The 144,179-nt window shown below is 40.8% G+C and overlaps 6 protein-coding genes across 10 annotated transcripts in view; 2 read left to right on the top strand and 4 right to left on the bottom strand.

Moving 5' to 3' along the window:
* LOC109430356 (CLIP domain-containing serine protease B8) overlaps window positions 1-18,550 on the bottom strand; it is a 20,775-nt gene extending 2,225 nt beyond the window's left edge. Inside the window, exons 1-4 of the mRNA XM_062858112.1 lie at window positions 18,429-18,550; window positions 7,783-8,039; window positions 7,393-7,716; window positions 7,220-7,334 (exon numbers count right to left, since the gene is read on the bottom strand). Of these exons, the coding sequence (XP_062714096.1) occupies window positions 7,220-7,334; window positions 7,393-7,716; window positions 7,783-8,039; window positions 18,429-18,550 (818 nt within the window). The remainder of the gene's footprint in view (window positions 1-7,219; window positions 7,335-7,392; window positions 7,717-7,782; window positions 8,040-18,428) is intronic.
* A 5,666-nt stretch (window positions 18,551-24,216) lies between these two features.
* Window positions 24,217-24,645, top strand: LOC134290874 (uncharacterized). Its single transcript, XM_062858092.1, has one exon. The coding sequence runs from the start codon at window positions 24,217-24,219 to the stop codon at window positions 24,643-24,645; it is 429 nt and encodes a 142-aa protein (XP_062714076.1).
* Window positions 24,646-31,629: 6,984 nt separating this feature from the next.
* Window positions 31,630-50,704, bottom strand: LOC109430345 (CLIP domain-containing serine protease B8). Its single transcript, XM_019706403.3, has 6 exons — window positions 50,497-50,704; window positions 50,169-50,391; window positions 49,862-50,043; window positions 49,631-49,742; window positions 32,178-32,476; window positions 31,630-31,999 (listed from the first exon to the last, which is right to left on the bottom strand). Exons 1-6 carry the CDS (start codon window positions 50,567-50,569, stop codon window positions 31,668-31,670), a joined length of 1,221 nt encoding a protein of 406 aa, XP_019561948.3. The 5' UTR covers window positions 50,570-50,704; the 3' UTR covers window positions 31,630-31,667.
* Window positions 50,705-73,063: 22,359 nt separating this feature from the next.
* LOC115267651 (CLIP domain-containing serine protease B10) lies at window positions 73,064-90,611 on the bottom strand. The gene is made up of 4 exons (XM_029874793.2): window positions 90,308-90,611; window positions 73,913-74,396; window positions 73,526-73,827; window positions 73,064-73,459 (listed from the first exon to the last, which is right to left on the bottom strand). The coding sequence occupies exons 1-4, from the start codon at window positions 90,372-90,374 to the stop codon at window positions 73,170-73,172; spliced, it is 1,143 nt and encodes a 380-aa protein (XP_029730653.1). The 5' UTR covers window positions 90,375-90,611; the 3' UTR covers window positions 73,064-73,169.
* Window positions 79,356-87,011, top strand: LOC134285453 (uncharacterized). Of its 3 annotated transcripts, none has more exons than XR_009996388.1 (3): window positions 79,356-81,697; window positions 82,675-84,765; window positions 84,841-87,011. XR_009996388.1 is itself a non-coding variant. In XM_062846188.1 (3 exons), the coding sequence occupies exons 1-3, from the start codon at window positions 81,540-81,542 to the stop codon at window positions 83,761-83,763; spliced, it is 1,185 nt and encodes a 394-aa protein (XP_062702172.1). In that variant the 5' UTR covers window positions 79,356-81,539; the 3' UTR covers window positions 83,764-87,011. The 3 variants fall into 3 exon arrangements, 2 of the variants coding, with proteins under 2 accessions (XP_062702172.1, XP_062702171.1); XM_062846188.1 differs by having other exon boundaries at window positions 79,356-81,558; window positions 81,621-81,697; window positions 82,675-87,011; XM_062846187.1 differs by having other exon boundaries at window positions 82,675-87,011.
* A 141-nt stretch (window positions 90,612-90,752) lies between the features above and the next one.
* On the bottom strand, window positions 90,753-138,548 carry LOC109430321 (CLIP domain-containing serine protease B9). Of its 3 annotated transcripts, none has more exons than XM_029867059.2 (4): window positions 138,110-138,548; window positions 103,463-103,973; window positions 103,111-103,400; window positions 90,753-91,194 (listed from the first exon to the last, which is right to left on the bottom strand). In XM_029867059.2, the coding sequence occupies exons 1-4, from the start codon at window positions 138,321-138,323 to the stop codon at window positions 90,896-90,898; spliced, it is 1,314 nt and encodes a 437-aa protein (XP_029722919.1). In that variant the 5' UTR covers window positions 138,324-138,548; the 3' UTR covers window positions 90,753-90,895. The 3 variants fall into 3 exon arrangements, with proteins under 3 accessions (XP_029722919.1, XP_029722920.1, XP_029722921.1); XM_029867060.2 differs by lacking the exon at window positions 138,110-138,548 and adding an exon at window positions 104,402-104,591; XM_029867061.2 differs by lacking the exon at window positions 138,110-138,548 and adding an exon at window positions 104,423-104,588.
* Window positions 138,549-144,179: the final 5,631 nt, after the last annotated feature.

Below are 144,179 nucleotides of genomic sequence, written 5' to 3'. Positions count from 1 at the left end.
TCGACAGCCGGTCGACAACGAATCAGATCTTCACCGTACGGCAGATCCTCCAAAAATACCGCGAATACAAAATGTTCAGGAGAACGCTGTGTGACATCGAAGCTCGCCTCTAGCTCGCTGCACTCTACTGCGAACCCAGCATCCCAATTGTGGCCATAGCCGGATGGAAACGGTGAGCAAGATATGCTGTAAGAATACCGGACTGCAACCTTGTAAATTTGGTGTTCGCGACAGATCCGGTTAGCACAAGAAGGCGTGAAGCGCAGAGAGGACGATGGGCTGATCAGGTGGAGCGTAATCTAGCGAGCATCGAACGTGATCGTTTTCATTCCAAATTTCCATTTCGGGATGAAGTGTTGATGTATTTTGTTTTCGATCAGTTTGAGTTAGGCCGGGCCTGTGATATTCGTGTGAAAATTCAAATGTGGAGCAAGTAACTGTTTTCTAGTACTTTCCTCATCCCTGCAAGTGTGTGAATTTTTTATACATCGACTGCAATTGTGTCGTGTATTTCTTTTTTTTTTTTTTCAAAAAAGTTTACTCACTTTAAGGGCACTTCCCATTGTCCAGATTATAGCTCGAATCGAACCATAATTTTATCACATTGTTTGCTAATAAAAATGATGCGAATCGGCCAAGGCGTTCCGGAGTTATGGCCATTTTAGTGATCCAGACCAGCACCGGTGAACTGGTCATGTATAAAACCGAACCATATTCTATCATTCGATACAGTTTTGTACCTTCGGAAGGGAAATAAAACGTGGGCCCCGAGTTGAACTAGCCTAGGGCTAAAAATCTCGCTAATACAGATAAAAATAATAATGGAAAAATAATAATGGTATGGACACAGATAACAGATGTTTATCCCAGAACAAAATTTAACTCAAAACGTGGGTAAAACTGAAAAAAAAACATATACCTTGGTCTCTGCTTCCATCTATACAACGAAAAATTTAACTCAAAACGTGGGTAAAACTGAAAAAAAAAACATATACCTTGGTCTCTGCTTCCATTTATACAACGAATTGCTGCAGCGATTTCTGTCTGACAAGGACTACTTGCGTTTGTCATTTGCACGCCATCTCTAAACGGTTGCCAGATAGGTTTCCTCATTGAAATTATACCACAGATAAAATTTACCATTGAAAGCGTTTACATACATCTATCTACAGGGGGTGGCCAAAATGTTTGGGATAGGCAACTTTTTTTCTCTTACAAAAAAGTTCAAAACGCTGTAACTTTTCACAGAGGGCATCAAAAATTCTCAAATTTTGACTATTTTTTTACCTACTATATGTGCATTATTGGTACAATTTATAGCTCGATTGGTTAATCTTTCGCGAAGCTATTATCGTTCTCGTAAAACACCATTTTTTAGACAACTTATTTTTGAACTGTTTTATCTCGGAAACGAGTGAACCGAATTTAATGAACTTTTGAACGTTTATCAACAATACATTGATGCTTCTCATGTCATTAAAACATAGGTACTTTTTGAACGTTGAAAAAAGTTATCATGGATTGAAACTTTTTGGATCTTTCTTTAAAAAAATGTAAATTTTTTACATCAATGTCAATAAATTTTAGTGTTGATATCCAAAGATTTTCTGCTTCTGTTCTCAAGATATCTCTGATAAGATGTATTAGAGCCTATTTGGATTGAAAGAGTAACACATTTAGTAATTTTTGTATGATAATGTAAATTTGACTTATTTTCCTCTATATGGATGAAATTGTCAAACCGGTATAACTTTATTCATCGTGAGAAAATATTACATTTCATAGCGTCGTATCAAGTATCAATATATTGTTGATAAACGTTAAAAATTTCATTCAATTCGGTTTACTGGTTTCCGAGATATGACAGTTTAAAAATTGATTGTCTAAAGAATAGTGTTTTACCGGAACGATTGTAACTTCGCGAAATATTAACCAATCGAGCTCAAATTTGTACCAATCATGCACATATAATAAGTGAACAAACAGTCACAATTTGAGAATTGTTGATGCACTCTATGAAATGTGACAGCATGTTGAACATTTTTGTGAGAGAAAAAAAGTTGCCTATCCCAAACATTTTGGCCATCCCCTGTATCTATATCTATAAAAATGTCGTGACATACGTGGGACCGCGCATAACTTACGAACGGATAGTCCGATTTGAGTCGTCTGAGTTTTGTTCTGTTAGTTTTCACCCAAGGAAGGTTTATGAGGCAAAAAAACATGAAAATTTAAAGTTTTTGAAAATTGGATTTTTATACAACTTGAACTTGGCCTTGGCTAGAAACTTGAAACATCAAGAAAACTCAGTAGTCAAGACAAAGCTTGCCGGGGACAGCTAGTTTCATATGAAAGCATAAACATCTGTTATCTGTAGTATAGGGAAGATGTCAAGAGTTCAGAAATGGTAACCAGAATATCCAAGATGGCAACACAAAATCCAAGATGGCGGCCCAAAATCCAAGATGGCGGCCCAAAATTCAAAATTTAGGCTGCTTTAAGCAGTTTTAGGTTATAAAACTATACAATATTGGTATAGGGTAAACAGGTATAATAGGCCCCCTTAACCCTTTGGAGCCGGATTTTTTTGCCTTCGCTGCTGCAACCTCGCTGGTCTCGAACACGTTTCTTATGCTAGGTTTCATCGCCGGGGTCATATTGACCCCTCCGGCTCCAAAGGGTTAAGGCGAAACTGGAAGCATTTCCTCATTATTTTGGTTTTTGATTTTTCATAAAATAACGAAGTGATATGTTCAAAATCGGTTTGCGTGCACATGTAGAGTATGGATAAAAGTATATCCAGTTATTTTTGCAAGAAATAAAAACATTTTCCATCTGAAAAAAAATCAGGAGATACCTTGATCCATACTCTACATGTGCACGAAAACCGATTTTGAAAATATTGCTTCGTTATTTTATAAAAAATCAAAAACCAAAAAGTGAGGAAATGGATCCAGTTTCGCCTTTAGCAGAAATGGCAATATATTTAAAACTGGCGCCTTATTCCATCTATAGTCCACTGCAAATCGTTGTTGTTGAAGTCAGTGAAGTGTTGCATGTGAACTTTTCCTTTGGAGAGGTGGCTATGGAAGCTTTGAAACGTTTTTCGAAAACGTTTCAAAATTTGCGTTTTCAAAACAAACGGGGCAATAGCTCCATCAAAAGAAAAACGTCCGGCCCCGTGATAAAATTGCCCCAGGGAATAATTCCACCACATGATTATCCTAGGAAGGACTTTCAACAAATGTTTAACTGCATATGTAAAAGTTGCAAAATATCACAAGCGAAAAGAACTAGCTTGGTGTACAGTGAAGTCAGCTTACAAGAGGTAAAATATTACGCCACAAGCCTCGATTTAAGGCTTTTTTATATTTTATTGCTTTTCTGTACCAATCAACTAACGGACCAGCTTTATGGCAATTATTCTTCAATATTTGAGATTTCTAATCGATCACACATGCGAAAAGCGCTTGAATCGCTAGAAAATTAAGGGGGCGTTTGGCCCCGGTGAGGTTCATCATACCCTCTTTCACCCTATTTGGCATAGGAGGAGACGTCCGGAGACCAAATAGTGCGACCAGAATATACAAAATGACGGCCCAAAAGTCAATATGGTGGTTGTTTAAGAAGTTTAAGGCTCTTAAGCCATATGATATGGATATATTTGATATGGTCCAGAGTGGCGGTTGAAAATCAAAGATGGCGGCCGATAATTCGAGGTGGTAGCTATTTTATGGAGTTTTGGGCTCAAAAACCATGCAATGTGGGTATATTTGATAGGGAGAAAATGTTCCGAGTCCAAAAATGGCGATCAAAATATCCAAGATGACGACTCAAAATCCAACATTGCGGCCCAAAATTCAAGATGGAGGTTGAAATAAAGAGTTTTAGTCTCTAAAACAACGCAATTTTGATATATTTGGTAAGAGGAAAATACTCAAAGTTCAAAAATCCTGACCATAAGATGGCGGTTCAAAATGCAAGATGATGGACTACAACTCGAGATGGAAACTGTCTTAAGGAATTTTAGGCTCTAAAATCATGCAGTTTAAGGATAATTTGGTATGGGGAAAACGTATAGAGTCTAAAAATGGCGACCAGAGTATCCAAGATGTGACTTTTTGAGGTATTTTAGGCTCTAGTACCATGTAATATGCGTACATAGTAATGTTCTGATTTTATCATTGTCTTTACGCGACAAACCCTAATTTCTAAATAATTGTCTTACGTTTGAAGATAATTCTCCCTGCTTTTATTTAACCCTTTGGAGCCGGAGGACTCATATATGACCCCGGCGATGAAACCGAGCATAACAAACGTGTTCGACACCAGCGAGGTTGCGTCGACAGCGGCGAAACAAATCGGCTCCAAAAGGTTAAGATGAGTATCCAAAGCGCGATTTGCAGCACTAACAGTATTGAAAACGCGCGTAGATGTTGTATAATGTTTAAACACTTTTTTTTAAAATTTCAAAAGTTAAGAGTGATAAGAAAGTCCAAGAGTTAGCTCAAAATTGAAGATTGCCGGTGAACAGTAATACCGTATTACCTCGTTAATACGACACTGACTGTTGTCGAATAACCGGGGTAAACTTTTAATTCGACAAACTGGTCACCCTACACCACCATGCTCATTGAAATTTGGCAACTCTATTTTTGTTTTTGTTTTGATTTCCGGGTTTGTTGTGAAACATAATTTCAACAGATATTGCGGTGGTGCGAATGAAAAGCTCATTCTTTTTACGATTGTTGCCATCCTCAGTTCATTCCGGTTGGTCTCCAGGCGGTTTGGGTGTCGAATAGCACCAACTCAGAACTTTCGGAATTAGCGCCCGTTAGAGGAGCTGCTGCGGGTGCGAGTATAAGCGCAATATCAAACTGTTTTGCATTTATAGTGTACATCGCAGTGACATTTGAACACTTTTTAATTCGACATTTGTCGAATAAGCGGGGTACGAATTAAAAAGTGTCGTATTAAAACGTGTCGAACCAACGGGGTAAGACGGTATTACGAATCAAATATTGAAGTCACCATGAGGGTTATCCAAACAAGCAATGTCCAATGCTTCCTTCAGCTTTATGGCGTACAAACTTAGAAAAATTCATGTAAATTTGCGTCACTTGGATGCACATATGAAAGCCGCACATATGACGTAAAATTAAACGCCCAAGTGACGTTATATTCTGTCATACTTAGTTGAATTTTTCGTCATATGAAACGTAATGATGCTCGATTCACAAATTGTTAACGTCAAATTGAACTCAATTTTACAAGAATGACGTATTAATAAGTCAAAAGACCCATTAAATTGTTTATGTGCTGTGCAATAAATTTACGTCACGAGTAATTCTCATTTTTTCGTAGTGTGTAACGTATTCTGTTTAGTTCATGGAGACAGTAATTAAATTGGATCTTGCAAACAAACAGAAGCAGCATTTGTACCAATCGATGAAATCGAAGAAAATTTTATCATTCCGCTCGTCGTTTCGTTGTTAAACAATATCACCAAAAACGGAAGACAGTAAACCGACGTTATTGCTTGTATCAGGAACACGATTTTTGTTAAATGGATAAAAGTGCGATATTCATTAACATGTCACTTAAGTTTGGTAAAGATGGTATCTCGGAGGCACGAGAAAGGCACCATCACCCCTAGGTGATATATGTACAATTCGTTATGAAAACTGATATTAATTCATAATTATTTGATTGAAAATCAAAGTATGGATCGTTTTTAATTTTAACTTATTTTAAGTCAACAATTATAAACGCCCTTTTGATAAATTAATATAGAAATTAACAATATAAACCACAGAAACGAAAACAAATGTTAAGAATATTTATGTCTGCCTGCTTGTATGGAAATCACCCATAGTACAGTGCTCCGTTTAACGATGCGGTTGCGTTGCGAACAATTGGGTTTTTAAATTAAGAAAAATGTATTGATTTTTAGATTTTATACGAAAGGGCACCTTTTTCTGAACCACTATGATTTTTTTTTTTCAGATTTTTAGAATCGCCTTTTGACAGCTGGCCAACCACTTGATAGCTCCGCCCAGTACAAAACGCGACGAGGGGTGATTCGACAAATCGCTCCCATACAAACTTCAAATTGATTTTTAAATAGATTCCTGGGCACGAAAATTCATGAAAATTTGGATTTCGGCTCAGTTTTGCATGCAGATTCAGAATATGGAATTATCTCAACACCGCCAAAGAAGCCAGATGCCTGAAGTTGATGGGGAAACATTCGTATAGCCGTACAGCTGGTTTATAAACGACAAGTATGATAAATGCCAATACCGCATCGTCACAAAGTGTATCTCCACTACATAATTTGTTTTTGCATTCGTAAGGTAAAAACAAATGTTAAAACAAACATTCATGTCAACATACATAAGCGCTAGAAATGAACCGTTTAGATTTAAACGATATTTAAGTTTACACGACTTTCACACGAGAGATCAATCGTGTAAAATTAAAGTCGTGTAGTGGACTTAAACCATCATAATTTTACGTTTATTTTGTTGCTCAAAATATGTGCATAGAAATAAATGAAAATTTACACAAAATTTTCAAATAAGCAATTACGATTTATACAAGAAAGTTGATCGATCTTCAGTACAAAAAAATCGAGATGTGGCTTCGTTAAATCTTTACTTTAATGCTAGGCACAAGTAAATTTATAGATTGCCCTGTTTGGATATACTTTATGGCATCTTCTGCACAACCAATTTTTATGATATTACATCATTTTAGCTGCGCATCAGTCATGCCATGCAAGTGTAAACATATAGATCGAATGGTTGAAAATCGACAAGATAGAAGGTACAAAAAAAAATTCAACAACTCGAAAATCAGAACAGCTTTGAAGTTCAATTGTCGATCCAGCAGCTGTTTGTATATTGAAATCCCACAGCAAATGATAGGTAATCGAAGAAATGTAAATCCCCTCTCCCAGTAAACGTGTAACAAATAAATGATGGATGGTTGTTCCGATGTCTAAATGATGTAATCAATGTTTATATAGATACTATGTGATTTTGAATTACACGGTTGCGTGATTGAATCATTGTCTCCTTTTTATATTCAAGATACATAATATTAGTTATGCGGTTATTTTGGGTCAGGTCAGTTGAACTGAGACCATAGTACATATCTCCAGGGTAAAGAGATTTAACTGTTTGTCAACTACAGTAAAAACTTGAAACATACTCACAATGGATCCTGCTTTGAATCGCCAACCTTCGGCACGATGCAGTGCGCTGCCGTTAGAACGAAACGTTTCCCTATCAGAACACCACCACAGTGATAATACAGAGATTGCGATTTTCCTGCAAAACATCACATGATTACAAATCTGCGCACAACTTTCGTCACTCACTAGCTTACGGTGCATCCTTAGAAGCATGGCTGTCCAGGGGAATTCGTCGATATCAGCAATCATCCCACCTCGAATGCGGTAACTATAGGCAGCTTGACCACACATGACAGCATCTTCATAAACACCGATTTGGTAGTTATCACTATCAGGGCAACAGACGCGATCTCCATCGAACTTGCCACACTGCAATTGCTGGATAAAGTCTTCTCTTTCGATAGAATTGTCCCCACTATCATTCAAAAGCTTCTGATAAGCCGCACAGTTGCCTGCTTCCGTGCAGAAACCTTTCTTCGTTTGTCCAGGTATATCACATCCATTTGACTCCCACAAATCTGTAATTCGATATTCGTTCACAATCAGACGGCATGGCACGTGTCAGTCTGGACCAAATCACAAACCTTCCTTCAGCACTCTTGCATCAACGCCGATCAGCATCAATATCAGTATCAGCATCGACTCCACCAGGAATATCCGCAAGGTCACTGGTACTAGCACAACCGACGCGCTCATGTCAACGACTTCCGATTGACTGGTCCACGTTCGTTTGACCCCTGCGTTTTCGCGGTCTTCGCCGTCGTCGTCCGTCGTCTTCGGCCGTGGTCTCTTTAGCAGTTGAATTTTGAATGAACAAGCTCGTCGTACGTCTGGCGCACGTCACTGTTGTTTTACGTCGTGTTTCCTCTAATGGCGCTGATACCGTTTGCGATGTTTTATAACAAACGTAAAAATCTGCACAACATCCTCTCGAAACTCACTTCCTGAATGGGAAGTACCCCGATTCCAGACAACGAACGGTTCTGTAGTAGGCATCAGCTACGAATCGCACGTGCTGGTAAACGGCGTCACATATGGTGGGAAAAAATATTTCTTGGCCAGATGTTTCCAATCAATTCTGCGCGAGTCATCAGGTGCGGAATAGGAAATATTAGTTTGATTCTTTGTCTACTTTTAAGGTGAAATCGGACGTGTCCTGGTGCGTTTTTCGACTCCAATTGTTTTCGAAGAGCACGGATATCTTCATCCACAGAACGCTTGATGCCAAAAATGCTACCCAATGTTTATAATAAGTTAGCAAGCAATGTAAATAGGGTGACTTTATAGGCAGGTTTGTTCTCTTCGTCATGAAGGGTTTTTGTCGTCTAAATTGCCTGAAACTTGGGTATAATTCAGCTCGGTTGGGAAAGATCTGAGGCCAACTTTGAGTTCAACAATTTTCAAAAAACCCATATAAAGAAGAGAACAAAACAGCTGAAAGTACGTAAGTTCCCCATACCGTCGTTAATTAATTTCATTTAATAGGTTCCGGGTCATTTGGCCGAACGCCATTTCGTCGAATGCCGTTTGGCCGAACGCCATTTGGCCGAAAGGGTCGTTTGGCCGAATGCCGTTTGGCCGAAAAATGAATGATTAACTTAAGTGACCATACCACTGTTCCCCGTCTCAGTATTACTCGAAAGAACAGCATATGATTCAAAGAAGGAAACATATTTGACAAAGTATTGGCAATGTCAACGCCAACTAATCCCTACATATCAAAACTAGAAAGAATAGCCTATGATTAAAAGAAGGAAATACTTCTGATGACCATAGTGGCTCTGAACTTCCTTTGAATTCTTTTGATCATGATTCGGCCAAACGGCATTCGGCCAAACGACCTTTTCGGCCAGATGGCATTCGGCCAAATAACGTTCGGCCAAACGACATTCGGCCAAACGGCATTCGGCCAAATGGCCGGACACCCATTTAATGAATAATACATTATAATTATAATAAACTGAATTTCTCGTTATAATAGTTTGGTCAAGACTGTAATGTGTTAAGGATGTCCTCCACATATGCTAGATCGTTCTGCACTTCTTCTTCTTCTTTTTTATGGATCGACGTCCCCAAAGGGACTTGGCCTGCCTCACTTCAACTTAGTGTTCTTTGAGCACTTCCACAGTTATCAATTGAAGGGTTTCCTTTGCCTGCCATTGCATGAACTTGTTTACTGTGAGGCAAGTAGAATGAAACACTATGCCCAGGGAGTCGAGAAAATTTTCCCGCCCGGAACGGGAATCGAACCCGCCGTCTCCGGATTGGCGATCCATAGCCTAAACCACTAGGCTAACTGGAGACCCGTTCTGCACTTGGTCCACCCATATTGCACGTTTCCCTCTAGCTCTTCTTGTACCATTAGGATCTCTTGCGAAATCTTGCCACACATCATTTTTTCTTGAACACCACCAAAGATGGTTCTAAGCACTCGCTGCTCGAACACTTCGAGTGCTTGCATGTCTTCCTCAATCTTAGTCCAGGTCTAGTGCCCGTAGAGAACCATCGGTCTTAACAGCATTTTGTACATTGTACATTAGGTACAAGGGTGAATCTTTTTCGACCGTAGATTTTGTGGTGCTCAAAGTAGGCCTGACTTCATCTGATGATGCGCCTTCGTATTTCACGGCTAACGTTGTTGTCTGCCGTTAATAAGGACCCGAGGTAGACGAAGTCCTCAAACACTTCGAAAGTGTCCCGTCTATCGTAGCATAGCTGCCTAGGCTCGCCCTGTCGTTCGCGGTTCCACCTACCAGTATGTGCTTCGTATTTGACGCGTTCACCATCAATCCAACCTTTACTGCTTCACATTTCTGTCGAGTTTACTATCACCTTCCAAATGTTCTAGAAATAATATACATGTCATCCACAAAACAATCAAATTGGGTTTTTAAATTAAGAAAAATTCAATGATTTTTTATTTTTAAACAAAAGAGCACTTTTTTCTGAGCCTGAAGGGTTAAAGACGACAGAAAATGATCTGTGATAGAACTTTATAGGCTTGAAAGTTCTCATACTCCAACTCGTCACCTTTCTTGTAGATGGGGCAAATGACCTATTTCTTTCACTCCACCGGAGGCTGTTCGGTCTCTCGGATCTGATCTATTACCCAGGTAGAGCTTAATGGCAAAAGAATGGAAAATTTTACCATTAAAACAGAATGTTTGAATGGCAAAATGTGTTATTTGTTTGTTTGAAATAAGAGTTAAAATTACAAAAATAATAACAAAATTTTGGTAGCAGAAAAACTTAAAAATAACTTATTTTGCCATTATAATAACAAAGTAATGGTAAAGCATGCGAATTAAATTGAAGAACAAAATAAGTTATTATTGAGATATTGATAACAAAATAAGACCCAAATTAACTGTTATCGGTAAATAACAAAATATGACATTCTTGAGTTATTGATAACAGAATAAGAACAAATTTAGCTGTTTATGTGGCGATCAAAATAATGGTAGGTTTAGTTGTTCAAATTCAATTTTAAAATAATGGTAGATTCAGTTATTATTTCAAAGTAGCAGAAGGAAGGTAAAATGAGCTTTTTTTTCTTCAATAAAATTTAAGTTCATCAATCAATGTAAAAACAGTATTATTTTGTGTATACTCTTTAATTGTTTGAGTTTTAAATTAACATAAATTGATGTGCATCAAATAGAATCCATTGCGAATCAAACACACAGCGGATTTGTTTACTTTTGCGAGATACGTCGAATTGAAAAGTTATGCTTGAAATATACAATATAATAGTTAATGGTATATTAAGAGTAAAATATGTTATGGTGCCTAATGTTTATAAATAATTTCTCACAATATCAAAATAATGGCAAAATTAGCTAGGAATGTAACTTATGTTATTGTTTTGATATTTTATACAATTCATTATAAAAGGTGCTAAATTGCAAGTTTTACCATGATAGTAATTTTTGTTATTGATGTGTTATTTAGCATTATTCATGAATAACATATCAATGGCAAGATTTGCTATGATTGTATATTTTGCTATTGATTTACCATTTTAAGTTTTTCATAATAACAGAAGAATGGCAAGACGAGATATGATGGCAAAACCAGTTATTATTTTGTCCTTTGTTTGCCATTAGCCTCTACCCGGGTAGCCGGTGCAGGCAGGTGGCCATTTTTTCTGGGCTCATTTTGGTGAGTTCAGCTGCAGTACCATTCTTGCCAGTGGATTTATTGTTTTTGTGCATCTGGGTAGTATTCTTAACTTCCTCAACTTGGGAGTTGGCTCGTTGTTAGCCTCTGCCATACTGATATAGTCATCTTCCAGCTGCCTTAGTCCTGAATGTCTGCATTCCTCGCAGCACTCAAGTATTCGTAGTGCTGCTTCCACCATTCGATCACCTCACGTCCGTCCATCATCAGGCTCCCATTCTTGTCCCTGCATATTTTGGCTCGCGACTCGAAGCCTTAGCGGGATGTGTTGAGCTTGGGGTAGAACTTCATCACACACTACTTTTTTATAAGTTCAACCAAATCAGTCTGTACAACCACTATGTGTTGAAGGCGTAGTAAATAAATAAAATAAATAAAATAATCAGAACGCCGTCGAGTTGCCATTCCGTCTGCTGTCGTGATCTCCAAATCTAACGATAAAGGAGGCTGTGTTTTTGGAGGCGGCGAAATCAATGAGCCGTAGACTGTTTTCGTTCGTCAGCTGGAGGGCGCTGAACTTTTCAATTCGTCGGTAGGTCGGTCTGAATTCCTGCTCCTGGCATAACTAAGCATTTTTGGGTCTCCTATGATGATTTTAACATCGTGGCTTGGCCAGCGGTCGTACTCGCGCTCAAACTTCGCGAAGAATACATTATTCTCGGCATCATCAGTTCTTCCGTAGTGTGGCTGGTGCACGTAGATTATAAATACTGAAGTTCGATCATTGACCCTCAACCTTCACATTCTCTCGTCGATCGATCACGCACCTCGGCATATCGCCAATCATGATGAAAGCTGTTCCCAGCTCGCGTGTGATGCCGCAGCTCTGGATGATGGTATGATTATTCTCCTTTTATACACAGATCGAAAAAAGAGTGTAAAATTCTGTGACATATGATGCACATGATTGGAGCGTGGGATATCATAGATGTTTACATAACATATCATGTAAAACTCATAAAATATCATGTAAACTTCCATTATATGTCATGTAATTCAGCATGACTCTGTGTGTTTACATGACATATAACACAAATTTATATGATATATCATATAAACTATCATATAAGTAAGTTTACATGACTAAACTGAAGTTTACATGTCGTGTAAATCTCATTATTTTTATTTGTATATTAACAGTAGTCGTAACCGTTGGTCTTGGTTCATATTTATATTCATCAACGTCCAGTGCCCACACGAAGGGAAACCTGATGACGAGAAAGAAGCGTTTTACGCGCAGTTAGAGCAAACATACGATGGTTGCTCGCCGCGTGACGTGAAAATCGTTGTCGGTGACATGAACGCGCAGGTAGGAAGGGAGGAAATGTACAGACCGGTAATCGGGCGAAACAGCCTGCACGCCGTATCGAATGATAACGGCCAGCGATGCGTAAACTTTACAGTCTCCCGTGGTATGGTAGTCCGAAGCACCTTCTTCCCCCGCAAAGATATCCACAAAGCCACCTGGAGATCATCCGACCATCAAACAAAAAACCAAATCGACCACGTTCTAATCGACGGTAAATTCTTCTCAGATATAACCAATGTCCGCACATACCGCAGTGCGTATAGATTCGGATCACTACTTAGTCGCTGTATGCATGCGCTCAAAACTTCCGGCAGTCATTACCACGCGCCGAAGTCGAACACCGCGGCTCAACATCGAGCAGCTGCGTAACGTAGAAGTGGCTCAAGACTACGCGCAGCAGCTAGTAGTGGCCCTTCCAACGGAAGAGCAGCTTGGCGCAGCTACACTTGAAGATGGCTGGAGGGACATTCGATCCAGCATAGGTAGTAGGGTGGGGCGGGGCAAGATGGGTCACGGGGCAAGATGGGTCAGTGCCATTTTTGGGCGCATTACTCATGTTTTGTTTAGATTAATAATTTTGTTAGATGACCAGCATGAATATACAAAAGTTTGGGGCATTGATTGAAAAATTATTCACTCTCATTGGAAATAAAAAATAAAATGGTTTTTAGCCATTTTTCTTATGCGATACATTCCATATAATCTCCATATAAACGGCCGCGGTGCAAGATGGGTCACCTTCAATTTTGAACGTATTTTTGGAGCATTCAAAAGTTATTTATTTTTTATTACAAGACTATCTCATAAATGACTTCAATCAAGCGGAATGAACACTCAAAATTATAACATAAAATTATGATAATTTTTTAGTGAAAACATCGATTTTCAAAACGCCTTAGGACCACTCAAATCGTAAAGTTTTTTATATTCCAAAAAAATCTATAAAATGTTTACTAGTAGCTCTTGTTTATTCAGTATGGATATGGAGCATATATGAATGCGGAACAAATCTTATATTTTGACGTTTTTCGTTGAGAAAATGTGAATTGCTTAAAAGGTGACCCATCTTGCCCCGCACTTTTTTCACGGTGCAAAATCGATCACTTTTTAAAACTGCTCGTTTAACATCATATTTTGTATTTAATGAACTTTTTATCGACTTTTAGCATAGCTAACTAGTGTATTAAAGAGTAGCGGACGAATACAAACCAATACGATTTGTATTTACAAAGTTATGGTGATCCATCCTTATGCGACCCATCTTGCCCCGCCCCACCCTATCTAGGCTGCAGCACTAGGCTTCGCGACTCAGAATCACAGAAACGTCTCGTACGACGGCGAATGTATACAGTTTTTTTTTATTTATCACATAGTTTTACAAACTTAACCTAAAAAAGCATAGCATACAGAACATTGTATTTTACATACAATATTGATGACGTAGTTAAGTTAATGAACAAATTTCTTGTTTTACTTTCATTAACAAATGTTAAGAAATTTACCGAACTGTCTTTCGAATGTATTGCGATTATTCCGACGTGCTTCTCTGATGTGCTTTTTAAAACTAAACAAGTTACTGCTCCTGTAATTTTTCATGTTATAAACAATCATTTCTGAAACTAACCACAAGGCACTTTTTCCTCTATTATCTTTGTTATTTACTCGCCTATGTATTATCTCATCTACTGATTGCAATTTTAATCTAATCTTGTTTTTAATGACATCTGATACCCAATCCCAAACATCCTTTGATTTATTACAATGTTTAATCCTATGTATATTAGTATCCGGTTCTCCACAAACATCACATAAACAGTTATCAATATTTGCAAAATTATGATTAAACATTTTAACTTTGTCAGGGTAGACTTCATTAAAAATTTCATATAAACAAGAACTTGCCTGAGATGAAATACAATTTTTTGTAATATTCTCCCAAATCACTTCCCAGGGAAGATTTGGGTGTTTTTGTACAATTTTTACTTCGATTGTTTTTTTCGCGAGGAGATGATTATAAATGTGTTTGTTTGTTATAATGTAATCCAAGTTATGAACTAACTGAGTAGAACTAAATAATTTCTTTGTGTTGGCCGTCAGGTTTTTAAACTTAGTCATACGGGTGATCGATCTTAACATCGTTTTTGAATAGAAGATTCCTTATGAAGAGTGATTGACTTTGTGTTTCCGGATCAATTAGAGCTAATCCTCCTAATGTTTTGTCGAGATACAACTGATCTCGTTGAACCCTAAACATTTTATGGTGACTCCAAAGAAACTGACCAACTATCATTTTAATCTCTGCCATCTGTCTATTATCAGGTGGTAGTATTTGAGAAATGTACCATAGCTTTGATAATACATAAGTATTTATAACAACTACTTTCTCCGTTAAATGCATCCTTCGCGTTGAGAACATACGCATCGTATGCTTCAAATTACTGATTAGTTTATCGAAATTATTTTTTACCATTTCTTTCCAGCTATGCATCACAATCAATCCTAAGATTATCAAATCATTTTTTTCTGAAATCTTTTGAGGTCCTAATTTACAGTTATTGAACCGTATGTATCCTGACTTTTTAAAATTTATGTTTATACTAGCCCATAGCGAATTATCATTTATTATTTTTAAAACTAGATCAAATTCCTGGTCATTTCTTATAACGATCGTAATGTCGTCCGCAAATGCTTCAATTTTGACAAATTTGTTAAAAATGAGAATACCTCTGATATTTTCATATATTTGTCTAACTAACGGTTCAATTTTCATTACAAAAAGAATCATCGATAACGGGCATCCTTGCCTAACTGACCTTTCAATTTTGATGCTATTCGTCAAACTTCCTTTTACAATTATTCGAGATGTTGCTTCTGCATATAATCTCTGTATCGCTGTTATGACTGATCGTGGTAAACCAAACTTTCCAATAATGTCCCATTAACGACTATGGTCCACAACATCGAACGCTTTTTCGAGATCCACACTTAGTAATGCAAACTTCATTCTTTTTGATTGTTGAGCTTTAATAACAAGTGTTCGTAAGCTGTCCAGGTTATCCACACACGATTTACCTGGAACCGCTGCTGACTGACCTTGATCTACAATTTCACCGATACTTCCCGCAATTCGATTGGCTAACATTTTTTGTAAAAATTTTATAGTCAGTGTTCAATAAACTTATCGGCCTGAAATTTGCGAAATCCCTAGCTTTTCCGTTTTTTGGTATCAGAGCTACGACACCATCAGAAAAGTTTTCCATGGGTGCAATTGTGTTATCCAAAAACCCATTGAATAGTTTCAACAGTTCTTGTTTTACTAGTTCTAAATTCACTAGATAGAACTCGTACGTGATTCCGTCCGGGCCAGGGGACTTTTTCTGTTTCGCGTTACTGATCGTTGTCCACAACTCATTTTCATCAAAAGGTCGCACTACATTCTCCTTTGTTATTTCACTAAACGATTTACTTATACAGTCTAGTGCTGCGCAGCGAGTCTCACTTGCAGTAGACTTTTTGAAAACTCCTTTGTAATGGTTGCTTACCATAGTCTTTAGCTCTCTTGTATCAGTAACCAAACTATTCTCCCCTTTGAGGCTCCATGTAGTCGGGTTTTCTTTCCTCTTGATCATTTTTGCAACATGAAAAAGACCCATCTTCTCATTTTCCAGCAGCGACGCTGACAGTTGAAAAACGAGAATAACGCAGCATGCGCGAGAATAGTGCAACACTGTACGAGGGCGAATGAGGCACGCCATAGACAAGCGCCGAACAGGCAGAACTCAGTCTTCCGAAGGAATAAACGCCAGCAGGAAGAACGAGATCGTGAAGCGATGGAAGAACTGTACCGCGCTAAGGACACACGGAAGTTCTACGAGAAGCTGAACCGCTCGCGCAGAGGCTTCGTGCCACCAGCCAACATGTACTGAGACAATCACGGGAATTTTCTCACGAACGAGCACTTTAAAGGCGATGTTGCAAGCACCGATTTCCAGCTGCTAGCCTCCAAGAGATTAAGAAGGAGATTACCCGGTAGAAAAACAACAAAGCTGCTGGAGCTTATCAACTGGCATTCGAGTTACATAAATACGGTGGAGAAGCACTGGTGAGAGCACCAAACTGGGTCATTACAAATATTTGGAAGGAGAAAGTATTACCGGAGGAATGGATTAAAGGTATCGTGTGTCCTATCTACAAAAAGAGTGACAAGTTGGATTGCGGGAACTATTGCGCGATCACACTACTGAGCGCTGCCTACAAGATACTCAAATTTTATGCCACCGTCTATCACCCATTGCAGGAGAGCTCTTGGGGCAACATCATGCTGGATTCATGGGTGATGGTCTTTCGTGCTTGCTGTTTATTAGCCATTACATAATTTCCAACATTGTTTTAGATGGTGTAATTAGGAGAGCGGGGATAAACACGAGTGGAAGATTTTCACGAAGTCCGTTCAGCTGCTTGGTTTCGCTGATGATATTAATATTATAGCTTAGAAATTTGACACGAAGGCGGAAACGTACACCGACTGAAGAATGAAGCAAGGCAAATCGGATAAGTAATTAATGTGTCGGAGACAACGACATGATGGCAAAAGGCTCCAGGAATCACCGCGCCCGTCACTTCGAATTTCTGTCGACGGTGATGGAATCGAGGCGATTGAAGAATTCGAGTACATGGGTTCACTGGTAACCGCGTCGACAACGACACCAGTGGAGAAATTCAGAGATGCATTGTGGCAGGAAATCGAGCAAAACTCTACAATCGAAGAAGTTCACCGTCACACGAAGTTAACTATCTATAAAACGCTGATTAGACCAGTAGACCTCTATGGGCACGAAGCATGGACCCTACGTGCAGAGGACCAAGGATCCCTTGGAGTTTTCTAACGGAAGATGTTGCGTACCATCTATGGCGGAGATATTAGATGGAAGACGGGTCTTGGAGAAGGCGAATGAACCACGAGCTGCATCAGCTGCTGAGAGAACCAAGCATCGTCCACACCGCGAAAATCGAGAGGGTACGGTGGACGAGTTACGTCATCAGGATGTCGGATAGCAACCCGACTAAAATGGTTCTCGAGAGTCATCCGACCTGTGCAAGAAGACGTGGTGCGCAGCGTCGCAGAGTGTGGAACTGGAGACATACAGCCATGGACCGAGTAGACTGGAGACGACTCCTTCGTACAGCAAAGGGCACTCAGGCCTTAGTCTGACCGGTAAGGTAAGTATAGTGTCAAATTTACTTCTTCAGGTACGCGGGGTGCTAACTTTTCGGGCTACAAAATAAAAGATGAGTATTCTCCGTTTACTTGAAATCCGTAATTCTCGACTACCGAAGTTGGATTTTCTCCAAATCCATGCGTCGGACCTAACTTCGGAAGTGATGCGCTGTATAGCGAACCAGGTTTACTATACAGCGCACCACTTCCAAAGTTAGGTTCGACGGATTTGGAGAAAAATCCAACTTCGCTAGTCGAAAACTCCGATTTTCAACTAAATTGACAATTAAATCAATTGCATGAATCATACTATCAAACTTTTGAATTGCAAATAACAAGTGAGAAACACTGTTCCAATGCTATATCGAACGGTGACTTACAAACCGTCCTATTCACTGCTAATCGTTGACCCACCACGATAGACAACGCGATACCACCGTCCAGTTGTGATGACGCGCTGAACTTGCCCGTTTAGAAGGGTGTACGAGAGGGGTTTGTTTTTGTTGGTGTTCCTACCTACATACCTTCCCACAACTGTCCCGGACCCGAAGCATCCAGTTTTGTGACCGAAGCCACAAGCGGTGATTACGCAGCGCTGCTGTTCCAGCTTATTCAGTCTGCTAGCCCCACTTCGCCGCGTCGCCATTCTTCGAAATTCGTCATTTGCGCTTTGCCGCTTTATGTTTACGATGATCGAACGAGCATCAGCCACAGTGCAGCGGTGATTCGTTACAGCGGATTTCCCAGCTTGACTGAGGAAGGCATTTCCGATCAGGATTTTTTCGCTAGTTTATGTACTCACAGTTGTTATTGCACATAAAAGAGAGTAATGTGTTCAAACTGTGTGCGATAACAGAGGCTGTTTGTACGAAGAACAGCCACAACGTTGACCAGTACACCGCTGCAGTGCGATGCGGTGTGGATGACATAAATGTAGGGCATGGACAGAAAGCGGGATTTCCAGTGGACCGGGTTTGAAATAGTTCAATGCATGTGACCTCAACTCGTGGTGGAATGGTGCATCTCTCTATGCTGGAGGTGTGTCGAGTCGGCACTTATTTTGGCTTAGCTGTGTTTTCGTCTGAAGCAAGAAAGTTGCGCGCGAACATGTTCTTATCTCTGGGAAATCCCACGGTCAACTCAGACATGATTTGAATTAAAAATCATGCTTTGGTCAGATCGTGTGCAATAATGTTGCAGTCACGGTTGCAGTTTAATTTATTTTGAGAAATATTAAAAAAAAAACGAGTTGCTTTTAATGTCTTAAACTAAAAATGTAATATGTAAAGTGTTCCTGCTGGACTTGTACCCTGATTTATGATTATTAAGCAGGAGATTATAAATTCTCAATATGTAGATATATCATTTGCCATAAAACTGACTCATAGACAACCAGGAGTCACAGAAGGATGCACGCAAAACATTGTATAAATTACTATTTTTAGTTACGTTTGCACATATGTACGGAGAAGGGACAATTAGTATCACTTATGATGTCATTTTTTGAACTTCTTATGATGTATATGGTAAAGTCATTAAATAATATATATCAGTTTGTATAAGGCATGACCACATAAAAACTGATTACATTTTAATGTTTGTTTTAGAAGCCTCTACAACATCACAGAACATCAAACACATTAAAAAAAATAAATGGAAAAAGTTACACCGAAAAAAAATGTTTAAAGAGTTATTTATTTGAAAGCTAGTTTTCAAACGTATTTTGCAACGCAGTAGCCCGGCTGCTATTGCTGAAATTTCCCCGTTTAAGGTGACTTGGTGCATCACAGAATTTTCATAGGAATCATTGACTTTTTAATTTTCAATGATTGTTTGCCTCGCGTTTTTGAAGTGATAAAAAACGGGATATTTTGCAGTCACGCAACAGAAAAAGTATCATCACACTCACCACGAGTGAGCATATGGGATGATACATTTTCATCCGGATTTGCGCTTTGGTAACTGAGTTTTATCACTTTGAAATTTCGAGCGAGATTTCAATGATGCTGATGACGCACTACGCGTCGTTAAGTGACTTTTCGGGTTTTCACAATCCACCGGACTTAGGGATGGATTTTCTGAAGTTTTTCACCGTACGAAACGAACACGTTGGACCCCTGGGCGAGTGCAGCAGTGAAGAATCAGGTAAATCCGTTGGCCGCTTTCCAAGCCTATTCGTGACATACATAAACCATTCCTTTTTTATTTACACATACTAGCTGTCCCGGCAAACGTCGTTCTGCCTGCCTACTGTGTTTTTTGACATGAAGCTCTGTAGAAAAAGGCCCCGCAAAACGGAATTTCAATCTTTCTCGTTTTCTGTTCGTTTTCGGTCGATTTTCCCCCTTTTTTGTACGAACACGTAGGAGCCCTTCACGAATGAAACACTGAAAGAATGGTGTAGATCCGTTGGCCCGTTCCCGAGCCTATTCGTAACATACAAACACCATTCCATTTTTATTTATATATAGATTTTCAAGAATCCCGCTATGTTTATTATGTGCTTTGAAATTTGAACTTAAAAGTGAAAAAATGTCGTACCGTAATCCTGGGTCAAATTGATCACTTTAAAACAACTTTTGCGGATAACATGAGTGACAATTCAAATATTGCCAAAAGAATTTCTGTAAAATCAGTACTCAGTGGATCTCTATGAAACCATGTGACATAATTTTGTTCAACAAGTTTAAACTTTTAGTTAAATTAATTCAAAAATCAAAAAATTGAGGATGCCACTTTGGGGCGAAATTGATCAGTATACAATTAAGCTTCGGTTAAAAAGATAAAAATCCTTATCCACTTAATTTGGCTCTTCTTAATCCGGATAACGCGTCAAAACTCCAACTAGTTAATTTGACACCTAAAATGCTAAATTAAATTTTGATTTTTTTTTAAATTTTGATCAATTTCGCCCCGCTGATCAATTTGACCCAGGTTTACGGTACTACCTTTGAATGATGAGATAGAATTTTACAGTCTTCAGAAAAGATATGTATTTTTACAATATCTACAACTTTGCTTAACATTGTTAACCTGAGAAAATTGAAACAAAAAATTTATGGCGAAAAATCAATTTTTGAGCTGGTGTTACACTATATGCTTCTATTGGTGCGCATAACTTTGTTCAAAACTGTGTCCAGGAAGCATCGAGAAGAAAACTGAAAACAATGCTGTAATGGTTCATTACGCACCGCAAATCAGTGCTGTAATGAACCAGCACTGCTAATTTAGTGTGGAAAAGTAAGCCTTTTCCTGTCAGATTTGCATGAGGTAAAAGAATCAATTACCATCGTGCGGGGCTACTTTGGACACTTTTGAATATGGATTTTTTTTTTAATTCAAAACATGTTTCAAATCTTTTTGATGTCTTTGGGACTATTATCACGTAATATTTTCCCCTTCATTTTATTGATATTGTTTTTCAAACAAACCCTTTATTGTTTGTCAGTCAGGACGCGAAAAAACATCGAATAAACCAAAAAATATACATAACGAATCAGAACAATTGCTCTGTAATCATTGTTTCTACAGTTCATAAATTTCAAAGGGTTGATCAATTCGTTCAAGATGTATCAACGTAGCATATACAATCGAATATTTGTATCGTTATACATTACAAATGACCTTCTTCTTATACTTTATGGCTCTACGTCCCCACTGGGACTTGGCCTGCCACGCTTCAACTTAGTGTTCTTTGAGCACTTCCACAGTTATTAATTGTAGGGCTTTCTTTGCCTACCATTGCATGAATTTGTATATTGTGGGGTAAGTACAATGATACACTATGCCCAGGGAGTCGAGAAAATTTTCTCAACCTGAACGGGAATCGAACCCGTCGTCTCCGGATTGGCGATCCATAGCCTTAACCACTAGGCTAACTGGAGACTCCTACAAATTACAAATGACCGTTTCACCTAATAAAAGGATTGATGATCCCGTTTTTTAGGCTATCTAATATCACGCTGCTCATAAAACCAAAGGTAGCACAGAACCATTTAAAAACGCATATGTTTATTGACACCATGTATGATATAGTTTACTACAGTAATAATTCAAAGTAGTTTTCTAAATAACCTTGGAATTTGAAATGCACTTTTGTTATAGTTAAAAAAGTCCAAAGTAGCCCCTTCCGGTTCTATATGAGATGTGCCCGATTGGTGCATGAACAACTTTTTTGTTTATTGGTGGACTTAGCTCAAATTTTGCACACATCCTGCATACATACTCACGTTTACTATGTGTATAAATTGTGGAAATCCATTCACTACTCTGGGAGTTATAATTGTTGAAGCATGTGCATCGTAGTAACCTTGCAATCCAGAATACTGAAGTTGTTAATCATAGTAGTCATTATACATGCATGTCATAAATAAATTCATTCCTTCCATTACCGTTAACCTAGCTACACGCATTTTCCTTAATTCTAAGAGGTTGTGGACCCAGTAAGAGCTAGGTGAAGAAACCGAGAGCAGCAAAACGAAATGGATTCGAAGCTCGGTATAGAAAAGCTGACAAACGAGAACTACCCCCAGTGGTCGTTTGAGGCGGAGATGTTATTGGAGCGTGAAGATCTCTGGAAGTACGTCGTCGATGCGGCTCCCAACCCGGTCACTGCAGCGTGGACAACAGGGGACAGGAAGGCTCGAGCGACAATTGCTTTATTGGTCGAGAAGCGACAACATCCACTCATCCGAGACGTCAAGACTGCGAAGGAAACCTGGAGTCGATTGAAGGAGCAGCACCAGAAGACTACAATGTGTTCAAGAGTATCGCTCATCTGTCAAGTCTGCGATAAGAAACTATCAGAAGGAGGAGATCTTGAAGCACATATGTACGAACTGGAAGAACTGTTTTCAAGACTTCAAGGTGCAGGAAAAGACCTGGGAGAAGATGTTCAAGTTGCAATTCTTTTGCGAAGCCTTCCGGCATCCTACGAAAGCATCCGGACAGCATTGCTGGTTCTGAAGGACGATGAACTGAAGATGTCTTTCGTCAAGGGAAAAGTTTTGGACTACGCCCGGAAGCTACAGGAGAATGATGCTGTCGTTGATGAATCCGCGTTCAAGGTAGAAGCACAAGAAGAAAGATTGCCAAGCCTTCAAAAGATCAAGCCATCCCGACAAACCTGCGAACAAGAACTCGAAGCCGAAGCAAAATCTTGGCACTAGTAAGGGTAAGCCTCATGACAAGCTGTACGCGTTCGTTCTGGATTCTGCTGATCGGAAGAGGGCTGACTGGATCGTTGATTCCGGCGCGACGTCCCATGTGTGCTGCGACAGAAGTTTTTTCGAAGCCCTGAAGCCAAGTTCGGAGAAGAGTGTCTATCTTGCAAATGGGAAAGAGGCCAAAGTCCAAGGAACTGGTACGGTGAAGATTTTCTGCGTGGATTCCAACGGCGATCGGACGATCATGGCCTTGTCCGATGTTCTCTACGTCCCTGGATTGGAAATGAACCTCATCTCGGTGGGTAAGCTGATCGGAAAAGGCGCAAACGTGCAGTTTGGAACAAACGGTTGCCAAATTTTGTCCAAGACGGAAGTAGTTGCTGTAGCAGTCAAGCATGGAGGCCTGTACCGGTTGAAGATCCACGATGAACGCGCGATGGTTGCCGGACAGAATCACACGGAGAGCTGCCAGCACACTTGGCATAGGCGTTTGGGACACCGGGATGAAGCCGTCATTCAACAGATCATCAGCAAGAATTTGGCGAGCGGAATACAGGTACGTGACTGTGGAACCGACGAAGTTTGTGAACCGTGTCTCGAGGGAAAGCAAGCTCGGAAACCGTTCCCGAAGTCCACCGAGAAGAAGTCAACGGCTACGTTGGACCTGGTACACACCGACGTTTGCGGCCCCATGGATACGTACTCACTGAGTGGATTCAAGTACTTCGTGACCCTGATCGATGACCATAGCCGTTTTTGTGTGCTCTATTTTCTGAAGAAAAAATCGGAAGTTCCGGAGAAAATTCAAGATTTCGTACGAATGGTCAAGACGCAACAAGGTCGAGTTCCGAAAGCCATACGATCGGACAATGGTGGAGAATATGTCAGTGCAGAGCTGCGGAAGTTTTACAAGAAAAACGGTATCCAAGCACAATACACTACAAGTTACTCGCCGCAGTCCAATGGAGTTGCTGAACGAAGAAACCGATACCTGTCCGAAATGACGAGATGTATGCTGGCTGATGTCAAATTGGACAACCGATTCTGGGCGGAAGCAATGAATACGGCGGTTTATCTTTAGAACGTACTTCCATCGAGAGCCGTTGATGCCACTCCACATGAAATTTGGTACGGGCGGAAACCGGATATGAAGCATTTGCGAGTCTTTGGATCTGAAGCCTATGTGCATGTCCCGAAGCCACTCCGGAAGAAGCTAAGTCCTGTTTCGCAGAAAATGACGTTCGTTGGATATTCGATGGACCATAAGGCGTGGAGGTTCTTGGACATGACATCGCTGAAGCTGGTTGTAAGCCGAGATGCGGACTTCATGGAGCTCCATTCGGGAGGACATCAGGCAAACCAAGACATCGCGAGCAGGCCGGAAGTTTGGGAATATGATCTGGATGAACAGAAACAAGAACGGGTTCCTGTTGAGGAAGATCCTGTGGCAGATGTCGTAGATCAGGATGAAAGAGACACTGATGACAATCTTCAGGAGGAGTTTGAATCTGCTGCCGAATCGTCGTTTGAAGACCAGGAGGCGGACGTCACCGTCACACCGAGGCGTTCGGAATGAGTTACCAAGGGAATTCCACCACTTCGATATCAAGAAATCACCGGCGCGGTTGTTGATAATTTGCAAGGTGAGCCTCGTTCGTACACGGAAGCTGTCAGCGGTACGGAGCGCAATCAGTGGGTTGCTGCGATGCAGGAAGAATTGGACTCTCTGGCGGAGAATCGGACGTGGGAAATGACTGAGCTACCACCCGGAAGAAAAGCCATCGGTTGCCGCTGGATATACAAACGCAAGACGAATGAACACGGTGAAATCGTGCGCTACAAGGCTACATTGGTGGCCCAAGGTTTTTCCCAGCGCTATGGCTTGGACTATGAAGAAGTTTTCTCTCCGGTTGTGAAGCAAGCCACCTTCCGGATCCTGTTGACTGTTGCTTCTCGCGAGAACCTGATTGTCAAGCACGTGGACATTAAGACGGCCTATTTGTACGGTGAGTTGCAAGAAACCATATTCATGAAGGTACCTCCAGGAATCGAACAACCCAGTTCCAACACAGTTTGCCGATTGAGAAGAAGCTTGTACGGCCTCAAGCAAGCTGGTCGTGTTTGGAATAAAACGCTGGATGAAGTACTTCGGAGAATGGGATTCGTTGCATCTACGGCTGATCCATGTTTGTACAAGAGGATTACGAAGAAGAGGCACACGTTCATCGCAGTTTATGTAGATGACATGGTAATCGCGTGTAGCAGCGACACCGAATTTCAAGAAATCATGGCTACCTTGGAGAAGAATTTCAAAATGTCGCTGCTCGGAAATTTGAAATTGTTCTTGGGAATGCATGTGGAATTCAACAATGGCTGCTACATGGTGAGTCAGAAGGCGTACATTTCCAAGCTTGCGGAGAAATTCGGCCTTCAAAATGCCAAGCCGTCAGCAATCCCCATGGACCCAGGATATATCCAACGAAAGGAGGAGGATTCTGAAGCACTACCCAGGAATGACGAATATCAAAGCCTTATTGGAGCACTATTGTACGTATCTGTGATGACCAGACCAGACATTGCTATCGCTACATCAATCCTTGGGAGAAAAGTGAGCAGACCTTCTTATGCTGATTGGACAGAAGCCAAAAGAGTGTTACGCTATTTGATGACCACCCGGGACCTGCGGTTACATCTGGGCGCTAGCAAGGATTACCTGAAGTGTTTCGTGGATGCAGACTGGGCAGGCGATGTCAGCGACAGGAAATCCAACTCAGGATATCTCGTATATTTCGGTGGAGGATTGATTTCATGGGCCGCTCGCAAACAGAACTGTGTGGCGTTATCATCAACCGAAGCTGAATTCGTCGCTCTAGCTGAAGCCTGCCAGGAGTTACTGTGGTTGAAGAAATTACTGGACGATTTTGGTGAGAACATTAAGCCGATCAAGATCATGGAGGATAACCAAAGCTGTATACACCAACTGGAGAACGAAAGAGTGGAGAAACGCTCAAAACATATCGATACAAAATACGCCTTCACGAAAGATTTGAAGAAAAATGAAGTTATCGATGTACAATATTGCCCTACGGCTGAACAAATAGCCGATATGATGACGAAGCCTTTATCAAAAATCAAATTACAAACCTTCAGAGACGCATCTGGATTGAAATTGATCAAGAAAACTACGCTTGAGGAGGAGTGTTGAAGCATGTGCATCGTAGTAACCTTGCAATCCAGAATACTGAAGTTGTTAATCATAGTAGTCATTATACATGTATGTCATAAATAAATTCATTCCTTCCATTACCGTTAACCTAGCTACACGCATTTTCCTTAATTCTAAGAATAATGTCATAAAATTGAAAAACTATGAAAAAGTGTATAAAGAAACCCCGCACGACGGTACGAAGGGAAATTCTTTGGAGATTTCTTCACAAATTACTACATGAATTCTTGCAGAAAGTACTCCAAGAATTCCTCCAGGGTTTACTCCAGATATTTATTCAAGAAATTCTTCCTGAAATTCCTGGAAGTATTCTTGTCGGAATTCTTGGTGGAATTCCTGAAAAAAATATTCAAGAAATTCCTGGAAAAATTCCTAGCGAGATTATTGAAGGAATTCTTGAAAGATTTCTTGAAGGTATTCCTGAAGGAATACATGGAAGGGAATTATGGACGGGAATTCTGGAAGGGATTGTAGGAGGAGTTCTTGGCGGAGGTCTTGGAGGAATTCCTGGACGGATTTCCTGAAGGAATTCTTGGAGGAATTCCTAGAGAAATCCATAAAGGAATCCCTGGCCAAATTCCTGAATGGATTCTTGGAAGAATTTTTGACAGAAATATTGGAGCAGGTCTAGGAAAAATTATTATTAGAGTTCCTGTCGGAATTCTGGTCGAATTTTTAAAGATATATTTTAAGATCCTTAAAGGATCTTGGAGGAATCCTGGAAGTTGTCTCAAGAGTATTTTCCTGAGGAATTTCTGGAAGTTTCCTGAAGAATCTAGGAGGATTTTCCGGAGGAATTCCTCAAGGGATTCTTCCAGAAATTCCTCCACAGTTTCCTCCAGAAAATTTCTTGAAAAAATCCCTTGAGGTATTCCAGGCGAAATTCATGAAGGGATTCTTGGCAGAAATCTTAAAGGGTTCTCTGGTAAAATTCTTGGGGAACGTCCAGTAGGAATTTTTGGAATTCCTGGAGGGTTTCTTGGAAGAATTCTAGGCAGATGTCTTGGAGAAATTCCTTGAAGAATTCCAAGGGGAATTCCTGGAGATACTATATAGGAATTCCTGGAGGACTTTCTGAAGGAATTTCCGGAGAAATTACTGGGGGAATTTCTGAAGGAAACTCTGGAGGAATTTCTGGAAGAATCCCTTGAGGAATTCCTCAAGAAATTTCTGCATTAGTTATTGGAGGAAATCTTAGATTCCTGGAGGGACTGTGGAGGAATTCCTGGAGGAATACCTGGATGAATTCCTGGATGAATCCATGGAGGAATTCGCGGGGTATTCCTGAAGGAATCCCTTAAGGAACCCCTGGAAGACTTTCTAGAGAAATCGCTGAAAGAAGCCCTGGAGAAATTTCTGGAGGAACTCTTGGGAAAACTTCCTTGAGGAGTTTTCAGGGAACTCTTGAAAAAAAAACCCCTGGATTTCCTGAGGAACTTCCGGAGGAATTTCCGAGGAACCCGTGCAGGATTTTTCGAACGGTTCTTAAAGTAATTTCTGAGGTACTCCTGAAGGAACTCCAGCATAGCTCCTAAAAACCTCGAGAACCTGCTGGAAAACTCCTGAAGAATTTCAAGAAGTCCTGAAGCATTCCCTAGGAACTCGCAGAGGTATTCTCAGAGAACATCACGATGAATTTCTGAGGGACTCCGGGAGGAATTTCCAAGGAACACCTGGAGGAATTCTTGGGTAATTTCGGACACAAAAAAATACCATAAAGTTCATTTGTGTGTCAGTGGATGCACAAGTAACACAAAGAAATACCCAAAATATTATGAGATACAACAGAGGTAATTTTGAAACAATTACATCGATAAAGTAAAGAGATACATGAGTAAAGCTTGTAGAGCTTGAAGGTCTTAATTCCAGAATAGTTTGGATGACCTATATCACCAAGTGAATCATGCTAAGTTATCAGAATAACATTCTGAGGCTCTGAGAGTAGCGTTGATTTAACTCCGCGAGCATTCGCTACAATAAAAATATTCTAGGATTTACAGATATTGTAAAGTATGGGTTCAAAATACATTGGGTCCATTTGTAAGTCAGTGGACACCCAAATAGCAACAAATAGGGATACTCGTAATATGATGAGGTGCAACATACACAATCGTGAAAGAATTATGCCGATACAGTGAAGAAAAACAAGAGTTTACAACAAGGGTATACCCAACTAACAATCACCAGCCGCAAGCAAGCATGCATGCTGAATTGTTGCTTTATAACAGTAATTATAGCTGAACTAAAAATATCCTGTTCACATAACTGTACAAATGCCATTTAAATTGGAAAAGTAGCCAATGTTCAACATTTCGTGTTGGTATTAACAATGATAACTTGAAACACTTTTCAAGTGTTCAATGAGATTTCTATTCGACTCGCAGTAATTTCTTTACAACATAGTTCAACAAGACTTTTTTTCTGCTTCTTGTTAAGTTCATGTAAAAATTAGCATGCGGCTGGCAATCGACGGATCTCGAGTTCGAATCTGGATTTAGGTAAATTTATGTGTAGTTATTATTTCACAATATTTGTTCACAGCATTAAGTTCCATACATAAATTCTCGTATTTTTTTTATTTTTCATCATTTTTGCTAAAGCTGAATAACAGCTTTACTATAAAGTTGTAAAACAATTTAACAACAAACAGTTCAGTTGGTACACAACACTATGCTTTATAGTTTCTCCAAATATGTGTGAACAAAACTCGAACAAAGGTTGTGCCTAAAAATTATTCAAATGTTATGCAGCATCATGCTGAATCAATTCGTCGTAAAGGTGCTAGTAAAATGAGTGATTGTTAGTTGGATAGAGCCTGCAGACCTTCAAGGTCCTAATTCTAGAATAGTTTGGAAAGCCTGGAATTTCCCATGATTGTGCCATAAGCATTATAGCTGTGCACCGTGGTTACATCAGCAGTATAGACTACATTCAACGATTTTTTTACAACTAAAGCATGATACAATATGTAGATATCGTAACCCAAAATTCAAAGTGTGCTGGAGGCCATCTGTATTTCATGGAATGTTCAATTACCACAATATCAAGTTGCTCATAGCATTGCGAGGTCTAAACGACATCAACGTGACCAAATTTCTTGAACAGTGTGAACACAAACGGTGGTAGATATTGTAGACCTTAAGAAAATGAATCCCAAAGTAGTTTGGATGGCCTAGACCACCCAATTCATGTGCCATGAATTTTCTAGGGGTGCTTTTAGGCTTTTTGAGTACCGTAGACTATGTTCTGTGATCATTCCCGTGTACAAAATTTGGTTGAGAATGTTGGATTTGTGTCACAAACTTCGGAATACTTTGGAGGCCTTAGAATAGTCCTGGGATCAAAACTTCAACAAACTATGATGGGTAGCAATACCTTGCATGTCAAGGATCAGTGAAAACTATTGATGATTAGCAAAACGATGAAATTTGAGCAAAAACATGTGGAATTAAAAAAAACCATTTTTTCCCCTAGAAATTCCAAGAGTTGGTCTAATAATTTCATCATAGAACCCAGGATTTTTTTTCTAGGATTTGTTCCGAAGTTTCTCTTACTCTGCTGGAATTCAATGAGAAACTCATTCAGAAAATTTTTCCGGCACTGCTTAAACAATTCGAACATTGGTTTTTCTACGAGTTACAGGAATTGCTCTTGACATTTCTCCAACAGTTCTATCAGAGACTCATCCAGAAATATTTTTTTGGATTAGTCTAAAAATTCTTCCAGAGAATCTTTGTGGATTTATTCAAGAGGTTCATCCTTGATCCCTGCATTAGTTTCTCTAGAAGCGGAGACTTTCTCCAGGATTTCCTTCAGAGTTTCTTCTTGTGATTAATCCTACAGGATATTCTTTGAAGCTTTTCATGAGAATTTCTTCAGGGATTGCTACAGAAATTTCATAAGAGTTTTTTTTTTAAGGAATTACTCCAGAGGTTCCTTCTGGAAACCTTCAGAGTTTCCTTCGCGAAATCTTATCCAAAAACTTATCCAGGATTTCATCCTGAGACTGCTACAGGAACCACTCCAAGACTTTGTGCAGTCAGTGTTTTTCTTGGAATTCATCCTGAGATTCCAGGAACACAAAACTGTTCTACAGATTCTTCCCGGAATCACTCCAGAGATTTCTGTAGGAATTCTTCTTTTTGGAAAGGAAGTCTTGGAACAACCCTGGTACTTGTAGACAAACCTTTGGTAGAAATCACTGAAAAAAAATCTGAAATCTGAAGTCTCCAGGTAAAATCTACAGAAAAAAAGGGGCAATCTTCGGAGGAAACCCTAGAAGAATTCAAGGAGAAATTTCTGGACAAAATGTCGTGGAATTCTTGAAGGAGTCTCTACATGAGTTCCTAGAGGTATTTTTGGTAGAATTACTGAAAGCAACTCGGAAAAACTCCTGGCGAAATCGTTAGACGAAGTCCTGGAAGACTTCGTGGAGGAATCTCTAGAAGAGGATTCCCTGGAATAACTCCTGGATGAAATTCTTGCGATAACTCAGAACGAGTTCCTGAAGAAAAACCTGTAGCCATTCAGGAGTAACCTCGAGTAGGATTACCTGAGGGATGTCTAAAGAAAAATATTGGTGCATTATCTGGAACATCTGGAAGTCGGTTTAAGTACGGGACACTGAAGACAACATTTGAGTTGAGGTCGAAAAACGTATTTGTCAAAAGATGCAAACACATAGTTGGGATCAAAAGGAACAATATTTAACTCTCAAGGTATCACGCTGTTTTTTTTTGTAAAACACGTTGAAAATGTCTCGCTTTTGTATTCAGCAGGTGCTGCCGGTAGTGGCCAACTGTGCGACCGCCAGAAGGTTGATTCGATTTGCTTTATAATTCTATCATTCGGGTTTGAAAAACGATCAACGAGTATCTATAGGCCCATGGAATTGTCTGTTTTTATATTGTTCTGAGTTGAATATGGACGAGAAAACTGCATTTTTAATTTTTGGATATGCAGCAATATGATTTGCTTCTTAACCCTCAACATACCAAAATTCTCCAAGCGGACAACCCTAAGCTAACGAAGATTTTCTCTCTGAGAAACATTTGCAGTGTCTCTCGCTATAAACGTTTAACTTCTCTAAATCTTACTCTTTCGATCAAAACACCACTTGTTCAATCTGACGACACAAACCGGATTTGGGCGCAAATATAAACCCACGTTAGCGGCTCAGCTGATTCGTGCGATGTTTTTGCTTCCCACTACCCCCTTAAGAAACCCGCTCTGTGTTGTTAGCATTTCTTTCCTCTTCTCTGATCGATTCCCAACGCGAGTCACGTTTTTTTGCGGTTTTCGTTTATTTGTCTAACTCTCTACCATATTTAAGAGGTTGTTGTTTGTCCATCAAGCCGAAGCAGGGGCGTTGTTCACATTTGAGCCGTCGCTTTGATCCAATCCAGATACTGGCGCACGTTTGTGTAAACGCCGGGAATTCCCTCGGTGCCGCAGTCACGAACCCCGAGCGAAACGATCCCCGTCAGCACCCAGGCACCGGCTTTGACATCGTAGAACATGAGTGGCGAGCCGCTGTCCCCGCCGCAGGTGTCCTTCGCTTTCTCACCTCCGGCGCACAGCTGACCCGGTCCGATCTCCAGCTGTTGGGCGCGGAAAACCCTTCGGCACTGTTCGGGCTCGACGTAAGGTAAAACCACTTTCAGTTTGATCGGGCTGAGTGCATTATTGCCGAGCTGCTGGCGGACTGGCCGGGAGAGAGGGGTGAGAGAAAAGAAAACGGTTATTAGCGGTTGATTGAACATCAGCAGCATCCTTAATATAGCGGGAATGGGTATTCCCAATCAGAAATAAAGACGTTAGGTATAAGCACGTTCAGTATATAGAGCGTTAAACATAAAACATGTTACTTATAACGTACTTACAGATATCGGTTCTTCCCCAGCCGGAAACGCTGAACTTTTTCCCGGAAGCAACGCCATTGTCCAGCTTCGCCTCCGGTAGGCAAATGTGCCGCAAAAAGTCCGTGTACGATGGAACCTGGTTGATCTCAATCAGGGCAATGTCGTGATACTTGTGCCGGAAGTTGGGATCGTACTCGGGATGGGTGATGATCCGGACCGGTTCCGAGTCGATTTTTTCTTCCGAACAGTCCTGGAAATTGTGCTCGATCACACAGTCGGGATCATCGTACACGTTGTACTCCCGCAAACGAACGTACTTCCTGGAAAAGGGGTGGTGAAAGATAGACTGTTAGTCAATCAGCTCTTAGGGACCATTAACCCTTCAGGACGCGCGCCGTTGTAAAAAGTACAATACTACAAAAAAAAACAGCGTCGTGAACAGCGCGAGCGCGGCACAGTTTCAGTATCAAATGGGCGCGCGTCCTGAATGGTTGATAAATCACGTAAACCTGAAGGGAGAAGAGGAAGAAGGAGTGATTCTGTAATGACCAAAATTTGGTCTACGTGTTTTATGAATGGCCCCTTATTACTATTGTGTCGATGACCATTTCGAAACTTCGTGTCTCATGAAATTTCTCCTCCAGTTTATTCAGGGATTTCACTTAAAAGTTTTTCTCAAACTGTACCCAATGTTTCTTCTCGAAATTTCTCCAACATTTCTATCTTTTGGAATATCCTAGAAATATTCTCGGACTTCCTCGAAAACTTTTCCCGGGATTTCTCCCAAATGTTTTTTCCAGATTCCCTCTTAAAATTTATCTCAAACTGTACCCAATGTTTCTTCTCGAAATTTCTCCAACATTTCTATCTTTTGGAATATCCTAGAAATATTCTCGGACTTCCTCGAAAACTTTTCCCGGGATTTCTCCCAAATGTTTTTTCCAGATTCCCTCTTAAAATTTATCCTAAGATTTCTGCTGAAGCTCCGTTCAAGATTTCTGCAGTATTTCCTCCAGCATTCTTCCCGAGATTTTCTACATAGATTTCCCACGAATTGTTTCCAGAACTTCCACGTGGGGTTTCTCCTTGACTGCTTTCCGGGGTTTCTCCTGGATGGTAGGATTTCCGCACCACGTTGGCATAGTATACGTTCAGCGTGCCTTTGTGGGTCATATCAACATCCTACTAGGGTCAAAGGATTTCTCGGGATGATATTCCTCCCGAAGTTTCATCAATGTTTCCACTCGAAATTTCTCTCAATAATTTTTGCGAATATCTCTCCGGATTCCTTCAAAAGTGTCCCAACATTTTTGCCAGATGTTTTCCAAGGATTTTCATCAGAGGTTATCTCAAGAATTCTTCAGGTATTCGGCTCTGGAATTCTGCAGAGTTAACCCATGGATTCAGGATTCTTTTCAAGAGGTTTTACCGAATTGACAACTGACCCTCCTCTGAGTAAATGCTCTGACGAAACCCGGAATATGGATGACCGACCTATGTCTATATCATATTCTGATTTATTGACCGAATTCTATTAATAACTTAATCATTTTATGGCTATATCGGCTTTTTCTACTCATAGTGTAAGGGAGTAGAGATCAAAGTGGATAATGAAATGATAGATATGATAGTATTCGCTAGGTAGCGAACAAGTTTGAAAATTTATAGAAGGTGAAATTAGGCAAGTAGGCCATGTATTGAACGAATACATCGAATGCGTGAAACTTCTGCCGTACGACCTGTGCTTTTAAACACCTAGGTATGTCTATACCTAATGGACTCCAATGGACTGATATGGAACAACAGTAACGACATCACGTGCTCTTCGTTCTACCGTTGACGAAGTAGAAGAGAAGCAGCAGCGTAGCGATCAGTACCAATAGTAAAATAAGAAAAAGATTTCTCAAACTCTATTAACTACAGTAGTTATAATGACCCCCGCTCACGTAGTGCCCTAGAGGACAAAAGAGCTGTAAATAGAATTAATAAATAAAGAAAAAAAAATCCCTCTAGGTGAAAGTTAACAAGGGATTTCTCAAAAAAAAAATCCGAACGAAATATTCATGATGTGACCCGACAAGAAATAATGAAGACATCTGATGAAGAATGAATTCGGAACTAATCAAAAATGAATTTTACCGTATCAGTAACCCTAATTTACTGACGAGATCTGATTGTGTGTAAAAATAGCGCACGTAGCGCAACTAGTGTGATGTCCGAGAGTAGTGGTCATCGGACAGTGTAGGGGAACTGGGGGTAAGACGCCCACGTTAAGGAAGAGTTCAATTTTAACCACGAAACACTTCATAATATACACTTTTTTGGCACTAACATCAAGCACCAACATGATTCCTTCCAAATGGAAGAAACCATGAATCAGTATTATGTTTTACCACTAAAAAAATCAAATTTGAAAAAAAGTTTGATTTTCAGAATTTTTGTTTTTATGCGGGATAAAACGCGCCACTAGCCACAGCTAACGCTAGGATGCCAAATTGTGTACATATACTTGCGCGCCTGGTTTATTGTCAACTGTTATTGTTCGTGAATGGTATACAGTCATTGCATAATTATGGATCACCCGTAATTATGGGTCAATTCCATTTAAACGTCATAGTGAGCTGTTTTATCAATAATTACTACAAAATGACGCATGGTTGTGTGATTAGTGAACTTATTGATAGTAGAAATGTGTTGTTCCTTGGTTCCAACTTGTGTTCTACATAATTTATGCCAGAATTTGTATCTAAATGGCTATTTTAATGTAAATAACTGGGGGTGGGCATTTTACCCCACACATGCCTCAGAAGTTTGGACCCTTGTAAAAAAGTTATAAGGGTCAAATTCGATACTTTTTCCGCTTGGTACACAAATAATGGGAGTGTGCAAAACAGTTTGTGGGGATAGCGAGAAAAAAAATTCTTCTAAATGATGTAAAAAAGTGCAAAAATTTAACAGGCTAAAATTACATCAAAAGTAGTTAAAATATTTTTTTGAAGCTATTGTACATTTTTTTTTAGTAAAAATATGTAAACTCAAATGTTAAGAAGCATTGTTATTCTCATTTTAACGATTGCAGTTGAAAAAAATACTGAAAATAACGTGGTTTGCCTAAAACAAGGGTGGCGCAACTTGCCCCCTATGGGCGTTATGGCCGCAGTTCCCCTATATAGTTATGAGATAGGTAGACGAACGATATATTGTGAGCAGTTTTTTAGTCTCAAATATGCCTCGGAACGATCAAGATATCGTCATATTGTCGGTCGTGTGCGGGAAAAGTCCGTAGTTTTCGTCCGTAGTTTTCGCCCATGTTCAGTGAAGTAAAACGCGAATTCCAATATATTCCGAACAAAATTCAAGTCCGTAGTGCGGAGCCCAAATGCGCGTATGCATCAAGTACATCTTTACGAAGAAAGGTGACCGAGCAGTGAAAGGTAGTGATTCCACCAACATCCGTCACACTGATGTTCACCAGTGCACCCCACGGTCCAGCATCCATTAAACGAACAACATCATCCGTGGGTGAGCTCCAGCGTACAAGATCTTCTGGGCCGTCTGCTACCAGACGGTGGAAAATCCCTTCGACGAGGAAATGGTAAGCTCCATCCCAGGAGGAAACTCTAGCAAAATTCCGGAAGATTTTACGGTTAAAAAAATGTATGACGATTAACAACAATGAAAACGGAAACAAATTCCTGAAAATCTTCTATCCAGAAAAATAAATCGAACATTACGTGTGGAGGCGATAAGCGTACATTAATTGGTCGATAAATGGAAGCATTTACGGATATGGTCCTCACTTTGTTATCATATTCAGCATCATGTGCAACTTTATGTTTGCTGAGTAGAAGATATCTCGTGAAGGACTCCGTAGAAATCCCGAGAAACATCTGTGCAAAATATAAAAAAACGACAATTACATCGTCTTCGACCTTGCGGCCTCTACAGACTGAACATAACTAACATTCGACAACGGATATAACACACCAATTGTCCCAAGTAGCGAATTTTTCGTTTGCCGAAAAGTTTTACTCGACCGGAGCGGGAATCGAATCCACACTCCGAGGCTTAACGAGACACCTAAACGACTGACACCAAGGGCGAAGCCAGCTTATCGGTCAGGGGGGGGCAAGCACCCTTAGTAAAAATGTACCTACTAGCTTTTATAACTAAACGCAACACGATGAAATTGAATATAATAACATCATATTCTAAAAGTTTTATAAGGGTTAACCCTGTTGTATTTTGTACAATACGTTAACAAAAACTCGCCTGATCTACACAAATCAACGTGGTGCTGGTAGCGATGGCCAATTTCTGGAAGATTAAGGATTTTTATTTACTCGTACAATATTTTGCTCTGATTTTTTGTCAATGTCTACAAAACATTCACCAGAAATTATAGCTGAACTCTTTTGGAAATTACGAGCTCTTTTGAGGATAAACCTAGAATTTCCTGGTTCCTGTATGCTTCCATTTATCTTCCAATACTATTTGCTGTAGAAATTCCTCCAGAATTTTTTGAATTTTTGAATTCCAGAAGGAACTTCTAAAAAAATTTCAAAAAATAAACATAATAAAAATAAATTATGGGAGGGATGCCTAGTGAAATTTCTGAAGAGATCTCCTGAGGAAATCCTAGATAAATTTCTGGAGGATTCCCTGGAGGAAATTCTGGAGAAATTCCTGGAGGAATTCTGGACGGAATCCCTAGTAAAATTTCATTAGAAATGTCTTTAAAAATTCATATATGAAATCTTAGAGAAATTTGTGAAGGAATCCTTGGAGGAATGCCTGTAGAAACTTCTGATCAAATTCCCGGCGTAATTCCTGGAGAATTTCCTTGAGCAATTTTTTGGGTGAATTCTTGGAATCCCTAGGAGAATTCTGGAAGAAATTCCTGATGAAATCTCCAGAGGAACTCTGGGAGGAATTGCTGGAGAAATTTCTGAAAAAAATCCCTTGAGAAATTCAAGGAGGATTTCCTGAAAGAACCCTTGGAGGAATTTCTGGAGGATTCCCTGGTGGAATCTCTGGAAACACCCCTCGAAAAATTCGTGGAGAAATCCCTGAAGTAATTGCTGGAGGAATCTCTGGAGAAATATCTGGATGAATCCCTGAAAATTTCCTCAAAGTATTCCTGGAGAATTTCCTGAAAGAATCCCAAGAGGATTTCCAGGAGAAATTCCTGGACGAATTGCTGGCATAATTCCTGAAGGATGCCAGGAATATTCCAAAAGAAATTCCTGAGGTATTTCCTGGAGGTATTCCGGAAGAAATTTCCTGGGGAAATTCCTAGGTAACATCCCGGAGGAATAAATGGCGGAGTTCCTAGTGGTATTCCTGTGGAAATTTCTGGAGGAATCTCTAGAGGAATTCTTGAAAGAATTACTGGATGAATATCTGGAGGAATCTCCAGAAGAATTCTGAGAGATTTCTGTTTCTATTTCTGTTATTTTGCTATTTTTGAAAGAACCCCTTGAGAGATTCCTGGAGGAATTTCTAGTGGAATTGCAAGTGGAGTTCCTGGAGAAATTCTCGAAGGAATTCCTGAAGGAATCCCAGGTGGTTTCCTTGAAAAAAATTGTGAAGAAATCCCTGGAAGAATATCTGGAGGAATCCCTGGTGGAATACCTGGAGGAATCCCTGAAAAATCCCTGCAGGAATTCCTGGAGAATATTCTTGAAGAATTTCTTAAGAAATCTCTAGAGGATTTCCTGGAAGAATCTTTGGAGAAACTTCTGGAGGATTTCCTGAAGGAATCTTCTAAGAATTTCCTGAAGAGATTTTCATGGAGAAATCTCTGGAGGAATCCCTTCAGAAGGGAAATCCCCTGGAGGAATATCTGGAGGAATCAGGAAGCAATTCCTGATAAAATCTGGGGAGAAATTCCTGGAGAAATACCTAAAGGAATTGCTGACATAATTTCTGAGAGATGTCCAGGAGCAATTCCTGGGGTAGTTCCTGATGAAATCACTGGGGTTATTCCTGGAGAAATTCCTGGATAAAATCCTGGAGGAATTACTAGAGGTATTTCTTTGGGAATTTCTGGAGGAATCTCTAAGAGAAATTCTCGGAAGAATGACTGGATGAATTTCTAGAGAAATTCTGGGAGAGTTCTATTTCTACTCTATTATTTTTCTGTTTCTGAAATCCTGGAGGAATTTCTAGCGGAATTTCTGGAGGAATTCTTGGATAAATCCTTGAAAGAATGCGTGAAGGAATCTCTGGGGAATCCTAGAAGCAGTTTGTGAAGAAGTCCGTGGGGGAATCTCCGAAAAATTACTGATGGTATTCCTCCAGGAATTTCTTGGAAGAATTTATGAGGAAATCCCTAGAGGATTTCCAGGCAGAATCCTCTGGAATATTTCCTGGAGGAATCCCTGAAATATTCCTGAGGGTATTCCTGGAGAATTTTCTGGAAGAATTTCTGAGAAAATCTCCAGAAGAATTTCTGGAAAAATTCCTGGAGAAATTGTTGACATAATTTCTGAAGGATGTCCAGGAGCAATTCCTGGATCAATTCCTAGAGAAATTTCTGGAGGAATTCCTGATGAAATTCTTGGGGTAATTCCTGAAGAATTTCCTGGAATAGTTCTTGGAGATATTCCTGGATAAAATCTTGGAGGAATTGCTGGATGTTCTCCTTTGGGAATTGCTGGCGGAATCCGTGAGGGAATCTCTGGAGGAATTCCTTCAACAACTTCTGGATGAATTTCTGGGGGAATCTATGGAGAAGCTCTGGGAGAAATTTCTGAAAAAAATCCCCAGAGAAATTCACGGGGGGATTTCAAGAGACATCTCTGAATGAATTCCTGGAGAAATCTCTGGAAAAATCCCTGAAGAAGTTCCTGGACGAGTTTTAGCGGAATTTTTAGAGAAATATCTGTAGCGATTCCTGGAGGGAAAACTGGAAGATTTCTTGGTGGAATTTCTGGACAAATTCCAGACGGTATTCCTAGAAAAAAACCCTGGAAGAATTTCTGAAGCAATCCCTAATTTATGGTGGTGTTCCTTGATGAATTCCTGGTGTAATTCCTGGAGGAACCCCTGAAAAATTCTTGAAGAATTTCTGAAGAATCCCTAGTGGATTTCTTGGAAGAATCCTTGGAGAAACTTCTGCAGGATTTCCTGGAGGAATCTTCAAAGAATTTCCTGAAGAGATTCCATGGAGAAATCTCTGGAGGAATCCCTTAAGCAATTGCTGATGGAATCTCATGAGAAATTCCCGGAGAAATACCTAGAGGAATTGTTGACATAATTTCTGCAAGATGTCCAGGAGCAATTCCTAGAGAAATTCCTGGAGAAATTCCTGGGGGAATTCATGTAGAAATTCCTGGGGTATTTCCTGGATAAGTTCCTGGAAAAATTCCTGGATAAAATTCTGGAGAAATTCCAAGAGGTATTCCCTTGGGAATTTCAGGAGGAATCTCTATAAAAATTTTTGGAAGAATTACTGGATGAATTTCTAGAGGAATTCTGGGAAATTTCTATTTTTATTCTATTATTTTTCTATTTCTGAAAAAATCCCTTAAGAAAACTCCGGAGGAATTTCTAGCGAAATTTCTGGAGGAATTCTTGGATAAATACTCGAAGGAATTCCTGAAGGAATTCTTGGAGGAATCCTAGAAGCAGTTGGTAAAGAAATTCCTGGGGGAATCCCTGAAAAAATGCTGATGGTATTCCTCCAGGAATTTCCTGGAAGAATTTATGAAGAAATCCCTAGAGGATTTCCAAAAATAATGTTCAGAGGAACTTCTGGGGGATTTCCTGGAGGAATCTTCGCAGGGTTTTCTGGAGGAATCCTTGAAAAATTTCTGAGGGTATTCCTGGAGAATTTTCTGGAAGAATGTCTGAAAAAAAAATCAGAAGAATTTCTGGAAAAAATCTTGGAGAAATTTTTGACATAACTTCTGAAGGATGTCCAGAAGCAATTATTGGATCAATTCCTAGAGAAGTTGCTGGAGGTATTCCTGAAGAAATTCTTGGGGTAATTCCTGGAGAATTGCTGGCGGAATCCTTGAAGGAATTCTAGGAGGAATCTCTGTAATAATTCCTTCAACAATTTGTGGGTAAATTTCTGAGGGAGAAATTTCTGAAAAAATCGCCTGAGAAATTCCCGGAGGAATTTCTGAAGAAATTCCTGGAAAAATCACTAGAAAAGTTCCTGGAGGAGATTTTACGTGCAAATCCTGGAGGAATGCCTGTAGCAATTCCTGGAGGGAATACTGGAAGATTTCTTAGCGGAATTTCTGGAAAAAATCCAGAAGGTATTCCTAGAAAAAATCCTGGAAGAATTTCTGAAGGAATCCCTGAAGGATTTCCTGGAGTAATTCCTAGAGGAATTCCTGAAGAAATTTTTGGATAAATCTCTTAGGGAATTCATATAGGAATACCAGAAATAATTCCTCAAGAAATCGCAGATGGAGTTCTTGAACAAATTCGGGAGGAATCCTTAGAAGAGTTTCTGAAGAAACTCCAGAAGGAAACCCGGAAGAAATTTCAAGAGGAATTACTAAGGGAATCCCTAAGCAGTTCCTGGAGGAAGTACTGAATCAATTCCTAGAAAAGATCCTTAAAAAATACAATGAGGAATTGCTGGAGGAACCCTAAAAAGAGTTCGTGGGAGAATCTTTGGAAGATGTTCAAAATAAGTTGTTTCAGAAAGAATTACAGAAGGAAGTCCCGAGTTAAGTCCTGCAGAAATTCTTGGACGAATCCCTGGGGGATATCCTAGAAGAATACCCGTAGAGTTTAACGGAGGAATCTCTACAAATACTCCTGGAGGAATCTCTATAAGAATTCCTGGAGGAATTTCTGGAGAAATATCTATACGCATTTCAATTCCCAGAGGATCCCTGGAATAATTCTTAGAGGAATCTCTGAAGAAATTCATGGAGAATTCGCAGTAAAAATTTCTGAAGAAATTGTAGATGGAATCCTTGGAGAAATCCTGAAGGAATACTAATAAGAGTTCGTGGAAGAACTCCTTGGGGAATCCCTGTAGCAGTTCCTGAAGAAACCCCAGGAAAAATCCTGGGGAATTCCTAAATAGTTCCTGGAGGAAGTATTGTATTATTTTTTGCAATCTTCTGAAGGAATTCTAAAAAGTGTTCTTGGGGGTACCCTTGGAGGATTTTTTGAAATAATTCCTAGAGTTGTTTCTGAAATAAACACAGAAGATATTCCCGGTCGAATACTTGGAGGAATGCTTGAAAGAAAATCTGGAGGAATCCCGGAAGCAATCCCATGATGAATTCCTTAGGAAATCCCAGGAAAGCTTTCTTAACAAATTCCTGGAAGAATTTCTGTAGGAAAATAAAAATGAAGGCATCCATGTCTGTAATATTTTTTGGACGAATTATTGTTGGAATTTTTGGATGGAGAATGTTTTGTACAATGATTTAACGAACTCCTGGAAATTTCTGGAGGAATTATCGAAATAAGCACTGGAACAATCACTGAAGGAACTTCTAAAGATATCCCAGGAGAAATTCCCGGAGGAATGCCTGGTGAAACCCATACAGGAATTCTTGGAAAACTCTCTGGAGCAATCCATGCTAGAATCACTGAAGGAAACTATGGAAAATTCCTGAAGGAATTCATCGATATATCCTTGCAGAAGTATTTGTGAAAAACTGAAGGAATCGTGGGGGGAATTCTTAAAGCATTTCTTGGAACAAACCCTAAAAAAACTATCTGAACCCTGCAAGATGTCCATGGAAAAATTCACGAAAGAGAAACTCCTGGATATGTTCCTTGAGGAATTTCTGAAAGAATCCTTGGAAAAGTTCCTGAATTACTGCCTAAAGGAATTTCTGGAGATGTCCTTGAAAGAATTTGTAAAGAAATCCCAGGTATTATTATCTTAGCATGACGTTTGTTTGAATTGAATACAAGTGAAAATTCGTGTAGCAATAGCATATAACTGCACTCTAGCTCTACAAAGTCCTTGCTTTTCCCTACCGGAAACTGGCCATGCTGTTTTTGTGTTCCATGAATAAACATCACAAAATTCAACCATTCATCCAAGCTTGTTATTTGGTTAAATTCCATGATAAGATTGAAGTAGATCTCTTGGAGAAATACTTGGCGAAATTTCCTGTGATTCTCAAGAAAAAAAGGTTGGATAATTGTGGATAAAAACCTCAATTATTAGTATAGTCTAGAGAATAGTTTTTTTTAATATTTTTTCTGGAACACTTGAATTATTGACAATCTTTGAGTCGGCTTGAATTAACAAAAATTTGTCGGTCAGGGGGGGGGGGGGCCACGCCCTTGACTGACACCGCTAACCGCTCGGCCACGAAGCCCATAAGCTGTTTGCCGTTAGGAGCTCTTGCAGAAATTTCCGAAAAAAGCTTCATAAGAAGTCTCAAAAGAATATCTTAATAATTCTCACAAAGAGATCTGGGGAATATCAAGGAAGGTATTAATAGAGTCTGAAGCCTCCGGATGCAGTCTGATAAAAACCTGAAGCAGTACTGGAAGGAAATACTGCTCCAATTCTACAAGGAGACCTAGTAAAAAATGCGATAACCCTTGGTTCCCGCGGGGATTATGGGAAAATATAGAAGAATTCTTATGTATAAGCAATCTTAAGTGATTCCGACAGGAATCCCTGCAAGACATGTAGAAACATCACTGACAAATTTCATTACGAAATGCATGTGGAGAAGTTCATAGATGAACTTGGACCTCCCAAATTCAACTTCTTCCACCTGGATGGTAGTGTATATTTTGCGGAATCATCATTCGTTCGGGTATAAAATGGTGGAAAATCATGCAGAAAACTCATGTCCGAAAGTAGTAAAGACTACACTTCTTTATTCTACAGTAAAGAACCCATACCTTTAAAACACGGAGACGTTTAATGCTTTCAGAGAGCTACTCGCTCTTTGAAGGAAGCACGACACGAGATAACGGACTAGCAGGCAACGCCCAGTGACGCAGTCGAAAACTTTTCCTGACAGCTGCGGCGGGAATCGAACCCGCGCTCATCAGCACGATGTGACTAAGCGCTTTGTGACACTAGTCGCACGACCACGAAGCCACACGAAGACTACACAGAAAAAAATATTCATGTAAAATTCAGCGAAAAATCATGCACATAAAGGGAATGCTAGAGCTAGTGCATATTTACATAAGATATCATGTAAAATTACGTTTCGTTCGTGTAAATTTCCGCTAATAGTCGCGTAACCGGTTAGATTTAATGATGATTTACGCGATGGTTGGCGGAAATTTACACGATGGTAAAGTAATTTTACATTATATCTCATGTAAAAGTGCACTTACTCTAGCATTCCCTTTATGTGCATGATTTCTCGCTGAATTTTAATTACATATTTTTTTCTGTGTAGGTGAGTATTCAAGTTGTATCGACTGTATGTATGTTTAAGGTTGTTCGTCGAGGTGGGTAGAACCCTGCATACATCATCTGCTGACAAAAATGCTTGTATCGTGGAATATCGCTCCAACAACAAGTCATCATAGCATCAAACATTAACCAAATTCAAACCAGCAAACATTGCAATGTAATCCAGAGAGTTGTTTGTAAACCCAAACCCGTGCAACATTGTTATTTTTCATTTTTAATTTGAACTTCTAATAACCCTACCGGCATCGAACAACACTGCTGGTAACCTTATTTGCTGTTTTATTTGGATTCTCCGTTCCGTTTCACCCCGTTCCATGAACAGAATGACGTTTGAACGTTTGAAAGCATTCAACATTCCAGGCGCATAATTACCCCGAAGGTCGGTAACAATGCCGGAAGGTCGGACCCCAGCCAGGGTTCCCGGAAAGCTGGGAAGGGTGGGCCTGAAAAGGCTGGGCCTGAAAAGGCTGGCCCGTCCCGGAGCGATGGGAACGAGGGGTTGCGACCGTTGGTGGGCCCTCAGCAGCCACAGAGTAGGGTGAACCAAGGGAAGAACCCTCCTTGGACGATGGTAGAGCGGAAGAAGAAGAATCCGCCGGTTGAAATACAGCACGCTAAGCCAAGGCGTAGGGCAGTACGTGCCAAGCGTGAGAAAGGCGACGCGCTCGTCGTCAAGACGGAACAGTCCAAGTACTCGGACGTTTTGAATGCGATGCGAAGCGACGCCAAGCATTAGGGTCTTGGAGCCGACGTACGCAGTATTAGACGTACTCGTACGGGCGAAATGATTTTGGAGTTGAAGCGCGAGAGCGCCGCCTACAAGATACTGGCAGAAGAGGTCCTTGGTGAGGGTGTTGAGGTGAGGGCTCTTACACATGAGGCTACAGTGCGATGTGCAGGTAGCCGTCGCAGCCGTTAGGCTACGGAAGGGGCCAGCAGGAACACAGATAGCTTTGGTTCAGCTACCTGTGGCGGACGTTAAAAAGTCCGTTAAAGTAGGCAATATTAAGGTGGGTTGGTGTGTATGTCATCCGACATTCCACGAGCCACCAGAGGTTTGCTTCAGGTGTCTGGAACCAGGACATAAGTCGTGGGACTGCAAAGGCCCTGACCGGCGCAAACTGTGCAGGCGATGCGGCGCTGAAGTCCATAAGTCCCAAAGCTGCACGAATCCACCCATTTGCATGGTCTGTACCGGGAAATCCGCGTACAACAGACACCCATTGGGTGGTCCAAGGTGCCCGGCCTTCAAAAGCCGCAGGGAACAAATCACAGTACAGGTAACGAAGCTGAACCTGAACCACTGTGATGCGGCTCAGCAACTGCTTTGTCAGGCAGTTTCTAAGTGGAAGTCGGATATCGCCATCATAGCAGACCCTTACCGTGTACCCGCCGGCAACGGCAATTGGGTCGCGGATAGGTCCTGTGAAATGGCGGGGATATGGACGACGGGTAAATACCACGTCCAGGAGTTGGTGTCTACTACCTAGAAGGCTTCGTGGTCGCCAAAGTAAACGGGGTCTTCTTCTGTAGCTGTTATGCGCATCCGCGTTGGTCGATCGAGCAGTTCACGCAGATGCTTGACTGTATGACGACCGTACTGACAGGGCGAAGGCCGGTGGTAATAGCGGGTGATTTCAATGCCTGGGCCGTGGAATGGGGAGGCAGTTTCACGAACCAGCGGGCTCAGATCCTGCTAGAGACGCTGGCCATGCTAGACTTCGATCTGGCTAACGTCGGTACCAAGAGTACCTACAGTCGAAACGGAGCGGAGTCAATTATTGACGTGACCTTTTGTAGTCCTGGCCTAACAAATAGTTCGAACTGGAGAGTAGATGATGACTACACTCACAGCGACCACCTGGCGGTTCGCTACAGTATCGACTGCAACAACAGCAGACAGCGGATAGAAGAAGAGGCGGCTAGGCCAAGGCCAAGCCCTCGCAGGTGGAAAACATCATACTTCGATGAAGAGGTATTTAGGGAGGCGCTCCGCCGTGAGCGAAACTTAATCGGTTTAGACGGCGACGAGTTAGTAGCGGTACTCTCACGTGCGTGTGATGCGACCATGCCTAGGCGAGTCCACCCTAGAAATGGGAGGCCACCGGCTTACTGGTGGACCGACGCGATTGCTGACCTGCACCGCGCTTGCCTGCGGGCTCGGCGACGGATGGAGCGAGCACGATCTCAGGAAGAGCGAAACGAACGGCGGGTGGTGTTCGCCGCTGCAAAAACCGCGCTTAAGACCGAGATAAGAGCAAGCAAAAAGGCCTGCTTTGAGTGTCTCTTCCAGAGTGCCAATGCGAACCCGTGGGGTGATGCCTACAGGATCGTTATGGCCAAGAAGAGAGGTGTAATGGCTCCTACAGAGCAATCTCCAGAGATGTTGGAGGGGATCATCGAAGGGCTTTTTCCGCGTCATGATCCTAGTCCTTGACCTCCTTTCGTAGGACAGCCGAGGACTAGGGCTGGCGATGAGGAGAGGGTCACCGATGTGGAACTTGCGGGATAGCAAAGTCCCTTTGCGTAGGTAAGGCCTCAGGTCCGGACGGAGTTCTGAACCTGGACTCAAAAGTAGCGATTGCAGAGGCTCCCGAGATGTTCAGGTCTGCTATGCAGAAATGCCTGGACGAGGGAGTTTCCCCAGAAGCTTGGAAGAGCCAGAGTCTGGTACTATTGTTAAAGGCGGGGAAACCACCCGGAGACCCGTCGGCATATAGACCAATATGCTTGATTGACACGGCGGGGAAGGTGCTCGAAAAGATCATCCTCAATAGAATGTTGAGGTTCACCGAGGGCGAAAATGGTCTTTCGAGAACCCAGTACGGCTTCCGGAAGGGGAGGTCCACCGTAGACGCTAACTTGTCGGTTACAAAAACCGTCGAGAAAGCACTCGAGCCTAAGAGAAAGGGATTTCGTTTCTGTGCGGAAGTGACTCTGGATGTTATGAATGCGTTTAATAGCACCAGCTGGTCTGATATTGCCGATGCGCTCTTGCGTCTGGGGATATCGGGGTACCTGTACAAGATTCTCGAAAGCTACTTTCAGAATCGTGTAGTAGTTAACGACACAGAGGTGGGTCGGAATTGCTTTCACATAACCTCAGGAGTCCCGCAAGGTTCCATCCTGGGTCCGGTGTTATGGAATGTCATGTACGACGAGATGTTGAGGTTAGAGTACCCAGTGGGAGTGGAGATTGTCGGATTTGCCGACGACATTACGCTCAAAGTCTACGGTGAAACAATCGAGGAGGTGAAGTTGACTACTACCTACTCGATCAAGGTTGTGGAGGCGTGGATGCGGTCCAAGAAACTGGAGTTGGCTCACCACAAGACAGAGGTGACGGTTGTTAACAAACGGAAGTCGGAGCAGCAGACGGAGATCAGTGTAGGAGAGTGCACTATCCTTTCAAAGCGCTCCGTCAAACACTTGGGCATTATGATCGACGATAAGCTTACCTTTGGTAGCCACGTCGATTATGCCTGTAAAAGAGCCTCCACAGCTATTGCGGCACTGTCCCGGATGATGTCCAATAGCTCTGCGGTGTACGCCAGTAAGCGCAAGCTTCTGGCTAGTGTTGCTACGTCTATACTTAGGTATGGCGTGCTTCGAAATGCGCGGCTCAAGAGGCATACGCAGGACTGCCAGGATGGCCTCTATGGGCAAATGGCAGCGCGCGTGGGACAGTTACACCAAAGGAAGGTGGACCCATAGGTTGATACTGAGAGTAGATAGTTGGATTAATAGGCGCCATGGGGAAGTTACATTCCACCTGACACAGGTCCTTTCAGGTCATGGTTGCTTCCGACAGTATCTACAACGTTTCGGGCATGCGGATTCTCTCGAATGACCAGTGTTCAATGGTTTAGAGGAAACGACGGAACACGTTTTGTTCGTGTGCATGCGTTTTCGCACAATGCGTGACCGCATGCTTGCCACATGCGGGGAGGACACAACTCCGGACAATTTGGTCCAGAGGATGTGTAGGGATGAGTTTAGCTGGAACGCCGTTTCAACGGCTATCACCCATATCGTCTGGGAGCTACAGAGAAGGTGGCGCGTGGACTCAGAGCTCAGAGAATGGCTAGTTCAGATGCAGTACAAGAGGTGGTTCAGGGGTTCGGAGTCGGCTTCGTAGGTCATACCGGTGCCCTGCGATCGAGATCGACACTTACAGCGATTAAGTGGTCGCGGACAGGAAGTCCCGGTATTGGTGCTGTCGTGGCGTCGGTCTACTGGGTTGGATCCGAGCCCGCGGTTGAAAAGGGGTCCCCGGCAAGGGTCGGGGTAGGTGAGACCCTGCTGTCTGCAACTTTCTGGTGCAGCTGATAGGGCCTGGAGGGTGGTGACACCCTTGCCTTCAGCAGGTCAGATCGGGTTGTACGTGGACATCAGTTTTTGATGTCTGCCAAGCAGTTGGGCGCGGGCGGGGTTGACCATGCCTGCCTTCCGAGGACAAAGGGAGTGGTGAGGGACTCTTCAAAGCGACTCATCGATGTTCGTTGCTGCAGGCTACGCAGCTAACCTTGAGGGTGCGATGTGCACTAGCCCCTCTCTGAAGCAATACCTTCTTGGTGGTTCCGGAGAGACGAAGGGTTTGGCGACCATAGGAATGTGTTGTAGTGGGTCGAGAAGAGAGTAGTCCTGGCTTTTACTACTGTTGTAAAAGACGGCTCTAACCCCACACTACCGTAACCTTCCTGTTAGGGTGTTTGTTGAGCAGATTTTTCCCCCTATGGTTTAGAAGGACAGAAAAACACGATATAGGCATGGGAGACTATTGCAATGGAGAAAACGATTAGACCAGTGCAACAGATGACGGAAATGATCCAATTCCCACGCTGATGAAAGTAAAGGATGCTATTCTTTAGCTCAAGCACGTGCACAAGGACGAGGTTTTGAGGGGTTGAACCCCTTTCATTGCCAATGTTCCATACACTAGGTGCCCCTCCGTCCTTTGCCAAAATTAGGAAAACCCCCTCCCTTGTTGCCTTTCCTGTGCACGGGCCTGCACTTTCTCAAAACCAACGATGCAGCTGGCAAGGTTGATATCGCAGTTGAACTTTTCAAACTGGGCCCAGAAAAATTGATCACTGGTCTTGACAGTCAGGATCTGGGAAACCGAACAACAGCTACCGAGGAAGTGGAAGTAAGGGGTAATCTGACTTTGTAAAACCTTCATATCGGTCACCATTTTGAATGCTGCATATAAAGTGCTATCCCAGATCATCTTCCGTTGTCTGTTACCTAGAACGAAAAAGTTCGTAGGATGTTGTGAAGCCAGCTTTATCAAAATAGACAACGCTGGATTTTCACCATACGGCAATAGGGCACTGCACTGTTTTGATTTTGTATGGGATTTTGACGTTTCGTGGCCTTGTTGTTTACAAAATTTCTGTAAGAGTGAAAGAGAAGGAGATAATTTCATGCACTGCCCTATTCTTTTAACCCTTCAGGACGCGCGTTGTTGTAAAAAGTGTAACACTACCAAAAAACTTCGCTCGTCGAATATAGCGCGAGCGTGGTGCAGTTTCAGTTGCTTGATGGCGCGCGTCTTGAAAGGTTAATAATGCCGTGTATACCAGATCCCCTCGCACGGACTTCAAGGCAATATACGAAACTGTCGACCTCTCAGACCTATGGAAAATCATTGACAAAAACGGCCATAGGTAGCTGACCAAGTAACATTACGATAGACTGAGATACCTTCGACTATATTGGAGGAATGAATTTCCATACCTGCCACACGTTAGGCGAATACAAAATGGGCAGTTGGCAAATATCGCTCTTATATCTAATTGTAAACGTACTATAAGGATAAGAAGCAGGCTTTTTCCCGCTTGATAAGTTACGCCTAGAAGAAGAAAAACGTTTTCTAATCTGAATAGCTCAAACTTTCGCTCTTATGATTCACAACCTCGCATTTGTTTATATTCACATGGTAAACATTGCGCAGCGCTGTTTTCGCTATAGACATTCCATCGCGCAAGTTTCCAAATTGAAAAACGTGTTAATCTATCACGTCCCACACATCACATCTTGATTGCCTCTAACCTTGAGCGGAGCACTAAAAAATAGCAACAAATTTACTTACAGTGGTCCCTTGTTGTCGTAATCCTTCCCGGTTACGCAATGTGCAGCCGTAATAACAAAGTTCTTGCTAATCAACGCGCCTCCGCAGCCGTGCACGATCTTCTTGGAATCCTCTGCGGGAAGTAAAACAGAAAACACGTTAGCAGCAATGATTCGCGCTCTCACACATCTCCCAACCGGTGCCGGTGGGGAAGTTCAATGTTTTGTGTTTATTTTTTTTGCGACAACTCACTCAGCTCATACAGCAGCATTGCCATCCAGGGAAATTCATCAATATTTGCGATCTCTCCACCGCGAATTTTCGGCACAAAGCTCTGGTACCCGCAGACATCGTCATCGTTCCCGAATCGCGAATGGACGCGTGTCGTCTTGTGACGAACTCGCTTGGGGAGCGTCTCGTTCAACGTTGGTGTTCTGAAAACCGATAACATGTGTGTAAAAGATGTCTAGACGGTATTTCCAAGAGTCCCGCCTGGCTCGATCCGGTCGGGCTTATCTCGGTTCACTTGATAACGGTTGGCTTTTCGGTTTTTACTCACTGGTAACGCTTCGATCGTGGACAGCAAATTCCGTCAGTTCCTGCTGAACTGCACTGGATCTTCTTCAGGAAACTTAACCGACCCACTGAACTCACATCTTCCGGATTGTTAATGGTTGCGTAGGCCGGGCAGTCGATTGGTAGAGTACAGGTGCCATTTTTGGATTCATTCGGAATACTGCACTGGGTAGTAATGTCCCAAACCGGGCCTGTTTGTTCGGGAACTATTCACAGCCAAATCAGAAAAATCAAAGAGAGGCAATGTAAATTTACTAATCCGGAAACGGTTTCACTTTCAATCAATAAGTTAGATGATCTCTAATACCGACCTGGTTGTGGTAACTGCGTCGAAAGTGTCACCACTGTTGCTAAGGTCACTAAATTCGAAACCGCGAACCGCATCTCGATCGCTTGTTCGCGCGTCGGCGATCTTGACCGGGTGACTGTTTCGAGTGAACTAATTAGACTAACTGATAAGCCGGCCGAATATGTTATTGGTTAAGACGGCGTGATTGACTGGTTACTTCTGTTCGACTGCTGTTCAGAGATCTGAGCAAGGAATCGGAAGAAAATTTGATTACAACCACTCGGGTAGTGAGAGCATCTCTGGGAGAGCGAGAGCAGGTAGCTGAAAATCGCAATCTGGAGAGCAAAACATCGGGACGAGATGAAGAATGAGCGATCGGATGGTCGTGCCAAAACAAACGATCGTTTGCATAGTTGAAGATAGAATTTGTACCTACGGTTGTGGGTTTCGGTTACACTACTCGACTCACTGCACTGTAAAAGAAATCAATCTTAGGAAGATACAAATCAGGAAGTTTGCTTTACTTAAACCGCAATATGCCCGATCAGAAAGGCATAACAAAAACATAACATAATTATATCAACGGTTGATATCTATAGCAAGGTTTGTTATATTTTGATATATTTGTTGGAATCGGTACGAAAAATAGTTTGTATTATTTCAAGGTTATAACAAAATCAGTTACAATACAATAATATGTGATTTGATCATCATTACATCAACATTATAACAGTAATAATTTTTAAAATGCAATGTGTAACTAATCAATATTTTGGGTAGTGTTTAGTGCGTAAATTAACCGCTGCATGGCGCCACTGTGGTTAGAAAATACACAATTATTGATATCCTTTATTATATGAACCACCAAAAAAGCTCACGTCTTCATCAAATTTGTACAGAAAGCTTATGACTTTGGAAGGTCGAAAAAGAGGTCAGCAACTCCACCATTACGTGATGATATTGGGTAATTTGAAATGTTTCTTATCATGATCCAGTTCAACTACACAGTTCGCATGTTCAGAAAAGTTGTTCATGATTCTTCAAATTCTCGAATGGTGTAAAAATGTATGCACAATTTCACTACTACGAGCTATTTGATATGTTAAATCTCATCATTCTGCTGTCCTAGAAAGTTCGGATCATCACTCATCAACGAAGTTGTCGAGAAGTCCCTGACTCTCAAGCGGAAAATGTTATACGTAATTAAACCTCGGCGTTTACATTTGTTTACAGGATTTTGTACATGTCCTTGTAATGGGAATTTTCCCGGCAATCAAGGGTTCATAAACCGCAACTAGCTTATGCGCCAGTCTGAACGTACATCCAGCTAGCTTGGTGTTTTACGCCCGACTAACTACTGAGAACGAAGCTCAGGGCAGGTTCTGTGGATCACTCGAACGTCCGATCGAGAACCTCAAAACACTTTACTCGGATCTCTCACCAATGCCAACGAATAAAGCCGATCACTCCTTGGCTACGAAATCAACCGATAAAAAAACTCACTCCAAATCTCAACACAAACAATACACTCCACAACTCGACCTTCTCATGCAAGCCTGTTCTGTTAGGGATAATCTATATTGAAAGCCAGTTTGTTCGGTTACAGTAGTATTTATCGTTCGCAATGGGTATCGTTTCTGCGAATGGGCCCTAATCCCTAACCTGCCTGGGGGTGTGTGTGTGTGGCTTAACCTATAGGTCCTTTTTTTCTCGTTGCGGTCGATCTGCTACCGATGCTGCGCTCTTGGTGCTCGGTGTACGGACGGGAAACGTGGTAATGGAACGCCGGCACTCATGCGCCTACGTCAAATGCTGGTAACTCATACGCTCGGGTCACCCCAAGCTTCGGATTCGTGGGGACGTGACGGATTTGTGGGATCGCAGGGGGGGGGCGTTGCTAGCTCGACCCACGCGCACTAATTGATTGCGACCACGAGATGACTACCTGCTATCCCGTATCCGACCCTGCTGATGCTCGTTTGAACCAGGTGTCGATATTCAAGGTCTTCACGTGTGTCGACGGGGTACGTGGTTCTCGGGCGCTGCTCTCGAAACGGCTGGATTTACTATAGTCGTATACGACACGTTTTGCGCCACCAGGATCTTCGACCCTGTCACTCGTCAGTCTTCCACAGATGTTGGATTCACGCCGGTTCACGATGGACTCACGCTGAACCCACACCGGCTTCACCGGCCCTCGTGGCGGTCCCTTAGGGATGCTTGCTCGGTGAGGCGAGCTCGTTTGCTCTCCAGCTTTCGTCCTTTTCGTTTCGTTTTACGTTTCACACACTTTTTTTTCTTTTTCTAGCTTTTAGTCCAGTTTTAGTCCTTTCAGGCACTGTACACTTTACACGTGCAACTGTAGAACAATTCTATCACCTTTGGACTTGCAGGTTTTTAAAACAACTTGTCACGATGGAATCAGACTGTAAATAATCGCCTGACTTAGATCTGGAGTGGGCAAAGGTCTCATTTAGACCAAGATTTTACTACTACCGTCGCGAAATCCTTGGCGGAAGTTACTAGATCTTTATATGTGCCTAAAGTTTTGTCCCTTTCATCATCCTGTCCATCTAACCTGAACCTGACCTTCTATCTCTTTCTGTAGGTAGATTTTTTTAATTTAAACTTTTCGCCCGCGATCTATAGGGGGGGTGGGGGTAAGGCGGACATGTTTAGGAAACACTCTATTTTGACAGTGTAAACAATACGATAAGTAAAATTTTATCTCCATACTATTTACTTCAACTAAGGTACTTTACAGTCTGCAAGCCGATTTTGCAATAAAATTTGATTTTCCATGACTTTTGAGATAATTAAAAAGTGTACTCCAAATGTATGTTTTTCAGCAGTGTGGGTAAGACGGACCGGTAGAGTGGGTAAGATGGACAGGTTTGGAAAATTAGCTAATACGCCATTAATTGTATAGAATGATGATTATGGCCGTTTATAATCGGTAGATCAATCATAGTAGAATCTAAATTTGGCTTTGAATCCCTTAGCGAAACGTGTTGTTGCAAATTAAAAACTATTCTGAAAATTTTAGACCTCCATACACTGATAAACGCCTAACAGTATGCAATGCTCTGGTAATTTTACGAAGTTCAGAATGATCTAACAATAAAAACTCTAATATAATGAATTTTTTAACAAAAAATCAATATGAAATGCTTTACACGGCTTCCACAATCATTTTTGTACTCTATAGATTTCAATCTGCGAACAATGTGTGGGTTTTAATGTGTTTCTCATGGCACTATCAAAGTAACCCCAACACTGTCCCTCTTACCCACCCTCAAGGCGGACCGTCTTACCCCCACACAACGCAAAATATTAATTCCACCGTTATCCATAATTCATGTAATTTACCTGAATTTTGTTGTGTATAGGACGGAACAGTTTAAAACAACTGGGAAACCCAAAATAAAATGCAAAAGCTTAGCAATTTAATGTTGAAAAAGCTTATTTATTGACGCCCCAAAGTTAGATCCCATCACAAAAGCGTGAAGCCAGGTAAATAATTGTTTATTTTTTACACTTTTGACATATTTATTCTTTCATGGAGTGGTTTAATAATCATTGATTGATAAGAAGATACAGTTAATCTAGAAAGAATATCAAATTTCAGCTCTTAAGTAACAGCACTAGTCAGTGGTCCGTCTTACCCACCCGGTCCGTCTTACCCCCACCCCCCTATCCATTTGGACACCCAAAATCCGGCAATCATCGTAGCTGTAAAATGGTCAAAATTGCACGTCTACTGGTGCAAACACTCATCTCTCGTATTCATCCGCCATGGGAGGTGTTCATTTGGTTTAAAATGAATTCAATAGGGGAAGTGGTTCACCAGGATGAAGGAGAAGTGGTTCACCTGGGATGAACCAAACTGTTATACGCTTCTCTCACCGCTCAATTTAAACTCTCTCTCTATCTTGCTATATGCGCACAGTCACTATCCGATTTTACAACTGTTACATCCTACAGGTTGTCTGTTTTATGGATGATGATGATGATGATGATAAGGTCTCCATTCATTGTAGCACGGTACTAAGCCCGATAGCAGTGGGCTATCCACCCAATGCGATTTGATCAATCAAAGCAATATAATTATACTCAACTTGATTTTTTTTAAATCAAGATCATAAAATTGTATGTAGTGCAAGCGATCGCATTGGAGGATGCCCCAATGAATGTGAAGAAGAAGAGTACGTCATTCTCTACATAATGGTTTTAAAGGGAAGTTGGCATCTCCACTCTTCCAACCATATATAATGTATCGACTGGCGGCTCTGATAACCCTCCTTCCCCAAATTGGTTTTATAATGTTTAGTAGATTTAACTCATAATTTGTTAAACCGACAAATGAATAATTAGTAGTACATACCGTAATCCGGGGTAACATTGATCAGAATTTTCGATCTTTCTTGAATAATTCTCTTGTTTTAGCAAAAGTTAATTGTTTCATATTTTTTAAACAAGTACTGGCCCTCTGAGTATGTGTTAAGCTACTCGAAAAAGTATTGTAAAACTTTAAATCATGTTTAAATGGGTTTTTCAATCTAATTTTTGATTTTGTTGATTTGGGGTAACATTGATCATGTCAGTGATCAATGTTCGTTTGTGTTGAGAAAACCCTTACTTACTAAATTCGGGATCGCTGATTTCGAATATGTTTTCCAAATTCTTACAAGTTATGTACTTTTTGAGATATTTTATGATTAAAATCCCCCAAACCGAGGATAACGCCTAAGGGTAGGCAATGGCTTAAGGAATTGATACCCTGCTTTTGATAAATCGTATATTTTATTGAAAAATAGCATTTTCATAGAAGTTTCGGTTATTAAATCCATTGCTAGGATATCATATTGAAGTAATACAGTGATTTCGAACCTCATATTGTATCTAGTATTCACGCCAAGCACGAATGTTTGGCAATGTATCTCATTGCGATACGAAACACAGTTATGGAAAAATCGATTTATTTCAATGTTTATGAAATTCAATTTTCATTAATTTCATGTCATTTAATAGCTATATGATAGCAGATTATGATATACTATTCGATAGGAGAAACTGATTCAATGTAAAATGCTTGCTTGAAAATTTCATGAGGTCGGTCAAGCCGATCAATGTTACCCCACTGATCAATGATACCCCGTTTTACGGTAGTTATAAACGGAACAATCTCACCCATTTTAAAACAGCTTCGTCGTGGAAGGCCGGGCAACCCATTCTCAAACAGCTGGGCTGGTTGTCTGTTTTATGGATGGCCGAAATGCTTTCAGGGAACATTTAAAGTATTTCTCTTGTAGTTCTTTTAAGTAGCTCACTAGAAGTTCTTCCAAAGATCTCTCCGAGAGTTTTCTCAACGATTCCCACGTGAATTCTTACTGAAGATCTTCCAGGCAAATATTCAAATATTTCTCCAAAAGTTCTTAAAGGAGTTTCCCCTAGAGTTCCTCTAAAAAATGGTGGTTGGAGAATTCTTTAGCAATTTCTCCAAGGATTTCTTAAGAAAGGCATCCGATGATTAGTTTTAAAGTTAAACTTTTCAATCCAATTCCAATTTCATCAAAACTTCTAGTATGTGGTCACTCAGTCTCTGTTGTGAATTTCACTACAATTAACTTCAGCTTTTTGCCGCATAGATAATCTGTGTATGCATATCTGCCGATCGAAATAGTTATGTTAAATGGTAAGCAAGTCAGAAATACACTACCGCTGCTATCGGTACTACCAAATGAAGTGTAGTTGTCTGTTCGAGTAAATAAAATGTTTGGTTCAATCGCAAAACGAAGTGTTTTGATATCCCTTTGGACTTCCTGAAAACAAATTACTTCAAGTATTTATCCAACGGTTTCTTTACAAATTTTATCATCCTTCATCATTCCTTTTTTATCCTTTCAAAAATGCTTTCATGAATTCCTACAAAGGAATATTCCTGCAAGAATTTGCGGTGGATATTCCTACCGAAACATTCACCATTTCAGCGCCATAATACTACTGAACAACTTTGCAAAAGGCATATCATGAAATAATATTGAAATAAAACAAGCTAAAAACAACGTTTTAAATATTTAAATAAACGCTAGCGCAACTAGTGCGGTTCCACACTTTTCACTATTTGAAAGTCATTAGCTATCTGTTCAACTTAGTTAATAACACGAAAATATAATTGCTATCAACTGTATTAAAATCAGTTTCATGTGACGTCCATTCGCGTAGGTACAGCGATGTAGGCTCCAGCTCCGAAGTTGTGAACGCTGCCTCTATACACAACAAGCGCGCACGCCATTGAAGCTGAGAGACTGTAGTAACGTGCATGGTGACGTCATAACTGGGTATGGTGACGTCATACTTTGCCTCTCCGGTATGTTGGGTCAGCGAGTCTATTTATAGAGGAGCTTCCAATATGAAGAACCATTTCAGTTTATATCGGTCCTTACTTCAAGTGCTGCGATGGCCTCACTGGTAAAAACGACGAGCTGCTGTTCCAGGTTCTAGTCGCCCTAGGTTCGAATCCCTGGGTTTTATGTATACTATGTGGAGAAGTTTTTTGATGCCAGTAATATTTTACTAAAAATAAAATGTCACTCTAAAAATGAATTAACCTTCATCCAGCCAACGTACATTTTCCACCTTCGGAAAAGCACAAAAATGGTCATAACTTTTTTGTTTTTCGATGGATTCTGATGAAATTTTCACAACTTCCCGAAAAACTCTTCTAGTTTTTGATGCCGGGGACATGAGTGCCTGGTCCGCATGGTTCCGGAGTTATTCCGGATTGTCTTGGGGTACCCAAATTGGCCACATACTTTGCGCAACATATACCTCAAGATCCCGATGAGGTATAAGTATAGAGTCTTCGACGAATTTGTTCAGCAGGTTAAGAACTAGCTGGCAACGGCGACTTTGGTTCGTGATTCGGCCGCTAGGCGGCGCCAGTGTCAAAAATGTTCAAACCCTCATATCTCAGAAACCTGATAAGATAGAATGATGCTGTCTTCGGCAAAATTCTTCAGCAAGCTCAGAACTATCTGATAGAGTCTTTGGTTTGGGATTTCTCCGCTAGGTTGCGTCTTGTGTCTGAAAAATTCAAACATGTATATCTCGATACCCTAATGAGGTACAAGCATGCCGTTTTCAGCAAAGTTGATCAGCAGGCTAAGAACTATCTGGCAATGACGTCTTTGATTCGAGAATCGTCCGCTAGGTGGCACCAGGGTAAAAAAATGTTCAAACTTCTATATCCCAGAATCCTGATAAGATAGAATGATGCCGTCTTCAACAAAGTTCTTCAGCAAGCTAAAAACTGTCTGATAGTTGAGTCTTTGATTCGTGATTTATTCGTTAGGTTATTCGCTACACCGTCTTTGACCCCCTGTAGACAAATTTTGTCTTCCCACAATATTGCTCCGTTTAGTTCCGGGAATGTCTCCGGGTATTTCTACAGGAACAATTCCGGATTTTTTCCAAGAATTTCTCCGGGAATTCTCTAGGAATTCCGCTGGAAATTTCCCCGGGAATTCTTCTGGAAAATTTTCCAGGATGTCCTCTAGGACCCACATCAGGAACTCCTTCTGGGAATTTTTCCAGGAGTTTTCCAGGAATTCCACCGGCTTTCCTCCGAGAATTTCCACAGGAATACCTCGATGAGTTCCTCCGGAAATTACTCCATGAATTCGGGATTTTCCTCAGAAATTCCTTAAAAAATTTCTCCAGACTGGATTTCCGAGAATTTTTCTAGGAGTTCCTCTAGGAATATCTTCGAGAATGTTTCCGGGAATTACTTCGGAAATTTCTTCAAGAAATTGTCCGGGAAATCCTCCTAAAATTCTTCCAGGAATTCCTGCGGGAATTCCCCCTGATATTCCTTCGGGAATTTCTTCAGGAACACTTCCGTTTTTTTTTTCACTCTCACTTTTTTTTTCACTCCACTGAAAATTTCTTTAGGAAGTCTTTCTTCAGGAAGTCTTCCGTGACTTTTTTTCTTCAGAAAACGCTCTGAGAACTCCTCCAGGAATTCCTCTGGGAATTTCTCCAGGAATTCCTTCTTTGTTTTCTCCAGAAATTCCGCCGGGAATTTCTCTGGAAATTCCTCCGCGGATGTCTCTAGAAATATTCCCTGGAATTTCTCCAGAAATTCCAATAGGAATTTCTTCAGGAAATCCTTCCAAATTTTTTCCTGGAATTCCACTAGGAATTTCTTTACGACTCCCTCTAGGAATTTCTCCGGGAATTCTTCAATTACTCCCATTAGCAATTTCTCCGGTGATTCCCAAGATGATTTCAGTTATTTCTCCAGGACTTTTTCCGGAATTATTTCCAGGAATTCTTTTGGATATTTTTCCATGATTTCTCCCGGGGATTCCTCCAGAGATTCATCCAGGAATTTCCGTCGGAGAATCCACCAGGAAGGAGGATTCCGTGAAGAGTTTTCCAGAGGAATTGCTGAAGAAATTACCGGAGGAATTCCAAGAGAAATTTCCTGAGGAATTCCTGGACGAAATCCTAGAGGCATTCTCTGTGCAATACTTTGAGAAATTCCCAGAGGATTTCCTGAGAAAATCCCGAAGATTTCATTCAAAAATTTCCGGAGGTATTTCAGAAGAGTCCCCGGAGAAATTCCTGGACGATTTTCGGGAAGATTTGCAGAAGAAATTCCCAAAAGAATTCCTGGAGGATTTCCTGGAGAAATTGCCGGTAGAATTACAGGATGATTTCCCGGAGGTATTCTGGGAGAAATTCTCAAAGGGATTTGTGAGAAAATAAATTCATGGAATACTTCCGGAAGAGATTCGTGGAGAAATTCCCAGAGAATTTTCTTGAAAAAAAAAACCCGAAAGTTTTTCTTTGAAAATTTAGAGTTCGTGGAAGAGTTCCCGGAGGCACTCATGGACGAATTCTTGGGGAAATTCTCAGTGAAATTTCCGGAGAAAATCTTGGAATAAAAATCCGGAGGAATTCCTGGAAAAATTTCCGGAGAATTCCTGCAGAAATTGCCGAGTCCTGATGGGAGTCCTAGAGGAAATCCTGGGGAAATTTCCGGAGGAATCCCCGGAGGAATTCCTGGAGGATTTCCTAGAGGATTTCCCGGAAAACTTCTGGAGGATGTCCTAGAGGAATTCCCGAAAAATTTCTAGAAGAAATTGCTGGAGGAAGTTCTTGGGGTATTCCCAGTGGAATTCTTGGATAAATTCCTGGAGGAATTCCCGAAGAAATTCCTGGAAAAAATCCCGGATGAGTTCCTGTAGAAATTCCCGGAGACATACCCGGAAGAATAAACGGGGCAAAAGAAGCAATATTGTAGGGTGGCAAAACTTGTCTGCAGGGGGTCAAAGACGGTGTTAGAGTATTGCCTCTTGTACCAGCGTACTCGACCGTCTACTATCCTGCCGAATGGTTCTTAGCATGCTGAGCAACTATGCAGGAAATGGAATATTTCTGTTCATTAGGCTATTCATACAAGTATTTTCTTAGTATTAGACGGAACCTATCGAATAATATCAAAACCAAGGACGCCAGATACGTCTTACTTCCTCTTAACTTTCGGAACAATTTGCTGGACGTTTTCCAATTCTTGAGATAAAATTGTTTGAATGTTTTGATTGCTAGTGTCCCCTAGCGTCACCATTCTCGGACAGTTCTCAACCTGCCGAACAATTTTACAGAATACGCCATATTTTTAGCATATAACAGTAACGAGACACACGTGTCTAAATATTATACACACGGTGCCACCTAACGAATAAATCACAAATCAAAGACTCAACTATCAGACAGTTTTTAGCTTGCTGAGGAACTTTGTTGAAGACGGCATCATTCTATCTTATCAGGATTCTGGGATATAGAAGTTTGAACATTTTTTACCCTGGCGCCACCTAGCGGACGATTCTCGAACCAAAGACGTCATTGCCAGATAGTTCTTAGCCTGCTGATCAACTTTGCTGAAAACGGCATGCTTGTACCTCATTAGGGTATCGAGATATACGTGTTTGAATTTTTCAGACACAAGGCGCAACCTAGCGGATAAATCCCAAACCAACGACTTTACTATCAGATAGTTCTGAGCTTGCTGAAGAATGTTGCAGAAGACAGCATCATTCTATCTTGAACATTTGAACATTCTATCTTCAACATTTGAACATTTTTGACACTGGCGCTGCCTAGCGGCCGAATCACGAACCAAAGTCGCCGTTGCCAGATAGTTCTTAACCTGCTGAACAAATTCTCATCGGGATCTTGAGATATACTTTGCGCAAAGTATGTGGCCAATTTTGGTACCCCAAGACAATCCGGAATAACTCCGGAACCATGCGGACCAGGCACTCATGTCCTCGGTATCAAAAACTAGAAGAGTTTTTCGGGAAATTGTGAAAATTTCATCAAAAAACAAAAAAGTTATGACCATTTTTGTTCTTTTCCGAAGGTGGAAAATGTACGTTGGCTGGATGAAGGTTAATCAAAAATGAGTTAATTTTTACACTACTTAATTTTTACCCAATATATTTATAACTGCTTTATAACAACATGTGATATAATTTGATTTTCCATTCTTGATTTTTTATATCGCACTCTGTTATGAGCTTGTTATAATTGTATCAAGACCTGTTATAATTATGTTATGGCTAGAGCAATTTTTGTTATATATTTTTTTTATTTTAACACCTAACCGGTGAATTTTATAACTCATTCTGTTATGAAGAATCTTTGAAATAAATAACTTATTTGGTTATAATTTTGTTATGCCTTTCTGATCGGGTGGTCGTATTATATCAATTCCTTGGGCCTATATGGCTGATGTGGTAAATTTGCAGTCATTCAGCAAATACATACTGATGGTGTCTAGGTTCGTTTCCCGGTTGGTCCAGATTTTTTTCAGGATTAAAGTTTGTTTGAACTTTTTTGACAGTATGTCATATGAAAGCAAAACTGATCGATTGACGAAATATAGGTACTCTTAGTTAATAAATATGAAACAAACACTACTAATTGAGCTATCAAATAGGCTCTGTCACAGTGGAGATATAATTCCACAAAGTAGTAGAATAATAAAATGTATGCTACTTCCAATCAGCCCAACTTTCATCTAAACAACTATTTTACAGGTAGACATTTATGACATTCGTTCCACCTTATTACCGTCTTAGCAAATCTCTCGGCAGCGTTTGTTAAATAAGTATTCAAATGTTTTATTGCCTACTGACATGGAGAAAGCTCTGTAATAACGTCACACAAAAATTGGCCATGTTTATTTATTCCCTTTATGTCGTACTTTTTTGTATGAGGCCCCTGGAATTATTATAAAAGTCGCCATATTTTACTGAACATACTACATCCTAACAAAAAAGAGAGATTTTTTCAGCATGTTGTACAAAATACAACAGCGCGATCGCTAGAGGGTCAAACGAATGTTTTATTGTCGGTTGAATTATTGCAAAATTTGTGCATGATTCGTTTACGTTTGAGTCCCGAGGCGATGTTTATCCGGCCTAAATCGCTACAAGCAACGCTTATAAATGTAAAATAACACTGTAAAGTTTGCTCATATGTATGCACTAGAGAAAAACTTCTTGAATCACTCTCAAGCATTGCATTTTGGCGAGACCTATACCCGATGCACAGTGGGGAAAAACCGACCCAAAAAGGCACCTAATTATTGCGGCTGATTGCGATCTTTGAAGCCCATCTTTTCCGAATGGAAAAATGTCAAGGAATCGATTGGTGATACTTTCATTCACCGGAATTAAGTGTAAGTGTCCATTTTGCCCCATTTCCCCCTAAAAAACACTGTTTTTCTGAATTAAATAATGGTTTCAACAGATTGCGGCTAACCAACCAATTTTTTATTGATGTAGAATTGACAGGTGCATTCTATGGAGCATACCTTGATCTATGTCTTTGTCTGGAAGTGCCAATTTTGCCTCATTTTCCTCTAAAAATGCTGTTTTTCTGGATTAAAAAATAGTTTCAACTGATTGCGGCTAACCAACCATTTTTTTCTTGATGTAGAATTGACAGGAGCATTCTGTGAGACACACCTTGATTTGTGTCATTGACTGAAAGTGCCCATTTTTCCTCATTTTCCCCTAAAATACAGTTATTCTGAATTAAAAAATAGTTTCAACTGATTGCGGCCAACTAACTAATTTTTACCTGATGTAGAATTAACCGGCACATACTTTGGGGTGCACCTCGATATATGTCATTGAGTGGAAGTGCTCATTTTGCCTCATTTTCCCCTAAAAATACTGTTTTTTCTGAATTAAAAATTAGTATCAACTGATTGCGGCTACCTACCATTTTTTCTTGATGTAGAATTGACAGGTACATTTCTTGAGGCACACCTCTACCCGTGTCCTTGACTGGAAGTGCTCATTTTGCACCATTTTCCTCTATAAATACTGTTTTTCTGGATTAAAAAATAGTTTTCACTGATTGCGGCTAACCAACCATTTTCACTCTGATTTAGAATTAACCGGCGCATACTTTGGGACGCACCTCGATCTGTGTCTTTGACTGAAAGTACCCATTTTGCCCCATTTTCCCCTAAAAATACTATTTTTCTGAATTAAAGACATGTTTCAACTGATTGCGGCTAACCAATCGATTTTTGCTTGAAGTAGAATTAACCAGCGCATATTTTGGGGCACACCTCGTTCTGTGTCTTTGGGTGGTGGTGCCTATTTTGCTACATTTTCCCCTAAACTACGGGTTTTCTGGATTTAAAAATAGTTTCAATTGAATGCAACTAACCAATATTTTTTTCCATAAATAGAATCGACCTATGCATACTATGGAATACACCTCGCGCTATGCGTTAGTCTGAAAATGCCCGTTTCACCCCATTTCCCCCTAAAATACTCTTTAGTTGGTTAAAAAGTTTGTTCCAACTAACTAAAACAGTGTTTTAGGTGGACATGAACCAGCCTCGGGCTGAAAATCTCCCTAATAAAGCTAATAATAATAAGTGTTTTAGGCGAAAATTGGACAACATGACCACCTCCAATCAATGACACAAAGTTTGTCTGACAATATGCTCTGATCAATTCTACATGAGGAAAAACTTGTTTTGTTGGCTTAAGCTGTTAGCTTAAATTGTTTAGCTTGTTAGCTTAAATTAGTTGAAATTGTTTCTCAAACGAGAAAAACGGTGTTTTAGGGGGTAAAGGGGGAAATGGGCACTTCTAGTCATAATGCATCGATTAATTTCACATTAGGAAAAAAAAATGCTTGGTTAACCGCAATTAGTTGGAACTAATTAGGGGAAAATTGGTTAAACGGGCAATTCCAGACTAACGCATAGCGCGAGGTGTATCCCATAGTATGCATAGGTCGATTCTACATCAGGAAAAAAATATTGATTACCACCCAAGACACAGAACGAGGTGCACCTTAAAGTATGTGCCGGTTAATTCTACACCAAGTAAAAATTGATTGATTAGCCGCAATCAGTTGATACAATTCTATAATTCAGAAAAATAGTATTTTAGGGGAAAATAAGACAAAATGGGTACTTCCAGTCAACGGCACATATCAAGGTGTGCCCCAAAGCATGCATCGGTTGATTCTACATCAGGTAAAAATTGGTTGGATAGCCGCAATAAGTTAAAACTATTTTTAATCCAGGAAAACTGTATTTATAGGGGAAAATGGGTCAAAATGGGCACTTCCAGTCAATGGCACGGATCGAGGTGTGCCTCATGAAATGTTCCTGCCAATTCTACACCAAGAAAAATATGATAGGTATGCAGCAATCAGTTGATACTAATTTTTAATTCAGAAAAAAACAGTATTTGTAGGGGAAAATGAGGCAAAATGGGCACTTCCAGTCAATGACATATATCGAGGTGCACCGCAAAGTATGTGCCGGTTAATTCTACATCAGGTAAAAATTGGTTGGTTGGCCGCAATCAGTTGAAACCATTTTTGTCATTCAGAAAAATAGTTTCTTAGGGGAAAATGAGGCAAAATGGGCACTTTCATTCAATGACACAAATCAAGGTGTGTCCCATAGAATGCACCTGTAAATTCTACATCAAGAAAAAATGGTTGGTTAGCCGCAATCAGTTGAAACTATTTTTTTATCCAGAAAAACAGAATTTTTAGAGGAAAATGAGGCAAAATGGGCACTTCCAGTCAAAGACACAGATCGAGGTATGCTCCATAGAATGCACCTGTCAATTCTACATCAATAAAAAATTGGTTGGCTAGCCGCAATCTGTTGAAACCATTATTTAATTCAGAAAAACAGTGTTTTTTAGGGGAAAATGGGGCAAAATGGACATTTACACTCAATTCCGGTGAATGAAACTATCACTAATCGATTCCTTGGCATTTTTCCATTCGGAAAAGATGGGCTTCAAAGATCGCAATCAGCCGCAACAATTAGGTGCCTTTTTGGGTCGGTTTTTCCCACTGTGCGATGGTGCTAAATCGAAAAGTTTTATTTTTGTTCCAATTTCAGATAAAGAGCAAGCAAAAAAAAAATGCCTATGAGTGTTCTTAAGCAGGAGATTTGAAAATCAAAGATTTTGCGTTTTTTTAAGAAAAGGTAGTAGAAGGTAGAAAGGTGGAGTAAAGGTAGTAGAAGTGAATTACCCGTTTGTTTTACGCAGAGAATTTCATGTGAATATTCTTACGCATTTTTGTGTTTTATGACAACATTTGGTTTGCTTATCGGTTGAATCAGTTCTGTACATAATTACAAAAAAAACATCGTTATATACGACTTACGTTACGTCTGTTATCCTTTCCAGTAGGGTTTTTGACCCCATTCCCGGCACTACAGGTAAACAAAATGCCTCAATACCTAAATTTACAACGAAACGACCGTTTTCGTCCACTTCTTCCTTCTGAATCAGATACCTTATTGCGTAAACTTGCTGTTAACAGTGATTGTTGTGGAGATTTTCTGTCGGAAATTTGAGTTTGAACGAGTTTACTGCACCTAGTCTAGCACCAATTCTCGGCACCAGTTCCGAACATCCTGCAAAATCAAATGGGAAATCACTTCGGCACCCATCTTTGTGCTGACGAAGTGTACCCGTCTGCGTGTAAAAGTTGTTTTGAGCACTTGTGCGACTTCAGAGTGAACGTGTGTCTTATTGACTGTGGATCTCGTTGCGGAAGTGTTGCGGGAGATGATTACCTACGGAAGTGCGTTTGGAAAATACGGTACAAGTGATATTTTGATTTGTTTTGCTGGTTAGGTGCCGGGAATTGACGCGGGTGCCCAAGTACTTCGAAACCCTATGTTGAGTATGTTTTAGGATAAAAGATTGAAATGACTGTGTGAGTGAACACGATAAAAAAAATGAAACTATGAGAGCAACGTATGGCTGTGTCACCAATAACGGGAGATTCCCCGATCATTTGATATTTACTGTAGAACCAGCGATTCTGAGTAAGAGTTTATAAAAGTGGGTTTGTTTTCAGACCTGTCAAAATTGTATCTCTATTTGATATTTTAGGTGATCAGAGTGCAGCGGCTGCAACAGTATACTATTTTTAAATTTGTATAAGGTATGTGTGCCATCAGTAATCTCACGCCCCCAAATTCATCCTTTTTTAAAACAAGCGATTACGGCACCGATTAATTCAGCTCTTTTTTCGTTTTCATGCGTGCTTACGTCTAACAAAAAAAAATACAAACATAAGAAACAAAACAAACAACGCTTCAATCCTTTGTTTTTCGTAGGATGAAACATGGGAGCCACATGCCAACAATCAATACGAAACTGACGAATTTGTTGTGACGCCAGTCGTTTTTCTGGGGGAAACATGGGGGAAAAATTGGCGCCACAAATCGAACTGAATTTGTTCCTCACATTAATATCTAAGTATTAAATCTATGCACATGCTTAACAAGCGAACCAATACCATAAATGACTGAAAATCACAATGAGGAAAAATTTTCCACTATTTGACTGCGCCCTTTGCTGATCATGCAATAATATGATTAACAATCAGGCAGTAATGGAAAGAGTTTCATCATAAAGTATCTTGCAAGTAAAAGAAAATCCTACGCATCGAAACATTATGGTCCCGAAAGTGAACTGAGTGTGATTTGTCTCGTACCGCACTACGCTTCAGTTGAGTATGATTTGCTCATGCATTTGTTTTGTATTTCTTCTGAATAATGTCCGGGAAGTTGGAAAAGTGGTATTAAGTTGAAATGTTGGTAGCAAGTAAAAACAGTCCACAGCGTGTCCGGATGACCGCACCCTTCCTTTTAGTAAGAAATTCTGTCTCATGGCGACAGTAAAAACAGTCCACAGCGCGTCCGGATGACCGCACCCTTACTTTTGTAAGAAATTCTGTCTCATGGCGACAGTGAAAACAGTCCACAGCGCGTCCGGATGACCGCACCCTTACTTTTGTAAGAAATTCTGTCTCATGGCGACAGTAAAAACAGTCCACAGCGCGTCCGGATGACCGCACCCTTACTTTTGTAAGAAATTCTGTCTCATGGCGACAGTAAAAACAGTCCACAGCGCGTCCGGATGACCGCACCCTTACTTTTGTAAGAAATTCTGTCTCATGGCGACAGTAAAAACAGTCCACAGCGAGTCCGGATGACCGCACCTTTCCTTTTGTAAGAAACTCTGTATCATGGCGACAGTAAAAAAAAACAGTCCACAGCGTGTCCGGATGACCGCACCCTTACTTTTGTAAGAAATTCTGTCTCATGGCGACAGTAAAAACAGTCCACAGCGCGTCCGGATGACCGCACCCTTACTTTTGTAAGAAATTCTGTCTCATGGCGACAGTAAAAACAGTCCACAGCGAGTCCGGATGACCGCACCCTTCCTTTTGTAAGAAATTGTGTCTAATGGCGACAGTAGAAACAGTCCACAGCGTGTCCGGATGACCGCACCCTTCCTTCTGTAAGAAACTCTGTCTCATGGCGACAGTAAAAACAGTCCACAGCGTGTCCGGATGACCGCACCTTTCCTTTTGTAAGAAACTCTGTATCATGGCGACAGTAAAAAAAAACAGTCCACAGCGTGTCCGGATGACCGCACCCTTACTTTTGTAAGAAATTCTGTCTCATGACTACAGTAAAAAAACAGTCCACAGCATGTCCGGATGCCTGCATCCTGATTTTAGTAAGACATTCTTTCTCATGGTGAATCATATGGTCTGATGTTGAAACTTCTACATTTTTGTTTGTTGTTCCATTAGAATCTGACTGAAGGAAATAGACAGAATGGCATTTGTAGAAGATGCTGCACTTTAAGAATAATACATGCAGAAGATACGTCTAAGGGAAGAACTTTGAGACTCGTATCGCACATTTTGGTTTGGTATGTAGTCATAAATAGCAAAATTTAATATTTGTTTAGTATCTAAGCTTTGCAAGTTCATCGTGATAGCCGACCCGTATTATTGAATAAAATGAGAAGGCTGCACACAACGTCCACCATGACAAAAAAAAAAATCTCGAACAGGGTGGTGTCGTGACTCAGTTGTGCGATGTATTGCTGATTGTTGAACGGTTAACACTGAAAAAAAAAGAAAATTTATTTCATCTGTTACGAATATGTCAGATTTTTATTTTTTAGTTTCATGGAAAACCTCTGAAGCTCCTTGAAACCAACTGAAACCACCTGGAACACCACTGAAGCCCCTGATAATCCTTTAACACCCCTGGAATACCCTTTAAGCCTTTTGGAACAGTCCTGAAAACCCTTGGAAACCCCAAACTCCCATGGAACTCCCTAAAAACCATTGTAGCACATAATCCCTTGGCAAATGAAACCACCTGAAACGTCCCTGAAACCTCCTTTAACATCCCCCAAAACATCGCCGCTTAAATTCCTTCGAATATTGAAAAGCTTAGGAACTTCGCTTAAAATACATATGAAACCCCCGTTTCGTCCCTGAAACGCCCTGGAACACCCCTTAAGGCCTTGAAATCCCATCAAATGCTCGTGAAACCCCGTCCATGAATTCCCTTGAGAACGCCTTGAATGTTTCCGAAATCTTTAGGAATACCCCTGCACGTTAGGCCGCCCCTTATTTTACAAAAACCGGAAATGTTATAAGTTCATTATTGGAAAATGATCGTTTTAGCTAAGGGTTGATCGCATTAAAATTTGAAGTCCGTGTCTTGGGACACCCCTGAAAATCCCTGAAATCTCCTAGAATTCTCCTGAAACTAATTGCAAATCTCAAGATCTCCCCTGGAGCACTTTTAAAACACCTGAACAAACCTGAATCGCAAATGATATCACCTGGAATGCCCCCGAAACCCCAAGGACCACCCATGAAGTGCCCTCAACCAGGGGTGAGAACACTCACTTGCAAAGAGTTACACTCACTTGCTCTTTTCTCAGCTCAGAAGCGTGCAATCAAGAAACGATGCATGGACGACTTTTGTCTTGTGGTTTTGCCTAAAAGTTTGTCGAATAGAGTAGGGGTCGCATACGCATACCAAAGTCATGACAGAGCTGTGAAAGCAACTCTCCACGAGGTGAGTGTAATTTACATTCACCTCGTGGAGAGTTGCCTTCGCAGCTTTCTCACGACTTCGATATGCGCGAGCGACCCTTCAGTAGGTCGGCTCCAGAGGCACGTTCTCCTCCCTTACTGCGACCCTTACTCTGTTTGGCAAACTTCTAGACAAAATCACAAGACAAAAATCATCGATGCATCGTTCTTGATTGCACGCTTCAGAGCTGAGAAAACAGCAAGTGAGTGTAACTCAATGCAAGTGAGTGTTCCCATCCTTGCCCTCAACCACCCGTGGAATGCCTTAGAATTTCCTGGAACGCCCCTTAAACCCCCTGAAACTCCCTGGATTGCCCCTGAAATACCCTGGAACACCCCTGAAAGTTCTTTAAATCCCTGCAACGCCCCTGAAACTCCCCGGAACTTTTATGGAGCCTTTTGAAAACACCCGAAATATCCTTGAAATACCCTGGAGCACCTCGGAAACGTCCTCGAATCCCCCTTTAACTCCTGCAACGTTCCTGAAATCCGCTGGAATGATTCCGAAACTGATCATAAACCACAAGATCTTCCCTGGAACACCTTTAAGACACCCTGGTACAAACCTGAATAGCAAAAGAAATCACCTGGAACGTCCCTGAAGCTCCGGGGAACACCCATAAAGTGTCCTCAACCACCGTGAAATCCCTTGGAATTCCCTTAAACTCCTTGTAACGCCCCTGAAACGCCGTGGAGCACCCCTGAAAGTTCTTTAAATCCTTGAAACGCCTCTGAAAACCCCACATTTATAAAACCCATTGAAAACGTCTGGAATGCCCTTTAAATACCCTGGAACACCACTAAAACGCCTAAGAAACGCCCTTTAACTCCTGAAAAGTTTGTGGAACGCCCCCAAATGGTCCCTGCAACCTCCTGTAACACCTCTGGAATCGGTGGGAAATCTTGGAACGACCTTTATATTTCCTAAAATACCCTGTAGTGCCCCAGAAACCTCCTACATCGTCCTGAAACCCCATGGAGTACTTCTAAAATATTCTAAAACCTCCGAAACCTCGCGAAATTTCGTAGAACGCACTTGAAACTCCTTAACACCTTTGGAAAGCCGCTTATAACACTCCTGGAACGCTCATTAAGCTCACTGAAACACCTCTGAAATTCTCTAACATCATCTGGAATACCCCTGAAACCAAAGGCGCCAACTTACGGGGGGGCAAGCATGGTTTTGACCCCCCCCCCCCAATAATTGACAATTTTTCGATTTTCCCATACAAAAAATCAGACAAATCAGGCTTTGCCCTCCCAACATAGGCGCCAACTTAGGGGGGCAAGCATGGTTTTGCCCCCCCAATATTTGACGTTTTTTCGATTTTCCCATACAAAAATCAGAAAAACTAGGCTTTGCCCCCCCCAATAATTTCACCAAGTTGGCGCGTCTGCCTCCCAATAATTTGTCCAAGTTGGCGCGTCTGCCTGAAACTAAAAGGCCTCTGAAACGCCCCTGAAATCGATTAAAAACTGCGGTAGTCATACCCATAGTTAAGGAAATGGCAATGTTCAACATTTGATTTATGGATGCATAATGACAGCGGGATGAGTATGAATAAAATCTCGATAAAAAGCCTATTTTTGACAATTGTATTTGCAAACATGTTAAGGATTCCCTTCCAGATCTTGATGCGACCTTGATATTGATTATGGGTTTGCCAGCCTATCAGCGCTATTTGGACGATCCTGTGTGAACCACATTATCACACTCCGTGTTATCTTGGAACAAATCCATGAATTTCAAGAGTATCTGTACCTGATGTTCATTAATTACGGAAAAGCTTTCGATCCGGGTCGTTGCTGGAGTGAGTGTAGGATTTATATCACCACTATCCGCATCCGTAGGTGCGATTGATCGTGAACCAAATCGTGGGTTGCTGTAGCAGCCCATTACCGTAGAGCACCGAAAAGACTTCGAACTGGCTGATGAAGTTGCTCTCTTAGCTCAACAGTATTCTGATATGCAGCTCGATGATCGTTTTCAACGCTTTACGGCGGCAGGTCTTACCATCTGTAAGAAGACGCTTTTAGCCCTTACCCGCTGTTTCCCGGCAGGGCGGCCTTAAGCAGGGTACCTCCACTAAATTCTGGATTTCGGATGAAATTAAATGGTAAAATATTTAATAATTTTGCAGTTTTAAATACTTATATTCTAATCTGACCTTCGTTTTGCCCCGTTCTCCCCACACTATGTTGGTCGACTTCGTTGTGGCACTTGCTGCAGTGGTTGGTCGGCACGATGGTCGTCCGCTTTTGCTTCACACGGTTTGTGCGGAGCTTCTTCCTTCTTCTTCTTTCTTCTTCTGCTTCTTCTTCTGGGCACTTTTAGGACTGCTGAGCAGTCGTCCTTGGCGTTTAGCTAGGGGGAAGAGCGGGCTCCTTTGTCGGATCCCCGCTAGCGACGGTGGTGTATAAACACCGGACTAGCCTACTCCGCGTGGTGGTCCCGATAGTTACCGCAGTAAGCTATCGTAGGCAGTACGCCCCTTTGCACTGACCTACCTCCGTTCTCCTTGGCGATTAGCTACGGTCGTGAGACTGGCTCATTCAGCTGAACGACCGTAGTGAGAACGGTGGGTTTTGGAGATCTTTGACGAGACCGCCGGGAAGCGAATAGCTCCTTTACACTGAGCTCCCCACGATGGCAAGACAACCCCCCGCAGGTGAAGACATCATACTTCGGCAAAGGGGTGTTTAACGAGGCTCTACGCCGTGAGCGAAACCTTCCTGGGTTAGGCGGCGACGAGCTGGTAGCGCTACCATATCTAGGCGAGACCACCCTAGAAATGGGAGACCACCGGTTTACTGGTGTACTCAAGCGATTGCGGACCTGCGCCGCGCCTGCCTACGGGCTAGGCGGCGAATGCAGCGAGCGTGACCTAAGGAAGAACGAAACGAACGGTGAGTGGTGTTCGCCGCTGCAAAAGCCACGCTGAAGATCGAGATAAAGGCAAGTAAAAAGGCCTGCTTCGAGGGTCTCTGTCAGAGTGCCAACGCGAATCTGTGGGGTGATGCCTACAGGATCGTGATGGCCAAGACGAGAGGTGTAATAGCTCTTACAGAGCAATCTCCAGAGATATTGGAGGGGATCATCGAGGGGCTTTTTCCGCGTCATGATCGTAGTCCTGAAAAGGAATGCGTTCAATAGCGCCAGTTGGCCAACTATTGGCGATGTGCTCTTGTGTCTGGGGATACCTGGAAACCTGTGAGATTCTCGAAAGTTACTTCGAGAATCGAGTACTAGTTTACAACACAGAGGTGGATCGGAAGTGCTTGCACATAGCCTCAGGATTCCCGCAAGGTTCCATCATGGGTCCGCTGTTATGGAATGTCATGTACGAGGAGGTGTTGAGATTAGAATTCCCGGTGAGGGTGGAGATCGTCGGTTTCGCTAACGACATTAAGCTTGAAATCTACGGTGAATCGATCGAAGAAGTGGAGTTGACTACTGGGTGGTTTCGATGAAACAACGGGTCTTATGGTAGCGGAACCTACTACGGTGGAGTGGTTCTTCTGGCAATAGAGCGGACCATCCAGCGATTATGTAGGCTTTCTGGCGATACAACGGAAGGCTTCCGTTGACAAAGTGGGTTTCGGGGTGGCGTTACCGCCGTGGGCCCCGCGTTTACAAAATAGTCTACTGGGTTGGATGCGAGCTCGTGAAAGGAAAGGAATGGTCCAGGGCAGGTGGAGGTCCATGTCGGCAAGACCGAAAGGGCCTTTAGCCATCAGGAGGCCATTTTAATGTACGCGGTATCAGTTGTTCATACTTGCTGAACAGTTCGACGCAGGCGTGGGAAGGAGTGGTAGGTGGTTTTACCAGCAAGGCGACAGCATATTACGTGGATGTTCTCTTAAAACAACGTGTCATAATATTCGTTGCTGCAAAGCTACGCAGATAGCATAGAAGGTGTGATGTGCACTAACCCCACTTCAAAGCAATGGAAATGGTTTTGGGGATTGGGGATGTATTCCTGCCTTCTTTGTTGGACATTGGAGGCGATCCTCATCCAAATATCACGTGAGCTGCCCAGCCTGTCGTCTGTTGAGCAGATTATCCCCCATAGCTTAGATAAGAAAAATAAATCTTCACTTGAATAAGTTTATTTCATTGTTTTAAAATTTTAGCAAAATTTGTCACATATGTATGGTTGTACAAAACATCAGAATACCTCAGTCATAGAACATTGAAAATCATTGTTTAATAACGCTCTTAATCCAGTCAACATAATTGGAAACCCTTGTATAAACTCCCGGCCACCCTTCTAGTCCACATTTGTAACCGAACGACACTACTCCCTCAATGGTCCAGTACAATTTCTGGCTCATCAACGGCCCTCCAGAATCTCCAGAGCACGAATCGATATTAAATTCGGCACCCGCACACAACTGCCCCTCGCCAATTGTTATTCTTGACCACTTCTGTCGGCACTGCTGTTGATCAACTATCGGAACCAATGCCTTCTGTTTGATACCACTGAAACCTGAAATTGTAAACAGCTCAACTATCGCTTGTGTCACATTGACAACGGTTGTGAGAAGAAACTTACGCGTTCGTCCGGTGTGACCAAATCCTGTGATGGTTACTCTCCGACCAGGACGGGATCCAGGGAACGAGGCGTCTGGCAAACAAATTGGAGTCACAAATAAATTCAATACGGCATCTCGCTCCAGTCGGATCAACGCAATGTCGTTATGCTGATTGGGATCGTTTTTTCTGTAGCCGGGATGTATGATGAGTTCTTCGAAGCCAATGTTCTGCGGTGGATCAGCACAAACACGATTGAGTTCGTCTTCCTCGTCGCAATCTATTTCATTGGACGTATCGTGGTCGCCAAGCCGTACGTTGACGCTGAAACAAAAACCGGTCAATTAATCTCCTGCGTTATTCTTAATGTCTACAATTCGGTTAAGTCACATGCCAGCAATAAACTTACAATCGCTCTCCTGCATCGAGGTGTTCATTGTCCAGACAGTGCGCCGCCGTTAGAACATATCGGCGGTTTATCAGCGATCCGCCACATTTGAACGCTTCAACGCCCTTTCGATTTACATAGTTCAGTAAAGCAAACCACGGAAATTCCTCCAGGCTGGTGTCAGACCCGCCGACAATTCTGTCCGCCAGCATGTCCAGGCCACATTCGAAATTTGATGGATCCGGTAGGAGACCTCTCGAGGGAGCGGGAGTTGTTGTCGATGTTGTCGATAGTGGAATCGTTACAGGATTGATTGTAGTGTTTGAAACTTGTCTGACTCTATCTGGACAACATATTTTTATGGGACTGAAACTGCACCGTGACTGTTGCACAAAGTTCAATTCGTCCTGGTTGAGAATGCGATCCGGGGTAAAATATTCGTTGAAGCTACGACACTCTTGGCGCGTTACACAGCGGCCTTCACGTCGGTTTGGGGTACGGCATGCTAAAAATAAGTAAATAAAACAGATAAGATGAGAATGTCATTGCCTTTTATACACAGAAAATAATCTTGTAATATCCAGGCGCGTAATTTTTGGCGATGTATGTGTTTTTGAACGTTACTTCACTCGGTTACGTCGTTTTCCAACAATTACATTCAGTACGATATGAGCCGGGGCCCGTGGCGTAGTTGGTGACACGTTCGCTTCATATGCGGATGGTCATGGGTTTGATTCCCAGCCCCGGCATTTGCAATTTTTCGTCAGTTGCTTTCCCCCTAGAGCAACTGACACTGACCCTCTTCTGAGCCCCATAGCTCAAACGAACCCGGATACCTGGACATCGCTGGGGCTGCAAAACGGTGAGTCGATAAGGAGAGCGTCCAACATAGCTCTGGTCCTCGCAAGTTCCTACCTCATGCTTCCACGGGTGAAACGATGACAAAGACCGCCAGCTAAGAGTTGTGTGCTTAGCTGGTAGTGCAGCCTGGGTACTGTTGTCCTTCTGACTTCAGCTAGATTGAGGAGGTACGGTTCGAGCGTTTGTTCACCAAGGAGGTGCGGCTCAAACAGCGTCTGTTCTGGCATCCAGCGGCTGAGTAAGAAACGCTGAACCACGCCCAGCTAGATACAAGGTGGTAGCCCCATCAGCGTGGTCGTCCCAGTGTTGGTTGGGACGTTAAACAGAACTGGCACGATGGCCCTCCGGCGAGACAGGAGTGTTGGCGTAGGCCCAATAAGCCACCCGTAAAAATCCCCATTGCGAATGACATAGGAGAAAATACGACTCGATACAATCGGCAAAGACCCACGCGACGAAATAAGGACTACGATTGGAAACTTGGAATATGGAATTGCAAGTCACTAGGTTTCGCAGGATGTGACAGGATAATCTACGACGAACTACATCCCCGCAACTTCGACATCGTGGCGTTGCAGGAACTTTGTTGGACTGGACAGAAACTGTGGAAAAGTGGGCATCGAGCGGCTACCTTCTACCAAAGCTGTGGCACCACCAATGAACTGGGGACAGGATTTATAGTGTTGGGCAAGATTCGACAACGTGTGATCGGGTGGCAGCCGATTAACGCAAGGATGTGCATGTTAAGAGATAAGGGCCGTTTCTTCCACTACAGCATCATTAACGTCCACTGCCCACACGAAGGGAGACCCGATGACGAGAAAGAAGCGTTCTACGCGCAGTTAGAGCAAACATACGATGGTTGCTCGCCGCGTGACGCGAAAATCGTTGTCGGCGACATGAATGCGCAGGTAGGAAGGGAGGAAATATACAGACCGGTAATCGGGCGAAACAGCCTGCTCGCCGTATCGATTGATAACGGCCAGCGATGCGTAAACTTTGCAGCCTCCCGTGGTATGGTAGTCCGGTATGGTATGGCCCCCCGCAAAGATATCCACAAAGCCACCTGGAGATTACCCGACCAACAAACAGAAAATCAAATCGACCACGTTCTAATCGACGATAAATTCTTCTCGGATATAACCAATGTCCGCACATACCGTAGTGCGAATATAGATTCGGATCACTACTTAGTCGCTGTATGCATGCGCTCAAAACTATCGACAGTTATCACCACGCGTCGAAGTCGAACGCCGCGGCTCAACATCGAGCAGCTGCGTAACGTAGAAGTGGCTCAAGACTACGCGCAGCAGTTAGCAGTGGCCCTACTAACGGAAGAGCAGCTTGGCGCAGCTACACTTGAAGATGGCTGGAGGGACATCCGATCCGCCATAGGTAGTACCTCGGCTACAGCACTAGGCTTCGCGACTCCGAATCACAGAAACTACTGGTACGACGGCGAATGTGAACAGTTGAAAAACGAGAAGAATGCAGCATGGGCGAGAATGCTGCAACACCGTTCGAGAGCGAATGAGGCACGTTACAAACAGGTGCGGAACAGGCAGAACTCAGTCTTCCGGATGAAGAAGCGCCAGCAGGAAGGAAAAGATCGCGAAGCTGTGCCGCGCTAAGGACACACGGCAGAGCTGTACCGCGCTAAGGACACACGGAAGTTCTACGAGAAGCTGAACCGCTCGCGCAGAGGCTTTGTGCAACAAGCCGACATGTACCGAGATAATCACGGGAATATTCTCACGAGCGAGGTGGCGGCAGCATTACGATGAGCACCTCAATGGCGACGTTGCAAGTACCGAAGGTGACGTGGTAACAGATCTAGGAGTATGTGCACAGGACGAAAGACTTCCGGCCCCTGACCTCCGAGAGATTGAAGAGGAGGTTGGCCGGTTGAAAAACAACAAAGCTGGAGCAGATAAACTACCAAGAGAGCTTCTAAAATACGGTGGAGAAGCACTGGTGAGAGCACTACACTGCCCAAGTAACACAACTCGTTTTATATTAGTTTAAAATTCACGATTCATACCTAATCACCTGTTTTTTTCGTGTATTATTAACTTAATATTGAACACTTATATCATCAAAACAGCGCAAAAAATGGCGGCTTATAAAACATCTTGCAGGTTATATAAGACATATCCGATAACACCAATAGTACTCCCATGTTACATCAAATCAACTCTATAATATTGATGGGTAGGAATCAAGTTATTTGTTAATTGTTAAACTTGCAGAATACTTATATAATACATCCACATTCGTTGGTTACAATCAAGTTAATTTCAAGATATACAGCCTGTAAGAAACATAAATATAGCACATCATTTGAACTTTTGTAATTAAGCTATTTCAATGTTCTATAACTTAAAGAATCCATTTATATTACCTATTGGTATCATGAGCCCGACGGTATGTGAAGTGAGGAATTTCACAGAAAGAAACAATAACAAAATGATTGTTTTTTTTTTTCGAAAAAATGCAATTAGCTTCTTAAACACAAAAAAAGTTCTCCAAGTGATGGAGTCGATATATTTTTTTTTGATTCGGACAGCACACTAAATAATGGGTTATGCCTGGTGACATTAGTATTTTTTTTTTTTATTTGCGCTTCAAGATTTATGGAGAAATTGGTAATTTCACTCGTATATAATTCATGCGCCACTTAGTTGAATTCAAAAGTTCAACTTGAATAAACCATTTGATGTCGTTTTTAGTTTTTTTTTTCATAATACACACGAAAACACAATATGGCAGATAATTGATGAAGCTTACAGTGTTGTTCAAAATACTTTGAATAATATGTATTTTCCAATCATAATTATATCAGTTGTGCAGAAGCTTTCTATGTGCTAAGACGTCGAGGTACAGAGCTCCGTGTATACTATACATACTGAGCAAATTTAATTTGCTACCTTGCAAAGAAAGTGATGGCGCAACCCAAGTAACAATTCAAAACCGTTGATAAGCATGCCAGTTTAACAAGTGTTCTATAAAAGCGCCAATAGTTGAACAAGCATATGTGTTGATCAAAGTAGCGAATAAGCATTTCAAACAGTGAAAATAGCACCTTTATTCATCATATAATTGGTAATTGAATAACAAATTGAACAAACGTTTAAGGAAAGTTGTTTAGAAATGTCCACCAATTGCCTAAGAGGTTTGTAATTATGTTAGAACACAGGCTGTTTCCAACGCATCGGATGCCGCTATTCCACATATGATTAACAGTGGAATAAAAAGCTTAAACGTAGTTTAACAAAACTTGCTTAATCAGTTTTTTCAGCTGCTGATTAGTAATGTAACAGTATCACTTAATTGTCATTGTTCGCCATGTTTACATTTGTCTACGCGGTTGCTGATTACAAGAATTGATCATCACACATGAGTCTTGCTGCAACAGCACATAATTATTTTTCACTATTTAAAACATTACAACTCACCTATTCACCAAAAGCAGCGAAACCACGGAAAACACCGTTGAACGGCAACTGAAGAGTCTACTGTAGCCGACATCGATGAGTAGTTCTGCCACCATTTCGTTTCTACGCCATAACACGAATCGAACGTCAAATATCGAATCCTTTCAATCTTGGTAGGGCTCAGGATCCACTTAATGTCGGGAGATTTACACTTGGGTGCAAGGTTTTTTCGTTCCGGCATTATTAAGTGTCAAAAACTACACTCAGTTCACTTGTTTGAGTGTTGAAACTAAAATATGTTTGAACCGCAGCAAATTTAGTAAACAACACCGTTGGCTACATAGCAGATTACACAGCTACTGTTAAGCTCCAGTAGCGCCGCTGATGAATAAGCGTTGTGGCAATGATTAAACAAACATTGATCAGATAGTTGAATAAAGATACTTAAGTGATGTTTATGCAACGCATAAACGGAAACGTATTCGACTTAATCTTTAAATACTGCTTTGATTCTTCCAATTCATGTGATCCAGATTGGAGAAAAACAGATGCAGACGGCAGCGAATCAGAAGGTCCCGAGTTCGAGTCTTGCCATGGTTGTGACTTGTTTCATAAGAAATGTAATTGAAATGCATTTCAGTAGCTTATATGAAGATTTATCAATGGGAATATGAAAAATGTGAGTGATTAATTTATTTTTCCTATTTTTTTGTTACATTCATATTTATAAAACGCTTACGAAGCATTTGTTCCATCACATCCTTAAATATAAATAATTTTAATTACCATGTTTTGATTGTATTGCAGTGGAATGATCGTCGTAGAAAGTTTGTTATTATGGCCCTAGCGGCTAGTTTGCTATAATGGTTTGAATAACCTTTATTAGACGTTTATACAAAAAAGCACCGAACAACTTCATTTAATAAACGTTGAAGAAAGGTTTCTGATATTTTTTGAAAAAAGTGAATATTTTAGCGTTGAACAGCAGCTGTTTAACCGAGGTACGATAATTGAATAAACATTAGTTTCACAATGCTTATAAAGCGGTAGTAGTGGAACAGATTCTCCATATCTGGGCTAACAAGAGTTGAAAAACAGTTTAATTTGAACTTAATCAAATATAATTCGACTTATTGTTTAACAACACTGCTTTGAGAAACCTTTCTTAAGAGGAAACAAACCTCCATCCTCTAAAAGAATCATCATCATCAATCATTGACGAGGCTAAAAATTGAGGATAAGAAGTCATCGTCAAGTTCAAAAGCTTGCGATAGCCTAAATATACACATTATCACAATTCTGAACATTTCAAGCAAATCCCTAAACATCATTCTATCACCACTTACCTTTTACAGGCGATAATATCATCATATTTTGTAATAAACTGTTTTAGAAAATAAAGTATGATCCCACGGCTCAGCACTACCACTAGCTCATTCTGTTTTGCATTGGAAAACGCCCCCAGCAACACGCCAATTCGACGGCTATTTTTCCACACTCGCGCACCAATAATTGCCTTAAAAAGTATTTCACTTGCACGACAAACTCTCATAGAATGTAAATTGGGCACAGTTATCACTGTTTATTAACTAAAATAAAAGAAAACTGCGTTTTATTTAGTCACTTTATGAACTCATAAAATGCAATCACTACATCTCGGCTGCTATACTAATACATAACATTATGTGTGGCAATATCCTTGCGAACATGTGTGAGCCTTGCAATCATTGACCAGCATTGCCAGAAAAACGCTTCCATTATTCGAAATAAAGCTAATAAAATGATCGTTTATTCTGAACAAATAAACATATATGAGTGTTTTATAAAGTTCTTTTATAATAGCATAATGGATTCAAGTAACTGGATAATGCTCAACCATGTTTTTGCATGATGAATAATTTGATTTCATTTCGTGAAGTCGCTGGAATCAGGATGTCCGGCCGCACTGACGAAAAAACACCATATGCTGGATCATATGTTTTTTGTTTACGTTTTGAAGCATCAGTCGGTTCAATAATGTACATGACTTATTGATCGTAAGTTTTTGTGGGTGAGAATAGTTCGTGTTACTGCGAAGAATGCCGCGAAAAACCAAGGCCCAGTTAGCTGCCATCAAGCGTGAAGCTGAAAAAAAAGTGCCAATCCGTAGTGTAACTGAAGCGGCTAGTGATGGGAGTGATTTTCAAGAAGATTCATGCCAAATTCCACCGTGTGAGTGGTTCCTGGGAAGCAGAAGTTGCTAGTGATGATGAGTGTGATTTCTGGGAATATTGCTCAGTCTGTAGCACCCAATCAGATTCCGGGTCTATACGTAGTGGCTTTGAGTGGGAAGTTGACAGAGAAATTTGTGAAACAAATGACTCGCTGCAGTCAACAACCGTCCCGAACAGTGAAGATGTTTGGCCGTCATTCACCGACGACACGGCATGTTTTTTGAGGGACTTATCTCTACAAAGCGACTCGCTTGGTGAATGTTCTCTTTGGACGTATGATGAAATGATGCCCCTTCCGGATTCTGGCTCAATCAGTCGAGAACCGGTCAGCGGCGATGGTAGCATTGCTTCAATGCGAAACGTTACATCTCTCAATGTGACGTTGGACACAGAAATAGGTAAGTCAATTCGATGTGCACATGTTTCATCAAATTGAGAATGCAATAATCCGAGATTTGCCTTGGTGATCAAGACGTTTTATCAGGCTAATAATTAATCGGTGGTTCTAATGACCAATTTGGTTTAAATTATGGTGTCCACTATTGGTTTATTCGTATCCTACAGAGGACCCTTCACAAGTCTTCTCATGTTAAACTTCCAATAACCCTTAGATTTGGTCAGACGTGTTAACATTATAAATTTGTTGAAATGATTCCATGTATTGTCTGTAAATAGCTTGAGATAGACATAAGTAATCTCCGGCAGTCATGGAAAATTTTGTCAACTCAAGTAACGAGTAAATAAAGCTCTCGGTTAATAAATGTGGAGAAATTTCCAAAATACGCTGAAAAGTAAATCCTCTTCCCGTAATACAGTAAATAAGGAGAATATTATGATTACCTATAAGCGTGCGCAGAATAACATGTTAATAAACGATTTATTTTGAAACAATATCTTGTTTGATTCATCTGTCATTTCATGTACAACTGTCATTTCTGGCTTTTAATTAATAATTGAAGATTTCAGTTTGATGCTGGTTCATCTTTTGAAATAAATATTCTATTATTTTGGTTTTAAGGCGCACTTCAGGGGAAATCATGCCCACAAGAGGAAGCTTCATCATCTGACAATACTTATGAAGCATGCGTTGAAGCAGACATTTTCGAATCGACGAAAGATGTAGCTAGTTTCGTTACATCTATGGAAGAGTGTTCAAACGGTATTTCTTATGACGGCTTCTTATTCAAATGTTATGTATGTATAATAGAATAACTATTCCAGAAAATTCAGCTGATACTACAGAAGCGTCTCTTGAGAATGGCCGTTTTTTTAAAATCGCTGAGGTTTGCTGTCAAAATGTATGTACCTAAAACATTTTTTAGGAGCATATCTACAGGGGATAGACAAAATGATCGAGACAGGCAAAACTTTCTCTTTTCAAATAAATGTTCAACTAGCTGTAACTTTTTGAAAAGTGCATAAAATATTCTCAAATTTCCACTGTAGAATGGTCGAGTAGTTGTGTATCAGTGGCCTAAATTTGGAAAAGATCGGGCTTTACTGTTCGAAGTTAAAAAGATTCTAGAAAAAAGGTATTATTATCCGATAGCCAAATTTGAGCTGTTATATCTCCGGATTCAATAAACTAAGTACTATGAAATTTTGACCATTTATGACTTATATAATGAGCTTGACGATTGACTGAACCTGAAATTTTCCACAAGCGAAAAAGTTATAGCGATTTAATTTATTTTATGATAGTTAAGTAAACTGGCCCATTTTTAATTCAAATCTCATTACTTTTTTAATTTATTGCCGGCTAAGTTGTTACTTTCCTTCTAAATATTTAATTTAATTAGAGGGAATTTAAATTAACTATGATAAGCATCTTGAATTATGGAATAATGTTGAAGTTTTGGGTCATTTGGAATTTTATTTGGACAAAAACCTAATTATTATAATTTTTTTGAAATTTATAAGATAAGTTAAAACTTTTTCATAGCTTATTATATGTCATTAATGATCACAATTTCATTTCATTTGGTTCATTGTATCCGGAGATATAACAGCTCGAAGTTGGCTACCGGATTAATACCTTTTTCTAGAATCTTTATAACTTCGTGCAGAATAACCCGATCTTTTTCACTTTTGGACCACTGATACACAACTAGTTGATGAACTTATAGTGAAAATTTGAGAATATTTGGTTCACTTTTTGAAAAGTTACAGCAAATCCAATTTTTTTAGGAAGTGTCAATTTTGCCTGTCCCGATCATTTTGTCTATCCCCTATATTTGAAACAACCCATTTTTAATGTGTTTGTGACATATTTTAGGGTACGGAAGAAAACTTGCCTTCTAGTTCTGCGTTTCCACATAATATTCAATTGGCTCACCAATCCAAGAAACGTAAAATTGATCAAACTGTCTGCGGTTCATCACAACCAAATGTTGAAATTCATGAAGAATGCGATGACACCAAGGTAAAAGCCATTGATACTCATCAATATTTTGAGGAAAAGAGTGACAATTGGGCTGATATTGAAGGTAGAAGAATTGTTGAGTTCAATTATGTCATGAAATGCGTTGTACGAGCACAAGCTCACCATTCCAAATCATGCCCAGGAGTACTTTGTCTTCATCAGGAGTATTATCAATCGATGGTTTCAATAATGTGGTTCAAATGCGATGAATGCAAGATAATGTTCAAAGTAAGAACCGAGCAGCCTTCGGAACGGCCAAAGTTACGAAAAAGTGTTGTGTGGGGAACATTGTGTTCAGGTGGCACATATACACAAACCAAGCAATTATTAAGCTTCTGCGATATACCATTTATGCCGGTTAAAACATTTTCTTTGGATGAAATGGAAATGGACACCACACTTCAGGAAGCAGTTGATGAATCAACTAATAAAGCAGTTGAAGATGAAAAAGCAACCTATTTTGAAGAACTCGAAGCCAGTAATCAAAACGCACCACCCGATCAACCTGTGAAAATCAAGGCTTCTTTGGATGGCAGCTGGGCAACTCGGAGCTACGGGACCAGGTATAGTTCTGCATCGGGCTGTGGCGTAATTGTGGGTGAAAAAACTGCGAAAATAATTCACGTGGGGTGTCGCAACAAGAGGTGTTCAGTGTGCACTAGAAACTCTCGTCGAAATAATGAGAAAGGTTCTCATAAGTGTTACCGAAACTATGTGGGATCATCTGGTGGAATGGAGCCGGATATTATGATTGAAGGGTTCCAAGAATTGGAAAGAAAAGGAGTTTGGATAACAACTTTAATCACCGATGGAGATTCTACTACTGTAGCCAGGATTAAGAATGCTATTAAGTACGGTCCATCCATCGAACATCAGTTGTGCTGTAACCATGTTTGCAAAAACATGGGAAAAAAACTGCGTGATGTAAGTTACCTTCTTTAAATAACTAACTTTTTTATGACTTTGGTTTTTTGAGTAGATAAAATGTCCCAAAGACGTTGCTGATTTGGTATCTTCAAGCATAATACGCATCTCGCGTGGAGTTCGGGCTGCTATAGCTCATTGTGCGACAGCAACTGGAGGATCTGATGTTGAGGGACTCCGCCATGATATCAGAAATGTACCAGCACACGTTTTCGGTGACCACCGAAAATGCCGAGCCTACTTTTGCACGAAGCCGACAGTTGAAAATGAGTGCCACATAGATTTGCTTCAGAAATATGGTGTGTTATCCAAAATCCAAAGTGTGGTTGAAGCGGTTGCTGCCAAAGCTGAATTTCTAAATCACAACAAGACCAGTAATACGTGAGTAATGGCCTTACCCAAGTAGTCACGGTGCTGAAGCCTTATTGCATGCAGATATACGGTTTATTTGGGGCTATCATTACTTTACAAGCAAAATAAAGGTTGATTGAAAGTGGAAATGGGCAATTTCCACTTTAAATCAACCTTAAGTTTGCATGTTAAGTAATGATAGCTTTAAATACATCGTATATCTCTACATACAATACAGCTTCAGCACCGTGGTTACTTGGGTAATTACAAATCGAACTGTTTCTATAACGATATGTTTTTAGCTCTGAAAATGTCTTTTCTCGCTTGTGTAAATATAATGCTGGTAAGAGGTTGAATTTTACAAGTCGAGGATCGTATCAACGAAGAGTGCTGATAACTGTTCTGCAGCATAACGAAGGATACGCGTGGCACTCAACGTACATGAAAAAGTATATAGGTTCCGATCCTTCAAAGCTTATTTTCCAATTTGCTGCAGAACAAGAGCGGCTAAAAGCAGCTACACTGAAATCAAAGATGCGGTCTGACTACAGCAGAAAGCCAATGAACATCAATGAAATTGAGCAAGACTACGGCGAAAAAGCTGTAGCAGTTGCTGCTCGTGAAATCAACATCGATGACGAAATACCTACTGCCAAACAAAAGTTCATGGTACGAATATTTTTGTAGAATCATACGATATCCTTAAATCATCCTAATTGCACTATATTGTTGTATGCGTTTCAGATGACTGCAGAATCGAACGAGAAACTCCAACATAATATGAGTTTACCTGAAATGGAAGAGTATGCCAAGGGCAGAATTTTGCCAAAATTTGTTGCAGAAGTTGTTGGGTCGACAAAGAAAACTTTGCACCAAAAATGCGATAGCATTCTGATGACAACTAATACTTGGAATTTTATTAAACAAAACCGATCCATAATCGGGCCAATAACTGAGGCTATCAATGAAAGGTTTGGTTACAAAATCGGTGGCAACAAGATGTTTGTGGATAGATGCCACAATTATATTTGCTGTATTCCAGATGGTATTCCTCCATTATTTCAAAATGTAATGTGAGGTTAATTGTACATTTATAATGTTTTTTTTTCTTTCAGGAGTGTCGGAAGATGGAAAAACAATTATGATTGTTAAGAAAAAAGCTATCAAAGGACCGATCAAGGAAAATGCAGCAAAGCTTGGATGTAAATTAAAAGATGGTGAAATTGTTTTTGACAGAAAAACAACCTGCGAAGTCCAAGTTTCGCTCCACGCTTGTGAAGCAGAAAATGCGGTTGTATGTTTTGTCAACAGTAACAACATTGATGATTATTTGGTGAAGAAAACTCCAATTGATCCCACTTTTTTTGAAGAAAAAGTGGAAGAAATTATCAAAGATTTCTTCGAAAACATACTAATTCGTAAAGTGGTAGAAAACGAAGTCCACGTAAAGAATTGATTTTTTTGAATTGCATTATTATTGCTTTTTTGGGCTGGGATGTTTTGCTGCTGTTATCGTATATTAAATGACATCAAACGCGTTTATTCTCAGTTTCATTGCCGGGGTCATACATGATCCCTTCGGCACCAATGAGTTAAAACTGTTAAGTAAAATAATAAATAAAAGTTTTTTTTTCAATCGTTTTCAAAAATTTAGATTTAATAAAGATAATTGGTCCAAATAATTTGTTTTTTTTTGTGGCTTTGATTTTTTGTCAAATTGCAATACTCCCCATTTGTATCCAGAACCGTAATTCGCATGTATTTGTGTCAACACCTCAATTTTTATACAAGATTGCACCACCACAAATACGTAGATTGATGATAGCAATTTTATTTCACTAACACATTGTCAGCCAGGATTGCTGGATATTTGAGCCTTAAATTGAAAATTGTTTCTTGGGAAGTGGCATATCGTGAGAATACCTTCAAGGTAGATTTCACCAAATTTATAAAACGTCCTAGTTTTGAGGCTGTTCACAATTTCGTTTTTCGAACTGTTGGACTGCAACAATGGCAAGTTAAACGACTGCAGATGAGCCACATACACTATTGTGTGTATGTGAAATGTGTTGATCTGCCTACAGCTCTCCAAGTAGTTGAACAACACAACGAACGCCATGAATTGGAAGTCGACGGAACACGGTACATGGTCTGTCTGGCGATGGATGATCACCGTACAGAGGTCAAGATACATGATCTCTCCGAAAACGTTACGAATGCTGATATTGCTTCATACCTTCAACGGTACGGAGATGTGCACAGTGTAAAAGAGTGCGTATGGGGACAAAATTTTGCCGGCAGCGGAATTTGTTCTGGGGTGCGTGTTGCATTAATGACACTCAAAGAGCATATCAACTCATTTGTCACAATAAAAACAGAACTAAGTTTGGTTACTTATACCAACCAGCCAAAATCATGTAGGTACTGTAAGCAACCGCTACATACCGGAAGATCTTGTGTGAGCAATAAAAAAAATACACAGCCAATAAATCAACACAAGGACCCACTGTGCGAAACTCGCCCCGCACAACCAACTACAACGACCAAAGCTGATGACGCACAACACACTGCGAAACGGAAGAAAGATCACGCCCAGCAAATACAACCGCAAACTGAAACCACAACGAATGAGCGATCGCCACCAAGGAAAAAAACTGAACTTCGTCACGAAATGGCAACGACACCAACAAAGCAGATCGACAAACAATACGTGCTGGACAAAGTAGAGGATAGCGAAATGGAAACGTGTATTGATACTGACTCTGAACCCGATCCAAAAGATGTGGAAGGATGGCTAGCCGTATATAGCAGACGATCACGACGGATGGAAAAAAAGTTGGCAGACTATGAAAAATTGAATACGAAATTATTGTAGAATTTTGAATAAAGCCCGACCCGAATGATCCTTTGGATTAAAAGGTCGTTAAGGTTGAAGGATTCGTCATTGATATAACCATCATCATTGAAAATTCAAAAGCAGTTTTCTCGTCCAAAACTGAAAATTTCGCAGTGAAAATATATTCACTGTATTGTGGATGGAGAATGTAGTACAGTGAATATATTTTCAAAGCGAAATTTTCAGTTTTGAGCGAGAAAACTGCTTTTGAATTTTCAATGATGACGGTTAATCAATGACGAATCCTTCAACCTTAATAAAACAAAAAAAAAAAAATCATAATTATATTTAAGTACAGGATTTATTACTGTCTGTTTACGGTTCATGGGAAGTCGAGTATTAGAAACAAAAAGCAGTTTTTGATTCGTAAATTTAAATAATAAGAATTTTAGTTTGTTTCAATTTTTTATTTGTGTACTCAATTATTTACTCGGCACTGTAATTTATTTCATTTTTCAAACGAGAAAACAGAAATACAGATTTGTTTTTGTTTCGATTAAGTAGCAAGTTGAAATTACTTAAAAAATACGTCTGGTGAGCAACTTTAGAACAGTTTGATAAATAAATTGTTATAGCGTTAATAATACGCCTAGATAACAATTTCCGTACATGCTTACATTTAAGTGAATGTTGCGATCATAATTACAACGTCGAATTAACTATATTACAACTATTTACTTGGCCTGGTTCTGTCTGTCAAAACGTCAAAATTCTATCGGCAGTAAACAAAAACAAAACGCTTGTCTGGTGGTCCAGAAGTTTGTTGTAATTTACAAATTCGCAGTGAACGATAGTCGACTAATCTATGTCAGGAACAATTCTTGATCCGTGAATCTGTTCGCATGTTGAGAGAAGAGGCATGCTGTTTGGAAATGAAATCAATTACAACGAATCACCGAGATCGGAGCTTTGAAAGTCTCGGTGGTGGATGTGAATTCCACCTTCCATCAACAGCTGCTTTTCGTCCGCCGCAAAAGGTTTTTAGATATTCTTTGCAGCTCAGCATGGTATCTAGCTATGGATCGCGTTAGATCTCAACTCGTACTTGGTTCTGAAGAGTTTCCAACTGTAGGCATAACAATCTTCATCTTTACGGCGGGCGTCCTGGATTTAATGAAATGCTACAGGTCGATCATCGCGTCAAACCGTGGGAACATAAATATTATAAAATTAAAACTGCTGGGAAATTTTTATGGTGATTGATGGTTAATGCTCTAAAAGTGTAGAATAATTGTATTATCAACATATTGTTTTTCGTTTCCAAGCCATTGATATTTGTTTGCTCTTCGTCATTTGCCAACATAAAACAATCTTCTAAACAACACAAGATGTTTTCTAATGCACTTATAATGCAGTAATATAGCGTATTTTGATGTTTTGATTTCTGAAGATGTTTTCTGTGTTACTTGGGTAGGTCATTACCAAGATTTGGGAGGAGGAAGTATTATCGGAGGAATGGATGGAAGGTATCGTGTGCCCCATCTACAAAAAGGGCGACAAGTTGGATTGCGGGAACTACCGCGCGATCACACTACTGAGCGCTGCCTACAAAATACTCTCTCAAATTTTATGCCGCCGACTATCACCGATTGCAAGAGAGTTCGTGGAGCAATATCAGGCTGGATTTATGGGTGAACGCGCTACAACGGACCGGATGTTCGCCATCCGCCAGGTGTTGCAGAAATGCCGTGAATACAACATGCCCACACATCACTTGTTCATCGATTTCAAATCGGCGTATGATACAATCGATCGAGAACAGCTATGGCAGATTATGCACGAATACGGATTCCCGGATAAACTGACACGGTTGATCAAGGCAACGATGGATCGAGTGATGTGCGTAGTTCAAGCATCAGGGACACTCTCGAGTCCCTTCGAATCTCGCAGAGGGCTACGGCAAGGTGATTGTCTTTCGTGCTTGCTGTTTAACATTGCTTTAGTAGAGGGTGTTATAAGGAGAGCGGGGATAAACCAAGTCCCACCAACACTCCATGCTGACGCAGAGGTATATTTGGTCAGATGTGGAACCAGCCGTCCCCACATTGACCTGCAAACTGACGTGGCAGGCGCCATTGTCACCTAAAAATAGAAGATCACCAAAGCTCACACACTGGAGATGCCTGTTAGTCCCCGGCAGATATCTCATTGATTCCTTGTGTGAGTGTAGCTGGTCTGGCGATACTGGAGCAGCATCTACGGGCGATCAATCAAGCTCAAGCTCAAGCTTAAAGTGTCAAAGAAAAAGTACATGATGGCAAAGAGCTTCAGGGATGAATTATCGCGCCCGCCACTCCGAAGTTCTATCGACGGGGATGAAATTGAGGTAGTTGAAGATTTCGTGTGCTTGGCCGCCTTCAACGACACCAGCAAAGAAGTTTAGAGACGCATTGTGGTAGGAAATCGAGCTTACTTTGGACTCCGCATAACTCTACAATCGAACAAAGTTCGCCGTCATGCGAAGCTACAAAACGATGATTAGACCTTCTACCTTAGAGTCTTCTAAGGGCACGAAGCATGGGCTTAATGCGCCCATGGAGTTTTCGAACGGAAGGTGCTGCGTACCATCTACGGCGGAGAAGGCAAATGAAACACGAACTGCATCAGCTGTTGAGAGAACCAACCATCGTCCACACCGCGTCATCAGGATGTCGGATAGCAGCCCGACTAAAATGGTTCTCGAGAGCCATCCGACCGGTGCAAGAAGGCGTAGTGCGCAGCGAGCTACGTGGGTCGATCAAGTGGAGGCCGAAATGCAGACTCTTCGCAGAGTGAGGAACTTGAGACACACAACCATGGACCGAGTATAATGGAGACGACTCCTATGTACAGCAGAGGTCAATCAGGCCTTACCGATAAGGTAAGTATGTTTTCTATGTTCTGTTTGAAATTTTACCAAATCTTGACATTTCACACATTGATAACCTCACTTAATAGCTTTACCGACGGACCAGTTATGATGACTTTGCGGCATCATGCAGCGATGTTTAATTGAACATAGATATTGCACAGTAACTTTTATTATGAAAGTGCAGTCATTGCACAATTCTGGATCAACTTCATTTGAATAGCGTGATGAATTGCTAACTACCAACTGTAACGAAATGACCTATAATTGTGCATTGATGTACACCAGAAGCCATTTTTCACTACCGGCTTGTAAAATTCAATTATCGTTTTCTATGGCACTATAGTAAGCAACATACTGACATCGAAAATAAAAAAAAAATAAACACGATTCCCACATTGTACGTTCATATTCAGACAGTATCGCACAGAAGAAGAAAATAAACATCACCTCAGTAATACACATACCTTCTTGACAGTTCACTACGTTGTTAAATGTAAGTAATATTGAACCGATATATAAAAACGTTAACATATTTTCGTTTCTTTTTTGCCTAGTGTCTCTGTTTAGCTTAAAATGCGGAATATGTATCAAAACGCGACCAAAACGCACCCACCATGCTCCAGCGACTGAAGATTAACTGTTTTGAAGCCAGCATAAGGCGGTTTGTCTACCGCCTTGCTAGCACAATAAATACAATCTCTTCCCTCTGCTTCTATTGATATGTTTGAATCATCAACCAGTTTTTTCGACGCCGTCTCCATATTATGGAATTCCGTTGTTGATTACGCCTACCTACCAGATACCGATTACACAGCGATCACATTGAACTGCTTGGAACCCATCCGCGTCTGCTATTTCCCCAGGACAGTTCGCAATAAATTAAACACGTTTCAGAAAATCCCCGCTAAATAATGAACCACTGATAATGAACGTTTCTTGTTTATTTTCAAAAAATCTCGCTCCTACCCCGCATCACTTAAAGTTAATCACTGTTTGACAGTATACCATATCACCGGTCACATTCAATCACTGGTGGCGGCTCGCCCCGCTCATTAATGCCTAACCTGGTCCCGAATCCAGTTCATGTACTCCTGCACACGGGTGTACACGCCGGGCCAGTCCTCCAATCCGCAGCGGTTACCGTAGGATACGACACCTTCCAGGGTCCACACTTTCTGCAGCTTCATCAGTGGACCACCGGAATCTCCGTGGCACGAATCCTTGGCAAAGTCACCGCCGGCGCACAGCTGTTTGGGCGTTATTTCGGCCTTCTTGGTGGCAAATTTGGTCCGGCACCGTTCCTGGTCGTACACTTTGATGCCCAGTTTCTGTTTGATCGCACTGCGGCTGCCTGTTGTTGGGAAGAGATGAAGAAACAAACACGTGACTTAGTCAGTTGGTATGGGGATAGTGTAATCACAGCCAAATAGACTTAACATTTCAATGATTCCCATCGTACACTGATTTAACGGCCAATTTGAAATTGTGATAGCCACCAACTATCCACCCGTGGCGCTTGCATTGTTTTTGTAAGAGTTTGACATTTGCCCCACCTGATTGATTGTTGGCCAAAAAATAGTCTTTTCATCATTTGGTGAATACGTTTCCGTGACTATGAACTGAACCGAAAAATGTTGGAATTGTTACGTTCGTTTGTCTGTGGTGTAATTGTTAATGCCTTAGAAAATGATGACATTTTGGAACAAATTGCATGAGAAAAGCTATCATTAATTCGTTTGGGTCCTAGATAGAAAAATCCCCTTGACTTCATTTTTCAACCGTTTTTTTACGAAATTTGGAACGAAGATCGTTTAGTTGTATGGAAACAGTATTTAAATGGTATTTTGGTCCTCGGAATCTGAGTTATTGAAGGGGTTATAAGGATAAAATCGTGTCAAAAATTGATCAACTTCCTGTTAATCACTGATTACTTGTAAGAAACACATGCAATATGATTGCAAATATGTTCAATTATATTTTTATTATTAAACCAGCAAATTAAGTATGCTGGAGTTACATTCAATGGTTATTGTACATATTGGCCACCATCCCGGATGTTCCGGGAACATGGAACTACCCGAGAAAGTGTCCATTTTCCAAACAGTTATGAAACATGGCTTACGACATGTCAAACTTCATGGTTTTGCAAAACAAGTATGTTTGTTAGCTGGTAATTCCTCGGGAACTATCAGAGGAAGTGGCCATCACTCAAACAGTTATTAAACCTGGCTTTTGGTATGTTAATCTTCATGATTTTGCAAATCAAGTATGTATGTAGATGGAGAATTCAGAACATGAAGCCATCCAAGGAAGTGGCCATTTCTTAAACAATTATGAAACCTTTGGTCCAATTCCGGCGCAAAGTTTCTTCGAAGAAAATAAATTTTCCACCATTGCTCACCAGAAAAAAAAAGTTTTTGAACAAAAAGTGCGCCGGAACTTGTCCACTGGGTTGAGAAATATCAAACTTCACGATTTTGCAAAATTTCGGATTGTAATATGAAGGTTTTTGGGCATGTTGGACCTCGTGTTGGACACACCTCGGCATGTTCTGATAACCTGGAGAGCCACCTGAAAAGTGACCATTTCCCAAATAATAATGAAGTATGACTTGCGACAAGCCAAAATATGAAGAAACTTTCCCGACAGCTTATTGCTCAAATTATTAATTTAGACGCAAATATTTTTTCCTGAAGTTATCGAGAAATAAATGAAGGTGTTTCGCCAGAGTTGAACGGCTTGAAGAAAGAGTTTGTTCCTTTTCTATAAAACTGAAAAACATTTTCCACCTGAAAAAAAAAAATCAGGAGATACATCGATCCTTCCAAAAACCAAAAAGTGAGTAAATGCTTCCAGTTTCGCGTTAAACAAGAAACTTTACTTTAATATACACATTATTACATAAAAAAAACAATGAAAGCAAAATCAAAAGGAAAATGTAAATTACTGAAAGTGAGATAATAGAGTTGACCAGGAAACGTCAGCATGTATAACTAACAATCAAGAAAATCCTGTAAAAGACAAAAAATATCAGTTATCCTGACACCCGCACGCTGACAGTCTAACTATGGGTGTCGAATGAGTTTATAGGAACCTGCTAGTAACCTACATCTGAATCCCGGTAGTTTCTAAGCAGACAATCAGGAATTTGATAATGTTTTATTTATTTTTTTGCTAACAAATTCTTTACTAAGGTAAGTTTACAACTGATTCAATAGCACCAACAAACCAAAAATAAAGCAAATGTAAAACAAAATTCAATAATTATCAGGTATAATCAAATGTTTTAATCAAAATTTTTGTGATGGGTTTGATATTAGATAAGAAATTCGTTCATTTCAGAATTCAAGTACATCTTCAAGCGACTTTTGAACAGATTTCGATTGACGACTTGTTTCAGCTCTAATGTTAAGGTATTATATTAAAATGGGACAATACATGAAATGCGTTTCTGACCTAGATTGATTGCAGCCCTTAGGCGTGATAAGAATCAAAATTGCCTGGTATTGTGTGTACGATTAGCAGTACTCATAACAAGATTACAGTGCACATTTGGGTTATGTAGAACATCATGGACTACAAAAAGAGTTCGCAGATCACATAATCCGCGCAAAGGAAGTACATTATGGGTATCCGTTGAGTATAACTCTATGGTAGGATGCAAAAATGGCAAATTAAACATCATCTTAAGACAACTATTCTGTAATATGGGCATAATAAAATTTCATCAAAGCAAGACGAGGAATGCATCCAACAACTCTTTTTATAATTCCACACAACATTGCAACTTTCTTTTCCCATGACAAGATAGAATCCAGATCAATCCCTAAGCATATAAAAAACAAACGCATTGAATGTTTGTCGATCCAACTATTGGTTCAGAACATTGAGATAATGATTTGCGTTGGTAGTGATGCTAATGTTCACCATATAATCTGGGAGGCTCCAGTTTGATGCAATACTTAAGTAGTACAGATCCTGGATTACTTAACATAGGCAATCGTCCAACTTTCATGGTATCTGCTAGAGAGGAAGTGTTAGATATAACGCTTTGCTCTAGCAGAATTAGTCACGAGCTGACCAATTGGCATGTGTCAGATGAAGAATCTTTATCTGTCCATCGCTACATCTTGTTTGAACATGTGAATGTTACTTCGCAGACTTTGCGTTTCAGGAACCCCCGGTCAACCAACTGGGATCTCTTTACCGATTTGGTTGCAGCCAAATTTCATGGATACTCACCATCCATTGACACTCCAAGTGATTTAGATGATGCCGTTGATACTACAACTTTTGAAGAAACTTGCCCTCTGCGGTCTGTGAAGACCACAAGAGGAACCCCTTAATGGAACTCCGATCTGGCGAAGCTCAGGAAACAATGTAGAAAGAGTTGGAACAGACGACGTTCGGCTGGTCCAGAAAGCTCTTCGGTCTGCTGAACGATCCGGCTGGAAAAACCTTTGTACAAATGTTCCAGTCTGAGTGAGAAGTGTTAGAATGTTTATCCAGTACACACCTCCCCGGATGTGTGGATATTACATCTTCGGATGAACCTGATGTCTTTTCTTGCAGTTATGATTCTTTAGCTTCGGCTCGGAGTATCATAACTTTAGAATCAATTGAATGGTACTTTTTTTTTCCTCCCCTGTTGGGGAAATTAAGCCACTGCGTCCAATAGGCTGAACTTTTGTGGCATGAATGGGTACTTAATAGCTTTGCTCATTTCAAATCTCCTGGCGCATTTATTTAATTCTGTTTTAGAAGATATTTGATCATTTCAAACATGTTTTGAAACAACTACTTGTTTGCAGTTTTGCTACAGGGTATAAATATTCTCAAATCCTGGCGGGATATTACTGTAAAGTTTATTCCAAAAGTGGGTCGTGCGTCGTATGAAGAAGCAAAGAGCTTCAGACCTATCAGCTTGACCTCTTTTCTTCTAAAATGCTTAGAACGCATTGTCGATCATCACATCCGTGATGTTCATCTGGCCAATGTGCCTCTTCATGTAAACCAACATGCTTACCAATCTGGAAAGTCCACTGTGACTCTTTTACACAAAGTTGTTTACGATATCGAGAAGGCATTCGCTGAAAAGCAATCCTGCTTGGGTGTTTTCTTAGATATCGAGGGTGCCTTTGACAACGTGCCTTTCGATGCCATATTGGAAGCCGCACGGGGTCATATATGGTATATCTCCAATGATTTCCAATTAGATTCACCAAATGCTCAAAAACCGACATCTCTTCTCGACATTGCGTCAAGCGGCGATTAGGAAATTGAGTGTTTGTGGATGCCCCCAAGGGGGAGTCTTATCACCACGTTGGTGGAATCTCGTATCAGATATGCTATTGTGGCAATTCAATAATAGCGGTTTTCCTACTTATGGTTTTGCCGACGACTACCTAACATTGTTAGTCGGTATGTGCATCAGCACCCTTTTCGACCTGATGCAAAACGCTCTTCAGGTAGTTGAGGGTTGGTGTCGCCAATATAGCCATTCGGTAAATCCGAGTAAAACATCTATTGTTCTTTTCACGGAAAAGCGAAACCGTAATGGTGTTCGACCTTTACGTCTCTTTGATTCTGAAATCAATGTGACTAAACAGGTAAAGCACGTTGGAGTCATTCTTGATTCCAAGCTTTCCTGGACACCTCATGTTGAGTTCAGAAAGCTTGTATGGCCTTCGGGCAATGCCGGCGAACCTTTGGTACAACTTGGAGTCTTAAACCCAAGTATATCAAGTGGATCTACACAACTGTTGTTCGTCCAATATTGGTTTATGGATGTCTTGTGTGGCGGCAAAAGGGCGAAGTGAGAATGGTCCAATCAAAATTACTCTCTAAAATAAAAGCTCTCATTTTTGAGTAGCGCCCATGCCGCACAGGGACTGTGTTGGAAACACACATTTTTTTAAATTGCTCGCACGCTCACATTTTTGCAAAATATCAATATTTTTCGGTATTTAAAGGTGGTTTATAAACCCAGTGAGGTTGCCATGTCGAAATTATTGCAAAATACATGCTCATATGAGCGTACGAGCAATTTTAAAAAAATGTGTGTTTCGAACACAGTCATGTGCGGCATGGATGTTTACTAAAAATGTGCAGGCCGAACACATTTTTGAGCGTAGCCGTTTTTGCGTGTAGGCCATCTCCAAAGGATGTGCCTAATAGCGATGTCGGGAGCGTTCTCTTCAACTCCAACGGCAGCGCTCGAAGTTCTCTTTGACGTTGCCTCACTACACATTCATCTCAAACAAGAAGCACTTTCTTGCACTTACCGTCTATGGGTACTCGGTTTACTAGAGGAAACTCCTGTGAACCGCACATCAACACACACCTCGTTGTTTTCACTTTTGGTGAATTGGGACAAAATTGTCCTTGCTCCAAGTAATCTTACAATTGCTTGTAATTTTCCATATAGGACATTTTCCACGAAACTCCCTTCCCGGGAAGAGTGGACATCTGGTTATCTGGAAAGAAGTATTTCAGACGACATCGTATGTTACACTGATGGCTCCATTCTCGAAGGTCGAGCAGGTGCTGGTGTGTATTCTCGTGAGCTAAGGCTGTATCAGTCTTACTCACTTGGTAGACACTGCACCGTTTTTCAGGCCGAAATCTTTGCTCTTATGTGCGGAGTGCAATCAGCACTTCAGCAGCACGTAATGGGCAAAGTAATATACTTCTGTTCAGATAGCCAGGCTGCTATTAAAGCACTTGCTTCGGCCAACTCTAGGTCGATGGTAGTTATCGCTTGTCGAAATCAAATCGAGGCGCTGAATACAGCAAATGCTGTTCACCTTGTATGGGTACCTGGCCATTCTTCCATCGCAGGAAATGAATTGGCTGATGAGTTAGCTCGCACTGGAGCATCACATGACTTCATTGGCCCTGAACCAGCTATTCCGGTATCCAAGTGTTGGGTAAAGCTTCAGATTGACACCTGGGCTGCCACTCAGCACAAACAATACTGGAATAGTTTGCAGTCATGTCATCAAACAAAATTGTATTGTACTGAGCCATCTCTAGGGGTGGCAAAGTATCTAACAAATCTGTCAGTAGAATTGCAGCATGCTGGTCAAAGCACTGACTGGCCACTGCCGACTCAGTTATCACATGGCGAATATTCAGCAAGCTGATTGATTTGCCTGTGATAGCTGTGAATCCGATTATGGAACTTCGTATCATTTAATATGTAACTGTCCAGTTTTTGCGCAATTGCGTTTCCGAGTACTCGGAAAACACTTACTAGGTTATATTGAAGGCTGTTCGGGCTCGTTTGGAAGTTTACCATCAATGTTAACTTCTTTTCCCGATCAGCCTAGATAGCTGTGTAGTGTCGGTAGCGGTTGTCTCAATTGGCTAAGAATAACACTACGGATCGCCTGATCCAGTGGTAAGAGTCCACTAAACAGGTGACCCCTAATTCATGGTGTTATGCGGCTTTATGCTTACCGTGCCAAAGAATGAATGGTTAGGGGGTCTAATAAAAACCTAACTACAAACGGAGCCTGTGGAGTATTAGGGCGCCCTCCACAGTATTCTGCCCTTACTGCGCTAACCGGAGCAATGGTGCAGTTGACCTTGTGTTCCTCCGAGATAATCTGCTATCCTTCTTAAGCCTCAACTGCGAGGCTCAATAAGGGTGGGGTTATTAGTATGTTGTTTATTAGCTTTATTTATAACCTATATGGCTCTTCGCATTATGCGTTCTTCACAGTGTCCTCTGTGTATGTTCGTCTCTGGCGCTCTTCAATCGACACCGAATTGGTTTTTATGGCTGCTCTTTTTACTTGTGTTGTGATTGTAAGAGTTTGATCGTACCTAGTTTGGGTAGTGGCTATGGTTAAGACAGCTCAGATCAATCTTCAGCATAAAAGAACAGCTTTGGTCCAAGAACCTTACTTTCGTAGGGAGGATTTCTATATAGATGTAATGTTTTAATTAACCCAATATGGTTCCGCATTTTGCGTTTGACCCGATGTTTGCTGCTTCTAGTAAAATTGAAATGACAATCTTGCGTGTCATGCCTCGAGCCCCAAAATGTTTAGATAAAACTACTTGTTTGCAGCCTTGCCATTCCCAAATCTTGGTGGGATTATACTGTCAAGTTTATTCCGTAAGTGGATAATGTCTTTGTATGAAGATCAAACCTATCAATTTGACCTCTTTCTTTTGAAATGATTAGCACGCTTTGTCGAGCATCACACCCGTAATGTTTTTCTAGCAAACATGCCTCTCCATGGGCACCAACATGCTTACCAAAATGGAAAGTCCACTGTGATTTGTTGACACAATGTTGTATACGATATCGGAAACGCATTCATTCAAAAATAATTTTGTTTGGGTGTTTTCTCGGATTTCCAGGATACTTTTGAACACGTACCTTTCGATTCCATATTGGAAGCCGCATGAATTGTCCTATTTATCTTTCAATGATTTCCAATTGGATTTACAAATGCTCAAAAACCAACATCTCTTCTCGGCATTACGTCAAGCAGCGATTAGGAAAGTGAGTGTTTGCGGATGCCCCCATGCAGACTCCCGATGATTTTTGAGGAATCTCGTAGCAGAAACGCAATTGAGATAACTAAATGTGGTTTTCCTACTTATGATATTGTCCATCACAAGCCTCAACAGGCTGCTTCATTTGTATATCTTAGCTGAGAATCCGACTGTGGAACTTTGAATCATTTGATATGTAACTACCCAGTTTTTACGCAACTGCGTTTCCGAATACTCGGTAAACACTTGATTAAGTGAAACTGACCTAAGAAGCCTGAACTGCCGTTATACGCAGAATTGTCCCATGTTATATGGGATTCCCATATAACATGGGACAATTGGGCATAGAACGGCAGTGAATCTTCAGGTTGTTCTGTTGTTTTGAACCCGTTGTGGCAAGTAGCTATAGGCTTACTTTACGCTTTATGCGTTTTTTACAGTGCCCTTTTTAGGGCGCTGTTTGAACCCGTTGTGGTACGCTTATGCGATTATGTCGACCCTATTCCCTTACCTTTCCTTTCCCTATCCCATCCCTTATTCCTCCCTTCGCTCTCCCTCAGGTAAATGATGAATAGGCTCGTATTCATGGCGATGGTACAAATTTCCCAAATGGAGGAGAACGTGCCTCTTGAGCCGACCTACTGATACCTGATATCACATGGCGAATATTCAGCAAGCTGATTGATTTGCCTGTGATAGCTGTGAATCCGATTATGGAACTTCGTATCATTTAATATGTAACTGTCCAGTTTTTGCGCAATTGCGTTTCCGAGTACTCGGAAAACACTTACTAGGTGAAGCTGACTTCAGAAACCTGAATCTTCAGGACGTTGTGTTGCTCTTGACCCGCTGTGGTAAAGAGCTATAGGCTCTCTTTACGCTTTATGCGTTATCACAGTACCCTTCTCAGGGCGCTGTTTGAACCAGGCGACCCGCAAGCGGCAAGGTAGACCTACTGCTCATCTTTCACGAGTGTGTTAGTGTCGACTGGCAATGCGACCTGTCGCCTGATCGAATCCTGCTTGGAAATCAGTTTGTGCTGCCGATGGGGATGGCCCGCGAAATCGCATTGTGTTGTTTGGGAAGGCCCGCTCGATGCATGTTAGGTAGGCGTAGTTTGTTCGAGTTTGACGTGCATACACCCTACCTGGTTTGAACCCACTGTGGTACGCTTATGCGTTATTACAGTGTCCTTTTCAGGACGCATTGTGAACCCATTGTGGTACGCTTTTGCGTGTTTGACGACCCTATTACCTTACCTGTCCTTTCCCCTGTCCTATCCTTTTTTCCTTCCCTTCTCCCTCAGGTAAATGATGAATAGGCTCGTGTTCATGGCGATGGCACAAATTTCCCAAATGGAGGAGAACGTGCTTCTGGAGCCGACTTACTGATACCTGATACCTGATCGTTACTATGCATAGTTCCCGTTGCCTTGACTGAGAGTTCACGTATATCAGAACGGATTTTTTTGCGTGTAAGACCGTTTTCACGGTCCACCTGGACACCCCTGAAAAGTCTTTTTTTAACATTTGCGCGTGGACAAATCACGACTACCGCTGCCACCTCTTCATGGTGCAAATTTTAAACTCAAGAAATCGGATTTTTAAACTCGCAGTCTACTATATAAGTTAGAGCTTACGTGCATGCAAAGAAAACCAATACATTGTGTGTACATGTGATACGGAAATTTGATTTATACGATGGTGCAAACATTATCACGCATACGGTATTGAGAATCTGCTGATGTAATGCAAATCTCCCAGGAACAACTAGTTATTATAGGGACTTTGAAGGAATTTCTGACCAACACTAAAACATTAGGTCTGTCAAGGTTTTCAAAAATGTTCTCTAATTTTCAAGTCCACCTCCGTGTTCTAATTGGTGTCCTAAAAGGAGTCACTAATCAAATTTTCAGTCATATCTATTGAAAATCAGAGAGATTTCAAATTAATTTGGTGTTTTTTTAATTTGTTCGACCCTTAAGAAAATCAAAACCAAACCCAAATTTTTGGAAAAATAATTTCAAAGTTTTCCGAAGAATGTACTATAATAGAATTTAGAAGAAAATTTAATAGATTGCTTTCTAAAACACCTTAACATACGATACCAATTGGCATGTACAAAACAGCAAAAATCCCCGAATAAACTCCAAGAAGAATACGTACAGGAGCTATCTCGGAAGAAAGTCCAGCGGAAATCCCAAAAATAACTACTTAAGAAATCTCAGAGGGACCTTCATGCGAAGTTCCAGAAGAAATGTCTTGAGGAATCTAATAAAAAAAAAATTCTGAAAAACAAATCCCAAAATTTCAGAAACAAAAATGATGAAAACGGTAAAAAACTTCTTGAATGATTTCAGAAGACCCTCCTGTCTTCTAAAGTAATTTGAAATATTTTTTTTTGGAAGAATGCCCCTTAGAATTCCTGAAAAAATCCCAGAAGAAATCTCAGGTGAAACCCTAGAAAGAACTCCATGAGGAATCGAAGAAGGTCTATCTAGTGGATTCCCAGAATCAATATATGGAGAAATTTCCGAATTCATATAATAAATCTCAGAAGCTCCGCTTGACTATGCTCACAGAAAGTACTTCTGGAAAAATCATTGGAGATATATCTGGAGAAACCCCTGTAGAATCGATCATGAAATAAATCTTCGTTGGGAGCAATACCAATAGGAACTAAGCCAAGTACTTCTGGTAGATCTTCGAGAGTAATCTTTAAGCAATTCCTTGAGAAATTACAGAAGAAAGTTTTAAAACGACGGCAGGAAAAATGCTTTTGAAATTTCAGTAGACATATCAGAAGGAACTATTTGAGAAATTCCAAGATACCGCAAATTTCATCAATAACTGTGAAGTTTTTTTAGTTTTCTACTATTTCTTGGAGTATCGTTCCAAAGCTCTACTATAGAGGTTGCTAATGATTGAAATCTGTCTCTATCTGGCTCACAAATGTTTTCATCAGGAAACAGTTTCCTGATGAAAAAATATGTGAGCTAGAAAGAGACAGATTTCAATCATCAGCAACCTCTATAGTAATGCACAGGAAGCTTCTTGTGCCAATGATTATTTTCCATGTGTATATCATGTGGCAGGCAAAAAGATAATATATATGTACTCATGAATGAAAGTAAAAAAAAATCCTTTACGAAAAGTTCCTCGGCCAACCGGGAAACCCATCATCTTCAGCATGGTCTTGCCGAAAAACCTCGCGTTTACCACTGCGGCAATCTGGACCAATTCATGCGTTAATGAATTGTATATCTATTGATGCACATATAATTAAAATAAAAAAAATTGCTGAGTTATTATCGGTTAAAACCTAGCCACTTTTCGTTACTTGCCGAATTTTCGATGCTAAAATTCCTTTTGAAAAATGTCTTAACAAGATTTCGCGAAAACATCTGAAATTTATATTATTCCGTGGAAAGCGTACATATTCAACTTTGAAGAATTGTGAATCATTTGGTTTAGTTTCTGTGAAAAATATATAAAAACAAAACCGTTTCCGTAGCTATGCACTACATAATATTGAAAATATATTTCTGTTGAATTGTATCAATGCAACGGCTTGATTATCAATAAAGTAGAATTAAAATGCGCTTCCAGTAAATAGATAAGGTCGGAAGCACGTGGTTGATTGTTTTTACCTTGAAAACCAAATAAATAAAATATTTTCCTTCAGCGAATGAGGTAATATTGCTCAACGTAAATATGTGTAAGAGTTTAAATTTGTGGACTTTAATTATATAGTAAAGGGCAAGTACCGTAAAACGGGGTAACTTTGAGCGATTTAAGCATCGTCTATATGAAAGGTTTTAAATAACATACATCGGTTTCTATCATCAAATGGTGTTTTGCTATCTGCTGTTATTTGGCTGTGGAAGTTGGTATTTGAAGATCTTGAAAATTTTGTTTTCTTATGCATTTCGAGACGCAATACAATTCGTTTTCAAGCATTAATGCTTTGGATGAGAATTATGTTGAATAACGTATTTTGTATAGACTGAGGACAATTCTTACAAATACATTGTTTTAAAACTGAAAACTTAGATTGAAAATCGATGATAGTTGCGACTGGAACTTGATGTTAACTTTGATGTTCGACTATCTCAGTCATACACTTAATTAGATGTTATATGTTTTATTTTACCCGACGTTTCAGCCATTGGGTGTGGCCTTTTTCAAGGAAAAAATGGTTTCTCGTCTTCGTCTTAAAGATTTTGCTGTTCTGCTAGTCGTGTGGTCATGGTTTTGCTTAATTGCACAATTTTTTTCGCTTACACTTTTACTGATTTGTCACAGGGTTTTGTCTAGTGGTAATCACCGTTTTTACCACTAGACAAAACCCTGTGACAAATAAGTAAAAGTGTAAACTAAAAAAAATTGTACAATTAAGCTAAACCATGACCACACGACAAGCAGAACAGCAAAATCTTTAAGACGAAGACGAGAAACCATTTTTCCCTTGAAAAAGGCCACACCCAATGGCTGAAACGTCGGGTAAAATAAAACATATAACATCTAATTAAGTGTATGACTGAGATAGCCGAACATAAAAGTTAGATTGAAAACCTATTTTGAATATGCTTGAAACTTTCACAGCTTGAAATTGCTAAACACGTATGCAGGACGCTACTGTGACAGATAAAAATTCGTGACTTAAAAAGCCGCTCTATGTCAAGGCGGTGGCAAGTTAAGCATTGTCTAAAATTAGATGCATATTTTAAGGATAATCCTTTAGCATTTCAACTCACCTTGCAACGTTCGTCCAAATCCGGTGACAAAGTTGACATCACCAGCCAACGAACTTTTGAAGTTCGTGGTCGGCAAGCAAACCGGTTGGATGAAATCCGTTCGCTGAATATCCCGATCCAACCGCAACAGTGCAATGTCATTCTGCATCGACTTTTCATTGTATTCAGGATGCGCCACCTTCTCCTCAACGGGAACATCGATCGGTGGATCGGCACAAATCTGCTCACCGTCCAACGTGATGCAGTCGATATCGGTGGTGGTGTCATACTCACCCAACCGGACGCTGACCCTAAAAAATGATGATGATCACAATGATGGCTTTGTTCTGTTAGTTTTTGCAAAGCGACTTACAAATTGCCTTCTTTCTTCTCCACCTCGCCTACGACGCAATGCGCCGCCGACAGCACGTAGCGGTTGTTGATCAACGATCCTCCACAGCTGAACTTGCGTTCTCCTCTGTGATTTTCATATTGTAGCATCGCCAGCCAGGGGAACTCATCGATGTCCGCATCTTCGCCACCGTAGATTCGCATTCCAATACTGATACCGCACTCGTTCTTGGACGGATCCGGAAGAAGGCCTCCTACGCGGTTTTCCTTATCCACCGGTTTAGCTTCCACCACTGGAACCGAGGTAAGCACAGGGGCAGAAGTTGTGGAACCGGCCGCATCTTTGTTTTCCATGCGTCGATCCGGACAGCAAACGTACGGTTGCCGTCCGGAAGTTGCTCCGGTGCATACAGAACGCCTCAGGAAGTCCCGTTCTTCCCACGTCAGTATCCGATCGCCAAAGTAGGATAGCATGCTCGGGCAGTCGTAGAACGACACGCACAGTCCGCGTTTGTTGGTTGGAGTTTTGCATTCTGGAATAGATTAAAGCGGGGAAGAACCGTTGATTAGCACTTTCTCAGAATCGACATTGAACGAATGCCGAATGCAGGGTAACTGCAATACAGAGTAGCCATTTTTGTAGGTCAAACACACTCCTTGACTTTCTCTGTGCTAAGGTTGTTTATTCAAAAAGAAAACAACATGAACCATCAACCTGGTAATCGAATTAACATAAAGTGATAGCTCTTATGAAATTTTTCATATTCCAAGTCAGCGCTGTTACCCTTGACCTTCCGGTTATCACATATTTATATTTTCGGGAAATCATCATACAATTAACAAAATCAAGGCTACCACTTGTAAATTGCTGTACCAACAAATCGGCTACGAGTCGTAGGCGAATGAAACCGGTTCCCCGCCTCAAAAACCATTGAAATGCACAACTCATAATCAAACACACCTTTCGACCGCGAAAGCTCACCTTGTTGAACGGAACTATCTGTAACCAGTAGAACCAGAAATCCAACCGATAACAGTCGGAGAATCATCCTGAAGACTAGATTTTCTGTCCGCGCTTAAGTAACTCGTCAGATTCGCACTGTCTGGATGACTCGAGAGATGAAACTAAACTGAAGTCTGAATCGGCCGAGACGACCCCATGGGCGATTGAGCGATTTAAGTGAGTTCTGAGTCAGTTTAGGGGCTGTCCATTAATTACGTAAGGGTTTATAGGGGGAGGGGGGGTTTGAGAAATCTTACGCGCCATACAAAAATATTTGGCTTTCCATACAAAAAATCTTACAAGGGGGGGAGGGGGTGTCGAAAAATCGCAAAAATTCCCTTACGTAATTAATGGACGGCCCCTTAATCGACGGACGGCAGCCAATTTGCCGTTGTATTGCAAATTCAGACTATCACCGGCAGCGGTGACGACGGCGACGCCGCTCGCCGGCCGATCGTTGCCTTAGGATCACTGAGGTGTGCGTGCATACGGACACGGAGCCGGTTTCGATGCTCTTGCTTGTGTATAAATACGACATGATGGATGCTGCAGGTAACTGACGGTGGCGTTAATGAAATGAACAGCCTACGTCAACAGACGGCAGCGGCGCATGGTTTGCATAGGACAGGTTCTGAGCACGATAACAGTCATAAATTACGGGAGATCAAACCTGTATTGGACCTGAGGGGGATTTCTCTTTGCTAAATTTGTTTTGTTCATTCGCACCGTTAATCACCTAATCAACTATTTAGTGAGATCCGAGTAATACTGAGAGGAGACGGTTTTCCTGAATGAATGTGCGCAATGCAACGAGCTTTGAGAACTTTCATCGAATAACTGAAACAATTGTGGTTTACTAGTATACTAACCATTATTGTGAAAATCCTGGTAACACCAACTGTAGCGAAGAAAGGTCCAGGGTAAAAACCAGACCGTGTGATAGCTGAGTCGGCAGTGGCCAGTCAATGCTTTGGGGGCTGTCCATTAATTACGTAAGGGTTTATGGGGGGAGGGGGGGTTTGAGAAATCTTACGCGCTATACAAAAATATTTGGGTTCTCATACAAAAAATCTTACAAGGGGGGGAGGGGGTGTCAGAAAATCGCAAACATTCCCTTACGTAATTAATGGACAGCCCCTTGACCAGATTGCTGTAATTCTGCTTTGACAGATTTGTAAGATACTTCGCCACCCTTGGAGATGGCTCAGTACAATACAATTTGGTTTGACAACATGACTCCAAAATATTCCAGTATTGTCTGTGTTGAGTGGCAGCCCAGGTGTGAATCTGAAGCTTAACTCAACACTTCGATATCGGGATAGCTGGCTCAGGGCCAATGAAGTCATGTGATGCTCCAGTGCGAGCTAACTCATCAGCCATTTCATTTCCAGCGATGGAAGAATGGCCAGGTACCCATACAAGGTGAGCAGCGTTTGCTGAATTCAGCTCCTCGATTTGATTTCGACAAGCGATAACTATCTTCGACCTAGAGTTGGCCGAAGCAAGTGCTTTAATAGCAGCCTGACTATCTGAACAGAAGTAGGTACATTACTTAGCCCATTACGTGCTGCTGAAGTGTCGATTGCAACGGTGCAGTGTCTACTAAGTGAGTAAGACTGATACAGCCTTAGCTCACGAGAATAAACACCAGCACCTGCTCGACCTTCGAGAAGGGAGCCATCAGTGTAACAACGATGCCATCTGAAATACTTCTTTCCAGATATCCAGGTATCCACTCTTCCCGGGAAGGAAGTTTCGTGGAAAATGTCCTATAAGGAAAATTACAAGCAATTGTAAGATCACTTGGAGCAAGGACAATTTTGTCCCAAATCATCAAAAGTGGAAACAACGAGGTGTGTGTTGATGTGCGGTTCACAGGAGTTTCCTCTAGTAGACCGAGTACCCGTAGACGGAAAGTGCAAGAAAGTGCTTCCTGTTTGAGATGAATGTGTAGTGGGGCAACGCCAAAGAGAACTTCGAGCGCTGCCGTGGGAGTTGAAGAGAACGCTCCAGACATCGCCATTAAGCACATCCTTTGGAGATGGCCTAACTTTGATTGGATCGTTCTCATTTCGCCCTTTTGCCACCGCACAAGACATCCATAAGCCAATAATGGCCGAACCACAGTTGTGTAAATCCATTTGATATACAGTCAGTTTTTTTTACGCGGGGATACGTACCGCGTAAAAAAAAACTCAGTTCAAAATTTGAAAAACCGCGTAAAACAAGTCTCATCATTTCTCGACGAATCATGCAAAAATAAGAAGTTGATTTTTTTTGTATGGAGTTTTCATTTGATGAAAACCGCGTAAAAAAAGACCTGACTGTACTTGGGTTTTAGACCCCAAGTTGTACCAAAGGTTCGCCGGCATTACCCGAAGACCATACAAGCTTTCTTGATTCTGAACTCAATGTGAGGTGTCCAGGAAAGCTTGGAATCAAGAATGACTCCAACGTACTTTACCTATTCAGTCAAATCGATTTCAGAATCAAAGAGACGCAAAGGTCGAACGCAATTACGGTTTCGCCTTTCCGTAAAAAGAACAAAAGATGTTTTACTCGAATTAACCGAAAGACCATATTGGCGACTCCAACCCTCAACTACCTGAAAGGCGCTTTGCATCAGGTCGAAACGGGTGGTAATGCACATACCAACTAGCAATGCTAGGTAACGTCGGCAAAACCATAAGTAGGAAAACCGCTATTATTGAGTTGCCTCAATAGCGTATCTGCTACGAGATTCCACAAAAGCGGTGACAAGACTCCCCCTTGGGGCATCCACAAACACTCAATTTCCTAATCCCTGCTAGATGCAATGTCGAGAGAAGACATCGATTATTGAGCATTTGATGAATCCAATTGGAAATCATTGGAGATATACCATGACTCCGTGCGGCTTCCAATATGGTATCGAAAAGCACGTTGTCAAAGGCACCCCCGATATCCAAGATCAAAAAATAAAAAAAAACCCGGCTTGTTGGATAAGATTTTTGCGGAGCAACGAAGAAAATCCCCGTAATAATTTGCGGTCGTTTCAAGGATATTGATCTTGCAAAGCTATCTAAACAGGGGATTATGATATTGATGGAAAAAAGCGACTGAAACGCGATGATTGAATGTTAATTATTGTTTTTAAATGTCGAAGGATAGGGTAATTCATGCATTTTGGACAGGCTGAGGACAACGTTAGAAAAATCGTCCCCTAGCTTTCTTAGAAAGCAATTGATTATTTTGCAATGTTACCAATACGCTTATAATATGATTGTACTTTGCGTTCCTGGTGATAAAAACCTTAACGAAAGCATTTTAAGCTAAGAAAATCACTATTTCCGATCGCCTGTAAGAATTGCATTTTGGACACCGAATATATGTTTTGGACACCCTCAGGTATATATAATTTGGACAGGGCAATTATCTCAATGTTTAGCCATGAATACTGCTAAATCATGGAAGTAGCATAAATTAACAAATATTTTCTTACAAATCATCAAATTTCTCCGCTTAACAGGCATTTATTTTGATAACTGTTACAGTTTTTGAAAATCGAGAAAACATCGCCAGACCCACAGAATACGCCTCCAAGTATGCAATCGCACAGCATCCCCATGTAGTTTATCAGATGACCAAAATATATTACAGGAGAAACCATGCAATGCATTTTGGACACCTTCTATTTTAAGCGTTCTAGATGAATGTTAAGAGATTGGTTGCTTCTTTATTTAACATTTTTCATTGCAAAAAGGCTTTTAAATTTCTTACAATTATTAATTCAACGATTTTGAGGTGAATATTGTATGTGACTATGAAGTGTATGTCGTCTTGCATACCTGTGCATTTGAGGGGTTTTAGTGAAATAATTTACATTTTCGATAATTTTGAAGTAAATTCTTAATTGTAAAGCGTATTTTCAACGTAAGTCATCAGAATAGGGCCAATTTGATCCAATAATCGATATTGAGAAGTATCTACTTTTATTAGCTCTCCGGAACCAGGCATACATCGCCGTGTATGTCAAAATTATATTTTTTAGACCAGATTATGGTTATTTTACTATACGATAGTTATTTGAGACGTTGCCATTGCTCAACTTATTGTCATCTGTAAACCAATCTAAGCATAAATACCACTTGTTTATTCTTTCAGCCTGCAAGCTGCAATCTCAAACGATGTACCTCGTTATGCGAAAACAACAAAACCTGCGGACACATTGCAGTTGCCTATGCGATTAAAGGATATGTGCGTTTTCAGCAATGATGAAGCGAGCACCGTGGCTGCTCAAGTGCTCAGCTACCAATTACTCAACCCTGTGCCTTTAAAATCTAAAAGTAAGAGAGCAACCTCCTTATTAATGATTTTGGCTTTCCGTTGTTCACTCCAAACGAATTCAGTTGACAGATAAGTGAAGGGCGGTTCAGTCTTCCCCGGTCAATGCCGACCCTGAGGAACTGAGAGGTGAGCTGGCCTGGGCATATGGACGCCGATACCATAGGATGTACGGACGTCCATCGGTAGCTACACGTTGAAGTCGTCACGGTCACCTTCTGCTGCCACACTGCTGAATTATGGAAGGCTTACGCAAGAAATCAGACAAAGATATCTACCGCAAACTTATTGCGCATCGTGTGACGGACGACATTTTGTGGGATTTCAATGAGAATGATTCGATAGACATGGATATTGTGGAGAAAGGACCTATCAAAATCATCCATAAGTACATCCGGAACAAAGAGCAACCCGAAAATGACCCACTTGATTAATCGATACTCGAGCAACCTGTTATGACGATCCGATAGATTCTAGAAAAGGCGTCAGCTTTCTAGAAAGTGCTGCATCGCTAGCTGGATTTCTGGGCATAAGCATTCTCACAACATGATTCGCATCGTAACAAAGCACTTTTTCTAACGTCAGATTATAAAGGAATCAAACCCGTCTTGGCAAGACGAACAGAAGCTCGCCGAAAATATACTCCGTGAATTCCCATTTCTGCAAGCTACACGAGTTAGTGAAACAGCTCCACCGAAGTTTTTCTTTTCCTGGAAGCATGGTGGTGGAGAAGGAGGATGTCACACTGGCATAATAGAAACACGGGTAGGTAACAGGGTAGGTAACCAACAATTCCACGTTTGTTGGCATATTTGATTCAACAAGTCTTCAAGAGCACATCAACTCTTACGATGTTATTTAATCTACACTATCCACCGAATGTTGTTGGTCAAGGTTTTTGTTTCTGAAGGCATAGCAAAACCATCGCAGTGATCAAGCAGCGTTGTTTTGAAATCTGAAATGATGGACATCGTTAAACATTTCAAAGGCGATGAATTTCTGCCACTGATAGTATCGCTGCTCGACGAAGATGTTAACGAAGAGGATGATTGGTGGGTTTCCCTTGGGACCGCAAACATCTTCCAAGGGTGGGAGAGGGCGTCGAGAATCGGGAGCATTGCCTACAATTAATAATGTCAGATAGATCTCACATATGTAGCTCCACTCTCTGAAAAACGCCCAAGTGTATGCAATGATCGTCCATTAGAATGAAGGACTGGAGCGGAAATCACTGTTGTTTTGGAATAAATACACTATTGTAGGGTTTCAGGTACCGTAATCTGGGGGGTAGTTGATCAGCGGGGTAAAGTTGATCACTAGGGTAATTCGTGTATTTTGGACAGACTCAGTACAACGTTGGAAATACTGTGTCTTAAATTCCGTAGAAACTAATTGAGTATTTTGCAAAGTTACTTATAAGCTATGCTAAGTAATATGACTGTACTTTGCATTCCTGGTGACTAAAACCTTAACGAAAGCATTTCAAGCTGAGAAAATCACAATTTCCAATCACCTGTTTGAATTGCATTTTGGACACCGAATAGGGTTTCGAACTACTTCGGCACCAGCACCAATTTCCGGCACCTCACAGAAAAACAAATCAAAATATCACTTGTCGCATATTTTCCAAACGCACTTCCGTAGGTAATCGTCTCCCGCAACATTTACGCAGCGGGATCCACAGTCAATGAGCTACACTTTCACTCTGAAGCCGCACAAGTGCTCAAAACAAAACAAATGTATTACCAGCAGGCGATTGCACTTCGTCAGCACAAAGATGGGTGCTGAAGTGATTTCCCATTTGATTTTGCTGGAACTTCGGCACTGGTGCTGAGAATTGGTGCGGGACTAGATGCAGTAAACTCGTTCAAAATCAACTTTCCGGCAGAAAATTTTCTTAACAATCACTGTTAACAACAAGTTCACGCAATAAGGTATCTGATTCAGATGGAAGAAGTGGACGACAACGGTCGATTCGTTGTGAATTCAGGTAATGCACAATTTTGTTTACATGTTGTGCCGGAAATGGGGTCATAAACCCTATATGTTTTGGACACCCTCAGGTATATATAATTTGGGCAAGGCCATTACCTCAAAATTTAGCCACGAATACAGTTAAATCATGGAAGTAGTATAAATTAACCTTTTTTTGTTGCAAGTAATCAAATTTCTTCGTTTAAACAGGCATCTATTTTGGTAATTAATACAGTTTTTGATAAAGTTGAAATATCGCCAGACCCACAGAAAACGCCTCCAAGTATGCAATCGCACGGCATCCCCATGTAGTTCATCAAATGGCCAAAATATGTATATCAACAGTAGAAAACCTGTAATAGGGGGATTAGGGGCATAATGGACACCCTAAGGAAATGAGTATGTTAGGCTTGTATAACAGACAAAAACTTAACATATTATCAGTTGGCTTACAACTTTAACTTGTTTCCTACGTATTTCAATCATTTACAGCAGGTAGAATGTCATTATTGTGAAGAAATAATGAATTGTAAAGCGTGTGTTTTTTGGGGCTGTCAGGAAAGGTACGGGACGAAATGGACACCCATCGGGGCATAATGGACACCCCTGTATATTTTATGCTGTATCTTTGATAATATCGACCAGTTAAGTAATTTGCCCACGGAGGTCAATACCACAGATATAATACTCCATTTTAGACGAGTTTACATAACATCAAAGTAAATTAAATAAACTTTAGGCTAAAATAATCGGATTGATTTTTTCCAAACTCTCTAAAACGCCTAACAGTATGCAACGCGCGTACATCCATTCATAACTGCCAGTGTTCATTTCGCCCCGAATCGACTACAACATTGAAATTGCTATTTTGAGTAAATTCTGATCAAATACAAATTTCTTCAACCATTGCTAAATCTGCGTATACATGCAGATAAGAATACAATTCACTATTTTTTATGGTGGACACACTCAAACACTCATCATACCTTATTTGCTGTTGCTTCGAAATTATAAGAAATCCACCATATTGAAAACATATTTCAATTTCAATGATATTTTGGTTATTTTGAAGGAATATAAATGGTACTTTTGAAAAATAGAACAATGACTTGTTCCTTTACACTTATGCATTAAAAGTTTTACATAAAAGTCAACAGTTTCGGCAAAAACAGGGGTGTCCATTTCGCCCCGGGTGTCCATTATGCCCCTAATCCCCCTACATATATTTTGGACACCACCTATTTTAAGCGTTACAGGTGAATGTAATGAGATTACATGCCTAATGCTTCTTTATTGAACGTTTCTCATTACAATAAAGCTTTCGAATTCCTTACAATTATAAATTCAACGATTTTGAGGTGCATATTTCATGTGACGGTAAAATGTATCTTCTCATGCATACCTGCGCATTTGAGGGGTTTTAGTGGCACAGTTTACAATTTCGATAATTTTGAAGTACCTAAATTCAAAATTGTTGAGCGTATTTTCAACGTAAATCAACAGAATAGGATCTAATTGATCCAATAATCGATATTGAAAAGTATCCACTTTTATAAGCTCTTCGGAACAAGCCAAACATCATCGTGCCTGTCCCAATTACATAAATGTTCAAATGATATTGTTTACCCTTGTTAGTGTTAAGTGTGTTTTCAACGTAAGTCAGTAGAATAGGGTCTGATTGATGCAGTAATCGATTTATAAAAAATCTATTATTAGCTCTTCGGATCAAGACATACAGGGGATGGCCAAAATGTTTGGGATAGGCAACTTTTTTTCTCCCACAAAAATATTCAACATACTGTAGACACATTCTACCGTGACGTTACAACGTTTTGACGCACTCAAAGTCAGATTTTCCTCTATAACTCATAAAAGCGAGCGTAAACCGCAGAATATTTTTTCATATTCGGATTCCTTGTAAAATTTCTGATATATTTGACCAATTGAACATTTAGTTTTCATTAGAAAAACGTGTTCAAAATGCGTATTTGTAGCGTGACGTTACAACGCGCTAGAATCCGACCCTCTCTAACGCGCAACCAACATCTTAAAAAATCTGCTCGGATTTTTATGATATTCTGATTTTTTTTCCACCATTGAAATTTATTGGTTTGTTCTTCAATTCAATGGAATAAAACATTTAAATTTCGGATTTGTTTTTGAATAATCGACTTTTACATTTCGTGACGTTACAACACCCGTTCAGTTTCAAACAGGGTTCTGCTCGCGTTGTAACGTCACGAAAATGCACATCATGTTAGAATCAGAATAATCAGCCAAATTTACCCGAATTTGTGAATATATCATTGCATTATCTTCCCTGCTTCAAGGGGAACTTTATTCTATTGAAAATCCGTTTTGTGATAAATGGCTCGGAGGGCCAAGTTATTGCTATCAATAGTATGAATACTCCTTCATAAAGGTTAATGACACCGGCACCCATCATTGGTTTAGTATCACCCATATTCTTCTTTTGTTCCAAAGACTAGCGCGCTGCGATCCATTATTTTGCACCGCCAGATATTTAAATTTTTCAGCATATAACTCATCACGCCGTCGAGATACGGCACATTCTACCGTGACGTTACAACGTTTCTACGCATTCGTAGTCAGATTTCTCACTATTATTCATAAAAACGACTGTAAACCTCAAAATATTTTATCATATTCAGATTTCTTGTAAAATTTCCAATATTTTTCAGTTGTTCAACATTTAGTTTTCATTAGAAAAACTTGTTTGAAATGCGTATTTGTAGCGTGACGTTACAACGCGCTAGAATTCGACCCCCTCTACCGCGCAACCAACATCTTTGAAAAATTTGCTCGGATTTTTATTTGAAACTGAATTTTTTTCCCACCGTTGAAATTTATTGGTTTGTTCTTCAATGCAGTGAAATAAAACATATACATTTCGGATTCGTTTTTCGCTCGTTAAGTTTCAAACAGGGTTCTGCTCGCGTTGTTACGTCACGAAAATGCACATCATTTTTGAATCAAAATAATCAGACAAAATTTCCCGAATTTGTGAATATATTGTTGCATTATTTTTACTGCTCCAAGAGAAACTTTATTCTATTAAAAATCCGTTTTGTGATAAATGGCTCGGAGGGCCAAATTATTGCTATGAACAGTACGAAAACTCCTTCATGAAGGTTAATGGTACCCATCTTCGACCTAGTACCACCTATATTCATCTAATATTGTCCCAAAGACTAAACCGTTGATATTCTTTACTTCGCACCGACAGATATTTAGATTTTTCAGCATAAAACTAATCACGCCATCGAATTAAACATTTTTTTTTTCAATAATTTATGCAATGTCATTGATTCAATTAAAAACGCTTTAAGATGTGCGAGCAGTTATTGAACCAAAGACATACCTGAGGATCTGCATACCACTTAGGGGCATCAATTTCTGTGATTGCAGAGACAAATAGACCTTATTCTGACGAAAAAATCCATCCTATATATGTCAGAGTCATAATTACTTAGAGAGTTAGTGTCTTTGGCAAATTTTTTTGATAAGTCAAAAACTTACAGCTGTTTAACCATTGGATGTGAGATTCAGACATACTGGACGACGCTTATTAAGAGTTAATCATAGTTTAGAATTTCTCAAAAAGTGTTCAACAAATTTTGATTAGTTGAGAAACTATTTTTGGCAAAATCTTTGGGCACTTTATAAGAAGTTACAACATGTTGAATATTTTTTGAATAAATATAAAGTGCATTATTTTTCAAAATTTCAACTACCATTAGTCAGTTAGAAACTTGAACCAAACGGGTTTTAAACTGAAAATTCTTGACAAGATAAACAACTTTTACAAATACATCAACATTCTAAAAGTCTAAAGTTCAAGTAATTAGAGTCCCGAGATATATGAGTTTCAATTTCGTAGGTGTTACGTCTGTTTGTCGGTGATTCTTGTTATATTAAAAATAGATGTAACACTGACGTAATATCCGTCCCATATATTTCAAGATCCTAACTATTTAGACAGTTGGTGTCCTCGACAAAATTGTTTGGCTGGTCAAGAACTTTCAATTGATGGGCCGTATGATTTCAAATCCGCTAGAGGGCATACATATTTTTAGATTTATTTATCTCAGGATCGTGATTAATTGAAAAGATGGTTGCTTCATTAAAGTTGTTTGATAGATCACTAGACTTTCAGTTTAATAGCCGTATGGTATTAATTTCTGAGACACAGTGGGGGTAGTTGCAAATTTTCAAAAGCACGCCAATTTTATTAATTACCCAAAACACATTCAACAAGCCGTAACTTTTTATAAAATATATCAAAAATTCTCAAATTTTGACTGATAGTTCCTCATCTTGTTATCTGTAATTTCTACAATTTTGGACTTGATTGGTTAGCTCCACACAAAGATGGAGCGCTTTAAGCAGAATCATATTTTTGACTGTGTTCTATTAACTCTTATATCTAAGGAATAAGGGAATCAAATCAAATTAAATTTTGAAAGTTAAGAATTATATATTGATCTTTGATTACAATTTGATTTCAATACAATATGTTCAAAGTGAAAAAAGTTCCAGCTTGTAGAATACTTTTCAAGAAATTCTAATCTCTTGCCTGCTTTTGCAAAATGGAAACTAACGTCTTCTAGTGGCAAAATCTCGCATCTATTGTTAAATCAACCGCAAGTCCTTTGCTTACCAAACAACTTTGCCGAAGAAATCATATTTCTATGTAAAAGGGATCCTGAGATGTATGAAATTTAAAATTTGTAAGTTCTCTAGCGCCGTCTGTTGGTGGAACTTTAAATCAAACTATCCATCAACTGTAAGTCTTTGACCAACCTAATAACTTTGTAATTTTGCCAATGTTTCGTCTGTTGGCCACTCATATCACAGAAATTTTCGGTTTGAGTGGTATTAGATTACGATTAAAAAAATTACAATATCGCAGTACAATTACATCGTAGATTTTGGCCAAACACCATCTCCCCCGACCTTCAAAAGTCTACGTAGTTTATTAACCGGCAATGGTACGCAATTTATAAACGATATCTCGAAAAAGAGCTCATACACAATGAGAACGAAACTGTTTTGAATATAGAACTACGTTTGTACAATTCAGAAGCCGTCCAAGCCAGAAAGATTTGGTCTTTTCCACGAAACTTTTTTTCGTGACGTTACAACGCAAACTTCAACCAGATGAAACGCAGGCTTCCGTGAACCGATTTTCTTTTTTTTAGTCTCATTTGAAAGATCTTTTCGAGTACAAAGAGCATACAAAATTTCATATTTGTGACATTTTCCGTATTTGAATAAAATTTAAAAATGTTGATTTTTCGTGACGTTACAACGCAATAAAAACCCATACTATGATCAGCCATATTTCAGAATTGCAAAGTCTTCCGATTGAAAATCTTTTTATGCTAAAAAATCTACATACATTTATCTACAAATGATGGAAGACTTTTGAAAAATCAGTGTGTTGATGTTTAAAATACGACAGTTTGGATGAAAAGTGTGCATTGAAATCACGATTTCAATGTTAATCTTAATCGTCGTTCAATTTATATTTATTGTCACACTAATATCATGTCGAATACATTTTTGGATGACAAAAGTAATGTAGAATGTGACAAAAATGTCAAATATGCCAAAACTCAACTTTGAAAAATTGGTGATGATGATACGGGGCCTGTAGAATGTGTCTGTAACTTTTCATAGAGTGTATCAAAAAATCTCAAATTTTGAATGTTTGTCAACCTATTATGTGTGCATCATTGGTACAAATTTGGGCTCGATTGATAAATTTTTCGCGAAGTTAGAACCGTTCGGGTAAAACACTATTTTTAAGACAAGTTATTTTTGAGCTGTCATATCTCGGAAACCAGTTAACCGAGTTGAATCAATTTTTTAACGTTTATCAACAATAAATTGCTACTTAATACGACGTTATAAAATGTAATATTTTCTCACGGCGAATTAAGTTATATCGGGTTGAAATTTTTACCCATATAGACCCCTTCAATCTAAATAGACTCTAATATATCTGATTAGAGATAATTTGAGAACAGAAGTGGAAAATCTTTGGATATTAACGCTAAAATTTATTGACATTGATGTAAAAAAATTAAATTTTTTTCGAAAAAAGTCCAAAAAGTGTCAATCCATGATAACTTTTTTCAACGTTTAAAAAGTATCTATGTTTCAATAGTTTGTGAAGCATTTACATATTGTTAGTGTACGTTCAAAATTTTATTCAATTCGGTTTATTGGTTTCCGAGATATGACAGCTCAAAAATGCGTTGTCTAAAAAAAGGTGTTTTACCCGAACGGTTCTAACTTTACGAAATAATAATCAATCGAGCCCAAATTTGTACCAATGATGCACATATAAGAGGTTGACGAACAGTCAAAATTTGAGATTTTTTGATGTGCTCTATGAAAAGTTATAGCATGTTGAACTTTTTTGTGAGAGAAAAAAAAAGTTGCCTATCCCAAACATTTTGGCCATCCCCTGTACAACGCCGTGCATGTCCAAATTATAATTTTTACTCTTGCCAACATAGTCAAAAACATGAAAAGTTTAATAACTACGTAATCATTGAGGTTTATTCTTGAGTGTAGAACATATTTTTAACATTTATGGTTCTCCATCCCCCCTAAAAAGTTTGCACTTACAAACCTAACACCCTGTACATATCGATTTCACGTTTTTTTTTTCTCGTTAGAAAGCTCGATGCTGACTTCAACCATCATGAGTAGGCAACTTTAATTTAAGAAAATCCCCTGAACCAGATAAAGTAGACGGAAAGGTAACAGAAAAGGATTGGATAACGCCAAAAAAACGAATCAAGAGCTGTGTGTATCCAACGCTTTCTTCCGAGAACTTGCTGCAGAAAAAAAAGCGATAATTCAGTCGCGATAATCGGTCGTTATTAGAAGTGGCGTCAATCACGTACGTCCATTGTGCCTATTGTAAGAAGGGGATTCCTTTGAGTATGACGAACGATTAATCATTTTATTGGATGGACAGTTATTCCGGATGAATGGAGACACCCTGCCTGCAAACGTACTAAACATTTAATTCCCTGGATATATAGGGTATCGGGATGCTTCGTTGGCATAGTCCCCTCGTTTGGTCTATCCCAACGTAAACGAAAAACTCAAACAACCACGCATAACTGGATAACGGAAAAGCTATGCGCCAAACAACTGTAACATTCCGTTTCAATTTTAGCACTTTGGAACATTAAAATTCAATGAAAAAGTCACTTTGTTTAGCTTTTGTAAACGCCATGATTCTCCGACTTAGTGGGTAGTCTATACACATGATCATAAATGGCATGATTCTGGAACATTTCGAAATGATTTTTCAATAACTGAACATTTGCTGCGACGATCATAGACGCTATTTTGAACTTGTGTATTTGTTTTCAACGAATAATAACTATTTTACAAATTGAATGTGGGCCGAATATTGAGGACATTTTTTTACTTTGTTCCCAAATCTTGGCCCATCCGTAAAGTGACGTTAAAAACACCGATAAAAAGACGTCAACAACATTTCTTGCGTAAGAACCAGAAAGAACGAACAGGAAGAAAGATTTTGTGTGCGGTGACTGTAAAAATATAACACAATAATTGGGTTGCGTTGTTTTCGTTACTAAATTAAGAAAGAAATTTAATTTAAGTGCTTTATTTATAGTTTTTTTTTTTTAATTTGGCTCCGAATATGTTAAAAGTAAGACTGGTGAACAAACAAAGATAATACTTCAGCAGAAATATTGGGAAAAAATGAGATAATTAGTGGTTCTAGTGCATGGAAAGCAATAGGCCAACGTTGTATCCACTAATAGGCCAATGTTTGTACCATAGACCAACGTTGCATACCATCGCATCGGATCTTTTCAACTTAATTAAGTAAATTTTTGAATATTTACGTTAGTTTACTTCCAATTGGTGAAACATGCATTGCCTAAAGAGTGTAATAAGGTCAACATATTATTTCTAGTGCTATTAATTCATGATTTATGGTCTAAATTGTCAAGGCGGCTTGCAAATTAGGCCAAGGAATGGTACATATACCCTATGATGGATTGGCGATTATACACTGTAAATTTGTAAATCCCACATTCATGTTCTTGATATGCATATTGAAAGATGATATTTTTCGATTGTGATCATGGTGGAACGTTCGTGGAGTGTCGTAGTCGCAGTTCTTCATTGAATTTTTAATAAAAAATGTACGAAACAAGTAACCAGGAACGCCAAGAAAAGAAACGACACAAAGGGTTTGCGCCAACCAATATTACATCGGAGAACAAACAGATCGAACAATGCGCAAGCAAAGGACAGTTTTTACATGTAGAATGCTGCTATTACAATTATTTGTTATTGTTTCATTTTTCATGCTTTGAACCAAAAAAAAAACAGAAATGTCCGGAATATTCTCGACAAAAGACGATGATTCACAGTCGAGTAAATCATCTAACAGTGAGATTTCGGACAGCAAGAAGTTAGTAACGTTGAGAATTGTGTGGACTTTCTAAAGTTTGTTTGTAGTCTTCAGTATGTAGTCATATGTTCAATTTGATTTTTCGTCTTCTGCTTGTTTTGATCTTCAATATCAATATGTTCCAGCTAAAAGCTTTTCGAATCAAAACTACTTATTGATACAAAGCAATCTTTCATAAATGTGTGTAACAAAGGCTAACTAACGTGATAGCTGCCTTTGCAGCTTGCGACTACACAAAACACATTAAAAAGTCTGCTGGGCGATAGAGTTTTTTAAGCGATTGTTTAAAGCTATGTTTGCTTCAAATACGAAGATCGTGATAACAAAACGGTGAGTCGATAAGGAGAGCGTTCAATATAGCTGTGGTCCTCACCAGTTCCTACGTCATGCTTCCACGGGTCAAGCGATGACAAAGACGGCCAGCTAAGAGTTGTGTGCTTAGCATTATCTCTTAATCGGCAAGATCCAGCAGCGCATTGCGAGGATCCATCGATAAGAGGAAAAAATCGGCGACGGTTCAACACACGCCGACTAGAAAACGCTGCGGTGAAAAGGTCCTTCGTCGAGGAGCTGGAGAACCGTGCAGCGGATATTCCGGAAGGTGGAAACGTAGAAGATTAATGGAGTGCCATCAAAAACGCCTTCATCGCCACCGGCGAGAAAAATTAGGGTTAGCTACGCTTCCTGAGAAAGCAGTGGATCACAGATGATACCTGGAGGAATATAGAGGAGCGAAGGAACGCCAAAGCCGCGATAGAGCGAGCAAATATACGAGGAGCCAAAACCATAGTCCGTCAGCGCTATTCGGCTTTTGAGAAGGAAGTGAAACGGTCATGTAGGCAGGACAAAGGAGAGTGGACGGACTCCCTAGTGGACGAAGGCTAGTAAGTCGTAAATACCGGCGACATTCGTCTTCTCTACGATGTTTGACGTCACCTTAGTGGGACTGAGATAAATGTTATGTTGCCCGAAAAAAACACATCTGGACAGCTATTGACCGACCCGGCTGACCAGCTGAAAATCTTTTCCAAGTGTCGGCCACGCCACCAACACCTCAACATGATCCGCCAAGGGTTCGACGCATTACCCGTGTAAACACCGAAGCTGCATCAGTGCAGGAGATAGAAACAACCATCCGTAGAATGATATCGAACAGGGCCCCAGAGGTCATACACGTATTATCCGAGATGCTCAAAGCTGACCCCGTAGTATCTGCACAAATACTGCATCAATTCACCCCCTTAGTGCTAGAACAAGGTAACTGGTTTGTCGAAATCTCGCGGTTTTTGTTAATATCTGAACATACATCACGATAGTAGTTGTTGGTGGCCTGGGAAAGATGAAATACGATCAACAGCTATGGGAGAAGATATTGTATTGAAGATCAGTTACGTCCTTTTGAAATGTTGGTGCTGATATGCATGTGAATACTATCGCCTTGACTGAGAATAATATGAACATCTATAGACATCATATATATAAAATCCCAGCGTTGTCTGTCTGTCTGTCCGTAACGCTTTGAAATGTTTCGTTGAAATGTTTCACCATAGTTGTATCAAATTTCTAAAAGGTACGAGAACATTCTGGATGTTCTTTGACTTTCTAGGAATAATAAGAAGAACCTTCTGGAATGTTCTGGAACAATATTCTAAAAATTCTAAGAACTTTCTGGAAGTTCCAGAAAATAAATAACGTTCTGGAATGCTCTAAAATATGGAACTTCTTAAATTTTCGAGAATCCCCTTGAAGTTTCTGTACGCTTCAGAAAGAAGAAGAAGAAGACCCTTCTGCAGCATTATGGAACTCCTTTTTTTGGCATAACGTCCCAACTGGGACAAACCCTGCTTCTCAGCTTAGTGTCTATAAGCTCAGTTATTAACTGAGAACTTCAGCTTCTAATAACCACTTCTAAGTTGTTAAACGTTTCAGAAAAGAATCTTCTAGAGTGTTCTAGAGCATGAAACTTTATTATATTGGGAAAAGGTTATGGACGTTAGGGAACGAGCAAGGAACCAAAAAAGAACCTTCTAGAATGTTCTGGAACATGAAAATCCATAAAATTTCCAGAAACCCCCTGAAAGATACTGAACGTTACAAAAGTAAAACAATCTTCTGCGATATTCTGGATATCACATTTTCTCAAATATCGAAAACTTTCTGTGTGTTACTGAACGTTTCAATCAGAATGCTTCTGGAATGCTCTGTACACTTTTCATTCTTAATTTCAAGAACTTTCTGGAAGTTAATGAAAGTTCAAGAAAGAAGTAAAGGGCCTTCTAAAATGTTCTGGAACACCAAAATTCATTAAATTTCTAGACCTTTCTAGAGATTACTGAATGTTTCAGAAAGAAGAATAAAAATCTATCAAAATGTTCTAGATAATCAAAATTCTTGGAACTTTCGAGAAGGTACTGGACAAAAACAAGACAAAGACCTTCTGCAAACTTTTCTAAATTTACGAAAAGTGTCTGAGGGTTTGTGAACGTTCCAGAAAGAATGAAAAATACCCTTTAAGAATATTCTGGAACAACCAAATTCATAAAATGTTTGAGAAATTTCTGGAAGCTACTGAGCATTCCAAATGAAAACAGAAAAATCTCTAGAATATTCTGGAACATTTAACTTCCCAGGTACTTTCCAAAAGTTACTGAATGTTTCAGAAAGAATAAGAAACTAGCCTTCTGGAATTTTCTGGAACAAATTTTTTAATGCCGATTATGTTCGGGGAGTTTGTCAACGTTCAAAAAAAAATGTCAAATGGACCTTTTGAAAAGTTCTGGATAATCAGATTTCATTAAATTTTGAGAACCTTCTAGAGATTACTAAACGTTCAAGAGAGAAGCATTCTGGAAAGAGATTCTGGAATGTTCTCAAAAACAGTTTCATTGAAGAAGTGTAACTGGAATTTTAAAAACATTTTTTTTTCTAGCTAACGTGGCTAGCCACGTCGGGTCAGCTAGTATGGAATAACAATACAATATACTTTTCATTGAATTTGTTACACAGATGAAATGTTTGTTTTCTACAGGCCTTAAGAACAGCTACCGTATATTGTCGTAATGACCAATTTTGATAGAAAATGCATTTCACCGATATTAACATGGATGCATACTACCAAATTTCAATATTATCCATGATAATTTTTGTTATTGATGCCGTTAATTCATTATTCTGTTATGAGATATGGTGTTATTCTACAGAAAAATCGATTTTTTAGAGGTTAGGCCCCTTAAAAAGGGCGTAACTCAAAATTTCGCCCAACGATGATTTTAAAAATGTGTCCAGAGGTGTAGGATACATAAATAAAGAGAATGACGTTTCAGGTTTTAATGGTATATTTTATTTTATAATAACGGTAACACCGTGGGCAGCGTGGCCCAAAAGGTTGACCTGACTGTATGCGGTAATTGGCGGGGCATCATGTTGCTGTGCATCGTTGTCAAAGTCTTCTGCAAAGTGATCCTTAACTTGATACAGGAGAAGATTGACGCAACTCTCCGACGGCAACAAACAGGATTCCGTGCCGGATGGTTCTGCGTGGACCATACTGTCACGCACCGTATCATCTTAGATCAAAGCAATGAATTCCAAGAATCTCTCTATCTGGTGTTCATTGATTACGAACAAGCTTTCGACTATTCATTCATTTATTTAGTTAACATCAAATTCATGATAATACTGAATCATCAATTTGCCGCCATAATACTCGATTTGCTGCAGCTCTCCAACGTCGGTCACGCCCAACACTCGCCAGATCACGCTCCACCTGGTCCGCCCATCGTGCTCTCTGCGCTCCACGCCTTCTTGTACCAACCGGATGGTTAGCAAACACGAACTTTGCAGGGTTGTTGTCCGGCATTCTTGCAACATGCCCTGCCCACCGTATCATTCCGGCTTTGGCCACTTTCTGAATGCTGGGTTCGCCGTAGAGTGCAGCGAGCTCGTGGTTCATCCTTCTCCGCCACATACCGTTCTCCTGTACGCCGCCGAAGATCGTCCTTAGCACGCGTCGCTCAAAAACTCCGAGTGCTTGCAGGTCCTCCTCGAGCATCGTCCATGTCTCGTGTCCGTAGAGAACCACCGGTCTTATTAACGTCTTGTACATGGTACATTTGGTGCGGGGGTGAATCTTTTTTGACCGCAGCTTCTTCTGGAGCCCATAGTAGGCACGACTTCCACTGATCATGCGCCTTCGTATTTCACGGCTCACGTTATTGTCAGCCGTTAGCAAGGAACCGAGGTAGACGAATTCTTCTACCACCTTGAAAGTATCCCCGTCTATCGTAACATTGCTGCCAAGGCTTGTCCTGTTTCGCTCAGTCCCACCTACACTCCCGTGCAAAAGTTTGGGGTCACCCCCTCAAAAACATGGAAATGTTTTTCGGTCATATCTTAGTCATCTTTCATTCAATCCACTCGTTCTCAGGCTCTATAGAAAGATAATGAGTTAGATTTGATTCGTAGGTACTTTTCACAAACTTTATATGAAATTTTTAGTACAAAAAGTTTACCTAAACTTACGTGTTTTTCCTAAATCTGTACAAAAAATTGTTTTCCGTGTAATTCAAAATTTGGTCGACCAAATTTTAAAATTAAAGTTGCATTAGAACCCTATTTCTATCCTCTTTGAGAGCCATTCATTAGATTTTAGCGGAAAAAATCATAACATAATTTAAATTATCGAATTAGGTTTACAAGTCACCGTGCAAAAGTTTGGGGTCACCCCTTAGGATGCTGCATCGTGCAAAAGTTTGGGGTCACCTTCCAAATGAAGTCTGAGTCGGATTTTTGTTCAAATCGTCATTTTTTTTTGGTGCAACTTCAATTTTTTCTTTGATAGTTGAATGGCAAGACACAGAAATGGTTATGAAATTTTCATAAACTAAGTTGTAGACAAAGTTAAAGTAGAAAATGGTATATAAAATCCATACTAAATCAGCTAAGTACGTTATATAAAGTGCGAAAGAGGATGAAAGTGAGATGAAAATGACTGATTCGTGAATTATATCCTATATAACTGTAAGTGTTATAACCACAAACATACCATTACCCCAAAATCCATAAGCTTCAGGAATGTTACATATTTTAATTTAAATGGCATGTTCATCAAAAAGTTATCCCTTTGCTTTGCACCAAAACCCATAATCTCGAATGTAACAGTACACTCGGAGAAATGACATTCGTTGCAATGGTTTTTGGAGTAATGGTGTATTTGTGGTTTAACACTTACAGTTATATAAGGTAGAATTCACGAATTAGTCATTTTTATCTCACTTCCATCCTCTTTCGCACTTTATATAACGTACTTAGCTGATTTAGTATGGATTTTATATATTTTTTCTACTTTAACTTAGTCTAGAACTTAGTTTATAAACATTTCATAACCATTTCTGTGTCTTTCCATTCAACTATCAAAGAAAGAATTGAAGTTGCACCAAAAAAAAATACGATTTGAACAAAAATCCGACTCAGACTTCATTTGGAAGGTGACCCCAAACTTTTGCACGATGCAGCATCCTAAGGGGTGACCCCAAACTTTTGCACGGTGACTTGTAAACCTAACTCGATAATTTAAATTATGTTATGATTTTTTCCGCTAAAATCTAATGAATGGCTCTCAAAGAGGATAGAAATAGGGTTCTAATGCAACTTTAATTTTAAAATTTGGTCGACCCAATTTCGAATTACACGGAAAACAATTTTTTGCACAGATTTAGGAAAAACACGTAAGTTTAGGTAAACTTTTTGTACTAAAAATTTCATATAAAATTTGTGAAAAGTACCTACGAATCAAATCTAACTCATTATCTTTCAATAGAGCCTGAAAACGAGTGGATTGAATGAAAGATGACTGAGATATGACCGAAAAACATTTCGATGTTTTTGAGGGGGTGACCCCAAACTTTTGCACGGGAGTGTACCAGCATGTACTTTGTCTTAGCCGCATTCACCACCAGTCCGACCTTTGCTGCTTCACGTTTAAGGCGGGTGTACTGTTCTGTCACCGTTCCAAATGTTCTAGCAATAATATCCATGTCATCCGCAAAACAGACAAATTGGCTGGATTTCGTGAAGACCGTACCCCGGCTGTTGAGCCCGGCTCGCCGCATAACACCTTCCAGGGCGATGTTGAATAGTAGGCAGGAAAGTCCATCACCTTGTCGTAGTCCTCGTCGAGATTCAAATGAACTGGATAGTTCACCCGAAATCCTTACGCTGTTCTGCATACCGTCCATCGTTGCTCTTATCAGTCTAGTCAGCTTCCCGGGAAAACTGTTCTCGTCCATAATTTTTCATAGCTCTGTGCGGTCGATACTGTCGTTTGAAGTCGATGAACAAGTGATGCGTTGGGACCTGGTATTCACGGCATTTCTGGAGGATTTGCCGTACGGTGAAGATCTGGTCCGTTGTCGATCGGCCGTCGATGAAACCCGCTTGGTAACTTCCCACGAACTCATTTACTTTAGGTGAAAGACGACGGAAGATGATCTGGGATAGTACTTTGTAGGCGGCATTTAAAATGGTGATCGCTCGAAAGTTCGCACACATTAACTTGTCGCCTTTCTTGTGGATGGGACAGATTATCCCTTCCTTCCACTCCTCCGGTAGCTGTTCGGTTTCCCAGATCTTGACTACTAACTGATGCAGACAGGTGGCCAACTTTTCCGGGCCCATCTTGATGAGTTCTGCTGCGATACCGTCCTTACCAGCCGCTTTGTTGTTTTTGAGCTGGTGGATGGCATCCTTAACTTCCCTCAGCGTGGGAGTTGGTTCGTTCCCGTCCTCTGCTGCACCAACATAGTCATTTCCTCCGCTGCCTTGGTCCTCCGTGCCTACATTCTCTTCGCCATTCAGGTGCTCGTCGAAGTGCTGCTTCCACCTTTCGATCTTATTTATTGTCGTCAATCAATTTGTAGACCTTTACAATTATATGTATACTATATTACAATAGTTGCTTAAACCTATCACCTAACCCTACTTGTCTCAAAAAATGCCTTCTTAAGCATATCTCTACTCATAGTCATATCAATTCTGTCACTATGTGTATTGTAACAAGACATCATTCTATTCAATGGTCCATGTTTTGCATAGTCTGTTCTGTGGTAATTAATTAAAAATAAGTTTCTATTCCTTAATAAACGAGTGGGAGCAGAGAAATTCAAATTTTCCAATATTGTGGGGGAGCATATTCTATTTGATATAACATCATTTATAAAAGCAATCATGGCAAAATCTCTTCGATTTTCGAGGCTATCTAATTGAATCAACATGCTCCGTGCCGCATAAGATGGTAGCGGTAAGTGAGCCCAGCCTAGTTTCCTTAAAGCAAACAACAAAAACTGTTTTTGGATCGACTCTATCCGGTTAATGTGTGCAACCTGATATGGAGCCCAAACAACACTACAATATTCTAGAAGAGGTCTTACGTATGTCACATATAGTGTTTTAATTGTATAAGGATCATTAAAATTAAAACTAAATCGTTTGATGAACCCGAGCATGTTACTTGCTTTATATGTAATATTGTTATAATGATCAACAAAAGTTAGTTTCGAGTCCAGAATAACACCTAAATCTCTTACCAGATTACGCCTTTCAACAATTTTCTCACCTAGAGTTACCACTTTATGAGTTATGTTTAATTTTCTCGTGAATGTAATTGAATTGCATTTTTTAACGTTAAGTTCCAACAGATTTTTGCTACACCAGCTGAAGAAAATATCAATTTCATTTTGAAATATTTCGAGATCAGATGCTTTACATATCTCCATGAAAAGTTTCATATCGTCTGCATATATAGAAACTTGAAGATACTTGACAACGTATTCAACATCATTCACAAACAAAATAAACAACAATGGACCAAGATGTGAGCCTTGTGGAACACCAGATGTTACGTTTACAATTTCAGACAAGTTTCCTTTAAATCTTACTCTTTGATTTCTATCAGTTAAGTAAGACTCGATCCATTTAAGTAACCTAGGGTTGAATCCTAATTTAGACAACTTGAAAAGTAACAAACTTATATCCACTGTATCAAATGCTTTACTAAAATCAGTATACAAAGCTTCAACATAATTTTCTCTATCCATTACATCTAGCGCGAATGTTACAAAATTTACTAAATTAGTTGCCGTTGACCGCCCTCTAACAAAACCGTGTTGTTGATTAGTTATTAATGGCATTAGTTGTGAGAATAGATTGTCGTTGATTATGGACTCAAACAGTTTTGGGATACAGGATATTATAGCAATCCCTCGATAGTTGCTTATATCAGATTTTTTACCACTTTTGAAAATCGGGGTTAGAAAGGATTCTTTCCATACCGGTGGAAGAATACCTGTTTCTAAAGATGAATTGAACAGCCAAAATAATGGCTTCACTATTTCTTTTGCTAGATTTTTTAGGAACACTGGTGGTAAGCCATCTGGTCCAGCACCTTTCGATGAGTCTAAGGATTCAAGCGCATTCAAAATTCGATTTAAAGGTAAACTAGAAACAGTAATGTCACCATCATGTTGCGGTAAATATGAAAAATACTGGAAATCCCGCTCAGAATCATTATGAGATGTATAGTTATTTTGGAAGAAATCAGCAAATAAGTTACTAATCTCGGTTGATGTGTTGCCGGTTACATTATCTAACATCATTTTAGATGGAAAAAAGTTTGATTTTTGTTTTTGTTTAACATAATTATAGAAGCGCTTTGGATCTGACTTAATGTTACTTTCTATTGACGCATTATATTCTTCATGTGCGTTTCTCATTTCCAATTTCTCATTTTCAATTCAGTTGATCACATACACCAAGATAGAGCGAAAGGTTTTCACAAGTATTGTTTCTTTTGTATGCTTTGTGAGCTTTTTGTTTTCTGTTTCTTAAATTAATAATCTGCCTATTGTACCACACAGGGAATTTAGTATTTGATTTTTTCTTGTATTTAATTGGGACTGTTTTTTCCAGAATATCATATATGTTTCGATAGAAAATATCCACGGCTCGGTCAATTTTAGTATTACGTAATAAATCTTGCCAGTTAATACCGTTTAATTCATTTTTTAAAAGAACGTAGTTCGCATTCCTAAAGTCAAAGTATGGTTCGGACAAATTGTTATCCAATGGTGTAACTTTTTCATGAATGAATATGGAGTATTCAATTGCAGTATGGAAGACTTCATTTTTCCACAAAGGAGCATGTGATTCAGATACGCAGAAATCTTCTGACATATTAGTAAATAGTAAATCCAAATAGCAATTGTTTTGATTTTTTACATTATTTACTTGGTTGAGTCCGTTTTCAGCGCTTCTGTCAAATAGAGAATGGAGTGTTTCATTATCTCCTACAACAGGTATCAAAATAGACTCATTTTCGTCATCAATAATGAATTTAGCTTCTTTTTGGTTAAAATCACCATATATGTGAACATTTGACTCTGACGTAAACTGAGAAATAATGCTAGCTGCAAGATTGAAAAACGTCTCATATGATTCTTTGTTTGCATATTCCGGAGGGAAGTACACTGCTGACAAAATATGAATTTGATCATTAATGAGTAGTTTTACCCAAACGTGATCAAATTCTTTGCACTTTACAGTCGAGATTTGTTCAGATTCATATTCACTACTTACTGCAATCAAAACACCTCCACCACTTTTTTTGTTGGATAGTAACTTGTCACGGTCATCTCTATACACATTAAAGCGAACGTCAAACACTTCTTCACTATTTACACTAGAGTCCCAACTCGTTTCGGTCCCCAAAATTACTTGATAATTACAAGACGACACTTGTTTATAAATTTCACTAATTTTGTAAGAACTCTTCATCCTATTGAAATTCTGACAGTAGATAATTAATTCTTTACTAAGAACACATTGCCCTTCTGTATCCATTTTCGCAGAGGTATCCGCTACTTCCTGTTGTTGGGAAATCGTCAAGTCCAGGTGACCGTCGGTAGTCACCGAAATGTTGTCTTCAACTTCCTCCGAAGAGAGCGTCAATTCCGACGAAAACACGCGTTTCTACACGTGCATGCCTCGCAAGATAAAGGTGTGTGTCCTTGTGTCAGGTGATGAGCATTTGAAGAGACGGCTTGAAGATAAGGGTTATTCATACTATTTGTTGGGTTGCGGGTCTTCGATACCAGTGGACTGTAATTTGGCGATCGCTCCCAACACGAACCGTGATGTTCCAGCAAGAGGAGCCGCGAAAAGGGGGGGGGGGCTGTTGATGGCACCTGTCGTTGATTGGAGGTTGACTTGGGGAGATCCACATAACTGGCGGCAATCCTTTATCTCTCCAAAGGAATTAAAGTACGCGCGACGTGGTTCCAAAACTACCGACATATATTTACTCTAAAGACCATACATTTATTTACAAGTCGAACAATTACACATTAAAATGACTGCTGGGTCAAACCCAGCAATGGTTGCGGTTCAGCACGATACTGATTAGAGTTCGTAATATAATTAACATACAGCCACCGTACCACGTCGTCGATGATCGTTGTCGGCTGCCGTAGATAAACGAAGATAATTTCTCGATATGCGATACCTGTTGTAGTGACCCGAAACGAGTGTGGATCAGCACAATTCCGAATTGGATGGCTGTAATGATTGCAACGGCAGTGATGTATTTAGGACGGGCACTGCTAGTCCCAAACATTCTCGCCCCCGCTGAAATGTCGTACATTTCTGAACGCTTGACCTCCTGGTGTACCGAATTGTTTGAACGAGACATCTGGCTTTGGATCCCTCGACCTTTTGACTTGATTGATTTGACCTGGCAGACTACCTGTCTGCTCAAGATACTTGTTTTCCTAATGATCCGATGTTGTAGAGGTGATTTCCCGAAGAGAAGAGCGGCCATTCGCTCGTGAGTGACGTAACGATTCGCAGCCGATGACGATGCGGCAGATGACGAGTTGACTATTGCATTTGGCTTGGTACATCCAAAACAATATCCCTTCACGATGATTCGAAGCCTTTCGCGTAACCGTTCCTTTCCGTTGGCTTGTTGGTTGTTTAGATTGGGTTTGTGTGTCATCCTGATGACCTAGCCGAATTCCGTAGAAGACGCCGATGTGCAGCCTAGCAGTGATCGTGAAGAACGTCTTCGTTGTACAGACGAATGGTGTACCAACCATCGTCTCCTTGCATAGCGCACTGCCCTGTGCAGTGACAGCCTTCCGTGACCGTGTAGCACCGGTTTCCATCCGGTTGATATTGGGATTCCCTAGGGTTCCAAGCTTGCCTTTCAAACTCGGATGGGAATTCACTGTGCGAGCCGCCTCTAGCGGTGGTTTGTTTCAGTTAACCTCCATTGGTAGTGTAGAACTTCTATAGCCTGCTGCCTCCCAGTGAAGCATTAGATATGCTCGTCCAGTACGAGCTCCGGGTGAATGCTCTTGCCGGTCAAGAACACTCAGGCTGGTCAACTGATCGTGGCATTGATGCTGCCGTGTACTAGCTACTCCGTGTATCCAATACATCCCTTTGACGTACGCTAGCTTGCCCGCAAACTAGCGCATCCTTCCTTATACCAACCAAACATGCCAGTAGATGTCGTCGCGTAGAAATCGGTTTGTTTACATCGAATCGCCCTTGCTTGGTCGTAATCCGTACAGTTGAGTCTGCTCTCCTGAATCTCGGTGAAAGTCGTGTCCAACTCGTCAGGTGAAATGGTGAGTGCCAATAGTGCCAGGCGCTCTCAACGTAGCCTCCGGGATGAGGCATTGCAGTCTCGGTGATAGTGTGGGTTGTGTGACGTCATTGATATCCAAAAGGGGAATGATATTTGAGTGTAATAATCTATAACCAAAGCTTCGGTAGACATATACTATGTAAGCCTACCTGAGAGAAAAGTTGTTTGTGCCTCGGCTGTGTCTGCGAATCCCAGAGCTGTAGTTCGATGACGTCGTAGTTAGCGAGTGATTTAAGTGTGTGGTAATCCTCGTTGCCAAACCACACCAACATTGTTTGCCTTGCACAAGTGGTTTCCACTGTTCTCGTAGACAGTCGGGTGCAAATCATCTTGACATTATCGGCTGATCACTCCCTGAGTGGCCGTTAGTGAAATCACACCGCTATCTGAAAGAATGCGAGTAATTCCTTCCGCATCCACCACCCTTGATAGTTGCGCCGTCCTCAATGATTGATCGTCAATGATTCCAAAAAAGTCCGTGGATATTTAGTTGCGAAGAGTATCGATATTACGTTAACGCTGATGATGATAGATGTTCTCCAGGGTCCACCATTCTGTTTTCAGGCTGGTGCACTCGTTGTCCGTTGTAGTCCATTGATGTTGCGTGGGAATCCATGATAGTGTTTCGGGATGATAGAAATCCAAGGTAAGTAAATATCCGAGAGTGCTTCGGTGGACATATACACCGAATTTTAAGTATTTACCTGTGCAACAGTGATTTGCGCTGATCCGGTGTACATGTTCCTCTGTCCTTCCGATGCGAAGCAAGAAATGATAATTGCCTGGTAGTACGATGTCCAGATTCCAATTAGATGATCGTGAGTACCCCAGTGGATGTCCACAGAGCCCAGCTTGAGCAGCTACCATGTTGTGCTCCGACGTATCGAACACAAAGCCAATTGTTGTGCACTCCAATTGTTTCCGAAATGATTGTACGATAGCACTTTCCCGCCATACCGCCATATCTGCCTTAGGTACCAAACATATCCATGGGCTTGATCGACTTACGCATTCTTGATCCTCATCAAAATCGCCTATTGACTCTTGATTACACGACCGTTTCCATTTTACACCATTTCCATTGAACTACGAACTGACCAATTCCACTCGATGTTGATTGATTCCATCATCACTTGATTACCCCGGCGAGTATAATAAAGGACTTCACGAATGTTTTAGATCCACAATTGATCAATTGTCGTAGCGCGGTGGCACAATTTCGCGTAGCTTACGGATTTTGCGCCCATCCTAGGTGCCTCCAAATTAGTCGTGCCTACTGCCAGCGGTCCAGAACATCCGGTTCGAAGGACCAAATGTTGGGTTGCGGGTCTTCGATACCAGTGGACTGTAATTTGGCGATCGCTCCCAACACGAACCGTGATGTTCCAGCAAGAGGAGCCGCGAAAAGGGGGGGGGGCTGTTGATGGCACCTGTCGTTGATTGGAGGTTGACTTGGGGAGATCCACATAACTGGCGGCAATCCTTTATCTCTCCAAAGGAATTAAAGTACGCGCGACGTGGTTCCAAAACTACCGACATATATTTACTCTAAAGACCATACATTTATTTACAAGTCGAACAATTACACATTAAAATGACTGCTGGGTCAAACCCAGCAATGGTTGCGGTTCAGCACGATACTGATTAGAGTTCGTAATATAATTAACATACAGCCACCGTACCACGTCGTCGATGATCGTTGTCGGCTGCCGTAGATAAACGAAGATAATTTCTCGATATGCGATACCTGTTGTAGTGACCCGAAACGAGTGTGGATCAGCACAATTCCGAATTGGATGGCTGTAATGATTGCAACGGCAGTGATGTATTTAGGACGGGCACTGCTAGTCCCAAACACTATTCGAAGTATTCGGTCGAGGGTAGGGGTTGAGAACTTCCCCTCTCTGGAATCTAATAGTTGGCCTGTATGATGTGGGTGGTGGTCTCGAAAATTGATCCTTCGCTGCGGCCAACAGCTCGCTATCCAGTGGAAATAGAGGCGTGTTGCGGTTAAGTGCATTACGCCTGTTGTGATTGTTGAAAACGCTTCTTTCATTATTGTTGTTGTTAATGTATTGTTCACAGCAGTGGTTTCCATTCTGGCGGTTTAAAGTGCGGTTACAGAATTGTTGACTACTGAAGACCGTGCGCGATGGGTCCCTAGCAGAACCGTTGTTGCATTTATTTACATGATTGATCGAACGGTGGGGTCTCTTCGTAGCAGAATTTTGTGCTGCATTCCGCTTGCGCCGCTTCCTGGCTTTTTCAGCTTGCTTTTGCTGATCTAAGCGTCGGCGCTTGCGTGCATCATATTCCGCCCAACTTGCCTTCCACACTTGTTTCCCTCCAAGATTTCGCCAGCCCGAATCATCAGGTTCAATTTCGTTGTTCAGCTCAGATTCCAAACTGGGGTGTGATTCATTTATTGGTGCAGATGGTTTAACGACGGTATTGGTTTCTAGTGAATTCACGACGGCAGCCGAAGACTTAATTTCGCTCCATGAATTGACTGCACTGCTCAGTGCTTTTAGCTCATCAACGATATCTACCGTTGAAGCTAAATTCGGGTGACTAGCATTATGGTCGGAGCAATGACTCGCCATATCAATAATTAGGGCACTGACCTTTTCAAATTCAGAACACATATTTTTAAGTTCCCTCGTCAGGTCAGTAGTCAATGCATCTACATATTCCATTACATTATTTTTTGTAGCCTGCATCGAAATATCGAAAAGCGATGAGAGGTGATTTTTTATTGCAACCACATCATTCTTGGCTTTCAAACTGAGGTCAATCTCCGGTACCGCGTTCCTGCTATCGATGACGGCAGTTTTTACCTCATTAAGAAGCATTTCCATACTTTCAAAGCCGTATTCGATATTCAAGTTGTTTAATTTGGTTGCTAGTTTGTGGTTGGACTCCAACAATAGCTTGTTTAGTTTGAAACTCTCCTCCTGTTGACTGTGGAGCTTGTCAAAATTGATCTCCATTACAAAACGCTTCTGACATTCGAAGCATAGAGGAAGCATATAGGATAAAATGCTCTTCTCGTGATTCCTCTGAGCGCCGACGCATGCAGCATGGATTTTTTTCCCGCACGATCCATGACAGTACCATACGTGTTTGTCGTCACTGACGGTACAATTAATTATCGCGCACGGCATGGTTCACTTACGCAGCAATAAAAACGAATTAAACCACACGCGGATTACTTTAAACGGAGCAAATTAAAAACGCGTCCAACCTGTTCGACGACTTGACTTGACTTGTCACGTTTGTCCGTCAGGAGGCTCCCGTCCTTATCCCTGCAGATTTCGGCTTGCGGCACGTAGCCTTTGCGGGATGCGTTGAGCTTCTAGTAGAACTTGCGTGTTTCCTGTGAACGGCACAGCAGTTCCATTTCCTCGCACTCCGCTTCTTCCAGGCGGCGCTTTTTCTCCCGGAAGAGACGGGTCTGCTGCTTCCGCTTCTGTCTGCATCGCTCCACATTCTGTCGGGTTCCATGCTGCAGCATTACCACCCGCGCTGCATCCTTCTCCTCCAGAACCGCTCTGCACTCCTCGTCGAACCAATCGTTTCGTCGACTCCGTTCTACGTACCCGATAGTGCTCTCGGCTGCGTTGTTGATGGCTGCTTTGACTGTGCTCCAGCAGTCCTCTAGAGGGGCCACATCGAGCAAACCCTCGCCCGGCAACGCTGCCTCGAGATTCTGCGCGTATGCGGTGGCGACATTCGGTTGCTTCAGTCGCTCTAGATCGTACCGGGGCGGCCGCCGGTAATGTACGTTGTTAATAACGGAGAGTTTTGGGTGCAGTTTAACCATCACCAGGTAGTGATCAGAGTCGATATTAGCGCCACGATAGGTCCTGACGTCGATAATGTCGGAGAAGTGCCGTCCATCAATCAGAACGTGGTCGATTTTTTTTGTGATTTAGAGATCACATTTTTAAGAAGCACCCTTGTTTTGGTATTATTGATCCACAATTGATATGGGAAAATAACTAGCGATAAAACATTTCGCTCTTAGCACCAAATGAAAGGGCAGACCTGTAGCTTTCATTAGGTGGACTCAACGGCACATTTTTTATTTATTTTTTTTTATAATATTCTTCTACCATGGACACCGCATCTGGTCTCAGAAATCTCATAAGGAAACTCCTTCAAGAATCCCAGAAGGAACATCTAGAGAATTCCTGAGGAAATGCTGGAAGAATATCTAGAAGAGATCCCTGAACGAACTCCTGGTTAATCTCTGAAGAAAATCCTGAAGGTATCCCAGAATGAACTCCGTGAAGAACTCCTGGAGGTTTCCTGGAATAGAGAAAAATCGGCAGAATTCTAGGAAGTATTGCTGAGGGTATATTAGAAGAAATTTCTACTAAAAACTTGAAACATAAGTACTCCCGGAAAAATATAGAGAAAAAATCATGAAGGAATTCCAGAATAATTGGATGAATATGAACCCATATGAAATCCCTGAGGACATACCGGAAGGAATCTCTGGAAGAATGCCGGAAAGAGTAACTGTAGAAATCTCAGCCAAAGCTCTTGGAGTAATCCCAGATGGAACATTTTTTGGAATCTCAAAAGAAACTCATAGAAGAATCATAGTGAGCAGAGCCGGTTTTACAAATGTGGGGGCCCGGGGCCAAATTGTTGTGGGGGCCCCAATTCCAGGGGTATATTTCTACTTATTTAGAATTAAAAAAAAACTGAAAAAAATATCAATAATTCTAACAAAAAAGTCTTAATGTCGTTGTGGAAGTGAAAAATTTGAAGCTAGGACAATTAGCTTAGCCAGGAAAAAATGGTAAAATCAATCAGAGCAGAGATCATGATAAAACATATAAAGTAAAATCGTTTTTTTTTTTTTTGCGATTTTAAATAGTGGTTTAGAGTTAGTAGTAATTCATATCAGAGTCTCCAGAGAAATGCCTAGACCAATTTATAGCGAAAATCTTTGGAAAATTTCTAGTAAATTTTGTAACGCAACCACTGGGGCAGTTTTTGTGAGAACTCCCAAAATAATGTCGAGTGGAATCCATAGAGCAATCTCTTGAGGAGTTGCTGGTCGACTACCATGATTTTTTTTGTGGAACTTCAGCAGAAAAAGGTTCTCTGGCGATTTCCCGAAGAAAAAAACAACAAAACTCTGAAATCAACTGCTGGAGAAACTTCATCGTGCAATAGAAATTTCCCTATTTCAGGGGGAATTCGAATAGAGACTGTTAAAGATTTTTTTTTTTGCGAAAACCCAGGAGAAGTTTCTTATGTAATTACTGACTTCAATTCTTATACAACAGCCTGTGAAATTTCTAGAAAACCTTTAATGGAAATCGCGAACGTAATTTTAGCGAACGAAATGTTTGCAAAACTTTCAACTTTTGTCAGATTCTATTGGGATTTCTCCTTTAAATTATTTTGCAAGGTCCTCAAGAAGGATTTTGTCAGGAGTTTGCCATAAATAACATCCTAAGTGCAGAAATAAATGTTTCAAGAGCTCATCTATATAATTCCAATAAACTTTCCGAATGTTTCCGCAAAAAAATCCTACATTTCTTATCAAAATACCGTGGAAAATTCTTCCAAAATATGTCCAGAATTTTCGACAAAAATGAAAATGAATATTTAGCAGGAACTTTTTAACTCTACATTCTACAGAGTTTTATAGTTTATTCAGAGTTCAAGCGAAGTTTTTCTTCAAGATTTCCGCTTTGTGGAACACGTTTGTTGCTCTCCTAAAAACCTTAAAAAAATATTTCGAACTTTTTTTGTTTCACATTTTTGTTCGTGAAGTGGAATTTTGTGGGGGGCCCTGAAATGTGGGGGCCCGGGGCCTTGGCCCCCCCTGGCGCCCCTTAAATCCGGCCCTGATAGTGAGAACTGCTTGAGGTGTACTAAATGAATAGCCCTAAAAGAACCTTATAAAGAATCCCCTGACGAATCACTGAAGAAACTCGTGAAGGAATTCTCTTACAAAGCTTTGGCGAATCGCAAGAGGCGTTCCTTGAAGAATCCCAGGAAGAATTCATGGGGAATTTTAAAAGGTTATCCAGAAGGATTTCCGGAAGAAGCTCCTGAAGAAGTCATAAACTAAAACACTTCTTAACGCAGGAACCCACATTTATAGTGCAATAACACTCCCTTTAAGAGACGGCAAGTCCGTATCGTAAAAAACCATTCCACAAAACGTCAGTTAAAAATGCATACCAACCACCGCGTGCAGTGCCTTATAGAATATATCTCCACACCTTCCACATGATACACGAATAGTAAATTAGAAACGAAAGCTCCCAGCTAATAACTGTGATCCACTCATAGAAAGCTGAGCTAAAGAACAGTTTCTGTCCCAGTTGGAACGTCATACCAACAATTGAAAGAAGATCACGCTAAAAAAAAAGTGTTAGCAGAACTCATTTTTGGTTCTGCCTGTATCACAATCTATCTTCATTTACATCTGCTTGGGTTTAAATAGATCTTAATTACTGAAATTGAAAAACTTTTTCCCCTCCAATGGAAGCGTCATAAATTATCACCAGTTGTTAAGAAAATAAGTCCCACCATCGCAAAAAAAATGAACCTTCCGCCACTGCTTCATTCGGGCCATGCGAACAAATTTCTGTTCTAATTCTGTGAAATTGATAACAAATTTTTAAGCTACTCGGAGAAAAAACCTACGCTCATTTATTGCGATTGTGGTAAAGATTTATGATTCCAAACAGCGGCGTTGAATGGAAGTGCTGCTGGATGAGAAAAAAAAACTTTTGAAAAGAAATTGTAATCAACGCGAAAAAGGGGAGGCGAAAGGGTTGGAGGATTTATGGCTTCCAGTGTTTAGGATGTTTTTTTTTCTTAGGCTGTTTCCGTCTCGACTTAGTTTTTTTGATAAATACACACGTTAGTAAGTTAATTTTTGCGCGCTTTCTCCGTTTCACATCGGAGGGTGATGATTTATTTGTCGTTCTTAAATTTTTGTTTTTGTCTAGTGCGGCTGACTTCTGAGGGTTGGTGGAAAAGCTATTCCGATGGCGACATAGTTAGTTAAATTTGATTTTTTTGTTGCTTGAGCATAATATGGAATAATATGGATTTAACTTGGGAAGAGCAATGCTGACTTCACTATAAGAAACACAATATCGGATTGCCCATCCAAAACCTCTTCACCTACCATAATCGTCATCCCAGAACACTATCCGTTGAACTGGCTCCTTGGCATAATACTTGGCCCACTTGTCAAAACTGCTTATCCTCTCGATATAAACTTCCGGCTGTGGGTAAACTTCACTGGGGAACCGAAACCCGTTGTTTGATAACGTAGTCCACCGTGAACTGCTAATAACAGGAACCACTAACAAAAGAGTCACTAGCGTGACTGACATCATATCCACTTGAGCACGTTTCACATACACATGTGATAACACTCGTTTCAATGAATCTGCGGTCGTCACACGAGGTGAAAGGGAAGCGCCTAGTCTCTAGTGGTGCGATCACCGCCTTGTCTCGATCGCTTCGCGTGCAAACAAGGGCGTGAACCGCGATATAGCTTCTTACACTTTTGGCAACCGAATTCCGCACAAACAAAAGCCGCGAGAAATCTGTTTTGAACGAGGTTTGACCGGTGACTGACTCCCGCTCGCAGGTGGTTTCGTTAAATTGGTTGCGACTTAACACCTGTCTAATTCTTCATCCACTCCCCTCCCCCCGTCAGCAGGCTCAACCCTTTCGCGGTTGCCAACGATCGGCAGGCAAGCGGCTTTTCTACCGATGAGTGATTTAATCTTTGATGAATGAATCGTTTCACGGTAGAATCATTAACAGGGGGATTCTCTCTCATTTGCGCTCCTATGCTAACAACGTTCTTGGTAGGGTAATCGTCTGGCGGGGCGGCTTGTTTGAGTTCTAAATCGATTGTCTGGATCGAACGAAAACACGATGATAGGCGTGACAATGATTATGATTGGTTCGCGAATTTAAGCCGGGTACGGTCCTCCTCGCGCGTGCAATTTGGTACGGTGGTAGGTTTATCTGAATTGCGTTTTGAACCGTCTTGAACTATTTGCCTACTGTTCAAATATGTATATGGGGTAAAAGACGAGTAAACACACGTTGGCGTAAGTTGACCCAAAGAACCGATCGCAGGCTGCATCCGGTGCGCAGATTTTTTATTTTTTATCCCATTAATTTTATTTTATATATAGATCAGACTGAGTTCTCAATTCTAACAGTGGCTCTCACTTCCTCCCCCTGGTTTTCTCCACCAACAAGATGATCCTCCTCCACCCTGAGAGGAAGCGGCAAAATAACTTCTTGGGTGGGTCTGGTCAAGTGGAACGCTTGCTCTCTCCAGGGCAAAATTATCGAGTTGGGCGGCTTCCTCAATTAGAACCAAATCAACGGCTCTTTCATCACCGAAACTCACTTCAAACCAGAGGTGAACGCCAGTATCCCAGACTTCAGGCTGATAAAACAGGATCCATAATATTCCAGGGGAGTAGGTGTTGGAATCGCATTGAGGAAGAACATCAACTGTCGCCTGCTGCCGAGTTTCAAGCTTCAGCTCATCGAAACCGTGGGTGTGGAAATAACCTCCTCCACCGGATCTATAATCTTAATCGCGACATACTGCCAGAACCAAAACGGCGTGCGGTCTGGTGCAACGACGCGGAAGAAGGCAACTATGCCATCCTGAGTCCAAACAATCACATCCGGTCGACTAGGTCTGGGTCCCACGCAACCCTCGATGTCTACATTACCAACATGGACAACATCTCTCAGCCGGTTGTCCGGCAAGTGCGCAGCTCGGACCACTTCCTAGGGCTATCCATCACTCAACGAAACAACACGCGCTCGATTCCTATCAGTTTTTCTTTGTTCTTCAACCATGCCGGTTATAAGAAGCAATTGTATTGTGTTGGAAACTTCTGTTCTGCCGCGGCGGCTTAGTGTGGCAGATGTGAAACAGTTTCTAGATCATGAGTTGAAGTTTGACATGACGCAAGTGAAGAGCATCCAAGTGCGTACTGTACGGCATGTTATATACATGACCATGCACAGTGAAAAGGCCAGCGTAGCATCAAATCACCACCTGAAACATTGCATGAATTGTGAGGGGAAACGACTCGCAGTTCCATTACCGATATATGTCGATAGCTGTACGGTTGACGTCCGTCTGCTCGACCTTCCGGAGGATATCAAAGCCCATACGATCATTAGCCATATGAACCAGTATGGTGAAGTGATCTCTATACGGAACTGTGTGGCTGCCGCATATAACTTGGCAGCACTGTGCATTGCTCCGGTCAGGCGGCGGGCATCAATCCCGCTCTACACACATGCATGACCACACGTCCGACTCTACACAGTGTTGTGATGCAAGACGTGAGTCAGCCCGCGCGCCCGCCGAGCAAGCAGCTCCAGGACAAGTCATAGCTGCATCGTAAGGATCTGTGCGCTATGGTCGATTCCTCGGAACTCGGATCACACAGAAACGACGTCTGGAGAAGCTATTTTCCAGGCCTCAGCAACGGCGTACGTATGGTGCGTATGAAGCTGACGCATCCCATTCCGTCATACATCACTATTTCCGAGGAAACAACTTTTGTTCCCTATGTTTCCCAAATCCGAACGTATCGAAGCTGGGGTGGTAAAGCCCATCTGAAACAACGATGTCCCGAAGCGGCAGCATCTGCCGCAAACACACAGCTACTCCAGTCGAGTAAATCAAACTTAACACGGCATTCATCAGCGCTTTCCGATAAACAATGGCCATCACTCTCCAAGCCGGAGACGGTTGGTAAAACGAAAATGAAACAACAAGCTCACAATAAACTGGATGATTCGAAACGACAGCGATCATTTGACTCGGACACATCCAGTAACAATGCTGCTAAACGTGTCGCACCGATCGCACCGCCAATTCTTGTATCAAGCGAAAGTGATAGCAGCGTTGTCGATTCTGATGTTCCCTCCGCCGCTGCCCGAGGATATCGTCGTGGTTCATATTCGCACATCGACGACCCCGACCTTCGACGGCAGTACATCAAAGAGGAGAGTCAGAGAATAGAGGAATTAATTAAGCAGGGTTGTACACTTTAATTATATTGTAATTTGTAATTAAAAATGTGGAAAAACGGCTCCGTTATGCCTAGTGCGCATGAGCCTATTAAATAAATTAAAAGTAAAAAAAAAATCGACATCATCATCTCCGACGCAACTACCACCAAATCGATTGGCGCCTTTTTCAGTGAAGCGTCAACGACAATGTGGACTTTGAGACTTTCCCCGAGAATACCGAAGACATCGATCTTCCATGGGGGGAAAATCTTGCCAAAAGACACCTGAACAGCCCAGGTGCAGCTAGTGTGAGATTAAGGTCGCCTTCTAAAACCAAAGTAACAGCCACTACCTATATCTCTCCTCGACCCACTAAACACATTTCCATGGTCGCCAAACACTATGACTCCCGGAACCACCAAGAAAGTATTGCTTTAGAGAGGAGCTAGTGCATATCGCACCCTGAAGGTTAGCTGCGTAGCCTGCAGCTACGAACATCGATGACTCGCTTTGGGCGGTCCACCAAGGTAGCATGCTGGTGCTTAGCTTGCTTCCCGAGTGGTTCTCACCACTCCTTTTGTGCTCGGAAGGCGGGCAGGGTCGACCACCACGCCCAACCGTTTTGCAAGAACCAAGAACTGATACTTGCGTGCAACACGATTTGGCCTGCTGCAGATCAGACCTTTTGAGCTAGCACCAGAAGGAGTTGCTGACAGCGGGGCCTCCACTTGCCCCGGCCCTTACCGGGGCCCCTTTTCCATTGTGATTCAAGTTCAGCTGCGTTACCTGTACTGTGATTTATTCACTACGGCTTTTTGGAAGGTCGCTGAGTGCCTGTTGTTCACGGATTTCCCGGAATAAATCAAACACGTGGATGGACGCGTGCAGCCTTGTGCTTTATGGTTTTCGGTGCCGCATCGCCTGCATAGCTGCCTCCTGTCAGGGTCTTATGTGGTGTACCAGTGAAAAGACTTGCCCATCTTTCGTAAAGCACATTCGGTGGTATCAAGCCATATGCTGCGAACGAAGAATTCAAACCGAGGCTCCACGCATGTGCCTAGAGCTCGCTTAACAGTTCGATCGTTCGCGATAGCCATCGATCGGACCACAATTAATTTGTCACGCTGACCTCAGCATACGCGTGCCAGAACTCTATATTCATTACTTACAGGCAAATTCAATTATGTAGCACCCACCGGGTGCAACACTTTTCGACCTTCGGGTCTTTTCCAATTCATGAATACAGTTTGATTCGGTCTTAAGACCAAGTAGCAACAAAAGTTATTACTGGAATATCACCTTCCTTTTATTATTAGCTTTAGTAAGGAGATTTTCAGCCCGCGGCTGGTTCATCTCCAATATCACCTTTCTATCAGCGATCATCCGTCATCCCCTTGCTCCACTAGGACTCGTCAGTTCGTCATCATTTTCCGACTTTTCCAACGAGACTACATCACCCGGTTCCAGACACCAGAATCAGCTCACCAGCTTCTCTACATTAAGGACGAACGGGACGGTCGGGAAAATATCCGCCATTGCTCTGTTGCTGCTAAGATGGTAATCTCAGATTCTACTTCATATAATGGAACAAAAACTTATCATTGTGTATGCTCACTTGCAGTGCATATGCTGATTGTTTTTCAGCCTTTTCTGTGGGATAGAAATCGAGATTACCATCTTCAAAATCACGAGGCAAATTGTTAGATAGAGAGGGAAGATAGGAAAATTAACACGCCGTCCCGTATCACCTTAATGGACTTTTTTTTTGCGTCCACCACAGGTAGTTGTATTAAGGCTACCTCTGTCCCTGCCGGCCCTTCCGTAACCGAACGGCTGAAGTGGCCACCTGCACCCTGCACTGTTGCCGCAGTGCCGTGACGATTTCTTCCGCTTCGGTGATCTCGTCTAGGTTCTTCATCTTCAGATTCGCCTTCGCTGTAAAAGCCCCCACCTCCCCAAGTAACATTTCGATGATCAATTAGTCTTATAGAGGTTTTAAGAACCGTCATAAAACCGAATAGTCAATTTAAAGTCTTATGATGGTTCTAAGAACTTCTTCTAGTCCAGTTGACCCTTTCGCCAAGAACCTCTTCCGCAAAATGAAAGCATTCTGGTCTGCCTGCCTTAAAAAGCTAATGTTTTGTGGCTTCTCAGTCTTGACAAAATCAAAACACTGTTATGTTATTTTGTCCGACGTTTCGGTCCGTTTGGGACCTTCTTCAGGGACTCTGGAAATATTTATTTGTTGGTACGAGTTTTTATAACTTCTTTTAAAACATTAAAATTTTTTTGAAAAATTGAATTTTTTATGATGACTGTTCACATCCATACCAAAGAACCTAGTCAAACAGACCATTTTCCGGAACTGGAACGAGATAAAACAGAACACCCCCATCTGTCTCGATCTTTTCTGGGAAGTCACGGAATTCTGTATCGATTCCAGCTACTTTGTGTTTGAAGGGCAATTCTACCAACAAATATTTGGCACGGCGATGGGCAACCCTCTGTCACCGATAATCGCCGAATACGTAATGGAAGATTTGTTGGACAACGCCCTGGCTTCGACCCCCATCGTTATCCCGTACTTGAAGAAATATGTCGATGATCTGTTTCTTGCGCTTCCTGAAGGAAATATTCAAGAAGTGTTGGACTCGTTCAACCAGCAGAATGAACATATCCAGTTCACTGTAGAACGGGAGGAAAACAACCGACTTCCGTTCCTCGACATGATGCTGGTCAGATTAGACAATCAAACGGTGAAAACGGAGTGGTTCAAGAAGCCAATTGCATCGGGTAGATTCCTCAACTTTCACTCCAGACATCCGGTCAGCCTGAAAATGAATATAGCCTTCAATTTTGCTAAACGTGTGATGATGTTCTCCACAAATTCGACTATGAGAACTATCAAAACAACGATTTTCTCCCTGTTACGCACGAATGATTATCCCACAAATATAATCAATCGTGTTATAAACAGAGTGATTGCATTGGCGTATCTAGGATTTTTTCCTAAGGGGTGCCTAGGGGGTGCCAGTTTCAGTGGCTTTCCGGTTGCTTTTTTTTGTAAAAAAATTCCGATCAACCCTCAATTTCTTAGTATAATGATATACGGCGTCGCGGAAAAAATGAAATACATGGAATTTGTATTTTCAGTTTGAACTTAACTACTTGGATTATTTTTTCCG

This window comes from Aedes albopictus, chromosome 1 (genome assembly GCF_035046485.1).
Source record: "Aedes albopictus strain Foshan chromosome 1, AalbF5, whole genome shotgun sequence".
NCBI classification, from domain to species: Eukaryota; Metazoa; Arthropoda; class Insecta; order Diptera; family Culicidae; genus Aedes; species Aedes albopictus.
This window is presented reverse-complemented; position numbering and strand designations above follow the sequence as displayed.

Coding starts and splice junctions, on each gene's coding strand:
- LOC134290874 (XM_062858092.1), top strand. CDS start 24,217: ATGAAGCATTTGCGAGTCTTTGGATCTGAAGCCTATGTGCATGTCCCG.
- LOC109430345 (XM_019706403.3), bottom strand. CDS start 50,569: ATGCGGTTCGCGGTTTCGAATTTAGTGACCTTAGCAACAGTGGTGACA. Junction 49,743..49,861: donor AATGCTGCTGTATGAGCTGA/GTGAGTTGTCGC, acceptor TACTTCCCGCAG/AGGATTCCAAGAAGATCGTG. Junction 32,000..32,177: donor CTGGGGAAGAACCGATATCT/GTAAGTACGTTA, acceptor TCTCCCGGCCAG/TCCGCCAGCAGCTCGGCAAT.
- LOC134285453 (XM_062846187.1), top strand. CDS start 81,587: ATGTTATGTATGTATAATAGAATAACTATTCCAGAAAATTCAGCTGAT. Junction 81,698..82,674: donor CTGAGGTTTGCTGTCAAAAT/GTATGTACCTAA, acceptor GACATATTTTAG/GGTACGGAAGAAAACTTGCC.
- LOC115267651 (XM_029874793.2), bottom strand. CDS start 90,374: ATGTTAACGTTTTTATATATCGGTTCAATATTACTTACATTTAACAAC. Junction 74,397..90,307: donor CGTAGTGAACTGTCAAGAAG/GTATGTGTATTA, acceptor ACTTATTTTTAG/CATGCCGTACCCCAAACCGA. Junction 73,828..73,912: donor CTCGATGCAGGAGAGCGATT/GTAAGTTTATTG, acceptor TTTTTGTTTCAG/CGTCAACGTACGGCTTGGCG.
- LOC109430321 (XM_029867059.2), bottom strand. CDS start 138,323: ATGATGTCAGTCACGCTAGTGACTCTTTTGTTAGTGGTTCCTGTTATT. Junction 103,974..138,109: donor GTTCTGGGATGACGATTATG/GTAGGTGAAGAG, acceptor AATCTATTCCAG/AATGCAAAACTCCAACCAAC. Junction 103,401..103,462: donor GAGAAGAAAGAAGGCAATTT/GTAAGTCGCTTT, acceptor ATCATTTTTTAG/GGTCAGCGTCCGGTTGGGTG.